This window comes from Apus apus, chromosome Z, assembly GCF_020740795.1.
Source record: "Apus apus isolate bApuApu2 chromosome Z, bApuApu2.pri.cur, whole genome shotgun sequence".
Taxonomy (NCBI): Eukaryota; Metazoa; Chordata; class Aves; order Apodiformes; family Apodidae; genus Apus; species Apus apus.
In genome coordinates, this window is record NC_067312.1 from 25,454,741 (window position 1) to 25,560,362 (window position 105,622).

General features: G+C 40.8%; 2 protein-coding genes across 3 annotated transcripts; one reads left to right on the forward strand and one right to left on the reverse strand.

The window, feature by feature from the left end:
* Positions 1 to 26,444: 26,444 nt before the first annotated feature.
* WDR41 (WD repeat domain 41) lies at positions 26,445 to 52,362 on the forward strand. Of its 2 annotated transcripts, none has more exons than XM_051642057.1 (13): positions 26,445 to 26,522; positions 30,110 to 30,225; positions 35,411 to 35,459; positions 36,899 to 37,030; positions 37,384 to 37,446; positions 37,956 to 38,067; positions 39,426 to 39,488; positions 40,719 to 40,829; positions 41,538 to 41,722; positions 44,393 to 44,514; positions 45,495 to 45,583; positions 46,412 to 46,545; positions 48,378 to 52,362. In XM_051642057.1, the coding sequence occupies exons 1-13, from the start codon at positions 26,472 to 26,474 to the stop codon at positions 48,528 to 48,530; spliced, it is 1,380 nt and encodes a 459-aa protein (XP_051498017.1). In that variant the 5' UTR covers positions 26,445 to 26,471; the 3' UTR covers positions 48,531 to 52,362. The 2 variants fall into 2 exon arrangements, with proteins under 2 accessions (XP_051498017.1, XP_051498018.1); XM_051642058.1 differs by having other exon boundaries at positions 26,469 to 26,522; positions 39,426 to 39,492; positions 40,729 to 40,829.
* A 950-nt stretch (positions 52,363 to 53,312) lies between these two features.
* On the reverse strand, positions 53,313 to 93,991 carry PDE8B (phosphodiesterase 8B). The gene is made up of 21 exons (XM_051642889.1): positions 93,965 to 93,991; positions 89,457 to 89,647; positions 87,163 to 87,222; positions 85,590 to 85,647; positions 80,578 to 80,666; positions 75,730 to 75,808; positions 75,086 to 75,226; positions 73,335 to 73,423; positions 72,648 to 72,708; positions 68,643 to 68,685; positions 65,673 to 65,750; positions 64,701 to 64,777; positions 63,708 to 63,872; positions 62,896 to 62,941; positions 62,326 to 62,461; positions 61,295 to 61,493; positions 60,162 to 60,379; positions 59,046 to 59,181; positions 55,605 to 55,772; positions 53,999 to 54,128; positions 53,313 to 53,479 (listed from the first exon to the last, which is right to left on the reverse strand). Exons 1-21 carry the CDS (start codon positions 93,989 to 93,991, stop codon positions 53,364 to 53,366), a joined length of 2,307 nt encoding a protein of 768 aa, XP_051498849.1. The 3' UTR covers positions 53,313 to 53,363.
* Between the last annotated feature and the right edge of the window lie 11,631 nt (positions 93,992 to 105,622).

A 105,622-nucleotide genomic window follows, 5' to 3' on the forward strand; every position in this document is an offset into this window, starting at 1 on the left:
TTCCTTTCTGTTGGTGCATGGCAGAACTCAGCTTGTCCCCAGCCTAACATAGTGACCTTGGCCATGCTGAGCTCATGGTGAGGAAAGCTGCAGCTGCACACAGAGCAGCTGTGCCTGACCCATCCCTTGCTGGGAGGATCACCCCCAGGGTGACAGACAGCTTGTGCCCATGGGTCTTACCCTGAGAAGGTCCAGAAAGTCTGGATCCTGACACCTGGGTTACTGAGCTGGTTTGCAGGATGGGGCTCATGGGAATGGGCTGCAAGTTTTCTCTCTCTGGTTCCTTGCTGCAGTTCCTCACAGTTTTTCTCTCTGGTTCCTTGAAAGGGCAGTTATCCAATTGTTTTGCACTTCATATTGCAGGACAAGTGGTCTGGGAGTGGGTGGCATGCCTGTGGAAGTGAATGTCTACACTGGTTTCAACCACACAATACATCCATTTGGCACCAGCTTTCCTCCCAGCCCACAACTAAGGTCGCCTTGTTACGTGGCTAAAGCCCTGGAGTGCCCTAAATTGGGACTCTGGTCCCTGGATTCACCCTTACAAGTCACTGAGCAAAGGCTGTTCTTGTGGCTACAGCTCTTCAGGATGGGGTGCAAAAGCTGGCCAACAAAGTGAGGACCGCAGACTGCCCCATACACGTGTAGTCAAATTTTATAGAACTATTGTATATGACATTTACATTTCCATGCCAGTTCAACAGATGCAGACTGGAGATGGGTAGTGATGCAGTCAGCCTCCCAGTTTCTTGCTATTAATATATGTCTCTTACTCATTTTTAAAGATAGTGTAAATGAGAATACTGAATATAAATGGCTTTTGTAAGTCATTGAGGTCAGTGAAGCATGTCATTGTTTGCAACCTGAATTCCATGAAAGCATTGCCTTGGCTGAGAGGCACACTATATATTTTTCTCATAAATAAAACCCACAAACAATACTCAGTATGTTTAATGATAATTATAAAATAATACAGTGTACAATGAGTTTCCAAAACCAGAACTAGGTGTGAGTGCTTAATAATATGACCTTACAGTGTCATCTTTAGTGTATGTGATGCCTATATGCCAGCAATGTATAAATTATTTCTCTGGCTGTACGTTAGCAAATATTTGATTATGATTTATTTTGGGGTTCTCTGAAAGATGAAGTAAGTTCTTTAATATTAGCATTACTAATGATTTTAATGAGGCATTAAAATGTTGCAGTATTATAGGAACATTTTTCTTTTTAAATATTATTTCATTAATAGTTTACATGAATGTTAATGTTAAATTGATTATGGAACCTGAAAGAGTAATCCACAAAATGTCAAAGTGCCATTAGCACAGTAAAAGAGCCCTCCAAAGGCAGGGATCTGGTAAGAGCTAATGAGATATCTCTGTACCACATAACACTGAAGCAGCTTTCTCTAAAATTAAGACTGAAAATTAGGTTTTAATATCCTTCACTTTGGGACTCTCCAGCCATTTCAGCTACTGAGTGTTCAGCCTCATGCACACAAAAAGCTAGCTCAGACCCCAGGCCCAGAGACTCCCACAGAATTTGTCTTAACATATGTGAGCCTTGGTTAAAACCCAATAGCAATAAGATTTTTTTTTTATTATTTTTTTAAAAAAAGGCCTTTCATAGGATGTTACAAGGCGTCTATTGACACCTCCACAGAACGGATCAGCTGTAGGGATTTGTGGTTCATGTGCAGTAGTTACTGAATGTACTGCTCTTCAGTGGAACAAGAAGAGCATGGTGAACACTTCCAGTAAATTTTGCAAAGCAGGTTTTTAGCTATTGCTCTGTTTTCTCACTCCAGAGGGCCACTGTGTTCAGACACACTCATGGAAATTCGCTGCGTTAAAAAACCTAACTGGCAACAGGGGATGAGGAGGGTTAGGGAAGGATCTGACACATATCTGTGAGGTTTTCCACTGATTCACAAATTTGGGAGACAGGAATATTTTGAAAGACTTGTCCCACAGCAGTTCTTGCTTAGGCAAGAGCATTTATGCAGCAGATAACCCAAGGTCTCACCGACCTTGACAGCTTTACAGAGGAAGAGTTAACATAAAGACAAAGTGTTCTTGCAAAGTTTGATCTATGTGCTAGGTAAATCCATGCTCTCACATGCTGTTTGTACATGTCTTAAATTTCCAGTGGTAGTTTTATTGTGGCTGGGTTAAATAAAATTTACTCTCTGATCTGATTTCTACTCAAATTATAAGAAGAGGTTAAGAGGTGAACTGGGTAATTTTTTGTTCCCTTTTAACTTAGTCTTATGCTATGGCATATATAAAAGTACCCAGGGATGCTAATTTGTGTAAGAGCATCGTGTTCACACCAGAACAAAAGGTATACTGTCTTCCGCCTGGACGCGTTCCTGTGTGATGTGCTCCAGGTGACCCTGCTCTGGCAGGGGGGTTGGACTAGGTGATCTTTTGAGGTCCCTTCCAGCCCCTAAGACTCTGTGATGCTGTGATTCTAAGTATGATCATCAATAAGTATCCCTGCCTGCAGACTACCAACATGATACTCCACATCAAGTCTCAACTACTGATGTCCAGGCCTTCTTACACCAGTTATTTCCAGCACCCTTGGCCCAGCACAGCATCATTTGCTTACCTGAACTGCATCCATCATGGCTGCCAAAACTGCGGGGTGTTGAGCTTCTTGTGGTGTCTAAATTCAAGCAAAGAGGAAGAATTCAGACTTTCTGCAGTATGGGGCTCCGTTACTGGTGGTGGAGGGAGCAGAGAGCCCAGCCGCAATCTGGATGTAGGCAAGGTGCCAGCCTGGCAGCTCTGGGCAGTGTGTGATTTGAACAGCTCCAGGTGTCCCTGTTCAAGGTTTTCCAAACAACCACAATGCTTGAATGAACCCAGGCAGCAGCAGGCGCTGGAGGGAAACCCTGATCCTCCACAGCCCAAATTCATACCGTGCCACCCTAATCCCTCCAAATCAGCTTCCTCTAGGCTGAGGCTAAGGCTGAAGTAGACCAGAGAGGCTCAGCCCCAGGTGGGATTGATCTCTCTCTTGTCCATGTAAGACTCTTGTTGCAGTCTGGCAACGGTAATTAATTAGCCCAACAACACCCTTAGAAAAAACGCCTCTGTCAGAGATGAGGAAACTGAGGATCCATACATATAGCCTGATGCTGCTTGGCCTCTTTCTGTTAAAAGCAGTGAAAATACTTTCCTGGGCTAAATGAGAGGACTATAATCTTTGCCCAAAAGGAAAATTTATTTCTATAGACAAAACTCATAGAGTACTCATTATTACTGAAAATGAAAGGGCTTGGAGAAATTGCTCTAAACCCTTGTATTATAAAATTCTGTAGGGGAATTTTGGGATTGTTACTCCCACTACCTTCCCCATAAAACTTCCTTGGTTGATTTCATAATTCACATACTCAGAATATATATATATATATATATTATTTTTTTTAAATTATTATTATTATTTTTCTCAAATACAAAAACTGAGTTGAAAAAGAGGTTGAGTAATTTCCTTCTACTGCAGCTTGTTTGTGTCCTTTTGACTGGAAAACTGGCTTAATATATCTTTACCCAGTACAATGACTGAAGTCACCAAAGCTGGTTCTTAGCATTGCTCCATGGCCAAACCTCTGGGTTTCAATTACCTCTGACTTCTCTGTGTGGCAATGGGCAGCAAAATGCAGTTCTGTGTAGTCTTGGGAACACACTTAGCTGTCAGGAGGCAGAATGAAGAGGCAGTGGTCTCTTTCATTTCCTCTCCTACCTTAGAAGTTAGTGGTGGCAACTTTAATCTAACAACTAACAAAACTAACAACTTAAAAAAGCAGTTAAGTAGTTAATAAATAGGTCATTTTCCAATAACTAGGAGAGAGATGATAATCTGAGAAACAGACAATTTTGGCTTGTAAGCAGAATTTCTGCTTCCTCACCAAGACAGTGTAGAGCATCTTCATTTTGATTTCACTTGGGAGTTCTATGCAGAAGCTGATGGCATGATCTGCTCCATTATACTTAGGAGGGCACATGTTTGTTAAACCATTTGTTTATGTAATCTGAATATTCCAGCTTGCATCTAATATATGGAAATTACAAATCAACTGAATATGATTTTCTAAGTGCAAGGAATATGTTTACTCTGTAAAGACCACTTTCATTAAAAATGAGTGATAAGATTAATATGACACCAAGTTACTTTGCATTACTCCCTATACTGTTAAAGCAAACCTGATGGCCTCTTCCTGCACTTACATGCAGAAGAAACTTCCACTGAGTTTAATGAGTTCTTCCCTAGGTAGGCACCGTATGCTTGGCCCTTCATATGTTCCTAACTTTGGTGAATAAGCAGAGTTAACCTGGAATTCTTTGCCGTTTGTAATGCAGTATGCTGATTTCCTGCTAAGGAGAGCTTGGACCAAATTCCTTTTCAGCTGACTGTGTCATTAAAGAACAGGATTAATTAATGACCTACTAATGCAGGCAGACTCAAACTGACCTTTGGCACAAAACCTTTAGGTTTCAAAGAAAACACACAAATGCTTATGGTGCATGTGGTGTGTATATAGCTAGTTCCTGCCATCACATGTGGATATATAGGCAACATTAAGTATTCTGTTTAACACCATGCACTTATATTCATTACCACTCAGAAAAATAAAAACTTCCCATTTTACAGTGACATTTATTTACTGCCAAGCATCAGCCCAGGCAGAAGAACTCCCAGTTCACTCCTGTATATAATCTCAGGGTCTGTCATTCACATGAGGAAAACTCAGCTTTCTGTTTAGCACAGTGTTGGTGAAAGATAGACATTTACAGGGCCCCTCTGCCCTTGAGCTGTTCCATTAGTGCATGGAAAGCACCTTGCAGCCTGTGACAAGCGCAGCAGATCGGCACTAAATCAAAAATCAGTGCCAGCCAGGGATCTAAGCCACCATGAAGGTCACAGCCATCAGCTGCATGCCATCTCAATCCAAACAAAACACTCTAGATACAGGGGGATTTTCGCTACTCACAATAGGAGACAAACATATCATGTTAGAGTAATCCTCCGATAGAAGAGAAATGGGTATCTGACCTTTTAAATACTTTTTAGTATTTAATAAAACTTTTAAGATGGAGAAAGGAGGTGTTGGTAATTTTTTGGGTGCTTTTTATAGTGTAACTGAAATGTTGGCTTTCTGCCACAACAACCCAAAATGTTAACAAAGAATTTCTCTCCCAGTGCTGGGAGAGCTTGTGTTTTTAAAAAGCTCATAAATGAATTCTCTATATACAGGGTTGTTTCCCCCCCCCCCCCCCTAAGTAAATGCTACCTGTTCAGAATAATTTTCTCTTTTGATAGCTAAGAGATTTACTCAATCCTTAAGCAGTCAATTAATACGAAAGATTTAAGTAAAGGCATGCTGTGAACAGTATTGTTCCTAAAATTGTAACCCAAAGTGATGTCCAGAGTTGCATACTGTAATAGCAGCATAAAGCTAAATGACGGGAAAAGAGTGATGGGAGATTAAGAGGTTTAAGTAAGGCAGTCAAGATAGTCTTTTGCGTGAGTTGGAAGTAGATTAAGAGAGATCAAATGGCAGGATCTGAGCTGAAAAGCCAAGTGCAGGAGGGGACCAAGTGTCCTGTGGTGATGCATATGAACCATCACACCAGTATGGACGTGTATGGGGTGCTTTTCTCACTGGGGTCTGGACAGGAGGGGCCAGTGTCATCCATAGATCTCCATCTTTCCTCCACAGAAGGTGGCACTGAAAACTGTTTCCCTCTACAGGAGTCCTCAGGGCTACAGGAGGAAGAACAATGATGGAGGTGAAAAAAGAAAGCCTTCCTTCTCCTGTGGTTAATCTCTCCGCTCAGGCATGGGGGCTGGAGCTTGGCATCTCCTCTCCTCCCATTAGGGCTTGACCACTGGAGCAGTAGGTTGACCCACAGGGGACTTGAGCACACAGGTTTCTGTTTGGGATGCCCTAGCTTTCTGCAAGTTCCCCCTGGATTCACAGAGAGCTTGGGGAAATTCTGGGGCTTGGGAGCTAAACACCAGCATCAGTCGACTGATTCAGCCCCTTCTCTTTGGACATATTTTGGAGCAACTTCCCTAAACCGAGTTTAGAGAAAAACACCTTCCCTTGCCCAGGTCCCTTCCATCAGGGTTTGCTCAAGGGGAGCCCTTCCCGTTCCCTCAGGATGAACTATGAGGTCTGATGGACAGTCTTATTTTTCCCAAGCTCTGCAGGGACTTATGTTCCATAGCTTAAAAGGAATACATACAAAGATGCCGCCTGCATGTCTGTATGTCTGGCACACTGTGCATGTGTGTGGGGGGCAGGATGGCTTCCATTTCTTTGCTATTCTAAATTGCAAAACTCACGTACAACTTCCTGAGAGGAGAATGAGTACCCCATGAAAATAAAATTACCAGAAAAGTGAAGATAGAACTGCTTCCTCTTGGAGATACCCACCTCTCGATTTGGGAAGGACCATTGCTGCTAGAAATGTAAATTGTGTAGAACAAGAAGGAAGCTTCTGAATGGCTAGTATAGAAATAACATTTATGTAATCTACGTGAACAGACCTATTGAAGTGTCCAAGCTTATTTTTAACTGTTGTATTTCAGCCTTTGACAGAGTAATTGGCTGCATTGTTAATTATACAGAGTGTTAATTTAAATAAGATACAAACCAATTCACTAGATCAGCCTACAGGTTCATCGATGCCCAGCAGTGGATAAATTTTCTTAAGAAAAGAGTGTAAGAAGAAGGCACATAGAGAAGTAATTCTTCTTGTAACATCATGCCTGTGGGAAGCAGCCTCAGCCAGATGTTGAACCATCATGTTTAAAAGCCACCAATGGACCTACCTTTCATGAGACTGCCTGTTCCTTTCCTGAAACTATATTTTTGTGCTTTTCTAAGAAAAGATTTAAGACCTGCCAATGTATTTTTGGGAAAGAAATGCTTCTCCTAGAGGAGACTATTTGTAAACATTAATAGCATATTTACATCATAATCCTGCTCTAAATGCTTATTTTGCTATCAAAAACCCCCATGCACATCCATGTACACATGGCTGATCAATAGACCGTTACGTACAGCTTATTTTTGTGTAAAAATAAGACATGTAATCTACATGCTTGCACACGCACATAGAAAAGCTTCACAACCTATAGTAGGGTGTTCCATCTACCAGCTGCCAAGTAAAGGTAGTGTAGGTGCTGCGAGGCCATTGCGAGTAGGGGGAAACCCGACAGAGTTTTTCCCCAGCCCGAGAAATTCCCCGGGATGGCAGAAAAACCCGGGACGCTGCGGGGAAGACGTGCGTTGTGGTCGGCTGCCACCTGGTGGCACCGGGAGACGAGCCCGAAGCGAGGGACGAGATTCCCACTCCTGGGGCAGGTTTTTCCACCTTTCGGCTGAGACCCAGGGTCAGGAGTTTGTCTTCGCTGTGCCAGAACTTTCACTAAACCCATGCCAATCTCAGAATGGCATTTGATTTAAATTCTTCGTAATGGCAGCTTCGTAGACTCTCAAGTGAAGGGAGTCCTTGAAAAGGAGCCAGAGTGAAGTGTCCTTTCCTCTTTCCTTTTTTCTTGTGAGTTAATAAAGTTTTTGTATTCATCATTCATCAGAAGTCAGTCTGGGAGCACGCTCTGTTAAAACACTCTGGCTTTTCACTTAATGCATCCCATCTGTTTCTGAAATAAATTGCAATAATCCGTGTTTAATGTTAATCAATGTATTACTAAATATGCAAATTATATTAAAAGACGTGGTTTGAAAAAGCTTTCATTTGTAAATATGGTAGCTTAAAACAGGAAGCATATCTAAAAGCCATTTAGATACAGTAGCCTAACTCTAACAGTGTGGCTGATTTATAAAGCGGTTTGCAAGTTGATCTTTCTCCCACAAGGGGATATGTAAAACTGTTGCATATCAGATTTTGTTAACATCTGATGGGTTACTGCTAACAGTGTAAAAGCCTAATATTCACAACCATGTCTCTTATTTAAATTAAAGCAATCTTATTCCAGCTTTCTAATTTTTGTGCTCATCCTAACATACGAATTTGCATGAAGAGTTTATGAATCACAGTGAAAGCAATTTGAACAAGCTTTTTAATCAGAGCTACATCTTAGTGCCTGATTTAAATAATTCATTGTCAAAGGGGCTCTTCTGGTCTCTCCTTTTTGGGGGGCCTGGTCTATCAAGCTGTCCCTGATCGTGTGGCCAGTCTCCCCACTCCAGCACATCCCTGCGCTGGCGCGTCCTACACACGGGCCTTGCAATGCTGCTCCCATCAAAATTGTGGCTCTGCACTCCAGCTCACAGTCAGCCCTACAGCACTGCTTGTGCTGCTCTTAGATACAGAGGGTTATTTGCACTTGTTGACTTTACATGGGGCAGTGCTGTTGCATGTCACAGAAGTGCACGTGCACAAAGTTTATAGGCCCAACATGATGCATAGGCCCCACCTCATGGCCTTGAACGTGAGAAAGGAAACCCTGGTGAGGAATGTTTGAGAGAAGATCCAGCTGGGAACATGATTGCATTGGGATGTGCTACAAACAGAGATGGCCTTTTGTGGTCTCGGGCTAAGTTGATCCATTGCCTCTCTTTTCTGTTTTTGCCTTGTTTTCTTGTACACACTCCTGCTACCCTCACTGAACAAGAACCATCACTTCTCCACTGCAGAGCAGCTGTACCCGGGAACCCTGGGTACTGCAGACAAGGGCAGGGAGCAGAGGAAGCTGTTAGCCACTGCAGGCCCCATTCTTCCCTGGAAATGGAAACTATCTTTTGGTAGTTTTTTAGTTTTTGCAGCATTTGCTCAGTGTATGTTTTGTTTAACAGCACTTCTTTTTTTCTTTCCCTGTGCTGTGTTATTAGAAAATCCTTGATGTTTCAGTTTGTAAGTCAACCTCTAAATGCAGTTGTTTGAAAGGCAGCCTACCTTTTACACTCGCAGATGGTCAAGACATAACTGCATGTGAGGCAGTTTCTGGTTTGCTTTGCTTTTGTTCTTCTTCTTTTTGCAGCTTCCTACAAATCAGGCTGTGAAATTTACTGCGATGTCCCAGAGTAGAGGAACCGGGAGACCAAGTTATCATAAATTCACTTGTGCTTGATGGGGATCTCTTGGATCCTCATTTATTTGCTGTAATTTCCATACCCTTCAGAAATGTAGGCAATATTTTGAATGAATTTGGGACTAAAAAGGAGCAAATCTGGGACAGTTTTTTACTGGACCTCTTTTGAATGACTCTTTGATGATAGCTTATTAAATTCTTGAATCCTTTTCAAGAGTTTCCATGAGAAATTGAGCAGACATGACTTAGTAGATAAGTTTTGCTAACTTTTTAGGCATCCTGAAACTCAGACCTGGTCTTGTCTATAACTATGCGCAAACCTCACAGGATCTAAAAGTGGGATCAAGGTTAACACAAACCCTGTGAACCCAAATGTTGAGTTGCACATGGCTCAATTTGTGACACCAATGCTGCAGCTCAATAGCTCTGTAGCATCTCATATCAGACAGAGAGGGAGATTGAGTGATAGTGATCCATTGCCGTGCATTTACATGCAAACATATGGAAATATTCCCCTTCCAGCCCTGTAAGCTTAATAAAAAGTATTTTGGGAAATGAAAAGCTGAGACATAAAAAAACACTCCTGTTTTCTCCTGGAGAATAAACTAGAGGGACACACGTACAAACAAGAGAATGCAAACCTGTTAGAGAAACTGCTGAATTACAGGGTCGAGGGCTATACCTGCCCACATGGCAACGAGCTCTGAGGGAAGGTTAAATTGATGAACTAGTGATTTCTCTGTTTTTTCCTTGTGTGTGGCACTTAGAGAACTGGTAGCACAGATCTTGGCACTTCTGAGAGTTCCCTGGCCAGGCTCACACAGCGCATCTTGGTGGGCAGAAACCATGTGTGACCTTCTCCAGGAAGGCACTTTTCACTGCCACAATGCTCTAAGTTGAGTGCCCACTTCTGGGTCCAAAGTAGCAGCATGATTTTATTTCTTTGCAAATCAGAGCTCTTCCTTCATCTCATTGGGTTTGTCCTCAGCTCTCTGGAGATTTTGGTGCTGGCACTGTTCTTGATACCTGAAATGGCCCTCAAAGAATATTTTTAAATCTCATCTGATCAAATCAAAAAAGGTAAAGTAACAACCAGGTCTGGAATGAAGATCCCTATGCATAGATGATTTATTGACAGTACCTTTGAAAGTACTGTTTAATATGCAAGGTAAACAAATTAAAAATCACAGCTTATGGTCCAAGGGCATTCACAAATTAGAAATGACCTCTTGCCTGCCTTGAGAGTGTTAATGATATAAAAGCTGAGAAGAGCTGAAGGCTCTTGGGAGAAGACAGTGGGTCAGAGGGGCTTTTGTTGAATGCATCAATCAGTTTGGCTTTGACAGGTTCTTTGTCTAACTTGGGAGATGACAAGAGGATCTGAGCTGTCTGGCAAAGGTGGGGATGTCTGTCTGCACAAAGATGCCAGCTTTATGTATTTGTCATTTTGTATTCACTTAACTGCTGGTACCTCTTTTCTGTCTGAAACCAGAGAAAACACTCCCCATTGCCTGCAGCTATGGGGAGAGAGAAACAGCAGCCTGAGTCAATACTGAAAAGCATTGACAGAAGAAGGGTCTTAAATCACAAATCCAGTACCTCTGTTTTGCTTCGCAGCTGTTTTCATCACAAAGGTTGTCTCTAACCCAGAGCTTAGAAAGCAAAAAGGTCATCCAGTAAACTGGGTGTCTACATCTCACTCAAATGCTGTCATGGGGAGCAGAGCAGTGGTGGCAGCCTTAGTATCAACTGCAGCAATGCAGTGGTGAGGTTTGAAGTTTAAGCTGGGTGTCTTGCTCCTGCCAAGGACCACATGTAGGAGCCAGTCTTCTCTACAATGCATAGTAACTCTTGACCTCCAAACCACACTGCTTCTCAGAGAAGGCTATCCTGTCCTTTTCTATTTCAGTGGGGCTGGAACTTCACATAAATTCTTAGAATCACAGAATCATTAAGGTTGGAAGGGACCTTAAAGATCATCAAGTTCCAACCCCCCTGCCATGAGCAGGGAAACCTGCCACTAGATCAGGTTGCACAAAACCAAGTCCAACCTGGCCTTAAAAACCTCCAGGGATGGGGCATCAACAACCTCCCTGGGCAACCCATCCCAGTTCCTCACCACCCTTATAGTGAATAATTTCTTCCTAATATCTAACCTAAATCTCCACTCTCTCAGTTTAAAACCATCACCCCCTGTCCTATCACTATCTTCTCTCTCTGATGAAAAGCCTCTCCCCAGCTTTCCTGTAGGCCTCCTTCAAGTACTGGAAGGCCACTATAAGGTCTTCCTTCTCTTCTCTAGGCTGAACAGCCCCAACTTTCTCAGCCTGTCTTAATAGCAGAGGTGCTCCAGCCCTTTGATCATCTTGGTGGCCCTTCTTTGGACCCTTTCCAGCAGGTCTGTATCTTTCTTGTGCTGAGGGCCCTAGAACTGGACACAGTGCTCCAGGTGGGGTCTAACCAGAGCAGAGCAGGGGGGCAGAATCCCCTCCCTGGCACTGCTGGGCACGCTTCTTTTGATGCAGCCCAGGATGTGTTTGGCTCTCTGGGCTCCAGCACACACTGGTGGCTCATATCAAGCTTCTCATCTACTACCACGCCCTTGATAGAGTCAAGGAAAATAGTGAATGTGTCCCTGGGGACAGACCTTCGCCTTCTCGTGCAAGGTATAAGAATTCCCAATGGATTTGCATAGCCCCCAACACAGCCTCCACATTTCAAAAGCTGTTCCTGATGTTTTAATATCTGTTTAGAACACCCTGGAGATGCATTTTCCAGAGGCACTGAGCACTGTCAGCTGTGGACAACCTTTCTTTGGTGGACAGTGCCAAGCACTTCTGAAATTGGACCTAAAGCCTGGCACCCCAAATCAAAGCACCCCAAAATATATTCATTTAGGATGGAAGATACTGAGCTTTGTTTTGGAAAGGTCCACTACTTTTTAGAGCCTTGGTAGTTCTTGATGGGAAACATGTCTATCTGCTGAACAAGCCTCTGGTGGACAAGGGCAAGAAAGCGACCAAATATTTCACTTTTTAAGCTCTTAACAGAGTGAGTTCTTGCCACTTCTCTCTTGCACCCTTTCCCTAGCTCATGCGCAGGAGGTTCAACTTCAGCCTGCCAGGGTGTTGGATCTGGTCAAAACTGCTGGGCCACAGCACTATGTCCTTTGCATCTGCTGCCCAAGGACACTATTCCTTCTTACTCAATTTTGAAGGACCTTGGGGATGGGGGGGATCTACTGGCCTGGAATTTCCCCATTCCCTGCCAACAAGTGGAGGGATGTGTGGCTAGACCCAGGGTAGGAACATTACACCCCTAATTCATTCAGTCAGGCTGCCTATCTTGTGGCCCTTTGTAAAGAAGCAGTTTCTGTCTGTGAACAGCAATAACTGGGCTTTTTTTGTCTCTTTGGCTGCATGCTGCCTGCCAAAATCCTAAAACCATCTGACTCAGAATAGAAGCATCCACAAATGTTTCTTGATGGTTTTAATGTGAGTCCTATCATCTGAACTGGGTTACACTTTACCATGGCTGAGTTACCACAGCTGGAAGGAGAGACATATTATCTCCTGGTGAATTAACGATATGTAAGGCTCTACCAAAGCAGCTGATCACTGTTTGTTTTTGTTTGGGTTTTGTTCGTTTTTTTGAAACATGTGTTCAGCTGAAATACAAGCTTTAATCTTTATCATCTGGGCTCAGCAGTCCTCAGAGCCTACATTTTGGTCCTCTCAGAAACTGAAGTCAGTTTTTACTTATGTGGATTCCCCCAAGTACAATCCTCTCACAAAATTTCACATGGTGTCTGATATTTAGTTGAAGATGCATAGCGAGACAAAATTAGACTATACCATAGGGCTTGTGCTCCTGGAAGTCTGTGGACAAAAGGGGACATGTAAACAGGTGTGCAAGCTCCCAGAATTATTATAGGAAAAAGGAGAGAAAGAAGAGCTTTTTGCTGAGGTGGAGAGCAAGAATATATACGGGGAAAAATGGAAGTACAGGAAAGTACATGGAAGTACAGCAAAGTACTTAGTTGTGTTCTTTGCTGACTGGACATACCATGATCCTGGTGGCTGGATGTTATAGTCAAACAAATTTCAAGATGCGTTCAAACATTTGTAAATAGTGAGCTGAACCAAGCCCTGGAGTAGCTTGACTACATATGTGCCAGAGTCTGTCATGCAAAATACCTACATGGAGAGCAGCTGCTTTTATGAAAACCCACTACAACTTGCACAGAAGCTTTCTATGGAAATGGTTGGGTGAAGTTTTCGGACCTATGTTGCATGGAAGATGAGAGTTACTGAACACAGTAGCTCCTTCTAGCTTAAAACTTATTTCTACAAAGCTGGACTTCTGTAGGAAGAATTCCTGGGAGAAAAGAAGAGGAAATATTTAAAAAGGACTGAAACCCTATTAAGATATTCTTCAAGCAACGATACTGTGCAGACCAGTGCACTCCTCAAGAAAGTACTATTGAAAAAAGAGATAACTTGGCCCTGTGTTGGTATTAACACAGCCTGTCCTATTCTAAGAGTAAAGCAAGAGAGGAGAAGTATGATTCCAAGGACCTCTCTTTGAACAGGGGAACTGATTCTCCTGAAATTCATGTTGCTTTTACACTGGCTTTGTTCTTTTGACCAAAGCTCTCAGTCCATCAGTCACTCACCTTAACTGCTTTTGTGCCCTTTTTTTTGCTGTTCTTTTAATGAAGAGAACAGTGTAAGAGAACAAGGACTTGATGATTATTTGTGCACCGAGAAGAAGGTTGCAGCCCTCAACTTAGCTTTCTTGCAGCCCAGATGCAGCATCTGCCTGTACTTGCTCTGGAAAACAACCATGGCAAATTTCATGCTGGGGGAGATGAGGAAAGCCAGCACAGCAACAGGACAGATGACACAGCTGGTTAGCTGGCACTCAAATACCCTATGCTGCACTATCCAGACTCTTCTGCCACAAAATTAGCCTGGAGAGCAACACTCTCATGCTTCCAGCTCTACATTGTACAAGGATTTATGAGACCAAGGCCCAAGAAAATGGGACCCTCTCCTGACTTAACCTTACTCATAACTTCAAGGGGGAATTTGTATAAAAAAATGAGAAAAGGATACGGCCTAATACTGCTGTCTTTTTGTGGCATTTCAGTAGTTTCATATGAAGAAGGGAGTAAGAATGAGAAACTCATTTTATTTAATGACATAGTATGAATTAATATAGTAATATTTTTTAACCATGGTACAAGAAAAAAAGAACTGTTCCCTAGCTAATCTTCTAAATCATTATGGCTCATCAATTATAATTTTTGTTTGAACTTATTTTGTTAAGTTGAATGACGTTTTGTTTCAAACTGTGCAGACTGAAATGTGAAAGAAGAAAACCTCAGTATGTGGTGCTCATAACCTACACTCCAGTCTATTTCTTAACTGGAGTGCTGGACTTTGCAGTCAGGCTGAGGTATTCCCTTTAACGAATTAACCTTTACTCCTTCAGATATTTAGCTGCCTGCTTTCCAATAATTTGACTGCAATGAATGAACTAAATAATTTTCAAGAATTTGGCTTTAATCTGTTTTTTCTGAGTGGGAAGATTCCTCTTGAGCAATGGAAAGGATATGCCAGATGAAAACCAGTTATCAGCATGTATTCCACTTAGTGTTTCGGTAACTTACTTAAACACAAACTTGCCTGTGAGTCTTTTGGCAAGTAAATTCAAACCACGCACATTAGAAATGTGATGGAAATCACAGAATAATAGAATCATAGAATCATAGAATGGCAGGTTGGAAGGGACCTCAAGGATCATCTGGTTCAACCTTTCTAGGTAATGCTATAGCTTATATGAGGTGGCTCAGCACCCTGTCAAGCTGAGACTCAAAAGTGTCCAATGTGGGAAAACCTACCACTTCCCTTGGGAGACTATTCCAATGTTTGTCCTCATGGTGAAAAATTTATCTCTTGTGTCCAATCAGAATCTCCCCAGGAGCAACTTGTGCCCGTTACCCCTTGTCTTTTCCATGTGACTCCTTGTAAATAGGAGCAAATAGGAAAAAGGAAAACTGTAAATAATAATTGTAAATTGTAAAGAGGAAATACTTTGCCAGACTGGACTTTGGCAAATAAACAGTGGAATTTCCTCATCTCTCCCTCCCTCAGTTCTGCAAGTAGAGAAAGGTATATGCATCTTTTAATCCTATCTAATTATATAGCAGAGGTGAGTACCTATTGGTCTTGTGCCAGCCTGGTGCATCAGCACAGGAACACAGGAAGGGATTTCACAGAGCAACACCACCACCTCTGTCCCTACAGGCTTTTCCCAAGGCTGTTCATGTGTCATAGCACAGCCACTATGGGCTTTTCCCACCAAAACCTCACTTTTGATCAAAAAAATAATTCTCATTTCCGAGCTATCTCCTAGTAAATATCTCCATGGTACACTATGGAGAGCAGTTCTCCCCTTTCCACTTGTGTTGGGTTGAGCTGAATTGCTGGCGTCAACCTGGTGTGATCAGTCTCAGGGATTACAGTGACTACTCCTTGCTCATATATGGGTGTGAATTAATCCTTTCTGACTGCAGGACCAGTGCTGTACTTAACACAGTGAGTGAGGTCTTGCTAACATCTTACTGGTCTATATAAATCCATATCTGTATTAAAAGTATCTCTGCATTGTGCTTGCATAGATTAGCTGCACAGTAGCATCATGTTGCCAATGTATTCTTATGGCCAGGAACTGAGTGTGACGTAAGAAAATTAAACAATTAGCAGTAGAGGACATCCAATAACTTCTTTGGCAAGGCCCCAGAGGACATTAAGAAGTGACCTGTCCTCTCATTGTGGTGACTTAATGTGCTGTAGGTATTGAAGGCTCCTGCTGTATTCACTATGGCTAAGGCAGCGAGGCTTTTTCCATTTGGACATCTTTGCTACATGCACAAAACTTTCCTGTGATGAGCTGTCAGGCAGTATTTTTCCTCTCAAGACAGACTTTTTTTTAAGGGCAAAAGAATCTCTCAACCAATTCTGAATTAGGAGAGAAAGGAATACCCTGTGACCATCTTTGTGCTCACTCAGAAGGGGATAAGCTATTAGAATTATAGGTATATGCTTAACACATAGCAATACCTATACCTAAATGTCACGAGCAAACACAGGATTAAAAAATGTGATTGACAAATAGAAAGATAACTAAACAGAAATACATCACATGCACAGTGCAAGTCAGTCTAAAAAAGGGTTGTTCATAAGTATTTGTGCACAAATATACACAGCTTTGTTTCCAAATCTGTTTAAATTCAAAGGAGTTGTTAATCTGTCCAGTCCAAAGCCCAGTGATCCCACCTGCAAGTGACTCTAGTATGAACTACAGCTTAGTCTCTAAAAATATAGTGAAATAGCTTTTCAGATGAGCTGTTGAGAGTTTTAGGGCTGAAACACAACAGGACAGATGAAAATTTGAACTTTAAACTTTTCCTCTGTGTCTCCTGGCTATCTACAGTCTAACACTGCTATAGCAATTTGGGTTTTGTTTAAATAAGTGTGGTTGATGATACTCTGAGTTACTGTCTCCACCTAAAGTACACTCTGAAATATATCTAGGGCAGTAAGCAAATACACTTTTTTTGTATGACCTACTAGGTACCCACGTATTTTAAGCTCTGTTTGCTTTATCAAATATGATTACTGTGTATTCATGGTGTTGTATCCCACTGGAATCCTAAAGAGGGACAAAGATCCCATTTGTCTAAGTGCTGCAAAAGTACAAAATAAAACAGTCCACCTTTCAAAGAGGTTATAATCCAAACACAAATGAGGAAATTGCAAAGGGATGCAGATGGTGAGGCCCATGGCACTTGTGATTAGGTTACACTTTTGGACAGTGACATAAGAACAATTTGCAGCTCATCAGCTCAGTGGTTTTTAAGAAAGTTGTGGGGTTTGTTGCAAAGGAATTGTTGGAGGAAGAGATTCAAGGGGGGCAATGAGGTTTGGGGTTTTTATAGGCACTCCTCTCACACTTTGGGTACAGTGTGGGAAAAAGCACATGGGCATTCAACAACAGAGTGACAACAGCATGAGATGGCTGAAAAGGAAAAAGCACTACATGACCAACACTAGACCCCAGGTTTTCAACCATGAAGCTGATGGAGAGAGAAATGTTTCAGCAGGGAACATCTTGGACGAGGAGCTACGTGGGGTAATCTGAGTCAACCTCTGTGGGAGCCATCCTTTCTCTGATGACTGAGGGAGCTGAAGACAGATGATCAACATCCTCAGGACCTAAACTGAATGCCTAAGTTAGGAGGTGCAAGTTGTGCTCTCTGCGAAGGGCTGCCTGTTTTTACTTCTGGAAGGGAATGGAAATCCAACTAGAATGCTTTTAGTTTCATTTAGTTATAATATCAAATTCTGCCTGGATTTCACTGTGATCTAGCATCAGTTAATACCCATGTGTTGTAAAGTATTAGAGACGTAATTGGATTTACACTTTTCTTAAAAAAATTTGAAATGTAATTAATTTTACTGTAATTGTGGTCTTTAAAATTTCAGTGTTATATTTTATTGAATAGCTGTTGCGAAGCATCATCGGATTATGGCCTTTAATATCTGTAATATAGTATAATTTCCCTAATTCCATTAAATGTGTATCAGATTTCAAGCTGGGTTGGGGGTTACTGCATTTGAATTACCAAAAAGTGCACAAACTGGAAACATGAATAAAAACAACTAATTAATTGGAGCATGCCTTTAATTTCTTTGTTCAAATCTACCAGGAGGGTGAGGAAAATTTCTTTTAAACAAAAGAATCAGATCCATTCCTTATGAAAACAAATTATTTACAAAACCAAGATTAGAATGCCACCTGGGGGTTTAGATTGCTATCACACTTAAGATCAGAGCAGCTTGCATTTTGTGGTATCAGATTAAAAAAAAAAAATTGTTTGCTTCATTTTCTTCACAAAGTATAGTTAGACTTTTAGGAACTCATAAAAGTGTTATTCTGTTTTATGGCACCTTCTTCCTCAGTCCTTTATCAATTATATAATAGAAGAAATGAGCACTGAAGAAGCAAAACAATTTTCTTTGCAAAGGAGAACACAGCAACATGGCCCAATGTAGGATACTCTGTTTCTATTAATAAATAAATGTAAACCAAATACAAGATACACAAAAAAAGAGCATATTTATTCACAGTATGTAGTAGAAAATACTGCATTACATCAGTCATATGACAGAGAAGGCTGCAGGCTTCATGGAGGCAGAAGAGCACAAAAACCTATGTAATGCAGCAGATAGAAATATTAAAAATGGAAATACACAGACTACTTTCTAATCTATTAAATCAGCATAAAACTAATTACTTGACTTTATAGCAAGATGTTGTGAACAGAGCGTGGCAAAAGTGAGAACTGGCCCAAATCTTTGCCAGAAATTATGATTAAACACAAATTATTTCTGTTAGAAACATGTGCGTAACCTTTTCCCACTATTAGCATTCACCTGCACTTTTGATGAGTTTTTATTATTCAGACCAGATAGAAGAACTTAAGACATATTTTGCACACTTAGATATTAAATCTAAAGCCTAGGGCAGAGGGGTGGTCTCACTTCTTTGAGAATTATAACAAGTTAACACCTCGTTTTCTCTCAGTCAGGAGCAATGCAGTACTCTTCTCTATTCCTCCCAGGAATTATCCATGAAGGAGCAGATGGGAGCACTGCACTCTCAGATGCCTTCTCACCTTTTATGATGAGCTGCATCACAGCCATAAGACCCTGAAGCACTCAGTTATCTACTGCTGGATCCTTCCATCAAGTGAGCTGCTGCAGAGCCAAAGACCTGAGGACTTGGCTGTCCAGCTCCACATGGTCCTTGTGGCAAGGAGGATCACGAAGGATGTCTATTTCTAGGGGCATAGTTATTATGTATTTTCCTGCATCATAGCTTAACTGATCAACAAAGAAAGAAGGAAGCAGACCAAGGTGATCTGTCTGACTGGGCAACACGTGAGTTTCTAATGTGACTTCAAGGGTAGCCAACGCTATTGAATGGTAGGGATGACAAAGTTTTTTCTTGCAGCCTCAAAAATCTCATAAAATGCAAAATTGTTTATTTACATTTATGAATGCGAATCCATGCACTTCTTTGGGCCATGGGCAACTTCAGCTCTCTTGATGGAAGCAGCTGTTCCCTTCTTCAGGAGAGAAACATTTCTTCTCTCAGAGAAAACATTGTGACTGGTGCTGCAGCAACCCTCTCAGGACACCTAGGGTCAAGTTAATTACCTCGTATGGTTGAACTTTCATTCCATAGCAAGTTGTTAAAGGAGTTTACATCCAGGCTCACCTAGATCAAGCTGCACTCCGGCCAGGAAGGGGAACTCAATGCTCTCTGTTGGCATTGCTAAATGATCTCCTGTCCTGTTCCTAAAACTCTATACTCTGATGGTTAGGTAGGTGGAGACATGACAAAATGTATCAGATTCTTGAAGGAATGCCCAGAGGTTGACCCGGTCTACCGTAGTTACCTGGAGTATCCACTTTTAATTCAGCCCTTTGCATCACCTTCAGTCACTAAGCAACCTGGTTAGACAGCATGGCCTCAAGCACCAGAACAATGCAAGTGACTGAGCTGTGTTATCTCCCATCACCCAGGGCCATGTCTTGCCTCTAAGAGGGCCTATGGATTGAAGGGGCAACTTCTCTGCAGGAATAATGGGTGCCTGAGCATTTGTATCACTCACCTGTGCTGGGGAATGCAACATCATGACCTGTTAGCCATTTTCTAAGAGAATGGATTTAACAGACACTGAATATAAGGAACAGCAGAATGAATTTTTAAGACATGTATGCTGGTTGTAGAGGAGTATAACAATGTCCATTGAAATATCATCTTCTGGCTGGAGTACTCTGCTTCTATCTCTGTTTCTTTGATGTGTGAAATATTTTGGACTGTATTTGATCCTGGCACAGTGTGAAATCCTTGCAGACACTTTTCAACTGATATATTTATTAGACATAAGGGAAAATACTGTCTGGATTAGGCATGGATTTTGAAACTGAAACACAACTAACCGTATCTCAAAGGTATATAGCCTGATTCAGAGAAGTCATCTTTAAGATAACATTTTTTAGTAACTTCTTAGGAAAAATCTCTCTAAGTAATTCTTAAAATAAGACCGATTTTTCTTATTAATAGCTACTCTATTTGATCAATATAATCTATAGAAAAATTTGAATTGTGTGACTTGAGGAAACTATAATTGGTGTCAGCAATTTGTAAACAAAGAAGTGTCAGTGCATTAATCAGCTTTTATTTTTTCCTATACAAAATCAAGTTCTTATGTGCATACATGTTATCTACACAGATCGATATCTGTGTGTTTTGTATGTGCGTGTTTACATACAAATATGTACGTTCATGCAGCAAAAAAAATTGTTTATTTTAAACTTTTTTGATGCCTACAGTAAACTAAGGCATGATGCTGTGTATTAGTAGGACTGCAGATGACTGTGTAAAAATCTTTTTGTTGTTAATGGCTACTTCAGGCATAACATGATGGAAAACCAAAAATGCTATATGAATTTCAATAAGGCCAAGTGTCAGGTCCTGCATTTTGGCCACAACAATGCCCAGCAGCACTACAGGCTTAGGGAGGACTGGCTGGAGAACTGCCCAGCAGAGAGAGACCTGGAGATGCTGACTGACAGCTGAACATGAGCCAGCAGTGTGTCCAGGTGGCCAAGAAGGCCAACAGCATCCCGTCCTGCATCAGGAATAGTGTGACCAGCAGGACCAGGGAGGTGATCCTGCCCCTCTGCTCGGCCTTGATGAGGCCACACCTTGAACACTGTGTGCAGTTTTGGGCACCACAGTATAGGAAAGACATTGAGGTGCTGGAGAGGATGCGGAGCAGGGCAGCTAGGCTGATGAGGGGTCTGGAGAAGAGGTCTTACGAGGAGAGGCTGAGGGAGCTGAGGCTGTTCATCCTGGAGAAGAAGAGGCTGAAGGGAGACCTCGTTGTTCTCTGCAGCTACCTGAGAGGAGGTTGTGGTGAGGTGGGTGTTGGCCTCTTCTCACTAGTGGCTAGAAACAAGAGGAAATGGGATCAAGTTGTGCCAGGAGAGGTTCAGATTGGATATTAAGAAAAATTTCTTCACAGAAAGAGTGGTGAGGCATTGGAACAGTCTGCCCAGGGAGGTGGTAAAGGCATCGTCCTTGGAGATGTTAAAAAAATTGGCTAGACATGGTGTTTTGGGATATGGTTTAATGTTTAGGGGTTGTAGGGTGGTTGGTTGGACTTTATGATCTTGAAGGTCTTTTCCAACCTTGATGATTTTGTGATTCTATGTTTGACTGTGACAAAAAAGTGACAGAGTTTGGGGGAGAGTTAAAATTGCTAAGCATCCATACCCTGCAGTACTGCTGCAATACATAGTACTTTGACTGTGCAAAGCTCACAGGAACATTCATGTACTCACTCTAAAGAGATGACTGAAAAATGGTTGTTTCTGAAGACTTGGGATTTTTTTATGTTTGTGTTGATGCATGTGGTTGATCTAATACAAGAAGCCAGGCAAGAGCTACATAATTGAAGTGACATACTAGAAATGTTATTTAAGAGAGCACAGAGAGGAGCGATAAACCAGTGATACCTTCTGTGTTTATTTGTTACAGCAGAAGCCTGGATCTCATCAGGGCTAGTTAAAAGGGTAGCTATCATGCTAGAAGCTAGAAAGAAAAGTATTCCTCCATCAAGTTACAAAGGGACAAGAAATGCCATCTTTGTGGAAGGGAGTTTCCTTTTCCAAGTGTAATCATAACATGTGCTGCAAATTTCCTGCAGGTCAGTTATCCACAAACAGATCAATCTTTATCATATTGGTTAAGAGTCTTAATGCAACCCTTCATCAACGGCCAATAATTGACAACAACATGCCTTTACATTTCAGAACTCACTGCATCTTGGCCAGGCAGCTACACCATGCAGGGACCTGGCCATTTCGGTGAAGCCACTGAGGAGAGGGACACCAGAGTGAGGGACTGTGCTGGCGGACCCCTTCTGCAGCGGCTAAACCGCAAGGAAACCCTCGGCAAAACCGAGGAAGAGAAGGCGAGAGAAACAGAGTGACTGGGAAGGAGTCAGTCCCAGCCCCTGTCCCTGGGCAGGGAGCGAGAGCTGCTGGGGAGCGGCAGCTCTGACTCGCCATGGGCGGAGGAAAAGGGACGGGGCCTGACCCCCTCAGGTAGAAGCAGCCCCTGGGGAGCGCAGCGACCAGGAGCAGGTGAGCAGGAGCAGCAAACAGGAGCAGGCAACGAGGAGCAGCAAACAGGGCCTGGCACAGCAGAAGGGCCTGGCGCTGCAGTTTGCGCGGCGGTTCGTGCAGGGCACGGAGCAGGGCACGGGCCCCCTCTTGCCTCGAGGTAAGAACTTGGCTAGTGGTCATCGCCCCGCTGAAGAGGACCTGGCCACGGTATCCACTCGGGCAGGAGGACAGTGCCAACCCAGGCAGAGGTGCCTCTCAAGAACGCAGCTGTCCAGGTCTCTGGCTGCACAGAACGTCTCAGCCTGGCAGTCGTATCGGGGGAGAGCAGAGAGAACACCTGTGTGTGCTGTGACCAGGTGAATGATTCACTCAGCCCAGTGGCTGAGCTGAAAGAGGAGGTGGAAAGATTATGGAGTATCCAGGATTGAGAAAGAGAAATAGATTGGTGGAGTAATGCCCAACCATCCTTGAGACAAAACCTTAAGGGGGAGGCTTCACGAGAAGCAGAGGATCCTCTGCCTTCCTGTCCCCTGGCAGAGGTAGGGGACCTGAGAGAAGAGGGGAACTGGAAGCGGGTCCCTGCTTGAGGCAACAGGGGAACCCTCTCCTGGCTTCCCTCACCTTCACGTGTGCCCTTACACAACAGGGATATGGCCCTGGATCAGGAAAATCAGGTAACTGAGGTTACTGGCCAAGGCCGGTCCAGGGAGCTGCCGGGGCAGTCTGCCCCATGCGTTAGGGCTGCCTCTGCTAAGAACAAGAGGAAGGTAATTGTTGTGGGAGATTCTCTTTTGAGGGGACCTGAGGGCCCCATATGCCAGCCAGACCCAACCTCAGGGAGGTCTGCTGCCTCCCTGGGGCCCGGGTCAGCAATGTTACAGAGAAGCTACCAGGGCTGGTGCAGCCCTCTGGTCACTACCTGCTAGTGGTCATGCAGGTGGGCACTGATGAGGTTGCCAAGGCAAGTCCCAGGGCAATGAAAAGGGATTTCAGAGAACTAGGCTGAATGTTTGCAGGATCAGGAGCACAGGTGGTCTTTTCCTCTGTTCCTTCAGTGGCAGGAAAAGCTGAAAGGACTAGGAAAACACAACTGATTAATGAATGGCTTAGAGGCTGGTGCCATGGGATGAACTTTGGGTTTTTCATCATGAAGATGTTTACAGGGCAGCAGGTATGCTAGCAAGCAATGGCACAGAGCTATCAACAAGGGGGAAAAGGACTCTTGGCCAGGAGTTAGTGGGGCTCATTGAGAGAGCTTTAAACTAGACTTGATGGGGGCAGGGGACAAAACTCCTGGATGGTTTGATTTCCAGGACACTGGGCCTCCTGGCATTGGATGGGAAGACCCTGACCCACAGGGGACAAAGGGTCCTTGGTGGCCTTCTACAACAAGGCTACAGAGATGGTGGATGGTGGCAGAGCAACTGATGTCATCTACCTGGATTTGTGCAAGGTGTTTGACACTATCCCACAAGACATCCAAACTGACAAGGCATGGATTTGAAAGATGGACCACTTGCTGGATAAGAAATTGGCTGGATGGCTATGCCCAGAGACTTGTGGTTAATGGTTCAGTGTCCAAGTGGAGGTAATTGATGAGTGCTGTCCCTCAGGGGTCAGTACTGGGACCAGTGCTGTTTAGCACCTTTGTTGGAGACATGGACAGTGGGACTGAGTTTATTCTCAGCAAGTTTGCTGATGACACCAAGCTGTGTGGTGTGGTTGACACCCAAGAGGGAATGGACACCGTCCAGAGGGACCTTGACAGGCTGGAGAGGTGGGCCAGTGCCAACCTCATGAAGTTCAATAAGGCCAAGTGCAAGGTCCTGCACCTGGGCTGGCACAAATACAGGCTGTGGGGAGAATGACTGGAGAGCAGTCCTGAGGAGAAGACTTGGGGGTGGTAGTAGATGAGAAGCTCAACATGAGCCACCAGTGTGTGCTGGAGCCCAGAGAGCCAAACACATCCTGGGCTGCATCAAAAGAAATGTGGCCAGCAGAGCCCTCTGCTCTGCTCTGCTCTGGTGAGACCCCACCTGGAGCACTGTGTCCAGTTCTGGTGCCCTCAGCACAAGAAAGATACAGACCTGTTGGAGAGGGTCCAGAGAAGGGCCACCAAGATGATCAAAGGGCTGGAGCACCTCTGCTATTAAGACAGGCTGAGAGAGCTGGGGCTGTTCAGCCCAGAGAAGAGAAGGCTCCAGGGAGACCTTACAGCACCTTCCAGTACTTGAAAGGGGGCTACAGGAAAGCTGGGGATGGGCTTTTCATCATAGAGATGAGATAGTGATAGGACAAGGGGTAATGGTTTTAAACTGAGAGAGGGGAGACTTAGATATTAGGAAGAAATTCTTCATTATCAGGGTAGTAAGGCACTGGAATAGGTTACCCAGGGAGGTTGTTGATGCCCCATCCCTGGAGGTTTTTAAAGCCAGGTTGGATGAGGTTTTGTGCAACCTTATCTAGTGGTAGGGGTCTCTGCTCATGGCAGGGGGGCTGGAACTTGATGATTTTTAAGCTCCCTTTCAACCTTAACCATTCTATGATTCTATGATTCTATGGCATAAAAGGAGAGGTAAAGTCATGGCTCAAGTTGCTAAGTTGAGTAAGCAACATTCCCTGTCTCTGCATCTGGTGCAGTAAGTGCTGTCCATTCTGTTTTTAAGTTTTGAAAGGGATTTCACTATGGACACTGTATTTGAGGATTACAGGTCATACAGCTGTAAGCAGTGTTAGGTGTGCAGTGCTTCCTTCCAATAAATGAGATGCAATGAAATGAGTCAATACTTGCCAGTTTGGAGAAGATACTCTATTAATTAGGGACACTACTAAAGAGCAGATTGGTGATGAAAAAAATATTGCCATGGAAACCCTGGCAGATGTAGCTGCAGGCACAAAGTAATTCCACTGTCTGTGCCCTTAGTCTGCGGGAACAGTATCTCTGTGCTGGGAATCTAGCACAGGTGAAAGAGAAAAGCAGGAGTAGGCTTAAGTAGCAGTAAGCATCTCCTACTTTAAAACTAGTTTGTGGTTTTAATCAACTTTGGTTTGCTGAGAAGATGCAAAGAGATTAAAAAGAACTTTCCTTTTTACGTGTGACTGCTCAAGAATGTGGTTTGTGTGGCCTTTTGGATTAGGTTTCGTCGTTTGATATATGTGCACCTAAAATTCAAAAAGGCTGCCAAGGTGGCCATGTTAAGCACAGTGGAAGAGCTGGGCTGAGAACTACATGAGGCTGTTGTTTAGCCTGGTGCAACCTCTGCCTTTTGAGGGCTGTGCATTTGGATGGCATTTGTTGCTCCTGTGACAAGGGCATCACAGGAGGTTCAGCGGAGGAGAATGTCAATGGTCACGGCCAAGGAAAAACTGTTACATCACAGAATCACAGAATCTTAGGGGTTGGAAGGGACCTCGAAAGATCATCTAGTCCAACCCCCCTGCCAGAGCAGGGTCACCCAGCGCACATCACACAGGAACGTGTCCAGGTGGGTTTTGAATGTCTCCAGAGAAGGAGACTCCACAACCTCTCTGGGCAGCCTGTCCCAGTGCTCTGTCACTCTCACAGTAAAGAAGTTCTTCCTGATATTCACATGGAACCTCCTATGCTCCAGTTTGCACCCATTGCCCCTTGTCCTATCACTGGTCGTCACTGAAAAAAGCCTGGCTCTGTCTCCTGACACTTGCCCCTTTATGGATGAGGTCACCCCTCAGTCTCCTTTTCTCCAAGCTAAAGAGACCCAGCTCCCTCAGCCTTTCCTCATCAGGGAGATGTTCCACTCCCTTCATCATCTTTGTGGCTCTGCGCTGGACTCTTTCAAGCACTTCCCTGTCCTTCCTGAACTGAGGGGCCCGGAACTGGACACAACGCCCCAGATGCGGCCTCACCAGGGCAGAACAGAGCGGGAGCACAGCCCCCCGCGGCACCCGTGACGCGGCGCTGCCCGCCCCCCCGGACGGCCCCGCAGCCCCGCCCCCCGCAGCCCCGCCCCCCCGGACGGCCCCGCAGCCCCGCCCCCGCCGCAGCCACGCGCCCCCGCAGCGCCCCCTGGCGGCCGCGCGGCCCCGCTCGGCGATCGGCTGCCCGGGCCTGTGCGGGGCGGCGCGGGGCGGGCGGCAGCGGGCGCCATGCTGCGGTGGCTGCTGGGCGGCGGGCGGGAGCCGCAGGGCCTGGCCGAGGTGAGGGGCGCGGGAGGGGCCTGCGGCGGGGCGGGCGGGCGGCGGGCGGGGGGTTCCCGCCGGCGGGGGCTGCCGGCCGCGGGGAGCGCGGCGGGGCCTTGCGGCGGGGCCTTGCGGCGGCCGCGCCGGTGCAGCGGCCGTCAGGGCTGGCTGGCAGCCTGTGGGGCTTGGCGTTGGGAGAAGGGGTTCGGTGAAGAGAAAGAGGAGAGGGGGAAACCCCCGAGAAGCGAACGGCAAGGCCTCCGAGCAGAGGTTTCCCGGGGCTGAAGCTGCTGTCCGGAGGGTCGTGGCTTCCTCCTGCTCGGCCCGTCCCGCAGGACGGGGGTTACTCTGTTGACCCTCCGGGCATAGGGAGCCCTGCCCTCGGGACTCCCTGGTCGATGGTGGAAATGAGAGGCAGCAACTTTTCGTTTATGTGGCCTGGTCGTCGTTTGTTGTAGTCTTCTGGCATTTGTTCTCAGTTCCTCCTCCGTGAGGTAAGCAAGGCCTGTGCAGGGCACTGAGCACGGACACCCTTCCTGGTTTTCAGAGGGATTATTTAGGTTCTCTTGGCCCTGAGAGTTTGCGGAAGTTAGCCTGAACTTAATGAGAGTTAATTAACGCTGTTAAAAGGCTCCTTACACGCAGTGTTTTTGTAGTCTAGACAAATATGAGGAAGCAATTGTATTTCATCTATTGTACCTGAGCAGGCCATGACAATATCATGGTTCATTTGAAGTGCCTGTAGTTACTTAGGTGGACATTTGAGTCTGTACCAGTTTGGAATGGCTGTGTCTGAGAATGCCTCTGACCTGTGTCATCAGTCAAAAAGTTGTATTGCAGTCACATTTAGCAGGTTGGTGTGCAGTAGTTTTTTAAAAAGGAAGATGAGAAATATGCTACAACTTTCTAAGATGTTCAAGAAAACTACACTGGTGTGTGTCCCTCTCCAAAGTTTAAACTCTGTTTGTGGTTCAGTTATACTGGGATTGAGTAAAGCATGAGCATGGGTCAAGGTGGAGTCCAGTTCTTCTGTTCTGGCATTTGTGGCTTGGTTAAAATCAGTCCACAGGTTTTATTTTCCTACCATTGATTTCCTGAATGGTGGTGGTAATTTTGATTTTCTGTGGAAAAGCCGAGTAATAAATATTTATAAGGGTTAGTCCCTAAACTCTTTTTGTTCACTTTTTTCCCTGCATGATGGGATGGTTTCATTTTCATAACCATTCTCTCTGCACTCTTTTTAACTGGATGAGGAAGCAATGTGTGGGCTGTGGACTTAGGGTGTTTGCTTCATGTGCTATGGCTTCAGCTGATCGTGAAAAGACCAGGTGTGTTAAGAATGACATTGCACTGGGTGAATAGAGAAAGCCTGTGGAGAAGCTGTAAAGTGTATATTTCTCCTTACCCAAATCTTTTTTTACTATGAAACTGAAAATCGTTTAGGCTTAAGCTCCTGAACCTCTGAATTTGCTAGCCATGGCATACATCTTAAGCAGGGTAGCTCTGGTAATGGGAGCAGTCTAACTGCCATAGCATCATGGTCCATATCATGTGCCATGATACACATATAAGTTTGTCTTTGTGCTCTTGGATCTGTATTTTTGGTGAATTGCTTTTGAAAATCCCATTTTTAAATGCTTCAGATCACAGTGGTTACAGGAAGTTCTGAAGCTGACATGCATGTTGTGGGTTTTTTACTAATTATCATAGTGATTCATACAGGTCCTGCATAAAAACATGCAGGTTGGTCACAGGTTCCATTAGCATCAGCTTCTAGCTTTCTCTTCTAAAAACTTGATGGTACTACAAGGGAGTTCAAGTAATAGTTTGTATCAAAACTAGATTTTTCAGAGAAAATGCATGTGTAACTCAACACTTCGGTAAATATATATGGAGATCTGAAGAGAGCATAGCTTATTTTATGACTACTGGGGGAAAGACTTATTTAATGTTATCTATAGTATGTCATCAGTACTGTACTTTCAGTTTCACAGACATTCTTAAAATTAAGAAAAACTAAAAATTAGACACATCGTTCAAAACAAGTAGCACTATCTTGTACTGAGTAGGAAGCAACAATGAAATATAGAATTGGGATTTTATTGTAACAAATCCTGATGCTTTCAAGTAGTGTTACAGTTGTTTTCGAATGTAGGTTCACATTAGCAAATAGAAACGGAAGTCTTCTAATTACAGTGTTGTGTTATCCAGTGATGGTGAAACTTGCTTAGATTTTTAGAACTTTCACTTTTTTTTAAGGCCTGTTTTGATTAACTTTTGTAACTCCAAGTTTTCATATTTGTCCAACTTGTCTTTATAATCATGCAGACTATACTTGAATTATTTTAAATGGGAACTGCTATTCTCTCATAATTGCATAAAATGAGGAACAGTTGCTTAATGAAATGCATCAGATAGCACAAAACCAAGATAAAATCACAAGAAGTAGCGTTTTGACAACCTCTTCTTCTTAAAAATAAGCACAGATTTCTTTCCCTATTCATTAACTTTGTCATTCTTAATTTCTGAAGAATAGTATCATAGTACCAATATGGAAGTAATAGAGAATAATTTCTTGTTTCTGCAAGAAAATACTGAAGTTTCTGAGGATAATGTTTTTCTTTCATGTAGGATTACCTGTTGCATATGCTGCATGTTGTACAATATTCACTAGTTACTGGTTTACTTTGTAGGTTCAGTTTAAGTTCTCAAAGAAGAGGCAGTCCCGGAAGTAAGATGATACTGACTGTTGTGTAAAATAAATCCAGAAGGAAGAAAGTGCTGTCTCTGAGTTATTACTGAGCTATTTAGATAATTTTTTTTAAAAAATTATTATCTAATACAAGTTGCTCCAGAATGTGGAAGGCCTTAAAAACAAAAAAGTTGTCTTCTGTTGAAACAAGCTGATGATTTGGATTAGCAGAACTATTGTGCCTTGAAACTGCAGTCATATGCAATATTTTACTGACCTTTCCTGGTGATCAGCTTGCTCTAAGTGATTGGTTGTTCTTTTAATTAATAGTCTAGTTATGGACAGTTGCAGATGCTGTTCTGTAAAATGATTAATCATTCTCTGTGTCTTTTTAAGTGGTTTGCTTTGGCATTTTGTGAATAGAGTCCAGTGAATGACTTACATATTATGTAACAGAACAGCATTTTTTCTTATTTATTTTAAGTAATCTTTATATAGGATTTTAACATATGAGAGGTTCACAGACATGTCAAAGAGATGTAATTTAATGAAAAACTGAATGTTTGGTGAATTGAATAGTGAAGCTGGCTCCACATGACAGCTAATGACCAAACTGGGTTTTCCTCTTGCTGTGTCAGTGATTTAAAGCAGTACAAAATGCTTTTGTTAAGTAGGAAATGTTATGTTTTAAAATATCTGCTACATAAAGGTACTGTTTACTTTAAATGTTAATATATTATTTTTTGTAATGGTTTTTAATAAGGCAAAAAGATATTACAGAAATTTAATTTACCTTCAAATAGAATTATGCAATCACATGGGTCTATATGTGCATTGTTAGACATTGCAAAGACCTGGTGAAATAATTATGTCAGTAGAAAATAAAATCTAATTCCTTTTTTATGAATTTTAGAAATCATCTGTACAGACAATTGGTGAAGAACAAATACAAAATCCTTACACGGAGCTCCTTGTGTTGAAAGGCCATCAAGATATAGTACGATTTCTAGTACAAATAGATGATTGCAGGTATGAAATTGCATTTCAGATTGTTTCTTTGGCAACACTTCAGAAAGTATTTTAAAATATTACTACATTTTCAAAAATAATCTTTTTATTTTTGTGGGGGAGGAAATTTAAAAAGGCAAGGGGTGAACACTCCCTTTTTTTGGTACTATATCTTTTGGCTTCTTTTAAGTTATACTTCCGTGGGAAAATAATGGTGATGGGATTACATTTCTTAGTACAAATTTTTTTGTTTGAAAGCCTTAAGCTCTTTCAGTCCTTTTTCTGTCAGTTCCTCATCTGAATGTTCCCTTCTGTACCTGCATACACACACTTTTCTCCCAAAACAATATGCAGTCCTGTCAGCTCTGTTCTTAGTGGGTACATGTGTTTTATGTTTTTGAATTGAGAACAGTGGTTTTGGTCCTACAAAATAATGTAATAGACTGACTGGTACAGATACACTGTAGCTATTGAACATGATATTTCAACAGTATTGAATGTTGCTGTTCCTTTCCAGTCTTATGTTACACTTTATTCTGAAACTCTAGAGCTGAATTCACTTGAGCTTTAGTAAATGCAACTCTTTTCTGAACTTGTCAAATTGTGACATTTTTGCCACTGTATTCAGAATGGCTACTTAGTAAAATTCAACATATGCCTAATCTCTGCTTTACGTATCTCCTCCAATTTGATCTTGTTCAACTTGCTGCACTTCTTTGAAACCTGACAGTTCCTTTGTTTCTCTCTTCCAGTTTTTAGCTCTGTGCACTTTTAATGTGTATTCCCTGACAGCCTTTATCTGATCTGTTCTTAGATCCTTGTAGCTAGGCCCAACTTTATTGCGAACTTTCAGGACAGAGTTATCTAAAAAGTGAAAAATGGGTTATCAAGCAGAGATGAACTCACTAGTTTTACAGTTGTTACTTTGGAACTGTGTCTGAGAGAATGAATTATGATCATTTTATGCTATGACCTGGCTTCTAGCCTAGTTTTTTTGTAAATTAGCCTTGCATATTGTCTAATTTAATGTAATTCTACAAGAGAGGAAATTTTTATCTGGCATATAAGTAAGGTTGTGAAGCCTTTAGTCAATAGTTAACATAGTGACTCTTGGCTGATGTGGAGAAATAAGGAGGAAACCTTTAAGAACATTAGTAATATGCAAGAGTCTCTCTATTAAGGAGTTGTAGTAATTTTTATCTCTTATGAATTAGGCACAGAAGGGGATTTCTAATATATTCATCAATAAACTACACAAGGTTAATGTGAGTAAGAATACATTTATATCCTTGCAGTGTGCAGCAGGTCCATTGTGAAAGAAAATTCTCTCCGTCCCTATGCACAGTGATAAAGCAAGTGGTCTCTTCCAAATTTGGAATGCCTGCAGAATCTTTATTTTCTAATAATTTTGTAAATATATTGAATCTTGCATCTGGGGAAGAACAACCCCGGGTACCCGTACAGGCTGGGGGCTGACCTGCTGGAGAGCAGTGTAGGAGAAAGGGACCTGGGTGTCCTGGTGGACAGGAGGATGACCATGAGCCAGCAATGTGCCCTTGTGGCCAAGAAGGCCAATGGCATCCTGGGGTGCATTAGAAAGGGTGTGGTTAGTAGGTCAAGAGAGGTTCTCCTCCCCCTCTATTCTGCCTTGGTGAGGCCACATCTGGAATATTGTGTCCAGTTCTGGGCCCCTCAGTTCAAGAAGGACAGGGAACTGCTTGAGAGAGTTCAGCACAGAGCTACAAAGATGATGAAGGGAGTGGAACATCTCCCTTATGAGGAAAGGCTGAGGCAGCTGGGTCTCTTTAGCTTGGAGAAAAGGAGACTGAGGGGCAACCTCATCAATGTTTACAAATATGTTAAGGGCAAGTATAAGGAGGATGGAGCCAGGCTTTTTTCAGTGATATCCAGTGATAGGACAAGGGGCAATGGGTGCAAACCGGAGCATAGGAGGTTCTATGTGAATATCAGGAAGGACTTCTTCACCATGAGAGTGACAGAGCACTGGGACAGGCTGCCCAGAGAGGATGTGGAGTCTCCTTCTCTGGAGACATTCAAAACCTGCCTGGACACTTCCTGTGTGATGTGCTCTAGGTGTTCCTGCTCTGGCAGGGGGGTTGGACTGGAGGTCCCTTCCAACCCCCTAAGAATCTGTGATTCTGTGATACATGAATTTCACTGTAGATACCATGGAGAATTTTTAGTTGTCTTTTTTCATTCTTAATGTCATTAATATATACATCAGAAGAATTACATGCAATACTATAAAATTTGTTGTTTTGCATTACAGTAATCAACCAGAAGATTCATATAAAAATAGAAAAATCTTGTGGGGTTTCTTTCAGTTTTTTTTCTTTTCCAAACAAGTTATTAAAAAAGCCTTTCCACAAAGTATTTTTTTCCCAAAACAGATGCACAGTAAATGCAATTGATACTTAAAGAAATTCCAGAGTATTCTTATTTTGCATGCACTGTCTGATGCGAAGAAATCTTTTACTTTTTTGAGCTTCAGTGTATGGCAGCAGGTAAATTATTGAAGCTAAACTAATGATAATCAGTGTAAAACTTAAGAGCTGGGTGGCCACATTGATGACAGGTTATAAAATAGCATGTGGTTAAGGAGTAGGTTATATAGCTGGTTAATATTCTGAGAGTCTGAGGAGTTTATAATAGAGTCGCTTCACTGGACAGTGATTTTAAGTTTTTATTTATCATGAATATGGTCGTTTCTGGATTGTTAAACAGCTGATAATATTTTTCACATGATTCTTTTCAATAAAATTAGTATTGTTACTTAGCTTCTTATATGTTTTTATTTAGTGTCTGTAGCTATTCCATTGTGTGCTTTTTGTCAACTGTTGTAAGGCAAGTTTCACGCTTCAGATCTTTGGATAATATCTTATTGAGAATTTTGCAGAAGGATTTTCTTATTTTCTCAGTGGCTCAGCTAAAACCAGTGAGTGGAAAATTTTCTCAGATTGGTTTTTGAAGATACTAAATAAATCCTGTATAAATGTAACAGAAAGCTGAGGTTTTTTTCTTCTTTTCTCTTGTACTTCTTGAACGTGGAGTAAGGGTCATATTGATTGGAAGATCACTAAAGAAGGCCAAGCCTTAGCAAGAGTCTTCCAAAAAAGGGACTGAAATAAGATTGCATGTAATACTTCTAGCATTTGACACATTAAACTTAACAGAGTTCATAACACATTATAACAATAGCTTTTTTTGTTGCTCATTTGACCATTCTTTGCTCCTTCAGGAAACAGACAAGGTTATAGATAATGGTGATAACTGGAAAAGAATCAGGTGACCCCTGAGCTTCCACCTTGGTGAACAGAACATAACTCTAGGATAACTGACTCTACAATAGACCTTTATATTTAAACAGAAATCCTGGTTAGAAAATTACAAAAAAATCAGGACTTTCTTGCATATAGTACAAATCTTAGTTCTCTAACTAGTAACTGTTTAACCCTTGGTGAAGGCTTAAAGCAAAAGGAAAAATTTAGAAGGTAGGTATATTTACAAGTAACAACTGAATACAGTTTTCTGTGGAAGGCCATGCTTCTATTGTAGGCTTTCTCAACTCAAGATCGGCCTTTACTGGGATGGCTGGGATGTGTGCTTCAGCTACAGTGTGGCTGTGGTGTTGGTAAAGTGCAAATGTATAGAGACTCACTCTAGCTCAGGGAAAAAGACTGAATTTAGGTCAGGCTTTCTTAAAGTGGGATTAACATGTTGTGGTTTAGGCCCAGCCAACAACAAAGGACCATGCTGCTGCTCACTCGCCCCTCCACCACTGTGGGATGAGGAGGAGAAGAATCCATCTAGAAGCTCATGGGTTTAGACAAGGACAAGGAGGGTTCACTCACCATTTATGGTCAAGGGCAAAACAGACTCGCCTTGGGGAAAAAAATAATTTATCACTAATCAAATGCAAACAAAACCAGATCTTAAATGCCTTACCCCACCCCTCCTTTCTTCCTGGACCCAAATTACTTTGTTCCCAATTTCTCTACCTCCTTCCCCTCAGCGGTAAAGAGGGACAAGGAACAGGGGTTAGAGTCAGTTCATCACATGTTTATCACAGTGAGGAGGATTCCTCACAGTCTTTCCCTCTTTCGCCACAGGGTCTGTCCCATGGGATAAAGTCCTTCATGACTCTCTTCCACGTGAGCACCTCCCATGAGGTACAGTCCCTCAAGAACAGACTGTTCCAGTGCAGGCTTCCCACAGAGTCACAGCATGCTTTGGGAACAGTCATCCCCCTTGGCATGTGGACCTCCACTGCTGCAGGTCCACATCTGCTCCACTGTGGTCCTTTAGGGGTTGTTCCACTGTGCTTCTCCATGGGGTTCAGGGTGACTGCTGCCATCTCATCACAGGCTGCGGGGGACCCTCTGCTTGGGCACTTCCTCCCCATTCTTCCTTACTGACCTTGGTATCTCCACTCTGGCATTGCTCTCACCATTGCTCTCCCCTCTGCTCTTTATCTCCCTCGCTCCACTGCTCTCAGGTCTTAAATCAGCTTGTTTCCCCTTCTTTAGTGTGTTAACTGCAGAGGCACACTCATGGTCTCTGATGGGCTTCACCTTAGCCAGAGGTGTGGCCAGAATTTTTGGAGCCAGGAGAGCTTTCAGGAGCCATCCCTGGGGTCCCTTCCACTGCTACCAACACCATGCCACACCAACCCAGCACAACATTCTAATAGGAATGTGGTTTTTTCCTCATATAGCACACCCTCCAGCTGGATTTTTAGGAGAAATCAAATTTAGCACATTAAATGCATTCCCCTTAGGAGTTCTTTTAAGCTACAGTTTGAAGTATCATGATAAGTACTGGTCTTCTCTACTCCTGGACTGAACTTGGATATATGCATTGTAACTTGTTACATGTCTCGCTGTCAGTTGACTCTTGACTAACAGGATTTGGTTTTAGGGTTTGCTGTTATTTGGTGTGTAAGATTTCTTGTTTTTAAACAAAATAATTTGTTTTGTAAGGTGGGATTTTTGTTTATTATGTTATGTATTTGAAATCTTAAGCCTTGTTCTTATAAGTAGTGTAAGTTCATGTACAGCTATTTACATGTACTAACTTCAGTATATAAACTGTAATTGGGATTTACAAATACTTGTTAATTCTTTAAAGTCAGAGTCTGATATAACCTGTATTTATTTATTTTATTTCTTTTAAAACTTCATTTCAGGTTTGCCTCTGCAGGAGATGATGGAATCATATTTCTGTGGAATGCTCAGGTTGGCTTTTTTTATTTGGGGTAGCTTGTGTGCTCTGGAGCAAACAATTGGAAACGTCCAGTAGCACAAAAGCAGAATAAATATATTTGCTGCAGAGCTGCTGTTTGAAAATGTAGAAGTGAAGGGAGTCTGTCAAATTTTAGTTTAAAAAGAAGAGCTAAGGAGCAGAAATTGTGTGAACTCAAGAGAACTGTATTTTAACATTTAGAAGTCCTGCACTTTGGTCACAACAACCCCCAGCAGCGCTACAGGCTTGGGGAGGAGTGGCAGGAAAGCTGCCCAGCAGAAAAGGACCTGGGGGTGCTGATTGACAGCTGGCTGAACATGAGCCAGCAGTGTGCCCAGGTGGCCAAGAAGGCCAGTGCCATCCTGGCCTGCATCAGGAATAGTGTGACCATCAGGAGTAGAGAGGTGATCATGTCCCTGTAGTCAGCACTGGTGAGGCCACACCTGAGAACTGTGTTCTGGGCGCCTCACTGCAAGAAGGACACTGAGGTGCTGGAGTGAATCCAGAGAGGAGCTGTGAAGCTGGTGAAGGGTCTGGAGAATAAGCCCTATGAGGAGCAGCTGAGGGTACTGGGATTGTTTAGTTTGAAGAAGAGGAGGCTGAGGGGAGACCTCATTGCTCTCTACAACTACCTGGAAGGAGGTTGTAGGGAAGTGGGAGTTGGCCTCTTCTCTCAAGTGAATAATGACAGGATGAGAGGAAGTGGCCTGAAGCTGCACCAGGGGAGGTTTAGACTGGATATTAGAAAGAATTTCTTTACCTAAAAAGTGGTTGGACAGTGGAACAGGCTGCCCAGGGAGGTGGTGGAGCCACCATCCCTGAAAGTGTTTAAAAGAAGTGTAGATGTGGTGCTTGGTGACGTGATTTAAGCACTGAATGGGTAGATTAGATTATGGTAGGGGAATTTAGGTTGTGATTGGACTTGATGATCTTTGAAGTCTTTTCCAATCAGGATGATTCTGTGGTTCTGTGATACATACTAAATAAAGCTGCCAGGAAATTGGCAGTACTGTATTTATCATAAAGATCAAGTTTTTCTAAGAATTAAAATCTAATAAAATTAATTTTTCAAGAGAGGGTTGTCAACAAATTTGAATTACTGAAGTATCTGTTAAAAAAGGTGAATGGCGAATATTTTCATTAAAACAAAATTAGTTTAATACAGAAGTTCTTAAGGTCTTGTAGAGGATTTATTTTTTTTACTCTTAATTTTTAGTATGTAATACTCATACTTACTCTTAGTATGTCATTTAACTCAGGGTAAAATCTTGAAGTATTGGAGGTTGTAAGAAGTAAATCCATAAATTACTTCAGAAAGGGAGATTTTAGACTCTTAGGAATTCTTGCTTTCAGAAATTATTTGGTACCTATGTCATGCTGCAACAAGCATTTCCGAATTTTACTCACAGTTTTACATGTTTTTGTTTTTCAGACTGGAGAAAAAATTATTGAACTTCATGGACACACACACAAGATAACAGCTATAGCACCATTTTCTTCGTCAGATGCTTCTGAAGATAAAAACCATTTTATTTTAACAGCATCAGCTGATAGAACAGTTATTGTATCCCTTGATCTGGAGATGATTCAAATTTCTATGGGTTTTTAGTTGGTTTTTACTTTTAAAGGTAGCATTGAGACAGGCTGAAGGTTATGTATGTATATTGGCAGATAATGTCTAGTAGGTCTAATTGGTTTACACTGGGATTTTACTAGTTACTGCTCACAAGTAGACAGAATCCTTGCTACAAAAATGAATCCAGAACAGACCTTTATTAATATTTTATTTACTGGGAAGACTGTCAGAGTTCAAAAGACCGAGTTTCCGCATACCTATTTCCCGATCTGTCATTTAGTTATAAACACAGCTGTTATAATATATCAAAACCTTTCAATTTCCTTAACGAATGAAGTCAGGTTTGGGACTGCACTAGTGGCAAACAGGTTCAAAAAGTGTCGTGTTTCCATTCTACTGTAAAGGTAAGCTGAGAAGACCCTAGGTATGTCAGTTGTTTTGTTGTATATGAGAATCTATTATGGATGGATGATGGGCCATATGGGCAGGTGTGCTAAAATAAGCAACAGTGTGTGGTTTAAGAACAGGTGCATAATGAGTGGCTGAGAGGGAACACAATTCTTTGTTTGTTTTTGGTAGTCTTAATGCCTCAGTTCTCTTTTTCAAAGGATGTAGAACAGAGGTAATTTTGTGGCTTGGTTTTCTTACTGTCTTGGAAAAGGCAAACTTCAGTCAAACAAGATCATGGCTGTTAACAATAGAAGTAAATAACTGCAAAATCAGTTTTTTGTTGTTGATGGAAAAATGTAACATAGTGTATGCAATTAGATCTGTATTTCTCAGGAAAGTAGATACCCTAATACTGTATTTCATAGTACTTACAGCTTTATCTAGCTAAAGCTTGTGATCATATTGCTGAGAAATTCCCTGTAGAACTTTTGCAGGGAGCATATATCTGATTTTTTTTCTGCAGTGTTTGACAGTTCTTCAAAGACTGGATGTATGGTTGTCTGGAGGGAGTGATCTGTGTGTTTGGAACCGAAAATTAGATCTCTTGTGTAAGACCAGTCATCTTACTGATGCAGGTAAAAATGTAAATGGCTCATTATAGCTGTTAAAGTGCAAGTAAAATGAATCTGTATAATGATACAAAACCAACTTGGCAAATTCTCTTTAATTCTAATGATAACATTATGTATTAGAGCCACTCTCTATTTTTCAAATGTCAGACTTAATATTCAGAATTAAGACTGCTCTTGATCGCTTGTGCTGTGTGAATTTTAGAATATATCAAATCTCAGTAGCTGTACATTAGCTTGGATTTATAGGGCTAGACCTTGGATGCAGATTTATACGTCTTTGCTGTAATGTGGACCAAATCCTTTGACTGGCTTTCTGAGTGAGTGGGAGTTTTACTATTCCTAAGTGAAGCTTTTTAGTAGTTTAGCAGTAAATATTTCTTTTTGTTATTAAGAATCAGTACTTCTGATGTAGAAAATGCAGGTTTGATAGAAGTACAGTAAATCTAATCAGATCTCAATGTTAATCATGCCTTTCTATTAATAAGCTTATATATAATCTGTCCATGTGAAGAAAATGGTTGCATTTTATTGCTGTACTTTACAAAGATACCTATGAAGCTGAGAATCAAATTCAAATTTGGAACCAATGTTTTCCTTATTTCTGTCACAGAATGGAGTAGTGGTAGGCAAAACATTTGGAATCTTTGAGTATATTAGTATTTCTGTTGTTTCACTACAAAGTATCCTGCCAAATATCAGTTATAAGTGGTGATGCAGTGCTTAGTGTGAAGTGCTATTGAAACTTTTGTACAAGGGATCAGTGGGTTATGCAGCATGGACCCTCTGTTTCCTCCTCATCTCTTGCTTCCTTTGATGGGAAAGAAACATATTGCTTATTGCTTGGGGAATTTTCCTTCAGTGGTCTAACAGCACAGACTGGGGGAGTTCTGTGCAGGATAAAGGCAGAGTAGCAGCAAGCTGGACATTTTATTTTGTGCCCTGTTCTTTGGCTGGCTCTGCATGGTATCATGCATACTGTGGTAGTATCAGTATTAATAGCTTTGGTACTGCATGTGTTAGGAATCTCAATAGTTGCCACAGTGTCCTTAATATTGTCCAGCATTAGGACATAAACAACTGTGTACAGAACAAAAAGATTATTAATTCTCAGCTTGACCTGAAGTTTGACATTCAGGATTCTGCTGGATGCAGGATGAAAACTACTGACTCTGCCTTCGTCTGAGGTATCTCTTAATTTCCAATACTGTTTAGCTCTTACTTCAAGATACTTTTATTTTGATAATAACTCATAAGTGGAAGGAAGACTAAGAAGAATTTTATTAAGAATGAATTAGCAATTTGCTGTTTTTTTGTGACCTATTAATATCCTTTTCTCCCCTATCTCCTGAATTTTCTCAAAGGTGTCAGTGCTTTGGTTGAACTGCCTAAAAATTGTGTCGCGGCAGCTGTTGGCAAAGAGCTAAGTGAGTATGTTGCATTTTTATTAAATATTCTATTCTTAGATAACACCTGCTTACAAAATATATATATAAAAAGCATGCTGCTGGAATTTTATAAGAAAAGTAAGTGGTATTAGGGTGTGATTAGCAGCCTTCTCTGTTTTTTCCTTATTTGATGAAGAGGCAGACAATGCTAATATCATTTGGGAATTTTATTGCAATCTGCATAACAAAACTTCTGTGTTCTGTTATTTTTATTACTTCTATTGCCACCTGTCCAGATCTGATTATGGAAATTTACATTTGCCCTTCTGGAAAAGATCTGACTCCATTATCTGAACTGTAAGGTCCGAGGCTTCTCCAGAGCCTCCTTACCAGATTATCAGGAGTATGAGATACTGCTGATCTCATTATACTGTCCAAAGCTATAGTGGGACAATATGGTGATTTCAGTTGCTCACTTGGAGACAGGGTTTTCTCTGTATGCAAACTGTATTATCAGCTATTAGTCAGTGGAGAGTCTTTTAGATAAGAATGTTCTATGCAATTACTGACATTTCAAAATATGGAAAAAAAAATTCAGGAGAAAAAGTGTATCACTGAATCAGCAAAACAACAGACTTTGCTCAATGTGGTTAAACACTTAGCAGAAATATAGCAATTTGATATTCTGATCAAAGAATCAGGAGCAAGTTAAAAATAGTCTTCTTGTGTTTAGACACTGCTATACAATTTAAACTTCCACCTGAACTTCCCTCAGTTCTTTTTTAGTGTCCTTGAGATACCATAAAAATAAATTCCAGGACTGGTTAAAATAAAGTCTTAATTACTGGAGATCTTGATTGCCTTACTAGAGGATATTGTATCCTTTTGAATAATAGTTTTCAGTCAGATGAGCCCTTAAAGATGTTTCACTTTCAGCTTACTTTTCTGTAAGAATGTCTGATACATTTCACTTTTGCTTTCTGTAAGTTCTGATGTTCACCGATTCTCTGAATTTCAGAGTTACTAGTCTGAAGTTTTTTATCCTATAGTTGCTGTAGTAAGAGTGCTAAATAATAACACAAATAATTTATTCCTGTTTTTTTGGTTTTTTTTCATTGTTATGAATGGTGGTAAGTGACTTTGCACATCTTGTACTGTCTCCTGTATATTTTAGTTTCTGTCTTTCTGAAAATTATGTGTTTTATTTAGGCATAGCTACGTTTTTGTCCAAATGATAAAGCTTATTTCAACAAGTTCTCTATCTTTAAGTAATTTTTAGGTTGATTGCTTCTAATGATGTATCTGAAGGTTGGAATGTGCTTGAAGTAAAACGCCTTGTTGACCATCAGGATAATATTTTGTCATTAGTCAATGTCAACGGTAAGAGTTGTTTTATAATGGTACTGTTTTTGTTATTTATCAGTGGGCTATTTCAACTCTGGAGGTTTTCTTGAGACCAGATCTTTAACTCAAGTGAAACTTTGTAACTAGTAGATGTACCTTTTTGTGTAGTTGCAAGGCTAGTGAAATGTGAAAATATGACTTTATTTATAGATTGATTAACAGTGAAATGAAACCAGGCAGGTTATGATGTAAAAAAGGCACAAAAGAAGCAATGTCATTGGTGGGAATGGAACTCTAGGTTGTCCTTCTGTTGAGAAAGTTTAAAATGCTATTTTTTCTTGTTCCTTCTGATTCTTGAAAGGGTATATGCAGTGTCACATTTTTGCAGTTATAATCCTAAGGTAACTGAAAGTTCTGGGTGTGTGGATGTGGGCCCACATATAGATCCATTACCCATCTGGAAGATGGTGCAATCTCTGCTGCTCATTAGGGCAATACTGAGCTATTACCTGATTTCTGTCTACTCTACTACAGGTATCAACCCCTTCTCCTTTCTACTAGCTTACCTCCTTTGCTTATGTGAGCTATGCTAGGTGATTAAATGTCTAGTCAGTTACATGCTCACCTGCTACATAGCTGCACTCAAAAATGTGTTCTCTTAACTTCCTAGGGTTGTAACTTTATGTGAAATTGAATGTTTTTCTATCACATGATTTTGATATGTGGGGTTTTTTTCCCCTCTAGACTTGACTTTCGTGACAGGTTCTCATGTGGGTGAGTTAATAGTTTGGGATGCACTTGACTGGACAAAGCAAGCATCTGAGTGCAACTTCTGGGACTCCTGTGTTCATCCAGATGTACAGCCGGAAATAAAGTTATCCCAAAGCCCAAATGAAACGTCAATTCAGCACTTAACATCTGATGAGGAGGTAAAAACTTTAAACACAGTAAACTATTAAAAGTAAGCCAGCTTGACCTTACCACAGAAGGCCAAGGGTTCTGTGTTTTCAGTTTGCTTGTTTTAATATGAGAGGCTTCTTTAAAAAATACACAGCTGTATTTTTTTTGTATAGTCAACACTTTTTATATAAAAAATTTTGGTCATTGAGCTAACTGAAGGTTGTAATGTGTTGATGGGAACTAACATAATGGGACTGTCACAACAGCATTTCTTTTGACTGACGAAGATTTATTGGTTGTTTACAGTACCACTAGAGAAAAATAAACAGGAGCTGTGTGTTTTGATGGGATACATCTTTCATATTCTGTGGTTCTGGAAATGCAGTTTTCACAACAGTGTACCTTTTGGACAGTTATAGCTGAGGGAACTATGAAGTACATTAAAGAATAGGTGCATGTCTTGATAGTAAATAAGTACTGCTGCTTTTGTTCAAATGAGCTATACTCTGTTTAAATGACAAATACGGGTCCAAAATCTGGTCTACTGTATTAATCCTTTGGAGAGAATCCAAGAGTTCTTGATCGGAATATTCAGGCAGAACCCAATTATTGTTCAGGAAATGCTACAAATCCTCAGGTCATTATTTACTTTTGTTTAATGTTACCAACTGTTATGGTTGGGGTACAATGAGATTCTGTTTTGGGGCCTGTAGACCCAATGTTGGGGAATGATTAAGAAAGGGATTAGTGGAAATGGATTCAGATATATGAACTATAAAAAAATAAAAGCTGTGGAAAAGCCTGAATGTAGTCTGAGGGCTGAGTAGTAACCTGATGCATTTGTGTGTTTGTGAAAACAGCATTCCTAAAACACTGGAGAGAGAGACACTGGAAGAAATGGAGGGGAAAGAGATGTAGTTGTCTCTGAAGATATAATTTCCAGTGGTTTTGTTGTGTGTTCTAGAAGGAGCAAAGTGTCTGGCCTGTTCAAGAGAAGTTCTGTAGTTTGGCTTCACATTTTGACTCCTTGGTTGAAAGCTACACAAGATGAGTTTTAAGGGAGAGCAAAATAATTTTGGGAAGTTCAGAAGCAGTTAAACATTAAATGTGAAATCTGAGGCTGCTGAGAACTTTCTTCCATTCATGAAACTGAACTAAACAAGTTGCTACAGAATTTTATTTATTGTGAGAGTTTTAATTGGTGGGAAGAAAAGGTGGTTCTACTATTATGTCCTGAAATACCTTTAGGGCAGAGCTATCTGTATTGTAAAATTCCTACTTAGAAAGCAGTGAAGAAATGTGTTCTGATACTTAATTACTTTATTATTTGTTATCTAAAAGCAGAACACTGTTCTTCATCTAAAATAAAATAAATAGGTGTTTTCTCAGTTAGGAACTTTGTCAGCAGGCTTGATAATTAAGTAGTTGGAGAAGATGCACTTGTCTAGTTTGAGCTTGTAGGTAAAACATCATTCAGAAACAAATGGAATAGTAAAGTTACAACAATACTAGGAAACAGTGCTAAGGAGTGCTTCTGCTCTCTGATACATGTATGAGTTTTGAAGTTGGTTGTTACGGTAGGCGTTCAATTTATGCTTCATCATCTGTTATTTCCTTGGGGTTTGAGATAACCAGGGTTACCCCAACAAACCACCAAACAAACAAAACCAGAAAAGGTGATCTGTGAAAAACGTCTTTTGCAAAGCTGTGAGACTATATGAAACTCAAAAGCCTGTTTCAAGGTGGAAGACTGTAAGGGCAAAAAGGCTGAGCTGTAGGAATGAAATAGTGATGTTCAAGGCTACTGAATTCAGCCTCACATGAAAATAAGAAAATAATAAAATCAGGCTCTTCCTCCCCCTCCAATTTGTTAGAGAGCTAAAACTGAGCTTAGTTTCAGAACTACTGGATTTGAGTAAGAAAAAAACCAAACCAAACCGAAACAAAAAAATAAACATGGAGAAAGTTCTGAGCAGTGTCAAAACATGGTTGAATACATGGTTCAATATATATAGGAAATCTTAGTCAACAACACTGGGTTACCAGTTTTACAAAATGTGCAGAAGTGTGTAGTGTGAGCTTGCTTGTAAGACATTAATAATTTGGGCTGTGTAGATGGAAGCAGGCCATTCAGGGAGAACAACCAGCATACTGTCACCTAAACAAGGTATGTTCAAAACCCCAAATATGTACTGAATCGAAGCATTTTGCACTCCTGTGCTTAAGCAAGACCTCTATGTGCAACTTCAGTTAAATAAAAAAAAATAAAATGCAGAACAGTTTATTATATTCTCAGTCTTTCTTCATAAGAGTATGTCAAAACACAGAGCATTATTTTCATTATAAATTAAACATTATAAATTAAACATTATAAATGTTTAATTGCAGAAATGTGTTGGTTTGTTGGTATCCTCAGTTTCCTGCAGATTAGACTGTAATTTACAGAATGAAAATATGGAAATGAAACAATTGCTTAGCACATAGGCAAGATAGCTCCCATTTGCTTAAAAAAAAAATCAAGACTTTTTTTCTGTAATTTGCTGATGCCGTAGGTTTGGGATAAAGCAGTAACGTGAGGACAGAAACAAACTAGATAATGTGGCCTAGATGATGTCATAGTACTGCTGGAAATCCATTACACGCAGGGTGATCTTTCAGTATCTGTTTCTGTAAGTTGTTTCATTGAATTTTCTTTCCAGTGTGTGTTTGCTGCTATTGGGAAAGGCATATACGTATATAATCTTCAAATGAAGCGTGTGATTGCCTGCCAGAGAACTGCTCATGACTCCTCTGTACTGCACATTGAGAAGCTTCCAAACAGGTACGAGTCATGGTACATTGTGTTAATGCAGTAAAGAAATGCAGAAGTTGGAAGGGTGCCTAGAGGCACTCTGCAAAGCTACATCTAATTTCTAGGGCAGGGATTTAATCTTTAGTTTGATCAGCTTTTATTAGATAGAGCTTGTTGATCTGATTTTTGAAAATGGATCATTGTAATTCAGTGTGAAAAAACTAAAGCAGTATGCTTGTGCACAGGCTTCGAGTGCAGTATCTTGGCTATTTTCAAAATCAGACTTGATACAGCACTTTTGTCTACATTGTGAATATATAGCTCCATGGCATTTTACTTCTATCAAGCAAAGGCCTGTAGCATATTCAGCAAATATTTTTTCACTGAATATTCTGTAACAATTTCAATGTCTTAATAAAAAAAAACACAACTTCCAACCTTTGTTCACTAGTGCTGAATTTCTAGCTGGAACTTCTTTTAACAGCCAAGTTGGACAAGTTATTACACATATGTTCTAATAGTTGTGTTCTTAGATGCCTTTAAACTCTTGTTCAATGGCGCAAAACTGTCAGAAGATAAAAGTTAGGGCCTTGATACTGTACATGCGTGTGCTATTCTGAACTGTTCTGAACATGTAAATAAAAGGAATGTTTCCTTTTGTTGTTTTTCCATAATTGAAAATACGCTTTTGCTTAGTGAAAGTAAACTTAGGGAAGCCAGTTAGTGAAACTGTGTGCAGAGTCTAGTCTTGTTATTTTTTGAGTGATAATGCTTTTCAAATGGGATTGAAAATGCTTATTTTTTCCCACCTATTTTGCAAGTCTGTTATAGTTTGCCCTGCTACAAATGTACCTTGTTTCGCATGGAACATCTGGATGTCTTGCTACATTTGAGAGTTCTAGCAAACTTGTGTAGAATATGAGGCACTTGGTGGCTTTCATGGAAACATCACACAGAGGCTTGTGCAGTCAAGTATCTGTGCTAGTGTTGCTTATCAGCCGTTTTTACAGGCAGCTGATCTCCTGCTCAGAAGATGGCAGTGTGCGCATTTGGGAGCTCCGAGAAAAGCAGCAGCTACCCGCTGAGCCGGTTCCAACAGGTTTGCTATTTGTGGGGGGTGAAAAGAACAATTAAAACCTAATGTTCACCATATAGGAATAGAGCGGCTTACAAGCTTTGTAAGAGGAGATAATGTCTTGTGTTCAACCAGCTGCTAACAACTATGGGAGGGAAACTGAAGAACACGTGGGGGTACAAGCTCTCCAAGATCTGACACAGGAAGTTCAAAGGTCCAGCTGAAGCAGTTCAGTACTGTAAAGCTTATTTAAAGTTTATAGTTGTATCAGCTGGTTTAACAAAAACTATGACCTCTCCTGACAAACCCTGATCCACTTCTACTGAATAGTGCTGAATCTTCTGCCATGCAGGAGCAAATAGTTGCAGGACCTTGTGTAGAGAGCTTAAGAGAAGTTTGCAGGTAAGCAGCTGGCACAAAAAACAAGACACACAGGAGAGAAACTGGCACCTCTTTTCTCTCCTCTTTGCAGAAGTAACAGTTTAGGAGGACAGAGCAAAAGTAAACATCAGTGTCCTGCATCCACCGTTGCTATTCAATTAGTTCATTTAGGCAGTCCTTGGATTTCTTGCTAACTCTGTATATTGTCTTATCCAGGTGAGTAATTCAACATGTTGGCTAAGTTACATCAAGTAAGGACAAAAGATGAAGTAGCTATGTTTCCTTTTCCTCTCAAGATGAACAATCCAAATGTAGAAATGCTGCACAGTACAGTGCTTCTGTCATTTTGCCACAGACAGTCCTCCTTTTAGATTTTAAGTGACTCCTGGAGTTCTCTCTTTAGCTAGAGGAAATAAATTGTGTTTGTGACTTTTGCTAAATTTAAAGTTGTTTTTTTGTTTGTTTTCCCAGGTTTTTTCAATATGTGGGGATTTGGAAGGTCCAACAAGCAGACTAACCAAGCTGCTAAGAAGATGCAGGAGAGTACACCCATGTATTTCTTGGAGCTGGTTGGTGATTTGATTGGTCATTCATCAGCAGTACAGGTAGGTGATCTTTAGTAAGAGTAAGTGCATTCCACTTATAAATGTAAATTTGCCAAAGATTCTTAAACAGCTGTTACAGTGTCTGCCTCTGGAGGCTGTAAACACATACATTTTGTGGTATATTTAGTGCAGCATGAGAACAATAATACATGCTGACTTACTGTTCTAATGAGAGCTCAAACACCAACTGATGCCCAAGAATTGTGTGTGCAGATATATACAGATGTGCTACAGATAATCTGTATTTGGTTTCTTTATAGACTGCAAATAGTAAAGCTGGGAACTGCGTGTTTGTTCCAGATTTCATCTTAAGTTCAAAATCTGAATAAAGTCTCATGTAAACCAAAAGTCATTCAGGAATTTCTTAGCCCTCTTTACTGTAAGCCTTTATGAGGCTTTTAAATTTTAGATCAGGCAACATTTGATGCTTCTGTCTTCCTGAAAGAGTATGGTTTTGGTTTATATGGCATTTTTCCTCTTCACTTTCCCATGTTTGATGAACCTGTTGGAGTAGCAAATCACTTTCTTACAGTGGACTTCCATACACATAGCTGGCAGAAGCAGTGGGAAGGACAGGTTGAGAGGAGTGGTGTGGTTCTGGAGTAGTTTTGCTTACAGGTATTAATGAGACTGGATTTCAGAGCTGCTACTGGCAAAAATTGGTAGCTTTTCAGTAATAGCTAAGGCAAATCTTTCTGCTACAGTGATTTCTGCCAAGCTTTCTGCCCCTCTACTGTATTTCTTTCTGAAAAACTATTGAAAGAGGCCCTATTGTCAGTATGGAAAGTTGCTATCTAAGAAAGAGGACATAGTGTGTAATGCAGGAAGAGGCACAGTAGAGGTGGTGAGATGCCCATGTAGGGTCTTTGCTGGGATGCTACAGAGCCAAGGAGTAACGGAGATGATGGTGAATGTGATTTCCTGCAGTGTCCTATATATGTAAAATTTCATTTTTAAACTCTGGGCAGACTGAAGCAGTTGAGGCTGGAAATGCTGAATAGTGATGGTCCAAGATGTGGGCTTGGCCAGAGTATTTCTGCTGGAACCACATAGCTAGTAAGTGGCTGTTCCCGGAGCAGGTGGGCTGTATCACAGTCCTTGGCCTGAATGCTTCACCTGGGCAGATCCCTTCAACAAGCTGAAGAGTCAGGACACTGCAGGCATGTGACCTGGTTCCATTGGCTGTTGTGTTGAACTGCAATTAGTGGCTAATTTTAGGCAGCCTTGTAAAGGTCTCCAAAATCAGGGATGACTACATGACTTGTCAGCTCCGTTGGTTTTGTACAATCCCTCCCCTGCTGCTGAAGTTTTTTCCTGTGTTGCAGTTCTTGCTGGTTTGGCTTCCTCTGTGAAAGCAGGCACATGCTGGCGTCTGTCACAGTTGTTTACTCCTTGATCCTTTCAGGCCTCTTGATGGTAGCCTGTGATGTTATGTGGAAGGGAGGCAGTGTATCAAAGTGAAGAGAACAGTGTCTCCTATTCCTAAGAAACTAGGAGATCAGAGTTCATTCAAGACACTCTTCTACTGCTGACTTGGAACGGGTTTCTTCAATGTTCTGTAACTTAACTTCTCTATCTGTAAGGTTTTACTGCTTTTACTAAACTGAGATCTAAATAGTGTGACATGCTGTTATGATCTGTTTTCATGTAGGGATTTTATGACATCTCAAACATTTAGAAACCACACTTTGTAATTTTGCATACCTATGTCCAAGCAGAAGCATGTCACACAGTCTGTTTAGTCATAGTTTAGTTCAGCTGTTTACTGAGTATTTAAGCAAGCTGACCATCTCATGTGAGCATCATGGTTAATAGTAATTATTTCCTTGCAGATGTTTCTGTATTTTGGTGAACTGGGACTGGCTACATGCTCTGCTGACCACCTCATTATTCTGTGGAAGGATGGTGAACGAGAATCTAGACTCCGCAGTTTAACACTGTTTGAAAAATTGGCACAGAATGGTGATGTGCAGCTCAAATTTTAAACTGCTATGGATGTATAAACTGAATGGATGTTAAATGTGTGTGTGAAGGGAAGTTTGAGCTGATAGCAATGTGTCTACAAGTAAGGTTTACACTTAATGTCATGTATTATACTGGAATTTTCTTTAGTTGCTGCTACTCTTCTCAAAGGACAGTTTTGCATGTTGGAACTTACCTGGCTTGTTCTCTCAGCAGAAATTATGTTATCTTGCAAGACTGTAGGTAATGATGACTTTAAATAGTTTCTGTATTATTCCTAGTGTTTAAAAATAACATGGGTGAATGTTAAGATTCGTAAAAATCTTTAGATGGATAGTAACTGAAGCAGTTAGGGGCATTCCATAGTGTTATGTGCAGAGAGGAGGCACACAAAAAAACCCTGAGGCTTTCCTGCTTTATATAACTTCTTTCTTGAAGCTGATCTTTAGTCACTGATGGCTCAGATTTATGTATCTACAAAAAAAAACAACAACCCAAGAAACAGGTTTGGCGTTTGAAGCTACTATCCTACACCAAGGGTAAGAGCAGAAAAAGCAGGCAATACTGGTTTGTCAGTTTTAATTTTTCACAAAGCAGGGCATATAGGTACTTGTACATCTCCCCTGCAGTAGATGCAGTTTTACTGTGGGTTTACCTACACTACTGGAGTTTATACAGCACCATTTCCATGTCTAGCATGAAGTATGATTGGTTTAGCTTAGTTTGTCCATAGTGCATTCATCACATTAACGTGTATCTAATAAAAAGCACTGACCTTACCATGGATTTTTGGTATGTAAAATACTTTCTGAAGCAGTAGCAGTTGATGTGTTCAATATGTGCAGAACGCTTCTGCCAGTTGCTTACTATATTCTTAGCTGAAGTTTCACCACAGAGGAATCTGTACCAAGTTTGTAAGAATAAATAGTATCTTGGAGCTTAGAAAGCCTCTAAGTACACAATGCCTTTTTCAAATCTGAGACAGCAGCAGTAATCTGCAAGCTAAAAAGGAGTAGGAAAAAAACCCTCAAACTAAACCAAAAATCCCAAACCAAAGCAACAAAAACCCAAAAGTAAAAAAAAAAAGTAAAGTTAAACCAAAACTGATACAAAAAAAGTGGGAGGGGGAACAAGAGGAGTGTTAAGTTATCTCAGAGAAAAACGAGGGAAGAGGGCAGTTTGGAAATTTAGTGGTCATAAAGCCATCTAGGATAGGGTGCTACTGTCCTCAGGTCTGTTCAGAAGATCTAGCACTTGAATAGGTTAGGAACAAATCTCCTGTAACTTTACAATGCTGTATCTTCCCTTTGAATCAATGAGAACTGTTATCAGTACTGGAGACTACAGGACTGAAATTCCAGAATTAAGATCCAGTGGCTGCAGTAATTGCAATTAAAACAAAGAAGTAAAAAGATCCTGACAAGAGCAGAAGCAAAAAGAGCAAGCTCCAGCTTCCCAGAAGAAACCAGCGAGCCTTTTAGGGTTGTTTCCCCAGCCCTTGTGGGCACTTGCCTTCCCCCTGCCACCAAGATGCCAAGCTTTGCCTCTTGAGACCAACTGTAATCTTCCCTGGAAGGGACAGTAGAACTTCGAGCTGCATTGTTTTTCCTCACTTTAGTCAACTTGTACAACAAATCCTATTTAAATGTAGAGGTCAAAACAACCTATTTGAAAACCACAAAACAGATGGACATACTGTTACATTGCTCTGTCTTTTCAATTCAGGAAGGTTAAGTCAGCCTTAAATCCTGAGCTGCATGTTCTTTGCTCAGGTTGTCTATTCTGTAGACTGGCATAGCAAAGGCGTCTGGATTGTAGCTGATGGTAATAAGTATAGGGTATTAAACTTGGGAAAGGAATGCACGTTAAGCCTTTCTGCTTGTCAGTCTGCAATATTTCAGCTTTTCTTCATCAGCAGCTGTTGCATTTTTGGCTACCCCAGTACAAGCTGAGGAAATCAGTTTCTCTTTGGCTCTTTATGGCTTGTTTCAATTGAGAAATAACTGTTTAGTTGTATATAAAGTGTATGTTTACACATTGCTACTGAAACTTTGCAAGGAAAGCTTATAGAACTTAGGTTTTTTGGAGAAGGTACTGCTATCATCAGTTGTAACTAGAGAGAAGAATCACCATCTTTTTATTATCTCTTCCTATACCATGAGAACAACTGATTATTTTTTTATGTGACTGCTTTTAAATGATTGCTTTCTCTGGTAGAGAAATAGACCTATTTAACTGAACAGTTCTGGTCACAAAACTCACTCTGCATTTTACAGGCATGTAATTCAGCCTTAAATAGTCGTACATACATGTATAAATATTTTTATCTTATAAAAAGTGCCATTGTTCTCTGATACACTCCATTCGTAATAGGTCTTCTAAGGGTCTCCTCCTTTGAAGATGACTAACTTGAAAGTATTGAGTTGTTTTACAAATAAACTTTGAGCATAACAGTGAACACAGTAAGGCTATACTAGCCCACTCCTGTTAATTAACAGTTTGTCACTTGTTGGGATATGCAGTGAGCAGAATTAGGGTGACCAGATTAGAAATTTTACTTCACCTTGTGCCCTTTCCACCTTGCAGCAGCACAGAATTCCATATGTTCACATAATGAAAGTAAATATCAGACCTACCTTTAATACTTGTACAACTCTGAAGCAGTATGTGACAATGGCATGAAACAAGCAGCTGTTAGTCAGCTGGGTAGCTGAGTCTAGGAGATCTGACACAACCGTCAGATGACAGTCTGTGCAGATTTCTTTGGCTCTTAAAGAGGGCGTATCTCCACAGAAATTACTTTTTTTTTGCTTAGTCTCTGACTGTGGGAAGAAACAGGAAGAAACACAGGATCTTACAACAAATACACTGATTCCACAGGAACACCTTAGCTCATGAAGCTGAACTGAGGCTGAACTTTATTTCTTAGGTTCCTTCTACCAGTCACATCGTCCTCCATGTGACAGAATGAATTTAAATATTTTACATGGATGTTGTTTTACAGTGTTGTTGTACTTAACAGATTAAATTAAGGTGACAAAGCTTTGAATCTTGTGAAATTATTTTCGCTAATGCAAGTGAGTGTTCAGTCATCAGATTAGTTAAGGTACAAACACCAAGAGCACTAGTTCTAGATAAGGGAATGGTAAAAGCAAATGATTTATGGTATAAAAAACACAGGTTCAAATTATCTGAATAAAAATCTGTTGAAGAATGTTGCAATAGATAACAGGAAAGAATAAACATATGTCACCAGAAACAGCATTCTTCAAATATACACAATGCAGCATTTTAATACACAGCAACCTGCCTAGCTATGACAAAAGTAAGGTTCTATTACAATTCTAACAAAAATATAGCTTATATACATTTCTCTGCACGTATGTTTTATGAATGTTTCCTTGTTTCAGAACTTGGTACAAAACATACAAAAAAGTTTGGCACATTATGTGAGCTACCTGCAGCATAGTCACTTTTCTTCCACAGCAATCTAAACTCTATGGTTTTGTTGTTTGTTTGTTTTTTTTTTTTTATTTTGTTTTGTTTTGTTTCCTTTACTGGGTTCAGTTCTTGATATAGTGTAGGGGAGGTAAAGAGAATGTGTCAAGACCTTTCCTTTTAATGATTAGTGGACTGCTTCTTCAACTGCAGGGACAGCTTTGATGCTTTTGCCTGCAGCCTGGAGTGCACAGTGTTAAAAATCAGTGGTTCTGCTAGTATTTATTAACTGAAAAATCTAAGAATAGTCTAAAATTTTAACTCATGTTCATGTTCTGCATGTCATTAAAATGAGATGTACAAAAATACACATTTGTGCTTTGGAAGCGTTAGCATAAATTTCGTATCTTAAAACTATGTTTCGTTTCTAACTTATTTACATCTTTTGAATACTTTTGATATCACAAAAGACACCAGCATTTTATTAGGAGGGAAAACCAGTACAAATTTTAATGCTGTTATCAATTGTAACCTGGAACCTCTTTTTATAAAGCGACAGGTTCATCCTAGAAATAAGTAGCACAATATATGCACTTATAATAAAATTTAGATCAGTTTGATAAAATTGACCATATGTATAAACACCGCTTTATACAAAAGGATTTGATCAAGTGACACAGTGTTTTTTTGTGTAAAATTTGATGAAATAGTGCATGGTGACATTTCTAAGATGGCAGAGAAATGTAGATGGCACCAATTATCTAGAACATGCTTATTTTCTTCCATTATATTGACCAATTTTAAGAGAATTTAACTTCTACTGAGATTTTATATGGAAAAGAATGAAAAGAGAATGCTTGGTAATAAGAAGGTTGTTTTCAATGGTATGGGGCTTGATTTTTACTGCAGCCAGTTTACTGAGGTTTACTTGTTCAACTGTGCATGTTCTCTTTAGAACTATGATTCGGAGAACAGAGGAACATTTATAGATTTGGAGCCAGTTAATGTTAGGTAAGTGGAAAGTTTTGATGCTTATTTGTCAACCCACTCTGACTTGACTGGTGACTCGATTACCCTTCTGTTGAGAAACGGTTGTGAAGTGTTAGTGAATGCAGTTGTATCAATAACAAGATTTGACAAATGCATATTCACTATTAGAAATTAGTTTCAGAAATACATTTTCTGCCACAAAATGTTATTTTGAAAGAGCACTTTTCATCTGTGGATTATGTAGCCTTTTTTGAAAACATTTTTCTGTAGAATTCAGAAAAACTTAAAAGTGATGAGTAGAATATTTCTTTGTTGCCACACAACCTTAATTTCACTGGAAATGAAACACCATCCCTCTTGTAGCCAAGTCAGTAAATGATTCACAGTGAAACTGGTAGATCAAGAGGTCTGTTTTTCTTGCCTTAGTGTCAGTTGTTGTTTTCTGATGGGAGCCTGAGACTCTTGCACTTTAACTCATCCAGTATTTTCCAGTGTTTGTAGTTATTAGCCAAGTGTTGCATCAAAACAGGCAGATGTGCAAATGCTGAAATGAACAGGAGAACAGTTGTACTAAGTATACAGAATGGGCAGAAGAACAGCCAAACCTCTGAAGTTGGCATTGTCCTACCCTTATTTTGTTCCTTCAGTGGGAAAAAAAAATCAGTCTCTTTCAAGCAAACCCCTTTCTTAATTTAATGATGACTCTATTAAATTATGCTAACACATAACCACTGTGGTCTCAGTTTCTGATGCTCAGGGGAAATACATTGCTAAAGGAAAAAAAGACCTAGATGAAAAAAAAGCTTAATTTTAGGTCATTACTTCTTCCTTCTTTACATAGATTGTCTGGTAAGCACTCAACTTCTATAAAGCTGGTGGTGTGTTGTGTGCAGTGGTGTGTGCTTCAGCAGCATCATTGCTTAGATCCTATGCTCTACTGCTCACAGACAGGTACCACCCCTGGCAAAAAAATGGACTGAGGGCCAGTCTGAGATTATTCATTTTAGTCTGTAGAAATGTCTGCCTCAAAGCAAGGGAAAAAATACAAAGCAGAAGCACTTACCATCCCATGCATCAAACATATCTGTTATAAAATAATCAATGAAGGAAATTTGAGACTTGGGGATGCTGCAGGTGTTTCTATCAAATACTGGCATTACAACAGGCAGACCCTGTCTCTTCTCTTCATCAGTCTAAGGAAACAAAACTCCAGTTAGCCCCTAGAGCTCTGCAGGAGATTTGAGACAAACCTTAGAACCTCTGAGGTGAACTGCCTTAGTTTCATATGCTTTCTTTCGTCTGGAACAGGGACTGAAGTCAACAGCTCTTCCCTTCCACAAGTTTGGTGGTTTTTTTGTTTGTTTGTTTGTTTGTTTGTTTAGTGCTGTGACTGCTCTTAGCTCTGGTGAGACAGGAGAGACTAATGTGGCGATTAGGGCACACCAGCTAAAAATGGAAAAAAGTGCTGGACAGTCCTTTAGCAGAGGACAGGTTTGAGCTCTCCTTTTTGTACAACTTGGTGGCTGTTCAAACAATTTGTCTTCTAAGTAAGAGGCATATTGCTGTTGTTACTTTCTCTGCTTTTATGGGTTTATAAGATGCCCAGATTCTTATAAAGGAGTAAGGGTATGCCCGTTAAATCTCTGTCTACAACCAAAAGAGGGCTAGTTTTATTGCCCTCAGTATAGTGGAGGAGCCAGTCACCTCAATGATCTTAGAACGTAATTACAAAAAACCTGTTTTAAGTAGTATAGACAGCACCTTATGCTGGAATTTGCAGCAGAGCAGTCCCCACAATTCCCAGATGAGGTGAATGAAGAGCAGAACAGTTGTTGGCATCTCACATTGCTGCAGGTAGGCTAGTGCCCAAGACTGGCAATTTAAAGCTAGCTTATGGTAACCTTGACTGCAAGGGAGATACAACCTCACTGATCATTTTACCTAGGAAGCGATTGAGTATTTTCACTACAATTAAAATGAAATTCAGACATGTCCCAGGCACTAACTACTATTTTCTTTCAGTAATAACTATAATGGGATGGTAGGCATCCCCACTTTTCTGTCTCTGAAGTCATAGCTGCTGATTTCCACATCATTAGTGGCAAGTAAAAGCTAAGAATCTATCATTTTTTCAAATAAAGAACTAGAATAGTGTTTTGCTTTCAGGAAGCTGGTGCATTTGTGTTAGAAAAAATGAATATTAAGAAAGGAAGTTGAATTTCCAGTTCTGTCTAGAGAGACCACCACAGGTGATGAGCATTGACACTGCCCACATGCCTCCAGTACTGCCTGCCATGACAATGGTCCAGGTGCATTAGTAGAAGAGAAAGGGCCAGCCTGATGATTCTGCTGAGGGCTTCATCAGGCATGGATCCTCACGCTTCCTTCAGGGAAGGTATTGGGACTAGAAGCTAGAATGGTGACAGTCTTGAATTTTGGCCAGCCAAAGTGTAAAAACCACCTTTCACCATTCTGTACTGCGAGCTTTGTGGTAAGCAAACTAGCTAACTTTTGACTTCTTTTGCATGAAAGCGAGGGGCCAGTTCTGACTGCTGACAAAAAGCGTGTATCTAGACTCCACGATGATGCCAGGCAGACCCCATGTGGATCCGCAGACCAGCCTACATGCACTTTCTTACATAACAGCCAAGTTGTAAAAATATACATACCTGTGCAAAATACTCCTCTGAAATCCTCCCTGCCCATTCGATACAAAGCTCGAGGGGGCGGCATGGATTTGCTACATCTGCACATTTGATCATCATGCGCTTGATCAGTGTCTGGTCATCTGGAAAATTCTTGATATTTGCTGTACATTCACAGTCGCTGCCTTCGCTCTGTGAACGAGAGTTGGTTACAGGGGCTGGTGGCAAGTTTCCCTGCTGGCAGGAGGAGTGAGGGCATCGTTACCAGCTCTACTGCACTTAAGCAGTAAGTGGGCACCCAGCCTGACATCTCCTAATTTCACACAAAGCACCAGGAATTTGGAGGAGGTGGTGATGTCTGAGAACTACAGCCTTGCTAAGTAACTAAGGATAGGATAAGGATTACAGTTTGGGAGAATCTCATAATTAATAGCAAAGTTTGTGAAATAAAGGAATCACATCAGCTGGGGTGAGTTACCTTCCACTGCATTCCAGCCTTGCCCTCTTGGAACAGATTCAGCATATGGGATGCATCCACCTACTGCACGCTGCTAATTCCTCACTGATGAGCGTTTAAATTTGGGGATGGTGATGGTAGAGGGCTGCTTCATTAGGTGAGTTTCTAGAGTTTGTTTTTCATTCCTAGATGAGAAAACTGAGGCAAGCACGGGGAGGGGGAGGGGTGGGGGTTGCACAACTGTCTCCTCTCTTTTGCAGGCAGAAAAGCTGGTCTGTGCCGTTCAGTTCTGGGATGTTTGCAAATAAAATTGCCTTGCTTGTGCCAGACTTTGAACCTCCACCTTGTAATACTTCTTGGTCTTTATTACCAGCTAGGGTGAAGCCTGAGATCAGTGAGATTAACAGTAGGACAATGCAGGAGTGGCACACTGACTGCAGAATGTCTCTGTTTGCTAGGCAGTAAAATACCACATCATCTTCTGGGTCTTGAACTGTTTAGAAGGGCATGGGTGTATTATCTTCCTTATCGAGTAGTAAAAAGCCTACACTTCAGGTCACTATGGCATTAACACTATTCTCAAAATAATATATTTGAGTAATTATGGCCTCCCTTCACTGCTAAATTCAACTCTCGAATAAAAAATTGAACATAAATACCTGTTACCACCATGGCTAAATTAATGTCTTTGTGGTTTATGGGGAGATATTTTGCAGTGGCTCTTGCCAGTTCAGGCATTAATCTTCTAACTTTATCTTTACCAGTGAATTATTTATTTTTTTCAGCATTGGTAGCTCAGCAAAGAGCTGCCAAATTATCCCTGCTCCTTAATGGCTTTTCAAGATCAATAACAGTGAGAGCCGCTGTTGGGAATAAGGAACAGAGCAATTTAATACGCTAGGGGAGGACTAGACTAGGTATGAGGAAGAATTTCTTTACTGAAAGAGTAGTTAGGCACTTAAGGGCATGCTGGTTTTTTTGTCAGTTGTGTGATGTTGTTGGTTTTGTGGGGTGGGTGATTGTGTTTTGGTTTTTGTTGTTGCTTGTTTGGGTGGGCTGTGTTCTTGTGTTCTCTCTCCCAGCCCCTGGTGGACAGTTGCAGTAGGTTATTTTAGAGGTCTTTTTCAACGGTGATGATTCTGTGATTCTGTATTACTGGGGAAAAAAACAAGTCTGTAATACAAGTGGTTCTGTGTTTCAACTTTTCTTGCTCTCCAACTCCTGTGCACTTTGAAATAGCCTCTGATAAAAACCAGTAAGATGAAGAAGAGTGAGTCAAAGAAAATGTTTTCTATAGGTTAGAAAAACTAATTGCAGTAGACTGCATGGAGAGCATTCAAAAGCTTTTTAGTAAGTGCTGGAACAAATGCAGTCATGGAATAAAAGGGAGATTCCCAGAAATGTGTTCAGAGCTTGGAAGCACAGTAGTTCCCAGTAAGGATTGTGAATCCAAATCCTACAGGCCAATGTGGGGATGCCGCAAAACTGGAGATTTTTAAAGGGTGGAGATGGAGGAAACATTTCAGAAAAAAAATAAAACTGTCAGAAGAAGAAACGAAGCACTGTGAGAAGCCACATTTCCCAGTGACAACTTAGAGGGCTTTTTTAGAAATAGGTGGTTGTGGGCAATGGTCCATCTTCCCTCCCCCCAGATAAGACTAAACAGATGACTCTGCAACTCGTGACAGTGGTCCACAGGTAAGCACAGAGAAACTTGAGAGCACAGTATTCTGCACCACCCACCAATGTGGATTATCCTTTCTTCTGAGCTGCAGTCTGTAGTGGGATCCTCACTGTCCTGGCTCAGACTGTGCCTCGAGGGCAAACCTGTGAAGCACAGCGCCAGTGATGTGCTGGGAGCACAGTGCACTAACAGTGACAGGGTCTCCAGCAGTGCTCAAAAGACATGTCCCTGTGCTGTGGGACTTTGGACCCTGAAGATGGTCAGGCTAATTCAGACTCAGCACTACATCCAGTGAGCCAGCCCTCCAGAGCTTGGAAGTGCTGGGGAGTACAGTGCAAAGTGTCCACAGAGCCAGTGGAGTTGAGCAGCACTAGTGATTTCCAGCTCAAACTGTTGGGAGAAGAGAGCTCAGTGGTTCCTAGAAGCAGGTCAGCTCAACTGACATGAAGCTGTCCTTCAAGTCATAAACCCCAACTGGCCCTTGACTGGTTTCTGTACCCATGACAGTTTACAGTGCAAAAAGTCCAGTTATGGAGCTCTGACAGAAGCTACTTTTATTTATTTTTAGTATCACTGACGTTCAGTTTGGTTTTGGTTTTTTTTTCAGTGTTTCTAACAAAGCACCACTTTTGCTAAGCTGTGGTAAGATGGTCTTTGCTTAGGTAACTGCCCTGGAGAACAGTGTCAGTCACTGAGTGCTCAACCTTGAAAAGCAACAACAGGATCATAGAATTATTAAGGATGGAAAACACCTTCAAGATGATCAAGCCCACCCATCAGAGAAGGTAAAGAGGGCCCTGGGCTAGGAAACTCAAGGGGCATCTTGTAAAAGATGATGGCTGGTGATGGAGTATTAAGTTGTCTAACGGACAGGAGTAACAGCCCAGACATCTCAGTAGAGTCAGGAATGGGGATGGGTTGGAGAGGTCTCGGGAAGCAATGGAGTTATTCCTTGTGGCTTGAAGGTTCCAGATTACATAGAAACAAATCTGGCAGGGCAGGTTGCTCAGCTACCACTCCAGGCTGAGGCAGATCCCATTGTTTGGGAGCACAAGTGCTGACCTGGCTCCATGCACAGAATTTTGCAAGTACAAAAGCATCTCCTTGCATGCTTTGTGAACACTAGGTGGCTTTGAAACCAAGGCTTATAAAATTGTTTAAATGAGCTGAGGGCAGAGCCACATGTAGAAAACAAGAAAAAAAAGTAGTGTATTTGGGGCATTATCACAGTACAATTTAGTATGTGAATGAAAATGGTATTAAAAGTTCTCTTGGAAGAACTTCACTGAAATGTCTGAAGGTGTAAAGTCCTGCAAACACTTACGTGTGAGCTAGTCTCCTCAGATGCCATTGGCTTGTTGATGCTGTTTACAAATTTGTTCACATGCTCAAAGTGCTTCGTCATCTCCGTTGCCAAAACCATATCAATAATGGCCTGGCGCAGTGTCCGGTAGTGATTTCTAGGAAAAAACAGTAGTTCCTGCTCACAAGCCTGCCAGACAGAGCTCTGTCCTTTCCTTGTTCCTGCACAGACAGTGCTGCAAGACACTGCTTGAGTCCTCATCCACGAGCTGACAACATCAGAATTACAAATGGTTTAGGGTTGGAGTAATGGACTAGATCATGCCTCTCTGGGTTCCTCTAGCTCTGAATTCCTGCAGTGACTTTTTTCTGTTATTTTAACCTAATGAAAACTAATCCCCTGAAGTCAATAAAAATTTACAATTCCATTTCATCATCCTGTAACACTAAGACACCTTCTCCAGGAATGGTACCAACACATTTCCATCTCACTGTATGCTACCTTGGAACTCAAATCTCATTTAAAAAACCCACAAAAAACACAAACAGAAAACAAACCCAGTGTTAGATGGGGTAAACAAACTCATTGTCTGTTTGGGGTCAGGTCCTTTCCCTTTCAGATCGCTTTCCCTCCCTACCCTGTCCCTGCAAAAGCTAGGCTGATGGCAGGGGAACTCCCAGGATACATGCATGCCCAGCAGACAGGTGTCTCCAACTTCCTATGTGAATGCAGCAGTGCCAGAAGGAGTGGTGCCATAAGCAGGTAACAGCACGCAGCATCTGGCTGCTTGGGTGAAAACGTGCGGCCCAAAAATGTAATTTCCAGGTACCTGCAACAAAAAGGCAGTGGTTCAAGGTGCAGCCTTGTGGCTGCCAACTAGACAATCCCAATGTAATCCATAAAAGATTATCAAATGTGTCTATATGCTTAAAAAACCACCAAATTGGAAGTCAGTGGGGTGAAATTAAAGCCCTAAGAAAAATTCTTTCTACATAGGTTTCTGGAAGGGGTTAACTATTGATGTCTCTGTTCAAATTATATTCTCTGGTTTAGAAGGCAGGCTCTCAATCTGCCCCAAACTAAAATCCAGAAACAAGCAATCCACACATGCACAGTCCCCTTGTCCAAGAAACTCACCTGTCAATATTCTTGAAAATGTTGCATTTGCTGTCTTTAGTTGTAAGCTGAAATGCCAGGGCAGCATGGTGACTCTCTAATACAGCTGTGTCATTGTAAAGGACAGCTAATTCGCTGCCTGCATTGCACAGGAAGGAGTTGGTCCGTCCAGGGTGGTCTACGTCATGAATGGTGGCAGCTATTAATGCAGCCACCTCATCTAAATGGTCAAGGCTTCCCTACAGGAAGAGAGGAAAGTTACAACGTGGCACAAAAATCACAGTAAATAATTTCTGGTCATTTCCAGGTACCCCAAAACAAGTGTAAGCTTGAGTGCAGGCATTGAACGTCCTTGCAACTAATTTCCACTATGTGTGCCAACACGTCACCTACTACAAAACTCCCCCTCCCACCAGGACCCAAACCCGCTTTCCTTAATGAAGCTTTTTACTGTGCTGTCACCTAAGCAATATCTTTGCATTCAACCCTCTAATGGTGGATCGATCATCTAGTGGTGTCCTTCCACTCTCTGTGCTTGCCTGAATGTCCCTCACTCTGCTCTAGCACAGCTTGTGTTTTAGGATAAGGTATGATATTTCTCTTGCAAGGGACCTACAATCATCCAGACCAACTGCTTAACCAATTCAGGGCTGACCAGAAATTAAAGGATGTTGTTAAGGGCATTGTCCAAGCTTGGAGCATCAACCAGCTCCTCAGGAAGCCTGCTACAGTGTCTGACCACCATGTTGGTAGAGAAATGTTTCCTAATGTCCAGTCCAAACCTCCCCTGGCACAGCTTTGAATCATTCCCATGTGTCCTGTCACTGGAGACCTGGGAGAAGAGATCAGCACCTCCCTCTCCAAAGTTTCTGCAACGCTTTATCAAGAACCGTTTCTAACAGCCAGTTAACAAGAGGTAGAAAAGAATCAGGTTTCCCCCACTATTATTGCTACTTAAAAAAGTACATTCCTTACTTGTATAAACAGACTTTAGAGAAACTTTATGGTCCTGCAAGCATCACAGGAAAAGACGTTAAATGACTTTATGAAGCCAGGACCATTATTTAAGTAAAAATCTGACTTTTGAATGACAGACATAAAATGGCAAACACACCAAAATCCTATCCCAAAGGACTTCTAGGTAACAGCTGTACCTTAACTCTCTCCTTCCCAAGAAAGAAGGCAGTAGCATGCAGGACATCTGCCGCGTGTGTGGAGTTGTGGTATGAGTTGGAGGAGTGGTAGTTGGCTTCAATCACCTGCAGCCACGCTCGCAGCGTTGCTTCCGAACAGCTTAAAAACTCAGACACCCCAAACCGGGCAAAGACTTTTAAGCCCAAATACACTAACGGCCTGAAAAACAATAGAAGAAAAAAAGCACCACTGTAAAATAGGAACTTCTGACATTCTAAAGAGATAGTTTTGAAAAAGGAATCAACAAGACCTTAAAAATAAAAGGTGGGGAGCAAATGTTAAACGTTTTTAAACTGCACATCTCTAACCTCTAAAAATCCCAGCCAAGGTTGCAAATTATTATATATATCATCCTTTCACACATTTAATTACGTTTTCTAGAAATGGTGCAGTTGCACTAGAGTTTCAACATTCTTGTAGCTTCAGAAGAAATTCTTTAAAGCTCAGGTCTTTTGTGTTTTTAGTATCTAACAATCAATAAAAAATACATTTTTTTCTGAGGAGAAAAAGCAGACTTTGAACATGACATGGACACATCCTGAAGGCTAAAACACCTTAAGCCAAAACAAAAAAAAACCCAAAGAAGTTTAATGTTTCAAATAATCCTGTGCCTTCAGGAGGTTCAGATTTCTACTTCCTGACTAATTGAAGTCAGCAATATGCAAAGTATATTGTTGCTTCTCAGAGCAGCTCTTAGGATCAGGTTACTATTTCATGTCAAGCAAGGCAGAAGTTGAATGGGAAAAAAACCTGGAGGGCTGCAGATGGTGTCAGGGAAGACAACAGTCTGCAAAAGGCTCTCTGTGGCCTGTGTGTGCTTCTTAGCCATGGTGTGTGCCTGGCTTGTTAAACGGGGCAAGTGCTATCAACACACACACACACACAAAGAGTTCTCACAGATCTACTGTAACTTGCTTCATTTTTCCCAGAGCAAAGCACTACAACTCCTCAACAACCTTTTTCTGGACACCCAGGGAGAGGAGTCCAGTACCTTTTATTTGTAACAGCCTCCAGCTCAAAAATGTTGAAGTCCCAGCTTTCCTCGTTATCCAGGAGCTGTGTGATACACGGCGGCACATCGTTTATGGTGTTTGGCACTGAAAGGTGGCTGTGGCTCAGGTTCATATCTGTTGAAATGAAATTTGGGAATTACAACATTTCTGGATTTTTTACCCCCACATGTAGAATTCCATTTAGAAAACAACTCCTTTTCAAGAAAAACAACACTTTTTCTTGCATGAAAATGTCTATAAAAGCCTATAATATATATGGCTTATATTACAAATAATTTAGATATAAACAAAAAAGTTCAGTGAACTTTTCTTTGAGTGAAAATTTAGGTTCTTTCCTAGTCTTATTTTTTACAAATTGAAACATATTGTTTTAATTATTTGAATCTGCTTCAGCTCCAAAAGGGAGGCAGTCTAGCACTCGTTCTGCAGTCACTTAGACAATTTCCAAATACATACATCCTACTGCAAATTAGCTTGGAGCTCTGTGTCCCTAGCATCTAGAAAAGAAGTCACACGTGTGCAAAGGGAAATATAAAATGGTGGCTTACTCTTAGAAAACACATACTCATTTCCTGACAGTCCTCTCAAACCGTCCTGAAAAAGCAAGTTTATCACAAGTTTTAGGCAGAGTATCCATGCATTATTAATTGCTAAAATGCTTCATGCACTTTCTTTAGTTACCTTTCCTGGATGCTACAAGAACCATCCCTGTTTTGAAGTCTTTCAAAACAGACATGAAAGGATCCCAGCAACACTAGTATGACAACTCCAGAAAGGATATTATTAAGTATTGAGTATATTGCCCTCCTTGACCCTTGGCATCTGCAGGATTTTATAATTCAAATTAATCACTATAATTTATTTTTCATTGTCTTTATATTATTGTGACAAGGATTAGCTTAGTGTTAAAAACTTAAGTAAACCATGATGAAATCTAGGATGTCTGTTTGGCAGACAGTGTTGCTGCTGTTACAGGACTGAAGTCAGAACTTTATTAAAGTAACCTCACTCTTAAACTGGACCAGCTGTAGAGCAATTCTTCTAATTCCATCTAAACCTCTAGGGTTTCTAAAATATAAGTCCTGGAGACAACTCAGATTGGATGTTGCAGTTTCTAGTGGCAACCTTACGTATTCACACCTGTGTGTGTCCACTTACATGTGAGGATGACTGCACCCAATGGCCATATCTCACTACACCTTGGTGCCTACTGTTAGTAGAAAGGGCAAAATAGTTAAGTGAAATGGTGATGAATTATTAGTCCCCTTCCCATTGCCTGTGAAATTTTAGCACAGCAGAGCACTGAACTGTGATGTAGAACCCTAGTTGCAGTAATTTCAACTTTACTAATTTTACTCACAGTCATCAGACCTCCAACAAGATCACTTGTGTGAGGATCTTCGTCTTTGGTACCTAGCTGAGGGGAGTAAAGTTCTGTTGTTCGCAGGATTTCCAGAACTCTGTCCAAGGCCTCTGCTACTGTGATGGGGCTGTTTTCCTGGGCAGTGTTAATTATATTAATAACCTGAAAGCAGATTAAGGAGGTAGGTGAGGAAGACTAAATGGTGCTTTTGTCTTTTCTTATTACAAAATCTTTATTCTTGGCTTGATTATGCTAATTCCCATTTATCAAATGCTATGTAATTCCCCATAACCCTTAAAGAACCACTCTGAACACGTACATTCCCTGGTGTCCATCTGCTACTTAGAACTGGCAGACTCCTGAGAAGCAAAAGAAGAAGGGTGTGGAATATCTGAAATAGTTGCAGGTGGGTGTATCAATAACTAGCCATGTCTTTCAGCATAGCCAGGGTTGCTCAGAACCAATCATTCAGCCCCCAGAGGAAAATAACCAAACAAATGAACTCCTGGGTGTGACTCAGATATCCTAATATAGGTTGTAAACCCTTAATTTTCTTAATGTAAGAGGAAAGGGCAGAGAGCAGCAACAGCTAGGCTGTGGTTGAGGGAGAAGACTGAGAATAGCTTGCTTGCCTCCAACCTTGTGTCTTGGCCACAGCCTGGGAATGCAGCAACAATACAGCAGCACCAAGGACTGCACATGTTATCCTACACAAACACAGCCCAACAAAGCAGGGTCCCTTTCCTGCCACAAGCAGTCCATCTAGCAAGGACAGCCCTTTCCCCTTTTTAATATTCTTCCTTATGAGTAGGATTTGGAATGAGGTAATGAGATGTAGGAAGTGGTAAGTAAAAAAAAAGGAAAAAAAAAATTATTCTGTTAAATACAAGGTGCAGGAAACCCCTGGCTGTCCTGTCACAAATTACATACTTCCCTATGAGAGCAGCTCCAAGCTCTATGTTTGTGGAAAACACAAGGCTCAGGACTCACCTTTGTGATAGGGGCTTCTATTGTCATTGAGTGGATCCTTGCCATGGAAGAGTACCTTCGGGTCTGTAAACTTGGAGCTGCCATTAAAGAGAGCACTGTTTACATGACACAGAATGTAAATCAGGTGACAGCATTTGAAGAGTGCAGAAGGCTGTCACTGGGGAACAGCTTGACAGAATCCAGCCTCATCTCCCCATTTCACCTGCATCTCCATTCCTGCAAATTCTTGCTTTACTGTTTATTGCACTGTTGTCTGCCTCCTTTGCACCCACTCATCACCTCTGATGTCAGTTTTTCTGTCCATTGTCACTTCAGCTATACTGAAACAAAGCTATACTTAAGCTATACTTCATACCCAGTACCTGCCACTCTCCTTTTGTTTGCAATGTCAGACGTGGCTCCTCCTGTGACAGTATGTGCTTGTATGTTCTTCATCTCAGTGACACAGATGCTCTATTGAAACCCATTCCTGCTCCCCATAAGCTGTGCTTCTCGCACTACCTCCTGGGGCAGAAAGAAATCTCTGCCACCACCGTCGCAGCCCCAGCAAGCGGTCACAAATTGGATCAGTACCAGAAGGGCAGCTCGCAAGTAACCAGCAGCAATAGATTGCCTCATGTTCCACACTAATGAAAGTAAAATACTGTTTTGGAAGCCCAAGCTGCAGCTTTCAAAGAAACGTAAAACTGAGGCTCGTAGTTTCACTCTTTGAGCAGGCTGCTCCACCCCGTGGCACAGCCACTCCTCCTCTCTGCAAGGCCGCATGCTTTTTGTATCAATGCTGGTACTCGTGCTGGGGCACGGTTTTGCAAATCTGAATAAAGAAATTTTACAGCATTTTTGAAAGACTGAAGTAATCTCTGTTTAATCAGCTATGAATCTGTCTGGTTCCTCTTTAATTCTGCATTTTTATTGCCTAGGGCAATTCTGTTCTTTATTTATAACATCATTCTTGATGGTTTACTTTCTTACCATCACTACTTTGAGATGTTATTGACTTAACATCAGTTGAGTCTTTCCTTCTGTTCTTGTACTTGAAGGAATGGGATTCTGTAAATACAAACCAAAAGCTTTAAAAATTAATCAAGCAAGATGTCTATAGAGTATCCTTACTCTAAAATTCTGAATATTTAATTAAATTATCTCAATGATACCACATAAGTGGGGGAAATACTGTAATCTCTGCACATCAGAACAAGGTACTTGGTGTGTATCAATTTACAGCAACTTGTCCAAAATCACCTGGAAAGGTGTTCCACGAAGAAGTCAGGGTGCATTATGGAGCAGCGGAGTCACTTCACCTAACTTTAGCTGCCCAAAAGCAGCAATCTTCCAGATTGTCTTTGCTGAAGATCATGCTTTAGAAGAGATGTGTCAGACAAGTGGGTTAAACCTCTCCTGCAAGCCCCTCTTGCTCTCCACTGACCACTGGGCAAGCCTGAGTTTAACTGCCTAGAGATTTAGCCAAGTGAGGAAAGATCCCCTCTCGGCCTCCCCTCTTCCAGCCGAAGTGCAATTCAAACTCAAGACAGCTTTTGCTTTTAATTTCAGTAATTGTTTTTTAGCCTGTGCTTAAGAAGAATCCAACATACTGAGAATTATTGCAATCAATTCAGTTGCTGTGAAAGTTAACCACACAACAAGCTGTCATTCTTGAAACTGCCATTTGCTAAAGCAAGAGAAATTATCACATCCAGACAAATGCAATAGCTGAGTTAAAATCCTGGAAAGTGCTCTCCCCAGAAAAGAAAAAAAAAAATCCAGTAAAATTTAATTTTCTTCCAACACATTACAGTCTGCACTATGCCTCGTTTAAAAACAGCAACCGTGCATCTACACACCCCATCGCATGAACCATTATAGTACCTACTACCAGAGTATCTGAAATGCCACTCAAAGATCAGAGACCCCAGCAAGATTTCTAATGGAGATAACCAGAATGTGAAGAAGCAGAAATATCATAAAAGTTACATCCTCAAACTAAGGACTGATTTGCATAACAGTGCTACAAGACAGAATATATGCAGTAAAAAAAAAAAAAAAGGTATTCTTCAGAATTAAAAATATATTCCTCTTAAACATGATTGAAATACCATTTCTGTCTTTTTTTTTATTTTTTAGTTTTTGTTTTGTTTTTTTTTACCACAGGTTTACAAGGCAGCTTGGATCTTTTTATTTTGTTGTAGACCAGAGAAACTGACAGCATTTTTCTCTGTTGACAAGTAAGAGCAGGGAATAATTAATGCATGCTAAATCATTTATTTACTGATAGGACTTCTCTTTCAAAGCCCTTTCCTGCTTTAACATTTGGAGGAGTTTAACATAAGGCCCGTGAGTGGGAGCAAACATTTGCACATAAACACAGCTGTTAGTAGCAGCAGCAGACATGGCAGCTCTCCTTGTATTAAATACCCAGTAGCAAGTTGGAAGCTTTCCTAGTGCCACCTACTGAGTCACAGGCGCATAAAGGCTGCCCTGTGCCACGCTACAATTTCAGCTAAAAATATTTAAATGTCTAAATTAAAGAAAAACCCCTTCACCTTGTGAAAGGCATGTCTCCACATCCAGATACGTTACAAATCATGCCATTGCGGACAGCATGACACACATTATTTTTCTACCCTCATGGCTTACTGGTATATGCCAATTACTCTGGGAGTTTGTCCTTGGAGCTCAACCATGGACTGCAGGGAAGGAGAACCTACACCACATACAGGTGACTCTAAGGCTGCTTGCTCTCACTGCACTGCAGCCTTTAACACAGCTTCATGGGATGTGGCTTCCCAGACTTGCTGAAATCTGTGACAATAGCAAACAAACCTAAACACCCCACATGATGTGCAAAACACATTGTTAAGATGGTAACTTCATGTTAACTAGTAACAAGTATTCTTCAGCTTAATTCACAGGCTTTCTCATTTGCAAGAAAGAAGCAGCGAGAAAGAAAACCTGCATTCATTACAAGGACACAAGAGAAACCAGTTTATCAAGCCATGGATCAGTTCAGCTGGCAGCAATGGTACTGAGAGCAGCCAAATTGCATGTATTACTTCTGCCTCACAACCATTATTATTTGGCATCACAAAGCTCTCCAATACTTGTACATTTTCTTATGCTACTTGAAAATTAGGGGATGTCAAGCAGGCCCTTCCCATGCTCTTGGTATGTTACATCCTCCTCACATGTAAAAATCAGAAGCTGCCTGACATTGAACAGCAATGTTTCATGGTGGGAAAGGCCTCGGGTGCCAGAAGGCGACAGGACATGAGAACCTTCTCGCTCAGAGTAAGACAGAGCAGTGCTGCATCTGACGCAGATCACCAGAAGCACAAGCTTAAAATTGGCCTTTAGTGCCTCTTTCTTCAGGGAAAACCACTATCCCAGATGTTACACAGCATCTGAAGAAGATATTATCCCTTTTTACTCCACACCTTTAGTCAAAAGGTATCTGCAGAAGTTACTGAGAATTTGAATGTGTCATCTGTAGGTAAGCAAACCTGCCTGAGACACAGGGCAGAGGTTGTGCAGCAGCATCTCAGGGCTGTCTGGACATGGCTACCTATAGCCTGGACACTACAGATGACTATCTTAGCCCTGTGCTGGGGCCAAACCAACAGCCTACTGGCAGATCCTGAGCTTGGAAACACTAGGGCAGGTCTGCTGGGACAAATCAGCAGAGTTCCACACTAATTTCAAACAGAAAGGAGTGCCAAGGTATGTCAACTTCAGGTTTGGACATGGTGTTTCAGTGCAATGAAGAGCAACACATCTTAACTCTGAACACAAGGCAAGAGCTCTGCACAGACTGATTTACAGGCCCAACTGATGGCCACCTGCTCTGACCTCTGACTCGACAGCGAGAAGAGACATTTCACACCAGTGAAGCACCTGGCCAAGACCTTAAGCACAGCAGTATATAAAAGTAAATGATAATATTCTAACCTGGCTGAGAATTGTCTCCTGTGTACTTCTCATCATGGTGACTCTTGTAGAGGTGAAGATGCAGCGAGGGTAAAATATATATGTAAAGAAAAAAGGTATTAAAATATTTTTTAAAGGGCTACATACAACACTGTACTTATCCAACACTTACTGTTCAGTTATTAAAAAAAAACCAACCTGTTTGGCAAAGACTGTTCTTTAGGTGTAATTATACATTATACATAAGGAAGTAATATGAAAGTAAACAGATATACAATACAGGAAATCACAGCTACCACAGTGCTTTTATGTACTAAGTTCCTGTTTAATGGAAAGGAAAAAAACCCAAATTTCAGAAGTGGCTTTCTGTAATTAATAAGAAGGAAAAAAAAAATGATGAGGAAATTCTCTACTCATGCTCCATATAAATCTTGTTTGAAGAAGTGTGAGGAATGACTCTTCCTCCAGAAAACTGATTTTAAAAACTTAAATGACTCTCCTGTAATCATGAAGGAACTCTCAGAGAAATCACCTCATCCAAAAAGAGTAAGATTGAGGAAACATCATATATGGCACAGTGGGACAAGGCATCTGAACTGCTCATTCTGGCCCCTAACTGGGGCATCTCTCAGAGCCCATGGTTGGTATGTCTACTGCACAACTGGCAGAAAACACTGGCACAGTCGTCTAAGTGCTTTAATAATAATAATAAAACAATAATAATAAAATAATAACAATAACAATAACAATAATAATAATAAACCACATTTCAGTTCTGAATCACAGAATCACAGAATATTAGGGGTTGGAAGGGATCTCTGAAGATCATCAAGTCCAACCCCCCCTGTCAGAGCAGGACCAAAAAAAAATCTAGGGCAGATAACTCAGGCATCCAGGCAGGTCTGGAAAGTCTCCAGAGAAGGAGACTCCACAACCTCTCTGGGGAGCCTGTTCCAGTGCTCTGTAATCTTCACAGTAAAGAAGTTCTTCCTCATGGTGAGGTGGAGCTTCTGTGCTCGAGTTTGAATCCTTTGCCCCTCGTTCTGTCACAGGGCACAAGTGAAAAGAGCTTGTCCCTGAATACTTCTCCTGGGACAAACCTGAATTGTTCTCTTACCCTTTCTGCAGGCATGACCTGAAAGAGCCACGTAAAGGAAGCGATAAGGGCAGTTAAACAGTTAATCTTGGGCTAATATGTCCTTAAGAGGAGAAACACCACCTTTGTTGTAAATTTACAAATGTGCGCATGCTGAACTCTATCCTGCCAGGCCTCAAATTGAGAAAGGAACCATGAATCACTCCCTAGGCTTCAACACATGGGAATAGCCACACAGAAGCAACATTCACAAATCTTCACTGTAAGAATACTGAATACACTCTCAGGAGTATTTTTAATTTTTTTTTCCATGCATAAATGTAACATGCTTAGTTTTTGTATGTGACAAATCTGGCATAGAAATCCATGAAGGTTTCTGCACAGTGACCTCTAACTATACTGTGAATATTCCTTAAGAAGGCTGTCAGTAATGACAAAGAACACAGCTACACTTTCAAGGTGAAACAATGGTAGGTAATGTAAAGATGTTTCTAAGTCTGCATAGTTTCTCAATGCTGAGATCAAGCCATTTATAATTATGTTGATGCTGTGAAACATCAGGCATTTGCATAAATAATTGAATCATGACAGCTTTTACTGCTCTGAACTATGTAGTTTGTCTGATGTCCTTTTTTCCTTCCATAAAAAAATATCTGTGGCTTGAAAAAAATTTAATTTTTATTTTATTTTTTTTTAGGGTGGAGAAAAATCCTACTGCTGCCAGTATTCTGGCATGGATTTTACAAAAACTGCAGTGTCCAAATGTTGATTAGGTCTGATACCACCACATTGGTATTGCAGCAAATATAACTGCAAGAAATCATGACTATCCTATAGATATGCCTGTATGTCACCATCACTGCCCATCTAAACAAACAAACAAACAAACCAACAAACAAACCCAACCTCAAACCAATGAAAAAATTAAAAAAAACCACCCAAGTTCCCCAAAGCACTTCCCCAAGACAGTGCTTTAATTTTTCATGCAATGCAAGAGGAGCTGCTGCTCTACTACAGTCGGAAGATATTTCTACCACAGAAGTGAAAGAGAGTAATTACCTAGTTCTGTTGGATGCACCCTGTTTTTTTCCCCAATGGACCTTGAATCTCCACAGATCATGCTTTCTGTTAGGCTGTGGTCTTTAACCTTTGCAGTAGAACTACATCTGTGGAGATCCCTTCAAAGGCCACATTCCCTGGCCTCAACAACTGTGTAAAGCTCCCCACACCTATAGCTCATTGCATTAGTGCTTTATTTATCAATAACTGCTCATGAACCAACACTAAAAACCATGAATTTCCAGTACTTTCCAACAGTGCCAGTGGTACAGAGAAAATGAGTGTGGCCTTGTTCACTAGTCCCTAACTAAAACTTTTTTCTTAAGCTCTCTGGCTTAGGCAGCCCAATGAACTGGGCAATGAAAAACGAAAGAGAAGGACTTTTATCTATATTCCAACTGCTGCTTTTTACAGATGGCTGCATGTTGGTAATTGTTTTGTACTGACTATCTTGCACTAAGAGTATCACATACGTACTTCCCTGTATCAGTCTTTTAGACATATACATATTAAAGAAAAAACATTGAATAGTATCACACTTTCAAATCTACTGCAAAGCAGCTATAAATGAAACAACAATGATGTTTAAATAATGAATTAAAAAGAAATACATGTGACATTAGCACTGCTGCTGTTACAAAACTCTCTTGTACCCTAGCCTGACCACTTTAAAACATCCTGCTGCTCTAAAAGGTACTTCACTGCTAATGCCAAAATACATGTCTTAGTTTAAAGATGAGATTACTTTAAAACATCCTGAGCTTTGTTTTTCAGTGATAGACCTTCAAAGTTCTTTCAAAAGTTGTGCAGATTTCTCCCTTGACTTGTTATTACCCACTCCCACAAAAAAAACTTGGGCAAGGGGACTAGTTTCAATGGTCAGATTTTACAGAATATCACCTATGAACTTCCAATAGTAGAAGAAGGTATTAATACTCAGTATTATTGTTATGCTGAAGATGGGACAACTATAATAGTAACGACTTTCTATGTACCTTTTATGCACATAGATCTTTACCCATATCATGGACAAAAGCATACTGAAATTCTAAATAAGCCTAGATACATAACGCCTCTCATAAAGCATCTGGAAACACATCATGTTTCCCAAGCAGGTCCTCTGTCTAAAATGTTGCCAGTTACTTCAAATACTCCCTGCTTTCTATCTCACCCCTATACCCCACAGGCTAAAGGTAGATTTCACTTCTTTGCTCACAAAAGTCCAGACTTCTTAACTCTACAGGCTGTCTACTAGAATATTTTTGAGGCAAAACATGTGATATAATCATATGCTTCAGAAGTTTACAGAGGGAGGAAACCAGGGGCAGATGACAGCAAACAGCTCTGTATCCAGGACCTGCTTGGATCGATATGTGCTTGGGTTGCAGAGAACAGGGTCAGCTGCTACTAATAGTTTACTTGGGTTATGGCTTGAATTACACCCTTCCTCAACACATGTTATGATGAGCATGCAATGTTTCAGATCCCACATGAAGGCTTCACTTTATTCATGACCCACACATTGGCAAAACTGAGCCCAGGACAATATTAGACACAAGGGTGGCAAGAGCAGCTTTAGAAAAAAGTCCCTGAACTCCCTTTGGACTATGGTCTTTGGTGCTCCACAGAACCACTGGCTCCACTGTCACATCCAGGTTCCAGAGAATTAAAGTCTTTCTTTCTCTACTGAGCAGTCCTACAAAAGGAGAACAGCCCATGCAAATGCTGATGTTTTCTTGCTTGCTCCAGCCATTAATCAGAATGTCATTGACAATGTAGATCACATCCACTTGGAAAAGTATCAATTTCTAAACAAAAAAAACCAATTTACTAAAAGCAATGAAAATTGTGACATGAAAGACATACGATACCTGTTTGTTGTTTTCATGGGTACAATGCAGCCTTTTGAGAGACACAAAGTGTCTTACTTTCCTAGCAACAGAAACAATCACTTGTTACCATATCAAAGGGTAAAGAGAGAAGTGAAGTGATCCACCATTTTCTGAAGCAGAGGTCTTCACAAGACATGGCAAGCTCTCCTTCAGCATTACAGCTATGTTTTTGTCCCAGGATACCTGATCCTTTTACTCTTGCTGGAATTCCCCTGCACATCTGGGAGCAGAATTTGGCAATGTGCCCATTCCACACTGCAAAAGCATGAAGGAAGACATACAAGCGTGCACACAAGCAAAGGGAATTGCCCAGCTACTTATCCTTCCTGCTGACCAGGTAATAGTTTGGACACTGTAGAACGACTTCATAACAAAATGCATGGTAACATGAACCTACATGTGAGCTTGCAGGTATCTATAGCAGTAACACCATTAATTGTTGTGACTATACAGTTATTTTAGCCAGCATATGATGACACCAAAATGGACAAACATCAGCAACAAACATGACCCTCTCAATTTTGCTTATTCTTTCTACGTTGCTTGAAGCCAGCTGTTACCTCATCACCCTGCCACTACATGCTTAGAGGTTCACTTGCAGATGGAAAAAACAGAGAAGAAGCCCTAAAAAATAGAAAGCAATTATGTTCTGGACAATTTAGTTACCCTCCTTGACCGATCACAGGTGTTATCTTCACATGCTGCTGGATACTGTCTCCTGATTTTCTTCTTGCATAGTAAACTCCTTGCCATTCCTATGCAAACACACACAACAGAGGCAGCATCTAAGAATACACAGCTTGCAATCAGATATTAATTTATTATGACAAAGTCCTTACCCAGTAAGTAGTTGTATATTATTTTATAGTATTTTTAAAAAGTGTAAAATTAATTAGTACAGAGTATCACCTTTAGCAGACATTTGCTAACATAAGGACAGTTTAAATATGTTTATTTTGTGAGAGATACACAATTTTTACAAAGACGTTCAGGAATCATCTACTTTGAGGGGTTACAAACATTCTTGTTCGTTATCGTGAGCAGTGGTGGCTGCAACACACCTGGAGAAACTTCCCTCGGGAGCATCAGAATTAAACTCTGTACCATTCAGCTTTGAAGCTGCCAGTCATCAAGCCATAGTACACTGAATTTCAGTGTTCAGAATTTCAGAAGCCCTATACCTAAGGATGTCCTTCAACTAACCACACGTAATCAACAGCCCATTCTTGCTCCATTACTGTTTTCCCATGACCATGGATATCCAAGACACTCCAGATCAGCAAAATGAGGAAACAATTTCTTCATGGCATCTTTTACTCTGTTGTCCCATGCAAATGCACATTCCTCTGACTGGCCACTAATTTTCCCTTCATCCCCACTGCTGCAGGACAGCATCAAGAGGACTGCAGGCTAACCAAGAGCCATAAATTCAGCATTCTTAAGCAATCCGCTGATGCAGAGAGGAAAGATATCTGCCAGCATGGATTGGGGAAAGAAGAAAGGAAGATAAAGCAGAAGGCTTCTCTCTCCTTACCACTTCAAGTAAGAGGGATTTCAAGGATGGAACTACTTGGCAGAAGAGTAGAATGGATCTGGAAAATGGGTGGAAGATACCTTCACCATCACAAAGATGGACAGATGCAGAAGACACATGGGGCCTTTGAGGAGGCAGTACCAGCATCTGGGCAGCCTATATAAATGAGGAGGAGCAAAGCAAGAGTGGCCTGCAAGTACTGCTAATGAACCAAAGTGCACCTGCAAACAACTCTCCAGAGCTCAGATCATTGCTGGAATAAAGTTCAAGGTGAGACGGGGAAGGGTGAGAGGTATTTCTGCAACCCATGGGAGATGTGACAAGAGACTTCTGCATGTATTAGGGGAAGCCAGGAACATGTTGTGCTGTTGTGGCATGTCACCCCTGTGACAGGAATTCACAATGCACTGCAGATATCCTAACTATAGTTAGAAAAGCAAACTCCACTGGGTGATGGCACATTTTGATCACAACTGGTTATGTCACATGGTGCTTAAAGCATGCTGTCGGTGAAGGCTCTGCGGTTAAAATAGAACAGTTAAACCTTTTGTTTGGATGATGCAGCCACCTGAGAGACTGACTGAGGGACACATTGCTATGTTCCAGCTAACAAAAGCTCCATGGGCTCTAAGTGAAACAGAAATGCAGAAAACATTCATAGTTTGATCTTAAGTCAACAGGAGTTCAGTCAGATCCTAAAATCAAAGCTAAAGAAAGGTGTAGTCACTTGTCTGAGGCAGGGGCTGTTGTGCTCCTAGGACATCTCAGGGGCAGAATTCTGGTATTGTATGTGCACTCATGAAAACCACATCTTGAGCTCATTAAAAATAAAGCAGAACAGAAATATGAAGAAATTTTGCATTAGCTTATTTTATTTGCTTACCTTTCCTTTTTTAATAAATGTGTTGATAGTGTCTAAAAGATCTGCACCATTTTTATCACTTTTTGGTAGTTCAGTAAGTTCCTTGCCAATAAGCTCTCCCTTGGGATAACCCATCATCCGTTCAAAGGCTGGATTAACATACTGCCAAAACAAAGACCACTTTAGGATAACATGAAAAAGAACATACTCAAAGGATAATTACTCACATGTAACTACCAAAGCGTTACAAGTTACATCTCTAAAGACATAGCCACACATCCCTACAATTCAGTCTTTTCCATATATGTAATGGTGAAACATTTTTTTCAAGTAAGGAGCAGAACACAGAAGGTGATATGTAAGCAGTTATCAGAAGGCAAAGAAAGAGAACAAAACTCTACTGTATAGTTTGTCTACTTCTGCTACAGATTCATGCTGGTTACTCAACTGAAAAATGTAATTTAAATAAAGTTACTGAAGGAAGAGTCTTAAAAATGAGGCAAATGTCAATGTGCAGCATCCAGAAATAAGGCAGTTAATGGCACATGGCCTTCTAGTGGGCAACAAAGCTGACATACTGAAACAGAACAGAAATTACTGAGCTGAGAACTCTCAGGGGTTCTTCTCTCCAAGTTCTAGAAAACAGTGAACTTTTTTGCCCCTACCTGAATCACATGATCTTCACTGGTTATTTCTATAGCTTCCTGACAACGGTCTAATGCCATAAACACTGCATTACAAGCCCTGAAATTAGTAAATTATTCACATTAGTTTTATTGTTATAACATTTTGCTCACTGTAAATACATTGTTATATTTTACTTATTGGCAGATGAATCACAAATTAGCATCTTGTTTTGACTAACCATGTCACTACCTCCATTATGATTTTTTTTCAGGAAATTCAGCTTCAGACGTGTTTTTACTGCAGATGGCATTGTAAAATTGCTCATGGGCACTGCAGCATCTTAATGGTGTATTTCTTCCTCCATACATGCTTTAGACAGCAGGAACTAATAACTAGCAGTAAAAATTATAAATGGCTATTACATCAGAATAGAAAGTTTTGTGGTCATTAAAGATAGGGAACATAAAAAACATCACAGCAGATATATACAAAGTTTTGAATACAGCAAGTAGATTGGAACTATCAAAGAACTTGTAATACAACACAATTAAAGGAAACAATTCAAGCCATCTGAAAGTCCTACTCAGGAAAACATACATTTTCCTGCTTTCAAATAATAACTCAGTGACTTAATTTCCATACATCCTTTTATTAAGGGTCAAAATAACCTTTGTTTTCCTTTTTTTTCCCCCCCCCCCCCCCCAGGGTGTTGTGGTTTGGGCACAACACGACAACAAAGGAACAGCCCCATGGCCTCTCACTCAACTTCCCCCCTCCAACACACACACACTCTGGGATGAGGAGGACAAGGCTCATGGGTTGAGACAAAGGACAAGGAGGGTTCTTCACCGATTAAGGTCCTGGGCAAAACAGACTCAACTTGGGGAAAAATAATAATTTCATTTCACACTAATCAGATGCACACGGGACACAGACAACACACAGAGCAGGGCTGGCATATGTTACCCCACCCCTCCCTTCTTCCTGGGCCCAAATCCCTTTGTTCCTGGTTTCTCTCCCTCCTTCCCCCCAGCGGCACAGGGGAACAGGGGATGGGGTTTAGAGTCAGTTCACAGGCTGGTGGTTCCTGCTGCTCCTTCCTCCTCAGGAAGAAGGATTCCTCACAGTCCTGCCCTGCTTCCCCATGGGATCCCTCCCATGGGAGAGAGTCCTCCATGAACCTCTCCTTCATGAGTCCTCCCCACTTGGTCCAGAGCTGCTCCAGCCTGGGCTTCCCACAGAGTCACAGCTGCTTTGGGAAAAGGCGCCTCCCCTGGCGCCGGGGTCTTCCACAGCTGCGCAATCAGAGTCCACAGGCAGCAAATCCACTGCCCACAAAATCCAAGTCCAGTGGCCAAGTTCACCCCTCCTGGTGCCTTCAGGGAATGTTCCACCACATTCCTCCACGAGTGCAAGGGGACAGCTGCCATCTCGCCATGGGCTGCAGGGAAACTTCTGCTCAGGCACCTTCTTCCCCTTCTTCCTCACCAGCCACCAGCACCGCTCTCCTTCCCCAGCACCGCTCTTTTCCTCCAAGTTCTTCTCTGCTCAGGTGTTATCTCAGTTCTTTCCTATGTTAATGGCAGAGGTGCATCTATTGTCCCTCTAATGGCTCCTTGGCTGGTTTTGGAGCAGGGGGAGCTTCTCAGCTTCTTACTGGAGTCACCCCTGGGACCCTTCCCCTACTACCAAAACCCCACCAAACCAAACCAGAACACTAATGCAGAAAAACAAAAGCCTTGCCTTCTTGCTACAAAATTTATATTACTGAAATTCTAATTTAAGCATGAGGGGATTAACATAGGCTCCTAATACTAGAAAAAAAACATACAGAGGGAGAGCAGAGTATAAGAAACAACTCAGGCACACTTGCTTTGATAGATGTCAGTACTTCTTTGATTTGGAGCCAACACAAACTAATTGTCTTCTCTGTACCTCTCCTCACTGCAGGGAGCATAAATGCACCATGCTTAAGCATTCTTGTATACAGTTTTTACCTAGAAGGGACACCTTGCTCCCAGACTGCACAGTGGGGTTTGAATTAATACCGATGACTAAGACATAAGAAACACAGGACACTGCTGGTTCTGCTCATCACAGAACTAATGCAATACCAAATAGGATACACAAAGAAATACACACAGAGACTCAGACATGCAGCTCCATGAATGAAGATCTGCAGGAAAAAGTGTTGTAACCAGAAGATGACAGCAGTATTTCAGCTTGCACAGTAAAAGGAGCTCCCAATGTAATTTTGCAAGTGATTTTCTAGCAGTCCAAGCCAACTTCCAAGTGTGATATTGTCCTGTGTGAAACAACTAATTTATCTCAATGACAGATGCCTGTCTGGTACATCAGCTGCAAACAAATGTCATTACTTAACATTTCTGCAAGAAAACACACGGCTACATCGGCACTATTCAAACCTCAGTATTTTCATTTGCTCTGGCAACCAAGCCAGCAAAATAACAAGTTTAAGTGGCCCATTTCCTCTTTGATTAATACACAACTCCCACAGATACCCAACTAAGCTTCAAACCAGAAGAATCTACATGGAGAGGCGGAGTCTCTGCTCAGAATGGGAAGACACTTCTGACCACTGACATGGCCTTGCATTTTGCTTTCTTGGGCTAATTCTACTTTTTCACCATGTTTTATTTTATCTGAACACCTTAAATTCCCTGTCTTTAATTCCATTTACTAACTTCCTGAAAATATTCTCTTCCAAAGCTGTACAGAAGACCTACCAAGACAGCAAACAGAGCAGAGACCCAGTGGGATATACATACATAGAACCACCTTCCCCCCCGTGAATGAAAATATACGGATGAAAACAAATTATAAATAAATGACATTACCAAACACTGGTTCTGCTTAGTTTGTGATGGCAAATCCATTTAGAGCACCTGCCTAATCAGGCATAGGTAGGGGGAAACCCTCTGTTGCAAGACACCAGCTTCTCCAAGTTACAAACATACCTTTTCAGAAAGCTTATCTTTTAAAAGGCTACCTCAGGCCCCAGATGTTATCACAAGTGTTGCTTCCAAGTGTTACTGTGCTTGTTATATGGTTAAGAGTATTTAACTATTGAACTGTCCTAGGCCTGCATCTATTACACTTTTTAAACTACTTCACTATTCTGGGACTTCATCTGTCAGTGGCAGTAGCAAACCCAAAAATACCACCTTTTTTTTCCATAGCATTTTGCAATGCTGCTAGAGATTCCCAAAACAATCACATTCAGAGGTGATGAGAATACACACACACACACACAAATCTATATAATGTATATTATCAATATACAAAAGACATGACAACACAGAATACATTTTACATGATACCATTATTTACATAAATTAGAAGGAAGTAGGCTCACAGTTCACGTCACTACATTCAAGAGAGCGAAAGCAAACAGATTTACAAGTGGGTGGTATACTGCTGTTTCCATAAACTATATGAATTAAAGAACTGTCAGTAGATGAAATTGTTTCCTTCCAGTTTTAATGAACTTTTAGATTTTTTTGGTGATGGCTATAAATAAGCTTGCAGAAAAATATGGTAGCCAACATGAATCATGCTCCTTGTGTTGGAGTTTTAATAATCTGCATTCATAATTGATACTACTCATGTGGAGATGCTCAGATTGTATTTGCATCTTATTCTTGAAATGAAACATATAATACAAGCACTGGGTGTATGAATGACATCTTAATCTTTCTATATAAAAACTGATGTTCCTGATCTATGCTGACTTAATTCAGAAGTCACTTATTTCATGTTGCATTTATAACTGAAAAAGAAATCCAGTCAGGACCACTATAACACCTAATGAACTTGTAAAATATTCATAGCTGCTTTATTTTCCTGTCAAGTTTTAGAAAACACCCATTAAACAACTGAGTGAGCCCAAATTCTATTTTTTTTTTCCCCTTAAAATTTTACTTGCATTCTGCATGCACAGAGAAGTAAGCACCTGAACCTTTAGTCACTTTGGGATCAGTTTGCAAAGAAAATCTTTTAAAAATCTACTTCTTAAACAGAGACTTTGAAACCTGTAGAGAAGTGACAGTATTTTCTATAGATGGAACTGGAATTAATTTATGGAACCCAGGGAACTACACCTTCTTTGTGTGACACTCAAGGGTCTTTTTGTCCATATAGTTGAATGGCAAACATTTTTACAGGCATGTATAAACACCTGTATTAGATATGAAATTAGCCACATTAAATTAAAAGTTATAAGGGAATGAATGTAATTTAATTTATTGCCAACATAAAAAACTGTGCTCCTGGTCTGTCAATTCATGCCCAAGCAAGAAAAGAACTCAGGGTATGAAGAGCTGGATCAAGATTGCTCAAGGTGTCAAATACGAAATCTCACACATGAGATCAAGAATGACCATGTTTTTATTTACAGCACATAAACCTTACACACAAGACAGCATTTTAAAAATGCTACCCTTTTAATTAAAAGAGTGGAAGTTCTTCTGCAATGTGTCTGCTAAAGTATCTTTCCTTGACTGTACTGCTGGTAGTAGTGGCTGCTAGAACATTGCCAAATTCAGTATGGGCAGCTCAAGACATATGGGACACAAGCAAGCATCAGAATAAAGGACATGTACTCCATTTTACTTTAAGGAAAGCTATGATTTAAACCACCAGTGAATAAAACACACACAGACCAAGCTTTCTCAGGGTGCCAGTTTCTAAGGCACTTAAATTTGTCCTTTGCAAAACAGCAGAAGAAGGATATAAGGGTATAGTGTATTAGTCAACATACAGATGCAAAGCACATATATGGGTAGCTGGGAAGAAGCAGAAAGTAACCTGATACAATTATGTAGACCAAGCAGTTGATGTTTGCAGATTCTCACACTTCTACATACCGTAATTTGAACTGAGATCGCACTTCCCCATGTTCTATTTGAACCAGCTCATTGTAACAAGCAGTTATGCTGCTATTCTCCATGAATTGCTGGAAGACAAATCAAGAGTGCATGAAATAGGTTGGAATGGTTTTGAACTGTTATTTCTGTTCCTGCATCTAAAACTCTAACCATATAAACAGAGATGGGATGAGTCCAGCAAAGGGCCACAAAAGTGATTAAGCACCTCTTGCATGAGGCGTGGCTGAGAGAGCTGGGGCCATTCAGTCTGGAGAAGAGAAGGAAGGCTCAAGGGGGGATCTCACCAAAGTATATAAATATCTGAAGAGAAAGTGTAAGAAGACAGAGCTAGCCACTTTCCAGGAGTGTCCAGTGACAGGTCCAGAGATAACGGGCCCAAACAGGAACACAGGAGTTTCCCTCTGCACATCAGGAAACATTTTTATTTTTATTTTTTTTACTGTAAGGGTGACTAAGCACTGGCATGGGTTGTCCAGGGAGGTTGCAGAGCCTCCATCCTTGGAGATATTAAAAAGTTCAGTGGGCATGGTCCTGGAAAACCTTTGGTTGGGCAAGATGACCTCTAGAGGTCCCTTCCAACCTCAACCATTCAGTGACTCTGTAGAAATAAAACACTTCAGTTGTATCTTTCCTGTTCAGTAGTCATCTTTTGCCCAGGAAAAACTTCCTAATTATTAAGACAACTTGGCTATCTAAATAAAAAGCAAGTATAAAAATATGCTAAAACCTCACATGAATTTTCCCATTTGGTTGTAGCAACCCAGTTAGAAACAAATAATCTAAAAAAACCTCTGAACACAGTCTCACAGAAAATAATTTTTTTCCCTTTCTTGCATTTTTTAACATCCATCTTTAATTCAGAATGGAAATGAAATACCATAGAGACATAAAACATTCATGCTAAAAAAAAATAATTAAAAAAATATTAAAAAACAATTAACAAATTTCATTTATTTTCAAGCAAATACTGCAGCTGAAGAACCAAAGGTGAAGCATCTTTGCTCCACAAGGGATCTCACTGAGTTGTCACTGTGAATTCAGAAGTGCAGTAAAGTCAGGAGCGTGATGACAACAGTTAACAAACTTTTATATATGCCAGGCTGGAGAGAATGTCCTCTCTTTGTTAGGTAAAGGACGTAGACTGGAAGTTTTCGTGCTTGATCCTGATAAATCAGAAACTTTATGCTCATACAGAAAAAGCTGGTTCTCTGACTTCTCTGACTTTAAACTAGTCAAAGTTTACCACTTGATAGAGAACTTCTGGTATTAAGAGCTAAATTACTCCTTTAGAAATACATGCACTGACTCTAGCTTTCACATAAAATACTGTGTGTTGTCACTAGCTCTCACAACACAGCTGCACGCAGAGCCAAGAGGAAGCACTCAAGCCTTTGAGAAACAAGGAATGGCTTCTAAGAAATCTCCAATTATGTCCTGTATGAGAATTGTGTTTTGGGGACCAGTGGCTTAAGACCAACTAGCCAGTAAATTGTAAAAAAGTAAATTTAAAAATACCCACTGACATAGGTCTGCTTCACTCCTCAATGTTAAGATCTTAAAATATTTCTGTAACTCACTTCACACACTTAAGTGAATGCATAGGAAACCAAAAAGCATGATATCAAGGTGGAAGAAGCAAAGGTGCAACTGATGTCATGTTTTTGCATAGCAAACTGTCTGCAAACAAACTTGCCTTCTATAGCAGTGTAGGTTTAGGGTGCTCTTTTAAATATCTAAATTTGCTTGTGCTAACTGAAAGCAATATAAAAATAAAAACCAAAACATTTTAAAATTATGGCAACCAGTTTTACAAATTAAGCTCACTAGAACACACTAGAGCTCTTTACAAATGGAATTTCAAAGTAGTGCTGTTTATTGACAGAATTTAGCCCCTGCTGTTTACTGACGGAAATCAACCACTGTGGCAGCACAATTCTTTGGCTAAGAACCAAGAATTGCAGCTTGTTGATGTGCTGCTCTTAACTGTTGTACCGTCTTCTGCAGATGCACAGAGGATTTTTATTTAACTTTATAGTACTATTGCCATTCATTAACTGGCTCACTCAAAGCTGAGAAATCAGTTGGGACTTGGAAAAAGCAGGAAACGTTTCTGCTTCTAATCTGTGCATCTGAATGAGGCACAAGATTAAGATCTATTAACTCTCAGATATTAAAAGGCAGACAACAATACTTTATTTTTTTAAAAGTTTAGTATTTATACAATACATTTTGATATAACTAACACATACTCTTAAATTGCATTTTACTTCATTATAATTGCACAGAATTATAATGAAGTACAGAAGCTGACCCAAGGCACAGAAGGTATCTGCTAGGAGGAATGCATAATTAGGTTTAATATAAAATATTAATATTAGGTATTTTGTTGCAAACCAGAAAGTTTTAATAGTAACTGGTCAATGAGAACCAACATTTGTTTAGAAAAAGAAATAAAGTAGAAAATACGAGACAAGATTGTAAGTGAATAACTGCATACATTAAAGTCCTCTGCTTGTTAATTTAAATAATAGTTTAAAATTAGTCAGAAAGCCAAATCACTTATATAAATTAGCTCCTCTTAAGTAGGTCAGTACTATTAGATTTATGTGGCTGAGAGGAAAATTAAAAAATCAGCATAATAAATGTACTGCTTTAACAAACCATTAACAAACAGACACAAAAGCTGTTAATGTTACAAGGAAAAAATCAGAAAATGTAATAAAATAGGCTTACTTGAGAGGAGGAAGAAAAAACAGAAATAACTTAGCATAAAGAAAAATACCAAAGGAAAGTATGACATTAGCAGAAAAGATTCATAAAATATCTCTCTATTTATAAGAGCTTTTTGTGATCACAGTGATCTGTGATCTGGATACTGATCCATCATCACAGATGCAATTAGAAAAAACGAGGAGTGATTTCTTTAGGACTACTTACAATATGTATTACAGGTACACACAAACATAGAAAGATATTACTTTAACATAAGTATACATCTACATGAAGGTAACAGAACATTTTATAGCAGGATAGTCAGTCATTCATTGCATGAAAAAAACCCCACAAAAAGTTATTTGCAAGAGTATCCCTCCACAAAGTGTTCTTCAGAATTTCTAGATCCAAATCTGGTATAAAAAGTCTGGTTTTGTTGCTACAAAAAGATGACAGATTAATTGGCTAGGAGCTCAGACTCTTTACTAATAAAGTTGGAGATGCATTTAGAAGACAGCAACCACCAGAGTTATTGCATTCAGTGTTTTTTTTCAAGAAAAGAGAAGGAAGATGATAAGCAAAAATAGGTCAAACACTGACACAATGAATAGCAACAGTGCAAAATAAAGCCACCAGAAAGACTAGACTGTAAAAACAGTGAAGAGAAACACATAATTTAAACATATAGGATTTTCAAAAAACAAATTTCATCTTTCTTCTGAGGAACAGATTCCCTGCATACACTGTCTCCATATTTGAAGAGAAGTATTTTTAAATCTTTCTGTGCGTGTGTGGTTGTTTTGTGTTAATGGATTTAATCCTTACCGATCCCAATCCAAACCAAAACAATTCCCGTGTCCACCCCACTGTGAAAATAGGATCTTTGACAGCAGATGTGTTTTTAAGGCTTAAAAACAATTGCAATAGGGAATTATTATATTATTCAAGCTCTCTGAAAAATTTGGGGCAGCTAGAGGGAATGGTTAGAGCAACTCTCAGGTGCAAAAAGATTTTACTTCCAAGATGTGTCTCAGAGCTGCACAGTGTGGCCTCCGCCTCTACTGAGTACTACACCTACAGTAACAATCTAGCCCACAAAACATATTGCCCTGCATTGCTTTTAAAAGAAGCACCAGATGTGAGAAGAAATAAAGATTTCTTTGAAACACATTAAACCTTTTTTTTTTTTTTTTTTTTTTTCTGAGAGAGAGAGAGAGGGAGAAAACTACACTAAGGAAGCACTGGCATTGTTGGGTGGACCTTTCACTTAGCCTCAACTTTTCCAATTTTCAGACCATCTATGAGCTTCAGAAATGCTTTTGCCTTTAATGCTTTTCCCCCACAGTACCCTTGCAGGAAAGGCAAGATCTGTTACCTCTTTTTGGACATGATCTCCAAATACTGATTCTGGTGTACGTTCTGCTTTGTAAAGAAATTAAAACTAAATATCAATTAATGCAGATACTGGACTCCATATAAGCATATTAGCATAAGATTCTGCTCTTCCTTCTCTGATTTTCCTTACTACAGTTAATTGTTCTAACTATATATAGTTGATTCCCCCTACCTACAGTGTCCACTGGTGTGCTTCTATCACTTCAATAGATAACCCTCCTTATAAATGGTTAACCTTAATATTCCAGCTGGTTTATATTACATTAACATAGCATTAGTATCCATCCAAAGCCACTCACACAAAGGATGGAAGAGGGTAAGCAATTTAACCTAGGTTTTCAGAACTGAGAACTCCTGTCCTTCTGCTCACTCTTATAAAGGTGTTTTGAGGAGCAGTATGAACAGTTATCTTCCCTTCTGCTGCCTGTACAGGACAGTCTCTAATGCTGTCCTGAGAAGAACAGGTGCAAGCCAACACAACAGACCTCATGAAAAAAAAAAACAATGAAAAAAAAATCTTCACATCAGGAGGAGCTAGACTAGGCTTGTAGTCCCTTTACATGAGGAACCCCAGCAGTCTGAAACACACAGAGATGTCTGGGTGACTAGTCCCCTATCATTGCTCTTTTAATGCCACCATAAAAAAGGCCACGAACTACGCAACCAGACCACAAGTAATAAGTCTCAGTATTCCTGCTTATGCTGGAAGGATTAGCTAGATGACACATTTTTTTATTTCCTATGCTTCTCAGATACATCATTGAAAAGCAAAGAATGCCCAATCAACAGCCACTAGTTTCTCACCAATAATTTTTTTACAGAAATAAATGTATAGTTTTCAATTTGAGGTTGGCTACTATATTAAATATGCAATTTATACCTACCCTATTAAAGCCTGCATTAAGAAGGGGAAGAACAGAAGTCTCCTCATGGTCAGCAGACCTACAAAACAAAATAATAAAATCATTTAGGTTGGAAAAGACCTTTAAGATCATCGAGTCCAACCGTCAACTTAATACTGCCAAGCCTACCACTAAACCATGTCTCTAAGCACCACATCTACACGTCTCCAAAATACCTCCAGGGATGGTGACTCCATCACTTCCATCAGCAGTTTGCTCCAGTGCATGGAAACTTCTGGTAAATAAATTTTTCCTAATATCCAATTTAACCACCCCTGGCACAACCTGAGACTGTTTCCTCTTGCCCTGTAGTTTGTTACTTGGGAGACCAACACCCACCTTGTTAGAGGTTGTGATAAGGTCTCCTCTCAGCCTCCTTTTCTACAGAATAAACAACTCCAGTTTCCTCAGTGACCTCTCATAAGACTTGTTCTCCAGACCCTTCACCAGCTTCATTGCCCTTCTTTGGATACATGCCAGCACCTCAATGTCCATCTCATAGTGAGGGGCCCAAAACTTAACACAGTGCTCGAGGTGCAGCCTCATCAGTGCTGAGTGCACTTCCCTACTCCTGTTGGCCACACTATTCCTGATGCAGGCCAGGATGCTGTTGGCCTTCTTGGCCACCTGGGCGCACTGCTGGCTCATGTTAAGGTAGATGTCCGGGACCCCCCAGGTCCTTTCCTCTAGGGAAGCTTTCCAGCTGCTATTCCCCAAGCCTGTAGCATTGTTGGGGGTTGTTATGACCCAATTCCAGGACCCAACACTTGGCCTTGTTGAACCTCATACAATTGATCCAGCCTCTCCAGGTCCCTCTACAGAGCCTTCCTATCCTCAAGCTGATCAACACTTCCACCCAGCTTGGTATTGTCCTTACTGAGACTGAACTTGATGCCCTCATCCAGATCATAGATAAAGACACTGAACAGCACTGCTATGTTGTACGGCCACATAACATTTAAGAATTAGATGGTTATCAGTCTGACATAGTTACCTAAACATAATGAATGCAGTGAGAGCAGTCTTGCATAAAACACACACATAAAATCTTATTTGAAGGCATCTGATAGAAATGCATGTAAGTCAGAAAGAATTCTGCATGAACACATGGGCTATGAATTACTGAATAAAGATTTCAGGACAACATTTAGTTGCATTTGGTACCAACAGGATTGAATTTTACTCCATTAGTCAGTTCCGTAATAACCACAGTGTGGTTTCTGATCTCGTTATTCCCTTTAAAAACTCATACAAGACTTTGTAATTTTTTTTCTTTTGAAACCAACACAGAGTTTTCTAAATTTTCTTAGTATATGAGTAATTCCATTATGATCCTTAGAAGGTGATTGGGACAGCAGTAGTCTGTATAAATGGAAAGTTATAAAATACTTAAATAGGCCACATAAAACATCAATAGCCATTTCAGGCAAAATAACATCAAACTTCCTCTTATAAGGCCTGCTAGTAAGATGCCTTCTGTTACTAGATAACTTTTATACATAATATTCTCAAAAAGTTGAAAAAACAAACCCTTTCAAGAAACAGTAATACATACATGCGTGGAACCACAGCAAGTATCACAGTGTGCTCTGATGGTTTTGTGGCACGAATAGACCTGACGGAACAAAATTTCTCAGTTACACCACATGCCTTCTCAATGTTACTTTGAGTATCTTCTCAGACAGTATAAACCAGGACTGAAAGAGGGTAGAAAACAGGGTACCACACTGCCTAAACCTACGTAACCCCACTTTGACAATCCATTTTGCTCCTAGATTCCTGATTTTGCTCAATGCAGTGAAAAGGCAAGAGCTCAGAAAGCACGGGACAGGAGATCTTTAAATACACTCTTATAACTTAGGAAGGGTTTTACCTGTTTACTTAGATCATGTGGGGCAGAATGCCCTGAATGCATGGGTTGAGAAAGGTCAGGCTATACAATGCATTTTCAATATTCCCTAGTTAACTTAAAGAATCTCCAGCACTTTCTTTCCTATTTACCATTGTTCTTCTAGGTATCGTAACATTTTCTTAAGAGGGTGGGAAGTGCTTTTGGAGCATGCATGTAAAAAAAATTGGTATGGCAAATGTATACGATGGACTATTTATTAAATACTGGATAAACAGAATGTTACCACTTTACATATTATTGAGAAACTGAAAAAAATGTGACCAGCTTTCAGAAGAATCACGGAATTGTCACAGTGGTTGGAAAAACCTCCGAGATAGCCAAGCTCAACTGTCCACCCAGAAGAAAAATAAAACACAAAATAAAACAACCAAACAAAAAACCCACACCAAACCACCAAACAAACAACACAACACCACCCACAGTGCCCACTAGAGCATGTCCTAAAGTGCAATGTCTACACTTTTTTTAATATCTCTGGGGATGATGCTTCCAACACCACCCTGGGAAGCCTGTTCCACTGTCCAACCACTCTTTTGGTAAAAAAATTCTTTCTAATATCTTGTCTAGACCTCCCCTGGTGCAACTTCAGGCCATTTCCTCTAGTCCTGTTGTTATTCACCTGGGAGAAGAGGCCAACTCCCACCTCCCTACAGCCTCCTTTCAGGTAGTTGTAGAGGGCGATGAAGTCTCTCTTCAGCCTTCTCTTCTTCAGACTGAACAATCCCAGTTCCCTCAGCCACCCCTCATAGGCCATGTTCTCTAGACCCTTCACCAGCTTCACTGCCCTTCTCTGGACTCACTCCAGCACCTCAATGCTGTTGGCCTTCTGCCAGCTGCTGACCAACACCCCCAGGTCCTTTTCCTCTCAGCAGCTTTCCAGCCACTCTTCCCCAAGCCTGTCGCGTTTCCTGGGGTTGCTGAGACCCAAGTGAAGGACCGAGGACTTGGCCTTATCGAACCTCATACAGTCGGCCTCGGACCATACATCCAGCCTGTCCCAGTCCCTCTAATGGCTAAAGAGAACTTTTCTCAGTCATGTCACCCTGTCCTGAATAAACAGTCTTTATTTGTTGGTCTTTTAGAAGAATGTCCACCAGCACAAGTATTGGAGCTTTAAAATACTCCCTGTCATAAACACAGCAAATTTCAGCTCATGATGGATTGAGAAGCACAGTACGGTGTGTGGTACAAAATGTTTGCTTGAGCTGAAGCAGTGTATTTTAGCAAAGAATCCCCATTCTAAGTGCTTGCAACCTCAGAGCTCCTAAGACAGTCCTATCAGGAGTGATGTGAACTTATGTGAAGAGCTAGCAGTGTCTGACTCAATGGACAAACAAACACATTCCTTTGAAGTCCTGCTAATTCAAACTTGGCTGCTGCAGTAAGCCAGGAAGGAAGTGAGCACAGACAGCAGGAAATCATTCCATAGCAGGGAACAGTTGAACATCAGGAAGAAATTCTTCACCGTGAGGGTAGTGATGTGCTGGAATAGGTTGCCTAGGGATGTTGTGGAAGTCCCCTCCCTGGAGGTGTTCAATGCCAGCTTGGATGAGGCTTGTGCAGCCTGGCCTAGTGTGAGGTGTCCCTGCTCATAGCAGGGGGGTTGGAACCTGATGCTCTTTAAGGTCCCTTCCAATCCTAACCATTCTATGATTCTATGAACAGCTCTTGGCTTATGCTCTGCTAGAAGTCCATGACCTAAAGAGAAAATTCTACAATTCAGCTTTACCAAAAGTGTATTTTCCGTATCACTGTCACCTTACAGATGTATGCAAACTTCCTGGCCTCAATCCCCAAATGTCCATTTTACTATAATTTTGGGGGTTCATTTTTTGTTTGGGTTTCACTCCCTCTATTTTCTCTTTTTAAAATTAGGAGGTTTCATTTTGTACAACATATTCTGAAGTTCAAGGTAAGCATAAGGTCCTTTAGGTTACCTGCAGACAGCTTCTGCATCAAAATATCTGGAGTTCCTGTGATCTATGACAATTATTTCCTGGTGCTTATCAAGAAAACATTCAAGTGCTGACTCTGGAGTCCTGGCAATGTTGCATCTGTATCCAGCTCTGTCACAAGCCCACCAGAAACCATCACTTTGGTTGTCTTCTTTTGCAAAGATCAGCAAAACCTGCAAAGCATGCAAAACAGGAGCACCATATTAAAGATACAACACAGTTTTCTGCATGGTGCTCATCTTAACGAATGCTTCTGCTATACATAAGGTTGAGTCCACTGTGAAACTGGAAAGATTGAACTACAGGCTGTAAAACAGCTGATGCAGTAGCACAACTTTCTTAATAAATAGTGATCATCAATAGTTAACTGTGTAGGACTGATAAGAGTCTCTTCTAACTCATGTTCAAATTAAATTAGCAGAAACCAAAAGAAGGTGGGTAGATGTTCAAAACTGTTGTCACTCTCATCAGGCAATCCCAGCTACACACACCTATAATTGCAGAGAATTGTCTGAAATGCAACTGCCTAAATTACTGCTCTTCAGGGACAAACCACTAACATAACACAGTTTTATTCATGATTTCTCCTTTGATGTACAAAAAAATGGAGGTAGCCCATATTCTTTTAAAACTGAAAACAACAACAGAAAAGTGGGTATGGACAAGGATGGGGAAAAATATTTCAAACATCACAATTCTTACCCAATAAATTGTCCCTTATGTAAATATATAAAGCGGGTTTGACAACTTCAACTGAACAGCCACACAAGATCAGGTAGGATGTGTGCTGAGGCACAGTTCTAAAAATCAAATTGATGCTGTAGGAAGTCTGCTAGCTGAGACACAGAATACAGGCTGAAAACAGCCATACTTGTTTGCTGCTTATGTGAAATAAAGGAGAGAACAGAATAGTCATCCTTGCCCTGCAATACATATATTGTCAGTGTAAAAATTACACTCCCAGAATACAAGTAATGCAGACAATCTCCATCACATTCTGCACATATTTACCACAGCAACGGATCACTAACCATGCCACCCTGTGCGAAAGATGAAGAAAAACTTAATTTCAGTGTAAACATGCTGTGAAAAGTCCTCAAAAAGCCACCATTTTATCCCCAGCTGCTCAAGTTGCACAGAAAGGCAAAAGCCAGAGAATAATCTATGTATAAACCCAAATCCTGCTCATTTCACAAATAAATATCACCCCCTGACTTCACTGACAAAACCTGCCTGAGCAAAATACACAAAATTTTGCCCCAAATGCCCAGAAGAAAGGACATTCATCTGTGTTGCTCTGTGCAGCTGTGGTGTTATGTGTGAAATTCAACACCACCAGTCTAGAAGCTAGAAAAGGTGACCACAGCTTTTCTCTCATCTTCAGCTGTCTCAACTGTTGAATTCTAAACAACAGACAAATCCATTAATGCTACCTGGTGGGACAGCCAGTCAAAGTTTCATTAAACAGTGGAAGAAAATTATGCTTGGATTTTCCATAAATATTGAGATAATAAGTTTCCATTTATTACAGCAAGTAATTTTAATTGCACCTAACAATAAGAAGATTTGGGTTAGTAACACCTAACATCCAAGCTAACTGTTGTCATTCTACCTAACCATCAAAGTGTTGGAAAGAAGTGACATGCTTGAGCTGCTCTGTTGATACTTGGGTAAAATCCCTACTCTGATACAATCTTATATTTGTTTCCAACTGCTATTAGTTTTATTTGGCTCAAAGTTTGATTGCCACAATATGGTTCATAAAACACATTTTTTGGGGCACATTTTGTTATATCTTCCTTCTCTCAACATTCCCAGTTTGGAAATAGAGGCTTGCAAAATGCAATAATTTACCAGTAATCATTACCTGTAAAATAATGGAGCTTCATTAAACTACCCTATCTCCCACTGTTAGCTAATTATCAGTGTGTGAATCCTTCTGACAATATTAACTTTAAAAGGTTTTTTATAAGTATTACTGCCATGCTTTATCATTAATATTTGTATGAAGCTTACAATCATCAAAACATAATGTAACTACAAGTATACTTCAAGATACACTCTCAAAGTCAAGATAAAAATATAACATTTCATTGACAACACTGTCAAAGAAAAAATTATATTCAATTTGTGTTTCTTGGCAAAAAAAAAAAAAATAATCCTTGTAGCTATTTTTTGGCATATAACTTGTCAGTGTTACTGTAAAATCAAAAGTTTGCTCAGTGCTGCCCTCGTTTAGGAGCACTGTGGACTTATCCTGTGGAGACCTTTACATTTTTTTGTGATGTATTGGAATTTCTACCATCTGTCTCAGTATTTTCTTTGCACAACTACTGCATATCTTGTTCCAAATTTATCACACAAATACAGAATATGGACAGAGATTTGCTTTAAAAAGCTCAAAATCAAACAATGGACACGAGCTAAATACAGACCCCTAGGGTACCACAAGGAAACTGAGAAAATTACAAACAGCGACTTAAGAAGTAAACAAAGATAATTTTTATGTTATTGTATCCTAGCAAGAGAGTTTTAAGGTGGAAAACTCACAGTGGCTCTGAATTAAGTTAGGGAGGAGCTCAGTACACTGAAAATTGAAATGGGGAACAGCAATATGCCCACTTTGCAGCACCACAGGAAGATTCCAATCAACAGAAAATAAATGGATTCTGACATCAATGCTGTGAAGGACTGGGCAATGAATGTCCTGAGACATCAGAAAATGCAGTATTTGAATGAGGGACACATCCAAAACTTTATCAGCCTTGGTAAACACTTCTGCAAAAGGATAAGACAGCTTTTAAATGTGCACTAAATGTTTATAAAAAACACCTTTCTCCTGTGTCTTCTGGAGAAAGTGCATTTGTGTGTACTTTCACCATTGCCATTCCTCAGGTCTCATAACCAAACCATGCCTACTTGCAACCCTTGGTACAAAATTGGGGCAGATGTGCAAGCTGTGTGTGGGGAGAGCGTTGGAGGGTCAGAACTGCTCTGGAATCTTCCCTTTGCCCATTAAGGCCAGCAGCACATGGGTCACAATCTAGTACAAACCAAACCAGGTTTGTCCTCCAACACAGATGGTCAGACAGTCCATTGATGAATCTATTAAATGGTTTGTGGCAGGTCACAGTCATGGGTAAGGTCGCCTCTTGGACAAAAAAAAACCAGTCCATTTGGAGGCTGGCATGGGTGTCCCATAAGGGCATAAAGCACAAACCAGAATAAAATTGGCATCACTAAGAAATGCTCCAGTAGCAATTGTTTTAACAAACTAAACTGATTTGTTAGACAATTGTGAACATGACTAAGAACCCACAATTAGAGATGTAAAATGTGATATTTATTAACTGTTTGCAGTGCACAGAGGAATGTGTAACTCCGTTGTCTGGATGGAGTAAGACAGTAACACACACTTTCAAAATGCATGGATGTGTCCAATACTTGCCAGATTAGCTGAGGTATTGTGGCTTGTTCCACAAACAGAGGAGGTAGCCTTACAGAAAATGTTTTCCCTTTACTGTAAATAAGTAAATGTATGGCAATGTCTTAATGGAAAAATCTTCAGTGAGTGGTTTTACTTAAGGTCTGCTTTCTGCTTTACTTAAGGTCTTCTGTGGTAGCACCACAGAATCTCACTTGTGTAATGTAAGGACAAAATAACATCCATGCCAGACAAGATACGAAGATAATAAAATAATAGTTTCATCAGATCAAGTCATTACAAGACTGAATGTGTAATACAGAAACAAAAATTTAAAGCTTTATGATGCACACACACATCATTTATTTTCCTTGAGAACACCATTTCTTCCACATATAGATTCTTCCTCTCAGAGCCATATATGGGGGAAAAAACCACCAGAACAAAACAGAAAAGGTGACTGGTGACTAAAGGTCTTGTATTTTATAGAGTTAAGTGCCCAAAAAAGTTAATTCAGATGAACACTGCACCTAGAGCAACGTTAAAGACTAAGATTATTTAATTTCCTATCTTCTGAGAGTTCTAACACCCACTATAAGCTAAAAAAATAACTCTTGGTATCTGTTTACTGGCGTAGGAACTAAACATACAGAAAAAAGCAAGTACAGGTGAGAGTTGCTGCTTCTTAGGTTGAAGTTCAGCCTACCTTGTTGGAAGTGGTGTGATTTCTTGGATGCATGACCTGTAAAAGCACAGTCGTGTGTCCTGATCTGAAAAACCCAGCAAAACTCACCTGGTACGTTTCCCCTGCTAAGGCACATAAACACACACTCCTATTGACAGGATACTGAAAAGGAATTACTTGGTGTTAAAGGAAATCTAAGCACCTCATTTGCCAATTTACTTCTTCTCAAGCAATCAGATAAACCAAAACATCAATTACTCATCTCATAGTCCTTGCAGAAGTAAAATTAAAACATCATACTTAACTACAGGGGTTGAACTTTCATATCTTCACCCATTAACATTGAATTGACTGTATCAAGAAGCTGAAAGAGCATCTTACCTGAATGGGATCTTGTGTCAGTCTCATGGGCCCAATCTGTACTTCTGTAGCTGAAGCCTGCTAAATAAGAGTAATGGATACTTTTTTGCAGTCTTGCTTTTAACAAGATAGCATTTTACATGCAAGCAAACAGAACCATGAAAGACTATCAAAGGTACACAGGCATAGGACTGCCTGCCTTAATTCAGTTGCTTTGAAGTTCACCTTTTATGAACATATTTTACAAAACACCTAACTTTGTTTTATTTGTCTCCAAGTTAAACAATTGTGAGGTTTTAAGTAAGGAAACAAGAAAGACCACTTCCTTTTCCTTCTTTTCCCAGCAAAGTATGTTGATTACACAGAAATATTTGTGTTTCGCTTACGTCTACAGAAAGTTTTCTGGTAAAATATTGCCTTATTTATGTTAACGTAATACAGAACTTGCATTATAGATCTTTTGACATATATTCAGTAATAATATTTGAATGAGTTTGGTTAGGAAAAAAACCCCGACTTTTCAGACAAGAGAACTTGGTTGCATTGCAGTTTTAAAATTGTTTTCCAGAACCATAGCCTTTAATTTGCAGGAAAAAAACCCCAACATTGCTACCATGTGAACCATGACATTTTCAGAAGGCATGAGAGCACATAATTATTTAAAGCTACTGCAATAAACCCAGCAGACATTGCCTGTGGCTGCTTTGTTGCTGTATTTCCTAGAAGTTGGACTACCTTAATAATTTTTGTGTCTTGACACATTTCAAAACACTTCTGTACACTACTGATTTGTTTCACTCCAGTCCATTAGCTACAGAACGTTGTTAAGCAACTGAACAATACCTATGTCCTCCCACAGATGCATGTACACAAGTAAAAGAGTCTGTGAACACTGAAAGTATTGTTCCCTTCATGCACATGGAGGATTATTTCTAAGTTAGCAATCTTCAAAAGGGTGGAATCTCTTGTTTTCCTAATACTGTTTACCTTGAGTGCCTGGTGCAGGCAAGTAAAAGCAACTGCCTTGTAAGTCATGTAATTTGAAAAAAAAATCCTAATTGCAGGCAGATTCCCAGGATCATTCCCTGAAACACAGGGATCCCGGAGGCTTATTTTGGCAGCATTTTGCTCTGCAGTCCGCAATAGTTTGAGCCTTTTGTCCTTGTATTACCTTATTCTTATATTTAATGTTTTTCAAAGGAATGTGTACAAACATTCCAAATGGATGAAGTTACCAGGAGTCAATTTTTTCCACGTATACAATACCGTGTTAAGTATTAACAGCCTTTCCTGCATGTGAGACAGTGGTATTATGTACAGCTACAACTGACACACTGGACTTCCATGCACCACTGAGCATGGATTCCTCTCAGCACAACCAACGTCAGAAGGTGGTAACAGGCAGTACTCCAAAAGATTAAACTACAAAGCCTGCTACTGTTTTCCAAAGTGAAAACTGCCCCCAGTGTATGGGTAGTTAACCTCTCCTATCTTCACACAAAAGCTTTTCTTCCCACTTGAGCTCCTGCCATAGCAGAATGTAACTCCAATTCCAATAAATGTATCGGAATAGAACTGAAAGTTAGTACCCATTATCAACCATGATTATGAGTAAGGTTAGAGAAACAGTTCTTTGAAAGCTTCCAACCCCTCTTCTCCTCACCAAGAAAGAAAAAAAGCACATTCACGCTATTACATGGGATCCTCTTAAATGTGTTTTTACCATGATTCACTTTGATTTACGGAAAAAAAAAAAGAAGAGTTTTAAAGTATTCTCATTAGATGAATCCGTTAGAATATACAACAGACTTTGGACCAGTACCAGTGGAAAAGCTCCTTCTTTTTACAGTGCAGAGCTCCAACTGTTCCAGAATGAGCCTGGGATCCTTCACAAAAGACAGTTAGGACACAGATACTTATTTTATTATTCATTTATTAATGCTACTAAGGAACTGACATTATAAACAAACGTCTCCCACTCTTCTACCACTTCAGAGGACCCACAGCTTTAATTACTCTGTTCTGCCCAGGATGTCATAACTATGTCTAAGATATAGACTGGTGCAGGCAAGTCTATCAATCCCTTTACAGAGATTCCTCTGTGGGGTAGACATGTCTCTTAGCCTGGGTATTTTAAAACAAGAACAACAAAAAATCCACACAGCTGTGGCTCAGGATTTCTCTCCCTGCTGCTTCTGTGTCAGCCTCACAAATAGAAAATACCTGAATTGAAGGACCTAAATATCACGGTTTCTCTTTCCTTCTTGCAGTTTCACGGTGTCCCTACCTTTGCTAACAGCAGGAAAGCTTCATGAAGATCCAAAAATCTGAGAACCCTACTGTAGGTGAACTTGTCCTCATCCCACTCTGCACAGACATGTTAGGGTCAGAAACATACATGGATGGAGAAAAGGTTCTGCTGCTTCTGAAAGACTGCCATGTATAACCTTGAAGTTGCTATGTTATTCAACTTCATCACTTATACAATGTATGGAAACAGATGGAACCCTCAAATAAAGACTGGTAATAAGCCTGAGCATAAGAAGGATTAATAAACCTTCTCATCAGATGCAGCAAAAAGTATGTTTGAAATCCTCCTTCCTGGACTTGAAGGTCTGAGTTTTCTTTTACAAGCTGAATCCAAGTCCCTTGGATTTATATGCCCAAATTGCTCTGGGTACCAGTGACTATCTCATTTTCTCTTTCATAACACAGCTAGAGGAGGCAGCAAGATTAATGACACAATTGTCTGGCCCACACAGATGTCCTACAGATCTCTGCTTGGCCTGAAGCAACTAATTCCACATCTTACTAAATCCCAGAATCAGATAATCATGTCATAGAATGGTCTGAGTTGGAAGGGACCTTAAAGATCATCCAGTTGCAACTCCCCTGCATGGGCGGGGACACCTCCCATTAGATCGGGTTGCTCAGAGCCCCATCCAGTCTGGCCTTGGACACTTCCAGGGATGGGACTTCCACAGCTTCCCAGGGCAACCTGTTCCAGTGTCTCACCACCCTCACACTAAAGAAATCTCCTCCTAATGTCTAACCTCAATCTCCCCTCTTCCAGTTTTGATCTATTACCTCTTGTCCTCTCACTACAAGCCCTTGAAAAACATCCATCCCCAGCTTTCCTGTAGGGCCCTCTTCAGGCACTGAAAGGCAACTGGAAGGTCCCCCCTGCAATACTCTCTTCTCCAGGCTGAACAGCCCAACTCTCTCAGCCTGCCCTCGCAGGAGAGGTGCTCCAGCCCTTGGATTATCTTTGTGGCCCTCCTCTGGACTTTTTCCAGGAGCTCCATGTCCTTATGCTGAGGGCTCCAGAGCTGGACACAGCACTCCAGGTGGGGTCTCATGAGAGCTGAGTAAAGGGGGAGAATCACCTCCCTTGACCTACTGGCTATGCTGGACACAGCTGGCTTTCTGGGCTGCAAGCACACATTGCCAGCTCATGGTAAGCTTCTTGTCCATCATCATCCCTAAGTCCTTCTCCTACAGACTGTTTTAAATCCATTCTCCACACAGCCTGTATTTTTTCTTGGGACTGCCCTGACCCAGGTGCAGGACCTTGCGTGTGGCCTTTTTGAACTTCATGCAGTTTGCACAAGCCCACCTCTCCAGCCTGTCAAGGCCCCTCTGGATGGCCTCCCTTCCCTCTAGCATGTCAACCTCACCACACACTTTGGTGTCATCAGCAAACTTGCTGAGGGTGCACTCAGTGCCACTGTCCATGTTGCTGATAAAGATGTTAAATAGCACCAGTCCAATTATCAACCTGAAGAACCTGACCACGTGGATGTTGCATATTAGTGATACTGCAACTGTACCTCTGCTCATTTTCTGACTTCAGTGAACATCCCAATTGCTGATGATTTCCAATAAATCTTTCCTTATTTGATTGACTGTCAGGAAGGGCTGCTAATAGATCTGTAGCCCAAATCAATTAGTACAGTAGCTAATGGCAAACTTTTCTGGTAAAATACATGGAGACAAGTCTGGTTATAAAGGGGTCAGTGAGAAAATTCCTGATTTCAGTGAGTAGAACAGGCACGGGGTTGGAAGAAAATACATTATAAATAAAGTAACCACCTGGGAATAACAAAAATTTAAAAACAGCGAAGAAAGTTTTAACATTTTAAACTGTCCAATATTATTTCCAGTGTCATTCTAACCACCTAGATACTCAATGATAAATCAAAAAATTAAAGACAACATCAATGGTACTTTCTTAAATCTTGTGGTTTTATGTATATCAGTGATCATCACTTATCCTACTATCATACCAGTACCATTAAACAAAATGTACTTACCACTTCATTAAAGTTTCCTTTTAAATCACCAATACAAAAATCTTTAACCCCCATATGCCTGCAGACTTACAGCCACTGTAGTTTATGAACAATCCAAAACTAACACAGCCACTGTAAAAATACTAATTAGTACAGCAAAGTCTTCTTGAGTAATTCTTCACAGCTCCAGAGGAACAACAGCAATGAGAGCCAACCAAGTGGTGAAGCAAAGGTGCTGGTGAGTTCAGCCTCCTGGAAAGGCTCCCAGGATGGCTGTTCCTATTGAGAAGCATTGCACAGACACCAAGGTCCCTAAAGACACCCTTCTGCCCTGAAGGCTCCTTCCCCCTACCCACGGTATCTTTTTTCCCCTTTAGTCACTCCCACACTGATTCATCTCTTCCCTCACCTTTGTAGTACATTTTCAGTCCTCTGCCCTTTTGGTTTTATAAGCAGGTATCAGGACTCTCTTTTCCACATAGCTCTCACTGCATCACTGCGTTCCCCTGGACCTGTCTTCCAGTTCTTTCTATGTTTCATTTGCCTTTCTCTCTAGCTCAGTTTTCTCCATCTATGTCACTGGTGAGGACTGACAACTCAGCCCATCCTTTGGTTATTACCATTTACATGTTTGATTATACCACTATTTTCAACCTCAAATCCCTTCCCTTTTTTTCCTGGCCAAACTGCAGTTCTGAAAAGGGTAACAAACATGTGTGACCTCAAACTGGTCCTCAAAACTGGTCTTAGCCTTGCTTGTACTTTCTTATGAGGTACAGGGCCCACAACTCCAAGATTCCTGGCCTGGAGCTGGTGTCCTGCTTCTTTCCCTGTAACAACACACCTGACCAGGGTGTCCAGCTCCTCTTCCACTGTTCAGCAATGTTACACCCCTCCCTTTTCCCCCTTCTTTTCTTTGCAGAAAGGTATGCCATCCCGTTCTTTTACTTTTTTATAACTCCTGGTCCATTCAACTCCTGTCCATTTCATTTTTTTATAGTTTAACACCTGGCCACCGAAAACTCTCCACTCTGGAGTCTCCCCATGCTTCTTTGCCAGCTTCAGTTGTTACAGCGGCTCTCACTTGACCTGTCTAGCAATTTCTGTGTAATAAGGAACAAACTTTGAGCAGAAAAAATGAAGAGCTCTTTTCACAAAGATGCCACCTCTGACTTAAGAAGCCCCTAAGTGATGTGTTGGCAGAGGCTGGGAGAACAAATGGGACGGATCCTGACATGGTTCTCCTATCGGAGACCTGGTCCTCAGCTAAATGACTTTTGGCCTGTCCTCCGTCGCTTTTCCAGACACCATTCTTCCCTGATTCGTTCATTTCACTGGCTGCCTCTGTTCATCCTCTCCACTCAACAACACAGCTAGTCTCCCAGCTCTCATTCGGGCAGCACCGCTCTCTGCCACCTCTGTCGTCAAGTGCTGTTTTTTATTCTACCCTCGCTGTGGCTTCCAGTTGGCTTGTGCTTCTGCTTTCCCAGCGGCTCTTACCCTGCACTTCCCTGGCTCCCAGCAGAGGGCTGCCAAATCCCGCTGCTCCACAAGCTGCTCCCCTCATGCCAGCCAGATGCCACCTTTCGAAAGCGTCCGGAGGAGCATCGCAGAGTTGGATAGCTCAACTCTTCAGGTTAAAGTAAGGTCCTGCTATTTTACTAACTGAAAATAATTTGCCATTTAGATGAGATAAGGCTTCATCCTTGTTGACTGAGATATCTGCAAACTCTGCAAGCATCCATAACAGAAGCCTGACCTATCAGATACGTAAGAATGGGTAAAAAAAATCCATAGGCATTTTGAAGAGCTAGCCTATTAACAACATGTGTGATGCAAGCTTTGTGTAAGTCACAAGTATTTTCAAAACCAGCAAGCATCAGCTTTTTGTGGGGTGTTTGGAACCAAGAAACCAGGATCACTGCAGACCCTCAATGCATCAATAACCTCTACACAGGCTTCCACTTGTGGTAAGACCATGGAAATCTCTAGCTGTGTGTCATCTACTGCTAAAACCACAAAATTATCTAGGCTTCAGTTTCAGCCTCATATGACTCTCATGCCTATCATTCCATACTTATTTTGAACTCAGGCCCTCTTCACATTCCAGTCAAAGAGAAGTCTCTAAGTGTCTCTCTTCAGTGTCAAAGCTCAATAGTGCTCCACAGTCCTCTGCCATGTGCTGCCTTTCACACCACTGGCACTTCATTGTTTGAAATCTAGTCTGATGTTGACTCCTAGTCATCTCCTCTACTCTAAGACCCTATCCACTCTTCACCCCTTCAGAAGGCAGTCCATAGAATATCCTCTAACTTTGGCAAGATCTCAGGTTGTTTTTTCCCACCAAATGTATCACTGAAGGGATTATGCCTTAGACATACTGACATAAAGGCCCATTTACCTGGAATAGGAAGCCTAGATTTTCTTCTGGGTTTTTGTTTGTGTGTTTGCTTTTATTTTTCTTGATTACAAGAAACAAGTAATTTCCTCCAAAAACATAGCTCCACTGAGGATTTGCATCTATACCCCTCTACTCCAAACCTCTTTCCACTTTTGGCAATGGAAATCTCAGCTTTTCTCTATGTATGTGTCTATCTGTCATTTCAGGTAATCCCCCCTTCCAAATCTGTGTCTCCCCCATGAATCTCTACCTGTGACCACCTCATAGTCACTGTGAGTACTGCCACCAACCTTCTTCTGCTCATACCCACAACCTGCAAGTCGTCATTCACTTGAGCTTCTTCTAAGTCCTCCCACCCTGGCTCTTTCTAAATCTTGCTCATTTTATGTTATTTATAAAATGTGGCCTTTCTTTCTCAACCACCTGCAGACTTTTCATCCTGCTCTCCTATTTTGCCTGCAGATCATAACAGCAACCTTCTCTCTAGCTGTGACATAGGAAAAGTTGCCATGCTTACATTCAAATTGCAGAAGAATGCAGAAGGCATAAACAAAATGAAAGTGATGAGAAGACAAAATAAAAGGTCTGCAAACAAACCTGTCTGCTCTCTGAAGACCCTTCCCAGCCTATTTCTTATCTCTATGTGAATTATACCTGCTGTTCCCTTTGCCTGGGATGTCAGACTGTACAGCCTGCCTGTTGAGTATTCAAGTATCCAAGTTTTCATTATCTCTGCCTTTTTGCAATGCTGACAAAACCCAATAAAAAGTAACCCCAAAAGTGTTTAGATGCCACCAAGGGTTTAGAAGTTTTGCAGATATGATACAATACTGCCTCACTTTTTTCATCTGCGACCCTGTTAACATTCCATCAAACGTTACAGGCTACTATGTCAAAGGCAGCTATGTTATTTCCATTTTGCATTGCACAGCCTTTATGGTGTTCTGGTCATTTAAACAATACTCATGGCTGTGTTTTTTGCTTTGCTGAAAAAGAAAACACATCCAGAGCCAGCATATGCAAAAAAAAGCTGGTACTTGCAAGGTTTTTATCACTTTGTAGTATCTGCATACTTGGATTCTTGACTAAAGTTCATTCTCTCATTTCATGAATTTTCTGCCCAATGGAATTCCTACCTTAAATAAAAGCAAAAAAAGGACAAAAACAATACTCACACATATTTTGCATAAAGCATTACGGTACCAATTTCTTTAAGATAGGATGGAAAGTGCAACAATTTTTTTTTTTTTTTCAAAATATTGATATATTAAAAGTACAGTCTTGAATTTTTAGAAACATATCCAAAAAGTAGTGTTTTACCATGTTTTCAGGAATCAGTCCAGCTCTTGTTACTGTAGAAAATACAATCGGTACCAAACTCTCCTTAAAGGAAATTGGAATGTTTTGAAAACCATCTCCTCTCTTCTCCATAATTGTACTACTCCAGATGGAAGCAGGTGTGATCTGATTGTTTGGAATTTATATCTTTTTGTTTTGCAAAATTTTCAGTTACATTTCAGAATGCTTTCTGTTTTTATGAAAGTGTTTTTGAAATGTTGCACCTCCAGTAATTTAATGCTACAAAAAACCCAAATAAAATAATTTTTTATAGCTTGCTTCATAAAGAAGAGTATTAAACAGTTTCACTAGAAAACTCCAAGATAAGCATTAATTTTTTTCTTACTTTATTAATTTAGCACTCATTTAGAAGGTCTACAATATATTTGTATCTTAGTTTTAATTCATGCAGCATAGCATTTCCCCAACTACTGATTTAATCACTTAAGGCTTATTTATACATCAGGAAAATTTTACTATGTAGTTTTGAGTGTACTCTTTCCATATATATAGGCAAAATTAATGACCCGAAATGCATTATCTTCTTCCAAATACTACCAGTGATTTTGTTGCCAAGCAACAAACCTCAACATTTCCTTGGGGAAAATGAAGTCTTTTACTTATGTAGCTATCACACACACAGCTACTCAACTGGGCCAAATCCTCAGCTCAGGACACCACACGCTGAGGATGTATCATGAGAACACTACTACACAGGCAATAAATTGGACTCAGATCCACAAAGACACGTAAGTTTGGCAGGCCCTGCTGTACTTTCATGCACCTAGCTCAATGGCAGAGTTAACAAACCTGCAAGTGGTTCTGCTTTCCAAAAGCAAGTAGAACTAGAATGAGGCCCTCTCAATGCCTCCACTTAAAGCTATGTCACTGCACACCACAGAATTGAAAATTTGTGAGGGAGAGGGAGAAAGTCAAGGGGAAGAAGAGCCCTCCCTTCCATGACCACTCTCACCTCTGGAGGATGAGGTCAGGCTCCTGTTGTTTACTCTCTCCCTCACCCATGACCCTTTTTGCAGTGAACTGTGCCTGAAAAGGAGCCTTAAGCACAGTCTAACTTCCTCTCCCACCTCCCTCTCCCTCACTAACCTCACCTTTATCTGATGGGGGAGCACTCACCTGAGAGAGAAGCATTTGAAAACAAGCTTGGCTGGGCAGAGGCTATAATTTACTAGATGCACCAGCCCATTCTTGCCCCTGCATTTCCCATGTGGTCTGAGAATACCAGCCTCACTGGGTTCTTCAGGGGACCCAGAAAATTCTCTGGCTGTGAACTCCACATATTCTTCAGTGTGAGGTATGTGCCAAGACATCTTTTTGGAGATAAGCGTAAGTCCTTGTAAGAACATCAAAGTCTAAGGATCAAATGGCTAAAGTTGAACTTCTCTGAATTACACAGTTTTTAACATATTGGATGCTTAAATTGTTTTTTGAGTTTGGTTCTGTGAGTCTGCCCCTACAACTATTTCTGCACAAAGCTGCAAAGATCTGTCTGATCAGAGTCAGCTTCACAAACAGATGTTAAGATTGCTCTTTCTTCCTTCATCCTCAGTCCACTCTACATGGTTTCCTGGCTTGTGTTTCAAATAAGAAATTAGGGAAGTAAGTATTCGAAAACACAGATTTGTTACTTCTCTATTTCTCACTCCTTTTTTCCCCTTGAAACACAATTGATCTATTTTTAAGCAATCACAGATGGCAGTGATAGTATAATCTTGCTGTTTCTATCTAAAATCAGGGGTAAGGGAAGGAAAGCAAAACCGTGGGATACAGGTAAACCTCTGAAAGACATAGGGAAGAGAGATGGGAACAAAGGGTAGCTAGCACAAACATGTCACCAAAACTGAATAATCTGTAAGAGAGGAAGAATTTAAAAAGACAAAATATACCAGTGTCAAGATGCCAGCAATTTTAGGCAACCTCCTGAACAAGTAAGCTCCTGACTCTTGTAAAATAATTCTGTGAGCTCTAATGTAACAGAAGTGTGCCTGATGTAAAATGATGACCAAGGCAAGAATATAATATTCGGACTTTTTGCATTCCCTTCACATTTTGGTATCAGTTTCCTTATTAAGACATTATCATAATAGGAATTAAAACAATCAAGCAGGAAAGATGCTAGTTTATTCATTATTTTGTTAAATTTGGCATACAAACTACCACTGTCGATCAGTCCTAAATTCTGCTCACAGCAGCAGCTGCACAGCAGGCCTGTCAAGGGAAGATAGGTTACAAAAACCCCACAATCCATCAGCAGTAGTCCACATCCCTTTTATTCCTATAATTCACAGATTATGGCTTCCAACAGAATCTGGAAGTAATCCTGCAAGTTTTTACATACAGCTTCCCCACACATACATTTTTCTTACACGGATTCAAGGCTCATGATTTGCACGTTGGTCCTACTGAGACCAGTACCATGATTCTGGTTCCTGATGTCATCACAAAATAGATTTGGTGTCCAAGTTACAGTTGGTTGAACACAGTTGATTAGTATGTTCCTTCACAAAAACCCACAAATGTCTAGAGACATTTCTAAACACATATCCGTGTCCTTTTTAGAAGCTCTGTGAGGAACAACTAAAAATTAGTGAGACCAACCAATCTTGGCTTAACATCCTATCTCCAGAAGTGGCCAAAAGCAGATTACAAACTGGAAAGTGCAAAAACCAAGGTAAGCACAGAAGGACACATTCCCACCCAAACTCAATGCCAATAGCTCACCTCAGCTTATGCTTTCTATGCTAGGTAGCCATGCTAACTCTTCTCCAGCACATCATATTATCCATTATCTGATTTTCACTCCTCTGGCACTGCAATCAGTTTAAAGAACAAGTGACACACGCTAGTTAGTAGTTCAGCAATTTCAGATTTATGTTCCCTGTGAACTCCTGCATCAATATGCCAGCTGGGTCCTGGCAATCTTTCCCTTCACCTTCTCCCTACAGAAGAACAATAAATGGCTCACATCCCCAGATCCCCATTTGTCTCTTGTTCAAGAGCAGAGCACCCAGACAGGTGGCTTAGATCACTTGTTAGCTATTCACATTGTTAGGGAAGGGCATGGTCTCAAAAGATATAGTCATCATTATCAGTGTACGCACTGTCAGTGAAGTTTTTATGTCAATGTCAGGAAATGTGTAAAATTGGCTGGATTTCTACGCCATAGGAATACAAAATCTGAGAAACCAAATAGGCTGTGACAAAGTGTCTTTTCAAGATAACAGCTTCTTATCCACAGATGTTATTGATTTGTTCAAAACAGAAAACAGCCACCAATCATCCAAAAAGCAAAAAGCACCCTGCAGCAATTTTTCCTAATTAGGGTGCTAAGCGACAAGAAAAATCTAATGCATCAGTTTCCAGCAGTATTTTGACTAAAAAGTAGCAGGACATATAAATTAGAAGTATACTTTTCTCCAGTTACTATCTGCAGTGTCTCAAGATCTACAGCAGTAGGAAACTTCCTTCCCTTCCCCCAGGTTCTCAGAACCTGAATAGGAAGAAAGACCTGACTACAGATGCTCAGTGAAACACCAATGAGTACAGAATCCCAAAACTGTTGGCTTGAAGGGATCCCTGAAGGCCAGCCAGGCCCTCCAAGTGGTGCTATTGCAACACTAGATCAGG

Coding starts and splice junctions, on each gene's coding strand:
- PDE8B (XM_051642889.1), bottom strand. CDS start 93,991: ATGAGACTGACACAAGATCCCATTCAG. Junction 85,648..87,162: donor CTTGCTGTGGTTCCACGCAT/GTATGTATTACT, acceptor TTTGTTTTGTAG/GTCTGCTGACCATGAGGAGA. Junction 62,462..62,895: donor TGAGTATGTGTTTTCTAAGA/GTAAGCCACCAT, acceptor TCATTTCAACAG/ATATGAACCTGAGCCACAGC.
- WDR41 (XM_051642057.1), top strand. CDS start 26,472: ATGCTGCGGTGGCTGCTGGGCGGCGGGCGGGAGCCGCAGGGCCTGGCC. Junction 40,830..41,537: donor GTCATTAGTCAATGTCAACG/GTAAGAGTTGTT, acceptor TTTCCCCTCTAG/ACTTGACTTTCGTGACAGGT. Junction 44,515..45,494: donor ATTGAGAAGCTTCCAAACAG/GTACGAGTCATG, acceptor CCGTTTTTACAG/GCAGCTGATCTCCTGCTCAG.